Source organism: Astyanax mexicanus, chromosome 10 (genome assembly GCF_023375975.1).
Source record: "Astyanax mexicanus isolate ESR-SI-001 chromosome 10, AstMex3_surface, whole genome shotgun sequence".
In the NCBI taxonomy this organism is placed as follows: domain Eukaryota; kingdom Metazoa; phylum Chordata; class Actinopteri; order Characiformes; family Acestrorhamphidae; genus Astyanax; species Astyanax mexicanus.
This window is the reverse complement of record NC_064417.1, coordinates 41,128,165-41,272,343: the sequence shown is the minus strand read 5'-3', so window position 1 is coordinate 41,272,343 and position 144,179 is coordinate 41,128,165. Positions and strand designations below refer to the sequence as shown.

Here is a 144,179-nt window from a genome sequence, read left to right as displayed (position 1 = left end):
CAGCTCATTCTGAGTGCAGACGTGCAGAAGCTCTGTTTAAACTTTAGGTCATGTCAGTTTTCAACACAATCCCTCTCCATCTCCCTCTGCGCTTCCCCTTGATGAGATATTTCAGTGTGCTCGCTGGGGATCGCTTCAAAACATGGAGAACATCTATATTTTTCTGCTTTTTTCAGTAAGAACATACGCACTCGCTGAATTTTCTTTCCCCTTTGAAGTATGATGTCTTTGGTTAGCTTTTAGCCTTGCCCTCACTCACTTTTGTAGGTTTTGCTTCCTTAAGTCCTAGTGGTAAAAATATATATATACAATAATTCAGTACTTCTTTCTGATGTGTTTATCTCAAGTTTAGCTGAAGTAGTCTAGTTTCGAAGAGTAGAGATAAGAGATGGTAAATGTTAGCATTAGCATTTAGCCTAGCATGGTTCCTCGCTTGTTCTCAGGGCTTTTGATACGTAGGATGCTATATTTAAACCAGTTATAACCATAACTAGTAGGCTGGTGGTGATGTGCTGCTTTCCAGTATCAACAACACCATTTTCTCTAAAAATCATCATCAGAAACTACGGTTTTACCAGCTTGGAATAAGTACATTTTGGGGACTGTGATCTAAACCCAACTGAGATGGTGATTTAAGATGAGCTGGAGCTTCACAGCGTGAAGGAAAAGCAGCAACTATTGTTCAGCACCTCCAGAAACTCCTTCAAACTGTTCCAAGTAACTCTACCTAATGAAGACAGTAAGCAGATATGTCCTTAAAGATAAATAAATGTTCTACAAAGTCTGGCATTCTACTGTCCCAAAAAAGAAAAAAAGTTGCAAATAATATGGAAATAATAAAGAAGTGGAGATCCTGTTTCTATCTCTGCTCATTTCATATATACTGCTTAGGATGGATGTTCATTAACAAATGAAATTAAGTTGACTAAAACAAATAAATAATAATACATAATAAATAACAATATGAACATTTTTTCTAGCATTTATTATACTGTCCCAGATTGTTGGGATTTGAATATTCCTTTAAACTCTGTTTGTAATATTTAATGATTTATCTTATTTTAACTCATTAGCCTATTTAGCAACCAGAAGTAGGTTGAGCAGCCCAAAACCCCATACTCTGGAGTATTTTTACTTTTGCTAAAGAATAGCTGGATCTAAAAATAAAACTACAGCTTGAGTTGAAGTACAACAGTTGCAGCTTAAATAAACTATTAAGTGAATACCTCAGCCAGCATTTGCCTGTTTTAAGAGGACAGTATTGTAATGATGGGTCTATACTGGTGAACAACAGCCAAAGGAAAAAAAAGTATATATACCAATCATGGTAAACAGTTCAGAGGTCACACACGAGGAGGCAACAAATGAGATCAGGCAAAGATCAGAACAAGGTCATACCATGCAGGCTAACACAGACAATATAATAATGCTTTTTAGATATGCGAACCTTCAATACTTCGTAGGTGTGTGTGAAGTGAGGATATATATATATATATATATATATATATATATATATATATATATATATATGGTATAGTGCAGTGAACAGGTGAATTTAATACTCAGGTGATTGACTTAGGTAACGCTAGGTGTGGGAAAGACAGGAGCGATTTTGGTGTCAGGCATGACAGGTTCACATTTATTGAATTCTTCTTTTGTCTTTAGAAGAAAAAAAAAAAAAAATATATATATATATATATTTTTTTTGTATGTATCTTCCCTCCTAACAAACTATCTATTCTAACCTCATTTCCTTCCTCTTATCTTCCTTCTTTCCTTTCTTCTGCCATCCCTGGCTTCTTTCAGATCCTGCTATTTTTTATGTCCTCGCTTATGTACCTCATTATTTTATAATTGGATAAAAAGCATCTGGATAAAAAAGCACCTTGGATAAAAGCATCTGTTAAATATAAATGTAAATATAATGTACTTTAGACTACTACAGAAAATACAATATTGGAAAATGTAATGCAGGCATGAATCTTATGCATTTTTGCTGCGTTTTTAGAAGTGTTAACACATTACTATTCATAAGAGTAACCTAACCACAGTGTGAAAGACAGCCCTGAATTTTCCTGCTGATCTCGATGTTAGAGCAGAATATTTTGTGTCATTCTCACTGGGTCAGCACTCTCCAGAGCCACCCTGCACACTGTGTGTGGTGCCAATCATGCTGTCGGGCTGCTGAAAGCGTCTGTGATTAAACCTCCATGAGGACACTTCAAACGTGGTCACCTCCGCAGCTCTGCCTGCAGTCAGTAAAGCACATTAACATGCTTGTTACAGGGCTTTTTGACTGGACTGGAAATGCTTAATTTCTGGAGTGAACCAGTTAACCAGTGCATGATGCAATGGATGGCTTCCACTAAATGTAATGGCCGGCGCAGTGTTTTCTTTTCTTTTTTTTTCTCGTTTTTTTAGTCTCCATGGTGCTTCAGACCCTCACAAGGGAAGAAGCTTAGTCACTAAAAGCAAACAAAGCATTACTTGGCTGTCCACAGGGAAATGACCCTAAACCAGCAGGCAGAAATGGAGCATGAAGAGCTTAGCGTGGTGCCTATGGACGTTAAATAAACCATTGTGCATTATGCAATGATTTATGTTATGCTCAGTGTGGGTCTATAGCTCGGCAGGAGCTTCACAAGGACAAAATGACTGTAATAAAGTCTCTGGAGGTGGGTGTTTATAAAGCATAGCACTTTATATTTCCTACTGTTTCCGTTAAAGAGGCTATATCCTACATTTTCCTTGTACTTCATTTTTTATTTTTTATCCCTGTGGTCCACTTATGATGTTTGGGCATGTTTATCTACAAAAAAAAAAAAAAAAAAACGCCAGCCAAAATTAATGCGACAGTCTGTTACTGTTCCTTTAAGACTGGTATACTTAAATGACCTCTCTTCTACTTGCCTGTACTGTACCTTACTAAAAAAAAACCCATAAATTTCTACTTCAAAAATTCATCATAAATGGGCAGATTAAGGTGAATAAGTGGATGCTCTTTTATTTATTTATCTATTTTTAATTTTTCTAATTTCTCCCAATTTAGTGAGGCCAATTGTGCCACCCATTCAGCTGCTAGTCAGCTGTACATCCCATCCATTGCAACACAATAAGGATGAAGACTTGCTCATGCTGACACATGTGAAGTCAGCCACTGCCTCTTTTCAGACATTTACGAGTATCCAGCTCGTTTGGAGGAAAGTGCAGTGACTCAGTTCCACTCACAGACACCTTGTGTTGACTGACCTCACCCTTTTGGATTGATGAGGGGAAAGAGCACCATCTACCCACCCAGAGAGAGAGAGACCTATTGTGCTCACTCAGGGCCCCGGCATCCGATGGCAAGCTGCATGAGCGGGATTCGAAGCAGCAATCTGCCTGATCATAGCCCAATAGGTGGATTTTTAATATGTACAGTGGCATACCAAAGTATAGGCACCCCTGGTCAAAATTTATTTTATTGTGAATAGTTCAGTAAGGAAAAAGATTAACTGATTTTTGGTACATTGCCTTGAAAAATAACTTTATTAGCACAAAGAAATCTAGGTGCTGCAGCATGTTAATAGGTGCACTCTGCTACTGGCTGTTTAGCAACCCGATGATCTAAGGAAAGAAGCTGTCACAGAACTCATTAGCATCTGTAGCTCCTTCAGCTTTGTAGCTGTGAGAACAGACAGTGGTTTGGGTAGTTTGAGTCCTTTATAATCATTTTGGACCTCTTGAATCCTCTCTAATGCTCCAGTCACTCTGGGATAGATTTTATAATTTCCTTTTGGATGCATATGGATTGCGTATGTTTAATTACTCATTACATTACATTACATTACATTTGGCAGGCGCTTTTGTCCAAAGCGACTTACAATATTGAAGTGCAAATAATAGAAGAGGTTAAGTACAAAAATAATAGAAGTTAAAAATAAAGCATCTATAGATAGGGCCTTAAGGAGGTCAGAGGGAAATAATGGGATAGAGGAGTAGAGAAGAGGAAGAAGGAAATGAGGTTAGAAGTAGTTAGTGTGTTAGAGGTGTAAGGAGAGTAAGTGCTCTTTGAAGAGCTCTGTCTTCAGGAGTTTATTAAAGATAGTGAGAGATTCTCCTGATCTGGTAGTGGAAGGTAGTTAGTTAGAGGTGTTAGGAGAGTAAGTGCTCTTTGAAGAGCTCTGTCTTCAGGAGTTTAATAAAGATAGTGAGAGATTCTCCTGATCTGGTAGTGGAAGGTAGTTTGTTCCACCATTGGGGAACTCTGTATGAGAACAAGTGTAAAAAAAATTTTTTACTCCCAGTGTAAAATACCTACTTTGAGATTGATGAACCTACTAACAGCTGTTTTTTTTACTTCATCATTGTGATGCCTGCAATTCTGCTTAATTTATTTGCTTTTCTTTTCTAACATTTTAGACAAGATGGATAAATCACATCAGCATTGTACAATTTGAGAGTGAACAAGGCAAAGAAGCACAACTGGGACTCTTTGAAATCTGAGCTCTCAGACAACTTTTATCAAAGTCTCAGTCCTTAATTAGCTTATTAGTGTGATGGTTTGTTCTCGTTCTTCATTAGGAAGGCCAGGTGATCCAAATGTCAAAGCGTTATAAATATTCTAGCTCTAATTCCTCAAACCTTATCCAACAAATCAGTAGCATTCGGAGAATGCAAGAATTGTTTCAGAAGTATTACTCATAGTATTGCTTGCATGCCCAGTCAACCTAATGTTTGACTGCAAAAGACCTTCAGGAAGCTTTAGCAGACTCTGTGGTGGTGCACTGTTCAACTGCACAAATGCAACCTTCATGGAAGAATCTTCAAGGGAAAACATTGAAGACCTAAACCTTGACCTAATCCCAAAATTCAGCTTTAGACGTTTTCAAAGGAACATCAAAACTGGGCTCATGCATTTTGTAAACAGTTCTGGACAGGAATGAACTGAGGAAGGTTTTTATCTGCTACACAAAAGTGCTTCCAAGCTGTTATTTTTGCCAAAGGGAGTGTTAATACTGTGTATGGTGCCCAAATCTCTTTGGCCTGGTCTTTTTTGATATATTGGAGTCATAAAAGAGGAAAACAAAAAGTAATGCTGCTTAAAATATTAAATAAATAAGTCACCTTTATGCCTTATGAAAATGTACTGAAACATACTACTCTAAATATTCAGAAATAGCAAAAGGCATGATGTTTTCCATATCTTATGAAAGCTAAAGAAGGCTAGATCTCCCTGTGATAGGAGTGAGAGATAAATCAGAGTTAAAGGGAGGTAACGGGTTAGTATTGTGTTACAAAACTTATGAATGTCATGTTATGAATGAATGGACAAGATGCATGGAATTTACACTGACATGCCAAAAATTATGCAAGTATTATTGTGTCCATGACATTCGACATCTTCCCCCGAAAGGTAATGAACACTGCACTGACCTGTGGGAAATGTACAGTTGCACGAAAAAGTATGTGAACCCTTTGGGATTCCTTGGATTTCTGCATAAATTGGTCATTAAATGTGTAAAATAAAATCTGATCTTTATCTAGGTCACAACAATAGACAAACACAGTCTGCTTAAACTAATACCACACAAAAAAGTATATGTTTGCATGGTTTTATTGAACACAGCATGTTAACATTCACAGTGCAAGGTGGAAAAAGTATGTGAATCTTTGGATTTAATAACTGGTTGACCCTTCTTTGGCAGCAATAACCTCAACTAAACATTTCCTGTAGTTGCAGATCAGACCTGCACAACAGTCAGGAGGAATTTGGGATCATTCCTCTTCACAAAACTGTTTCAGTTCAGCAATATTCTTGGGATATCTGGTTTGAATGGCTCTCTTGAGGTCATGATGCCACAGCATCTCAATTGGGTTGAGGTCAGAACTTTGACCTCTGGAAAACTCCAGAAGGGGTAGTTTGTATTTTCTTCAGTTGAAGCCATTTGATTGTTGATTTCTTCTATGTTTTGGGTCGTTGTCCTGTTGCATCATTCATTCTCAGCTGAGCTTCAGTTGGGGGGGCTCCTACTTTGAATAAAAGTTGCTTGTTTGTTTAAATGGATGCTATGAGTCACAATACTTTTTTGTGTCATCTTACTACAAACACAGTGGTCAGTGTTCTGCCTCACTCACATGATAACACCTCACAACTTATTTGTTTGTGTATTTTGGTGATTTCACTGATTGAGTATTATTCCCCTACTTGGTGTTGGTATAGAGGGTGAATAAGGGTCTCTGTTCTGTTTAAAGTTCTTAAAGAACTAGTGCTCATTTATTGGTGGACTTTCCTCTATCCTGTTCTAAATACAGTAGATTTTGCTAAATGGAACTGTGACCTTACCTTGTTACTTTACTCCTCATGACAATATAATGCTGTCAGAGGTGTAATACGACCCTTTATCAATCAGGAGGGACCTTGCTGAAGAACTGGAGGTGGTTGAGTCGAGTATTGACCCTAGGTAATAACAGTATTTTCAATTCCATATGAAAAAATAAGTGAAAAGAAGTAAATGCAGTATTCCCTTATACTGGTGCTTTAAAATAAACTGGTAAAAACTGTGTTTTTGATCATGCCCTCCAGCAACTTTTGACAGGCCCACAATATGTGACACTAATGCAACCACAACCGCTAAATATATATCATTTCTACTCCACACCCACAGTTCTCTTTACAATCAATCAGCGTTCTGTCACAGAGGCTTTCAGAATGATGGATGCCTCTGCTTACAACACAGTCAAACCTTCACTTTCCCCTCTGTTCTTTCAACAAGACGCTCAGTAAATAAACAGTCTGAGGGTATTGGGTATTGTCTTAGACTGCTATTAATAGCAAGCTAAGCTCTTAAAAGGCAAATGGACAATCAATTGCATTGGCTGTGAGAATAATAGCAGAAGGATTGTCTTAAACCGCTGGGATATCTCAGGACTCTTCCAATAAAGGAAGCAGATCAGGCACTTTTCGTTGCCTACTGAGAGGAAGCTACAGCAGGAAAAAGAGAATAAAAAGAGGGCTACATCTTCCTCCCCTTCCTCCCCTCCAAAACTCTCCTAAGGCTCTTTCTATATTTATTATTCCCCAGCAAAGGAAGTAGAATAGCAGTGCAAAGCTTGGGTGATATTCTCTTTTATATCAAGCTGAAAAGAAAATGATGTGGCTCATTCCCAGTTAAAACAACTTTTGTACTCTACAGTAAAACAGAAAAACTCAATGACAAAAGTTTTCATGGCAAAAGCATCAGGAGGCTTCATAGAATAATTACAGTATGTTTTGCACTGACTTTTAAAAGAGATTTTAGAATAATGGACAGTAACAGGTTGGACAATGCAAGCCTATAATTTGGAGAAAATGAAGAAAAATGCAGGTCACAACAGTATGAGTGAGATTTAGAGCTGAATGAGGTGAAATTACGCAGAATAGGACAAAGCTGGGAATCGGCGCTCCTCACTGGGTTGTTATTTGGAGCATGACCATTTGACATTGTCTGGCTGTCTGACGAATAACTGCACTATAATTACTAAAGTGTAGACTGAAGAGTTTATAGCTTGGCTTGTAAGGAACTTAACAATAACATGATCTTTTAATGACTTCTCTGGATCACGTTGGACTTGAAATTGAAAAACCACTAGTGTAAACATTGGTAAAGTTAGACTTTGTGAGAAAAAGTAGAGACTTAAGCTTCACCCTCAGTCAGTAACACACTTCTAGAATGGAGATTGCAATAATGGAGTCAGCATTAATAAGAGAAGCAATAAGAGACTCTTATCCATCTTTCACCCAAAACTAAGGAGGTCCTCAGACCCAAATAAAAGGTTAGTTTTTGTAAATAAAATTCAAGCATTCAAAGAGATTTTATTGTCATGCGCATCACATGTGGTACATGAGGTGGAACGAAATTGTGATCTCACGATCCAGTTTACACCCAAGAGCTGTTGTTAAAATAGACATATAGATAAAATAGATAACAAAATAAAAGAATACAATAAAAATAGAATATAACAAAATAGATTAGGATAAATACACAAAAAAAAATAGTAGGCAGAGTAGACAGGTAGCAGCAACATGGAGTCCAGAGTGCAAGTTTTGCTATAGCAGCATGATATGGAATTAAGAGCAGTAGAAGATAAAGTGTCTCAGTGCGGTTTAAAGTGACGGTGTTCGTAAACAGTAATTTGTCCTTGTGTGTCAGTGCACTGTGTTGTTAGGTGGAGTTTAAGAGTCTTACAGCTTCTGGAATGAAGCTGTTTCTCAGTCTGGTTGTTTTGCCCTTGATGCTCCGCAGCCTCCAGCCTGAGGGGAGCGGGACAAAAAGTGCGTGTGCTGGGTGGGTGGGATCCTTCCTGATGCAGGTGGCCCTTTTCCTGCATCTGGAAAATTCAATTTCTTAACAAATGCAGTTGCAAAAGGTGGGTATTTTTTTGGTCTGGATATGTCACCATAAATCTTTGTTCCACTGTTTCATATGTATGACTAATAAAGCACTAAGAAGAAGAACTTACAGTATGTCTTAACTGAACCAGCTATCAGCCTTAACATTCAACAGGCAAGCAAGTTAACAGTCAGTTATTGAAATTGGTGCGTTGGAAGAAAAGAAATGGTCAAGTGTTAGAATCACTAGGACTTTAAAAAGAGTCAAGCTATGATGGTTAGACAATTACTGGGTCAGAACATCTTTAAAACATCAGACAGGGCTTGTAGGATGTTCCTAGTATGCACTGGTACCTACCAGTACCAAGTGGTCCAAGGAACAGCAGCAAACTCATAAGCACCCATGGTCCATTGATTCACAAGGTTCATTTCCTGCCACCCCTCCTTTCCTTCTCTATCCCACTATTCCCTTGTTTTGACCTGAAATTCTATGTCCTCTATTATTAAATGTACATCATTATTTTTAAGTCGCTTTGGATAAAAGTGTCCGCTAAATGCTATGTAATGTAATGTAATGTAATTCTACTGATAGTGGCCTGGTTACAGGAAATGATGAAGTCTTCTTTATGATGGCACATGTATGAACATGAGGCAGGTGAGTTACTGTTATTGGCTGATTAGTCTGTTATGTGCTGGAAATAAATACAAAAAATGACAAGTGCACTGAAGTACTGATAAATATTAATGTTTCATTCCAGAGTAGAAGAACAAAATGAGCAAAATGTGTCATCAACATGACAAACCACGCATATAGATAGTCTGACTCTAGCAAACCCATTAAGGCTAATCAATGTTTCATTGATTCTCGAACAATTTAGCAAAGAAAGCTCTTACTCTCTCTCTCTCTTTCTCAGAAACTGTACATACCCATTTCAAAAAGTGTCGGCAGGGAGTGTACTCTATGATACAAAGGTCTTCAAACAGTAATCACTCTGGCAAACTGTAGCCTGGAGCACTTACTCAATGGGACTTTCCTAGTTTCCTTACGAAACCAGTTTCTGCCTAGATCCACTTTGCATGGACCAACAATAGGCTTAGCATAATGTTGCAGTCCACGCCAAAAAAGCATTCATCAATTATGGTATCAGGATACTTTGAATTGGTCTCTTCAGCTTCGTCGTTTGCTGTTGCATTAGACACAGTTTCTCTTTTACGAATCCTGTGAGAGAATACCCAACGACAGTGCCAAAGACAGAGCTGTGCCCAATGCTCTCGAAATACAGCACAATGTGAAGAATGCTAAGCATATTTCCTGTGACGAAACACACACAAACTGCTCCCAGAGCCCGGGAACAGATGGAAGAGATGCCTAGAAAAATGGCCTTCTCAAAATGCAGCCCGGCCTGGATGATCCCGCGTTCCGCCATCCAGCACTGTCATCAGTGTAATAAACTCCATTCAGATGGGCTCAGTCTTCCGCTGCTTGATTAATGTTAGCTGGATAAATAATGAAGCCCGCAGGGATTTTTTTTTTCTTCTTCCTCGGGCTGAATAAAAGACACGAGGCGCATGCTTCAAAGTGTTTCAGCTACCAAAAGAATTCTCTATTACCTTCCCAGGAGCACTTTATAAAGGCAAAAGAAAGTATGAAACTGAAAAAAAAAGAAAAAAAAAAAAACATTGGCACTGTGGGATTCCAGCTAAGGATGGAATAAAAAAAAAAAAAAAAAAAAAAAAAAAAAAAAAAAATATATATATATATATATATATATATATATATATATATATATATATATATATCGTTAAGATAATATGATGTTGTTTACTGAATGAGAGAACCTACTGACCTCCTTCTTAGGTGTCTCCATGGCAGTTATTTTTTTATTCCTTAAGATCAAGCCTTCAAAATAATGCAATTTCTCTAATAAAAAGTGCTTCATGTGCTTTCACAGTACATCATACACATAACCTGCTACAGGTTCAACAAACATCTACGCAAACTTACCACCACTTGAAAAGTTGGATAACTTATTCAAAGGGAAAATCCTGTCACAGCAAAAAAAAAAAAAAAAAAAAAAAAAAAAGGGACTTGAGACTTTTTCTCTGTTTCTCTGTTCCCTTCCCAGAAACACTTTATAATAATATCTAAAATGCTGGCACTGTGGGATTCCAACAAAGGACTGAATTGGAAAGAATTTAATGTTAAGAACTCGTTTCCTAAATCAGAGAATCTACTGACCTCCTCCTTTCGTGATGTCTTTAGAGTAGTTGTTCCTGGTCCTTAAGTTTAAGCCTTGGTATGGCAATTCTTTAAAAATCTGTGCTTTATGTAAAACAGTACATCATCTACTGTAAGTATCAATCTACAAGTTCTCCAAATGTCTTTGAACCTATCTGTCAAAAAATTATGCCTTGGTACGTTTAATGGTACCACTTTAAAATAAGACTACCTTTATAAAGGGTTTATAAATGGTTTACAAATAGTTTATTAATGGTTACTATTTAGGTTGTAAATGCCTTAAAAAACATTAATAATCAGTTATAACACATATGTATATGTATATGTATAGCCACTATATATATATATATATATATATATATATTTAGCTGATATATATGATATATTTATCAACACAACATATCATTTAAAGCATAGCTTAAAAATACATTTTATGGAAATACAGAGAAAGTATATTTTTAAAGTGTGTATTTTCATTAAACAAGTATATTAAATTGAAAATGCACTTTTACTATTCTTTGCCTAATTTGAATATACTTTTAAGGCTTTCACAGGGGCACTTATTCAGGACAAGTGTGAAAATGCCCTTACATGACTTATTTCATAAAAAAATAAATTATGTGACAGCTAAAAAATACGACGTGAGACTTTTCTCAAAACCCTCTTCTGCCACAAAGACGAGTCGAGGTTTGTTGTTGGCGAAGTCGTGATCCTTTGAGGCTGTTCCGCTTGACAACTACATGTTGGCTGTGCTCTAGATTTAGAGCTGTCGCGAGGCATCACGAACACATCTCCCAGAACCTGCCCGAGTGGCCTGGCTAAATTAAACCACCCTGGGCTTCCGAGCTCGGCTCCGGTTTGATAGAATCTCGAATGTGACATCAACTCTGACATCTGAGTCAAGTGTTGCTGCTATGAGAGCTTCACAGCTCCTTGGCTTTGGGATGACATTGCCGGTCCCCCTCATGGATTTGCTCAGACTGAGCTAAAATCAGTCATCCTTATTAGCTCTGGAGACCAGTCTTCAAAGCTCGGGCTTCAGGTGCTGGGCAAAGGCAGATGAGGTCCAGTTCTCTGGACTCAAAGCAGCGGACGGCATCAATAAGCTTCGGGGTGAGTTTCAGAAACATGCAGCCTCCCTCTCTCAAGCCTGAATCTTGGACCACATGGGGGGAGAGCTGTGCTCAAGGTCTTTTTCTTCTCAGGCTGGAGTGAACAATGCTCTCTCTCTCTCTGCTTGCCTAACTCATCGATTTTACCTCCTCTAAAATCCACTGCAGTGCTGGAAGTTAGTTTAAAGAGAGGCAACGAATTAATTACTCTGCAAATTAGCATCCTCTTGCCACAAGCTTTGCTGCAGTGTGATTGAAGCTGTTTATTGTCAGAACGTTTTATGATAAGAGAGGCTGTGTTGAGTCAAGCCAAATTAAACTGCTTAGGTCCTTTAATTTGAGTTGAGTGAAAAGTGGCTGTATGAACAGACAAACATTTTTGGAGTAAATATTTCCTTAAAAAATGAGGATTTTAAAAACGGTATGGGTTTTTTTTTATTAGACCAGAAGAACCTTTATATCTCTCAGATCTTTCCTTTAGATTTTTAGATTTAATGAAGAGATACAGTGTGAGACATTAAGAAACATTTGCTATGCCCTATAATCAGTGCTATAAAGTTGACATTGCACTGTATACTGACATGTTTTCAGACAGCCCTCCTAACATGAAAATTCAATTACAAGGTTATGGGTTCTATACCAAGATTCTATACCTATACCAAGCTACCATTGTTGAGCCTTCTTTGATCCAGGGATGTCAAGAGATAAAGCATGGCTGATCCTCTGTGTTGATGCTGTCTCTCTCAGATTGGATACGTTAGATCAGGTGGGGCAGTGTTGGCCCAGCATTTAGAACACTGGATTATTGATAACAGAGCTATGGGTTTAATACCCAGGATGGGCATTTTAATATTTTAGAACTCTGTACCACATGCTATAACATACACAGTTCAGTGTTAAAGTGTTTTTTGATGCTGCATATCTAAGACTAAACTAATATATACTGAGATTAGCTAGGACAAGTTAAACTACGTTACGTTTGGCTAACCAAACTAAAATACGCTAAATTAAAATAAGCTACGGCAAGGTTCAGTAAGCTATATTAAATGTTGGTAAGATAAATTAACTTAGGTTAATCTAAGTCAAGCTAAACTGAACTGGAGTGGCTGGAGTGACTGCAAGTAAATAAAGGTACAAATAGTCTTTTACTTAATGTAAGAAACCAACCAGGAGTTTGGATGCAAATGCAGACAGGTTTATTAATCCAAATCAGAAGGCAAAAATCGTAGTCAAAACAGGCAAAGTTCAAAAAGACCAGAAAAGACACGCTAGGCTAAAATCGTAGTCAAGGGAAAGCGGTAGATCAAAAAACCAGGAAAACAGTAACATTAATAACGCTCGATAAGACACAATGTGGCAATATCTCGCAACTAGGCAGTGCATGAGTCCAGTTTATATAGTCCTGTAGATGAGTGATCTCCCACAGGTGTGTGGGAGAGGAGGAGTCAGCCTCAATACTCAGGAGAGGTGGATCTTAAAGGTGTAGTGCGAGCAGGTGTGACACTTAAGTAAAACTTAGTGTCCTGCATGTCTTAATAAATGATAAATGACTGTGTAGAAATGATGCAAACTCGTGTGTGCTGAAAAAAAAAAGTTTAATGTCTGATCAAGACAAAAATGGTTTGGAGAGACATGTCATCTGCTGGTGTTGATCCACTGTGTTATACTGTATCAAGTCCGGAGTCAGTGCAGTTTTGTTTTCCCAGAAAATCTTACAGCACTTTATGCTTGTTTTTGCTGATAACTTTTATGTAGATGTGGATTTCATTTTCCAACAGGACTTGGCACACTGCCCACACTGCCAAAAGTACCAATGGGTTTTATATAATTTTCAAATTTTTTGAGACACTGATTTTTAGGTTTTCATTGGCTGTTAGCCATAATCATCAATGATAAATGAAATAAATGAGTAAAATATATATCTATATATTTTATATATATATATTATATATTATATATATATATCTATATAATATATGAGTTTCACAATTTGAACTGAATTACTGAAGTAATGTTTCAATGATTACATATTGTTTTAGACAGTCCAGGTTCACACTGGCCCAGGCAGATATTAGTCAAATTAAATGCATGTTTTTTTTAAGTGAAAGTTAATCTAACTAAATAACTAACTAACTGACTGACTGACTAAATAAATAAATAAAGATTTTTTTTTTACTTTTTTAAACACATGAACTGAACATGGTGTAGCACAATTTTTACAATTCATGCTGTTCTTACCAACAAATGACTGCCTAGATAAAATGATCCGATAAAACACCTTGATATTACATGGATTTTAAACTGCATTTCTGCTGCAGTATTTAGAAATTGTATAGATTATACTCTGACCATCATGAGAAAGCATCATCTGGAAGCCATTTAGGAAAAATAAAACAAAGAGTAGTCAGTGGGTTTCTGAAGTTGTTTGAGTCAAGAATCATCTTGCGTCAGCTGTACAGCACATGCATCTGACAGTTCCTGAAAAGGCTGCTGTACTGAGCCTGGTTTATAGGGAGATAGTGACCTCTGCTGTTTTATGACCAGCAGTCACAGTCAGAACTGCTGGGGAAGAGTATTTTTTATATTTGTGTGTCAGATCAGCACAGTCTGCTTCTCTGAAATGAAATGATAGTGTGCTATTACTTTAAGTGGAAGGAAATATTAAAGTTAATGGGCACAGCTCATCCTCTGGGCTTTCTGACCTACTAAAACCTGCAATGTGTAAAAAGTGGTGCTGAAAATAAAGTAGAAGCAATCAAGACGAACCCTAATGAGTCTTTTATTCACGCCGTTATTTCTCTGGCTGTGTAGGTGGGAGGGAGCACGGAGGGTTTAAAAGAGCTGTGAGGCACACACAGATGAAAAACAGAATTTGATTGATTGCATCGTAACTCAGACTGGCCTAAACAGGGAGCCGCAGCTTTTTTTCTCTGAATCTTAATGTCATCTAATCTCGGCCCAGGATCTCGCAGAACAACCAGATAAGAGCAGATGAGATCAGCGAGGTCTGGTTCTGTGTCTGAGTGAGAACACTGAAGCCATCCATCACTCTCTGGACCCTCGCCCAGGACCTGTTAGCCCAGCTGATTGCTCAGTGTTAAGAATAAACAGAATACGTACGAATTTTATTTTCATTTTATTCTACAGCATGTTTCTTTAAGATGGTTTTCTTTTATTTTTTTACTTTTGGATTCACCACCGTTGCCACCACAACCTTTTGCACTGTTGGAATGACTGTGGTGGTTGCTCATACGAGGCTTGGACCCAATTCTGTGTAAAGCATTTGTTGCAAAAAGCGCTATATAAATAAAATCAGGGTTCAAAATGTTGCAGATCTTTTGTTTTTTTGTCTCCGCTCATCACTTCTGATAAATCCAGCTGGTTGTCCAGAGAAAACATACCTTATACTGGTGAAGAGCTAAGTAACAAACTAATCAACCACCATATGTTTTTTTTTTTTTTTTTCTGGTCGGATATCACCTCGTCATCACCTCAACAAGATTAGATCTCCAGCCCAAATCCAATTTTGTCATATTATCAAAATACTTTGCTCTTTGGCCCTCAAAAAAAAAAAAAAAAAAAAAAAAAAAGAATAATTCCATTTTTTATAGACATATTTTGTTTAAATTTTATGAAGATTTTGAGACAACAGTTTAATTATTATTGCTTTCACTTGCATGCATTTGGACAGTGACAGGGTGGACAATTTTAGCAAAAAATAGCATTTAATGAAAATGTTGTTGACCTAGAGTTTTAAACTTGTTGAATTATTCATGGTGACCTTTTTCTATTTTAAATAAACATTTGATTTTCTATTTACCCACAACAGAGCGGACAGCTACAGCTTTACCACACTTAGGTATGATGACAATATGAGGAATTTTAGATTAAGATAAGTTAATTCATTAACTGTTAAACATCCAGCATATGTTCAGACTGATCAGACTGCCAGGCCAAATCAGAGTCAGATTTTCGGCTTGTCTATATTGCATCCAAATTGATTTTTTTAACGGTATGGACAGCCAGAATCCTCATCTATATCAGATTTTTAGAAGTGGTTTTGCAATTGCAAAGCAATTACAATCAGATATATACAGATCAATCTCACTCTGGACACTTTTGATCAAAGAAGAGCGCCAAACATTAAAGATTAAAGATGAACAACAGTAACCTGTCTGGACATGCAAATCTGAATTGTCTGCAGTCTGAACAAATCCATAGCGACAATTTCACTGGCTATTCTGACTATATGTTCAGATAAATGTGATTCCAATCTGATTTGTACAGCTGCGTCTCAGTCTGGAAGCTCTGGACACTCAAACTGAATTTTATTTCTTTTGCTCACTCATCACTCATAACACAACAAATAACAATCTCATCAAATCCAGAATGAAAGAAGTGTGGGGCTCCAAGAAGAATGCCACAGGTTAGTTACTGATGCTGACCTCATTACCACATCAACCCCTGCAGATAGGTTTGTGATGTCCAGACATGCAAATCCAATCAGATCACTAACAAACAACAGTACAGACAGTCTGAATGTGATTACAAGACATTTTAATTTCATGGGCCCTAAATCAGTGTTTTTTTTTAACTCCAGTCCAGGAGACCCATCCCTGCCATGCAAAGTTTCATTGGCTGTTTCTTTACCCTTTCAGACCCTGTGTCCATTACAATGGACATGATGTATTTTCTAATTTTTACAAATGTTTTGCTGCCCATAACACTAATTGAGACGTGTTGTTAATCAGAATAGACTATTGAACAAGTTTATAAGTCAATGAAACAGTAACTTAGCCCCGCCCACTGCACTAGAAAAGCCAAAGAGGCAAATTAAAAGAGCAAATTTTTTGCTAATTGTATCAATTTTTAGTCACACTGTTTTTTAGCATGTTTATTTAAGTGTTTAGGGATGGTTTCTGAACAAAACAGGTCAATATCAAATATAAAATATAAAAGTTAAGAAAAGGCTTCCGATCCAATACATTGTGTGTCCGATTGTGTGCATTACAGACAGAAAAGAGCGTTATTATTATTTATATTTTTCCATCACTGGCACATAATTCAGGTCTGAAAGGGTTGATATATGTTCTTGTGTATTTTTGCATTCTTGTGTTTTTTCATGATGTCATTTACAGTTTTCAAGAACTATTTTATCAAGAAGAGTTAAAGTGTGTGACTTGCAGATAAAAACGAATGAATACACCCTGCAGTCTGTGTGAATTCACTGGAAAAACAATGGAAAAAGAGTGGTTCAGATGCACAATTAGAAGATTCAAAGCTTCTGTATTTTAAATAAATGGTGTTCTCTATTCTGTTCTTGAAAAATGAAGAACATGAAGGTGAAAAAAGTACAGAAAAATTGTAATTAAGTAAAAATGACCTTTACTTTGCTAAAATTCTACTCAAATAAAAGTAAAAGTACTCGTCTAAAAATCTACTCGAGTAAAAGTAAAAAAGTACTCAATTTAAAATGTACTTTGAGTAAAAGTTACATAGTTACTTTTTATTATTTGATGTAAAAAAGTAAAAACAAATCATATATTAAATCATTTTTCATGAACTATTATTCCACATAATAATTTGGATCTTTCAGGCAGTATTTGTTCAGACCACCCCATAAAACATTTTCAAGAACAAGTGTTTCTATGATCCATTTTTTTTCTTTACTGTTAAAAGGTTATGGTCATATATGTGATTATAAACTGTATTTTTACAGTTTTACAGTTCATTGTTATATTTTAACTTGCAATTGCTATGCTTCAACTGCTATTTACAGGCTTTTTTAACATTTAAGCATATTGTTTTATGATAAAAATACTCACCACCACATGCCTTCACAGGTTTGATGTGGTTTAAAGTGATGAAATCTGACAGCTCTGTCCAGCGGGGCACATTTTGTATTGCATGAGGACGTTATTGCCTCGTTATTCCACGCGTGAGCATCCGTGCGCCGGCGCATCCGTGCCATTTTGTTTCGTTTTTTAATTCAGACAATTGTTTTTTTTTCCAGCATTTTATTTTTTACTCAGTAATTGGGAGTTTTCCATTGTAGCAAAGTAAATTACTTGTGTCAAAATGTACTTGAGTAAAAGTAAAATTATTATAAAATTACTATTTTAAAAACTACTTTAAAAATGACAAATTACTCATAAAATCTACTCAATTACAGTGGCTTGAGTAAATGTAATTAATTACTTTCCACCTCTGCATGAAACCTATACCCAGATAGAGATGTGAACCTAAGACCCAGAGTGCAGTGAACTGAACATGCTAACAACCAATCCACATTGCCATTCTTTTTTTTTGTCTTTCTATTGAGAAACACCTACATATTCCATGCCCAACACATCTGATCTAAATCACTATGTATTGATCCAGCCTCTCATAACCTGTATCAAGTGTGTTAAGTGTGTCTCTGAATACCTGAAAAGCTGCAGGGCTGTAGGTTCCCAGGCCACTGTCTCGAATGTTGGAACAATCTGTTTCTTTCTCATCCAGATAAAACTTTCATCTGTTTCTACTCTCCTTCTCTTTCTTGCTGTCTTGACCTTCATCAATTTTTCTTTAAGCTTTTGAAAGATGCTGGAGCTGAAACCAGACAAGAATCTGATTTTTCACAACTTGGAAGGTGAGTCAAGTCTTTTTAAACCAACACTGATCATCTTTTCATGAGGCTTGAAGTTACCTTTTTATTTATGGCAAGACTTAAAGCATTTCCATTTAAAACCAGTTAAAGTATTTTTTTCAGAAGCAGTCAGACAGCTAATCAGATGCTAAGGCAATCTCATTTCTGCCTCTTCTGAATTAATTTAGTCTGTGAAAACAAAAGTAAGGTTATTTGACCATTTAAAATATTGAACCCTACACTGTAAAAAAAAACATGTAAAATTTACGGTAAAATACTGGCAGCTGTGGTTGCCAGAATTTCACCGTAAAAAAAACGGTTACCAAGAATTATACTGTAATATCTTATACATTGCAACCGTTTATTTTACGGTAAAATTCTGGCAACCACAGCTGCCAGTATTTCACCGTAAAATAAACGGTTTCACATGTATAAGTTATTACGGTATAATTCTTGTCAACCGTAAATTTCATATTCACACACCGTTTTGTTTACAATATATTGTTGTGAAAAAAAATATATTACACTGTAAAAAGCCTATAGTATTTACAGTAAAATAAACGGTTGCAATGTATAAGATATTACAGTATAATTCTTGGCAACCGTTTTTTTTACGGTGAAATTCTGGCAACCACAGCTGCCAGTATTTCACCGTAAAATAAACGGTTGCACATGTATAAGTTATTACGGTATAATTCTTGGCAACCGTAAATTTCACATTCATGAACTATTTTGTTTACAATATATTTTTGTGAATAAAAGTATATTACACTGTAAAAAGCCTATAGTATTTACAGTAAAATAAATGTGATTGTCAGAAATAACCGTAAAAAAATACATTACAATATGCCCTAACGTTGCAGTAAAAAGATAAATGTACTGTTGATTTCAAGTTAGAATTTAAATCCATATTTTACTTTATATATACACAATTTGTGCCATATAAAGAAACTGTTTGCCATATAATCCATATAAATTACACTTCTTTTTCTTTTTTTATGAATTCAGTCTGTAATATAACAACTGATTTATTCCATATACATTTCGTTAAGGTTTGGCCATGAAGTATGAGGGTTTTATCATGAAATGAACATACTAATGTAACTATTTCACATCTAACATATATTCAAGAAGATTTGTTTATTAAAGTGTGCCGCTGTTAAATAAGTTTTGTAATCAAGTTAGTCTAATCTACAGACAGTTTAAATACAACAAATACTGTCAGATTAATATTTATTTTGTTAAATCCACAATGAATCTGCATTATGTAACACCATCTTGCATAAAATCAAATAATTACATCAAGGTCAAAGTTGTATTAAACATTTTATTGATCAATAAATTATTGATCCCGTAAACAAAATTCTGCTCTTTATTAAATGATTACAAAATAACAACAATAACAATTGTTTTGAAACTGCTCAGTATAACAGTAATGAAAATGTGCATCTTGCATAGACTCAAAACAATAACCTCAGTGACTCTAATCACTTGTTTTCGATTCCTGAAATTACTATAAAATTGCCATAAAATCACCTGGTTTGCTAAACAAAACCACTGACCTCACTGACCTCATAAAACAGTGTAATATAAAACTTGTATCTATATAAACTATAGCAGCCATTTTCCAAGTAAAAGTACACTTACAGTGATTCTCAGAACTTCCAGTACTTTTTTGGTACAATTTTAACAACAATTTTAAGTCACTGTCCACAAAAAAACATATAGCTTCTTTTTTTGTTGATTTTTACATGCTGTGAAAAATGTCGGAACAATATGTTCCAAAATCACCTGGGGGGTAAAAAATCTTTACATTAACCTACACTGGAATTAAGGCACATTTTTAGCCTCTCCTGTAAATCTACTCTTTTGGACATACTTATTTTTCTTTGGACAGTGACAACATGGAACATACATTGTACCTTAACATATTGTCCATAAGGAATGTCTAGGTCCACTCATGGTCTGCAAGGTCAGCAATAAGAGTGAGGACTCTGGGATTGACAGGAAGTGCTTTCTTGTTTTTCTTCCACTGGACTTTGGTGCCTCTTTCGGGATTTATCGAGAAGAAACACCTTGATAAAAGTAAATAAATACATTAATTACCAAACAACAACAAAAAAAGACTGTGTTGATTGAAAGTTTCTCAACCCTTATTAATTAATATTATACAATTAAATATGAGCTTAAACCCAACGTTTCCTTAATATCTGATGATATATGCTGATCATAAGTTTTTGCACAAACTACAATCCTGTAGCCATTTCACACACTCTCTCTAATTTCTTACTGATTTTTTGTTAACTTTAATTTATAAATTAGGTTATTTTTACTTGTTTAATATATAAACAGAAACTGAACAGTCATAAAACAGGTGCCCAAATGTTTTAGAACAAAGAAATTATACCTTTGAAGGAACTCAAGTGTTGACCGTAGTTCCACTGGGTAGTGTATGTTGAAACAGTAGTAACTGCCAAACAGCAGACAGAAGGCAGGTACGAAAGAAGTGATGTGGTCGTTGACAACCTCTTGGTCGATGCTCAACATGAACATCCCAGCAGTAAAGCAGGATGACCCTAAAAAGATTAACAAGGCCAACAATAAAACAAATAAATAAACCTCAATAAAAAGGGATTAAATTAGAGTGAGTGTGTGAAATGGCTACAAATTTACATTTTGTGTAATAACTTGTATCTTATGAACAGCCAATCACTGAGCTTCATTAAGATTCCTTGAGTTCCTTTATAATGTGCAAACAGTAAAAACACTGCAAACTTATACATGACTTGTCTTTGCTTGCCAATGTGAGCTTTGCATCTGTTGAATGGTGAGCGGGGCAGAGAACTCTCTACAGTGTTTTGAAGTTGGACTGCTGTAGCCATTTCACACATTCCTCACTTTATACTAATACAATTGTACTTGCTAAATTGGACATAACAAATGCCATTTCTACACTGAATTTAGCCATTGGTTGAGCTTGGTACCAGGCAAATTAATGGTCAGTATCCATAAACTGTACAACATTACCTGTAACAATGTAAGCCAATAGTAGAATAGGCTGTCAATACACCAGCAGATTTAGAGAGTTTGGTTACACTTTTTGGGCTTTACTTACCACACACAATAATGCAGGGTGTTGCTGGCAGCTTCTCCATCTGAACCTCTCTGGCTAGGCATGTCTTATCGACATAATGAAACAGGTTATCCTCTTTTTCACCAAAATGAGCCAGTAAAAGAAGTACCATCTCGATGACATCTCCTGGACAACCATCCAATTGGCCTCTCTCAGTCTGAAACTTGATAAAAACATCCAGAACCTGTTTGTGTTTTGGTGCATCAACAGTTTTAAAGAAACTTAAGAGGCGTCGACACTTCTTGTCCACGTTGGCATGGAAGCACTCCATTAGACTGACACCAGTAAGTTCTTGGAAGTGTACTACCATTCCAGATTCCTTGAACAAAAAGGGCCACTCTTGGGTTAGTTGCCTTATGCTGGTCCCCTTGTTGATGTCTTTACGCTGTGTGTAAAAGGTGCATTGTACCAATTCTTTCACGTCGTCTGTACTGTAATTCATCTCTTCAAACATAGTCTTCATCTTTTCTTTTTTTTCTTGCTGACTATCCTCAGTCTCAGAGAGTGGCAAATATTTCAGCTCCCACTTTACACAGCCATATGTGTCTTGAACACTTGCTTTGTGCTCAGCTGGAATTTCCTCTGTGTCAGATCCATCTGAAACTGCCTTACGTTTTTTTATCTTTGATGTGTTGGGTCGTTTGACATTCTCAACTCGTGCCTGAAGTTGCTTGACCAGTGAATGATATCCAGATCCAACTACATCACCCTCAATTACATCTTGTAGCGATTTAGGATACTTGGCCACCATTCTTTTGCCTATCTCTGTAGTGTTGTGTTTGGTCGGGTTATTACACACCTTCATAATTTCAGAAACCACAATTCTAATCATCTCTCGTCGTAGCCGTGGACTAGGTCTTTTCTGTCTTTCCAGACTTTGCAGTAACTCTTCAGGGAGCTTTTGCCATGGTATTTGAAAACTGTCTGCCCAGCCTGGCTGAAAAGATGAACTGCCTCTTGGGGATGATGAGGTAGATGTGGTTGACAATGTTGAGGGAGAGGCAGAACGTGGAGTGGAGCATGCAGAAACTGGAGAGGGACATACCGAGGTTGGAGTTGGAGTGGCGGAATCTGTAACAGACATTTAAGCATTGAATAAGGTAATTTGCTGTTAAATTACTAACGTCTATGTCCTGGAGTGATCACAGTTTTTCACTGTTACACATTAACAGACTTACTGTTCTGCGCCCAGGAAACAACAAGTCTTCTGGCTTGTATTGGCTTCAGTGCTGGCAGCAAGTCTCCTTCTGTAATGTACTTCAGATCATCTGTGGTCTCTGCACCAAGTGCCTTCAATGTGTCTATAACTGAATTCAGAACTGCTTCAGGAAGATCAGGAAACACTGCAGTAATGGCACTGCTTATCTTCTGTATTTCTGATTCTGCCATATCTGTCAGATACACAAACACAAAAACACCTTTGTCCAACTGACATCTAAGTATCTACTGACAACACATTGTGCTTCAATGGGACTATCTGATATCCATTCTTCATGTAAGATGACAATGGCCACATGTCAATCAGGTCATTAATGTGTACACAATGCAATCTTCCACTTTCATTTTTCACAGAGTACATATGGTAGTGTGGAAGAAATTCCACTGAATATACTCTCATCAGAAAATGAAGTGCTGAACAATCTTTCACTACAATGAGAATGATTTCACCAAATTCTACTGAGTCGTCATTCCTAATGACAAAAAACTGTCCCTTCTTGTATGTTAATCCATTATACTGCACATCTCCAGAAATCTTTGCATTTATTTCAGTGAAGCCAAAGTGGCAGACTGCATCTTTAACTTGTTGACTGTAAAGCTCAGAGTAAAACGGTGAGCTGTTTTTTATTTGTAAGGATGGAGGACTCACTGAACCAGATGAAAGATAGGCTTGAAGCATCTGATGTCTTTCTGAAAGACTGAGACACAGATTTTTAAAGTTCTTCAAATGCCTTGCACATCTTTTAAAGTAACTATGTTTGCTCTCAAAGCGCATAGTCCATAATCGGATCAGTGGGCCAAATTTTAGAATCAATCCTGGATAGTGCCGTAAATAATGATGCTTTGGTCTCAAGTTGTTTTCTGGAAACAGTGACGTCCTTGAATCTAAATATTCTTGAATGAGGGCATCCAAGTAAGCAACTTGAGGCCTTGAAATTTTCTGAGCACAAACCAAATCAACAATGTCTTTCAGTTGTAGAGTTAACTGCCACACCTCATCTTGTGGATCCTGCACTCTGTCTCCAATTATTAGAGGCAACAGCCTTAGAAAATTCCAATTCTGTATAGCATGACCAGAAAGCCTAAGTGTTTTAGGACTGACCTCACATGGCTTGGAGGAAGCATCTGTGGATGAATATTTGAACTGTTTAATAGACCTGTTCAAAATGGAGTATGTGAACCATTTCTTTTTCTTCACAAAATACCTCAGGTAAAGTGCAACATCATAAGAGAGGACACCTTCAAAGAGGTCATGGCCAAGACAAGGGGGCAAACCAGGCAGACATACATCATAATGTTCCAAAGAATTAAAGACTGACCTGAACTTTATTCCTTGAACATCTGGCACATTTTCATCCTCTAACTGATCAACTGCAGACTTGTAACTTTCAGTGGTGCGCTCTGGTCCACATGAAGTTGGGTTACCTTGAAATTCAGTTCGAGAAATTAGACAGTATCTGCAGAAATATTCTGAGGAACTGAAATTTTCTGTAAATCCACCAACACAATGAGAGCCCAAGTTGTCTCCAGCAATGCAGTAAAGAGTTCCCTTAACAACGGTTTCATCTGCCATTGTTATCCCTGTCTCCTCCAGGACTTTCAAATCAGACACCAACTTGGAAAAAACGTTGGCATGGCCAAATTCTTTAAAGTCCTTCTCTCTACACAGCAAAACCAGCTGCATGTGATCAACATTTGATCGAACATGGGGGGCAAATTTAGTAGTGAGAAGTACACACCCAATATTTTGTGCTTCTTTTTTGCAGAACCCAAAGGGTTCACCACCTCAAATGCATCCTGGTATAAGACCAGTTTAAGACAAGTTGGATTTTCCTGAAAAAAGGTGTTGGATTTAAACACTTTACCATCTTGGCTGTCACAGAGAACATCTGGCACGGAAACATCATTACAATCTACTGACATGAGCACCTGCCAAAAATTGGATTCTAGCATACTCTTCAAAGTGTTTAACACAGGAACATAATATGCAAATCTTTCTGTTCTGTTCTCATCTCTGCCTAAAAACATGCGCTTAGGTTCCACGTAATTAAACATTTTTTTAAAGCTCTGGGCTCTAGAGTATGCTGTTCTCATAGGTCCTGTGTGGCAAGCTGAGAACAAGTCAGATTCTTTCACTGTATCACAGATTTTTTCAATATCTTCATCTGATACTGACAAATCTTTCAGTAGCAAGTGTAATCTATTCAAAGTATAGGCCTGTCCCAATTCATGTATATTCTGAATCTCTTCAACAATGTTCTGAATAGTAGACGCTGGAATAAGATGCTGCCCCTGTAATTTTATGTAAAACATACACACATTTCTAAGAAACAAGTCACTGAAATTAGGCGCGTCCCCAAATGCTTCTTCTGCATGTGAAACACTGGCAGTTTCTTCTGCATGTGAAACACTGGCAGTTTCTTCTGCATGTGAAACACTGGCAGTTTCTTGGTGGGTAGCAACATTATGCTCACTTGTAGAAGGACATTCAATATTTGTATTTGTGAATGATTCACAAATCATATTTACAGAACAGTGTCTGTGTTTTCTAGACATGTGGGAAGTAAATGAAGATTTTACAGTGAACACAGTTTTGCAGCCTCTTACTGGGCAGCTCACAGCACGTCCCTCGACTAAGTGCTGCTTTAAGTGAGCAACCAATTCTTTGACTCAATCACACTGACGTTCACAAAGTGAAACTGTGCATTTAAGTGATGCTAAAGCAATACCCTGGGCAACGGAGGACGTAGCATTATGTTGGCGATAGAAGTGAGATTTTAATGCTCCATATCCAGAAAACACCTGCTTACAACCACTTTCAACACACTTGAAAATGCACCGTGGTTCATTGCGATGGAGCTTGCAATGTAGAACATACGCTTTTAGAGACTGAAACGATGCTCCACAGATGCAACACGAATACATGTTCAAACAGGCATGTATCTAACACAAAACGAACGCATTATCATTGCAATGTGGACTGAAATATGCTGAAGCATGCTTGGAAACGGGAACTGCTCATTGTAAGCACCACTAAGCCGAGACAATTCACACTAGCTTCTGTAGCTACCTTATTTAGCTTGATAGTTCACTTTAGTTTGCTAGCTAGCTAACATGGTATATGCTCTGGAGATGTTAACACAGCTGGGACACAAACACCTGAACAGTATCGTTTATATCACACAGAAATGTTTACCTCGTTAAAACAGACTTGACATGAACTGCAGAGCTCCATCAAGCACACACAGACCAGCCACTGACTGCAGCGTGAAGGAGAGTTGTCGTAACGCTGATCCTCCCGCCTTCCAACAAAAAGAGCCAATCAGCTTGTTGCTTTTGCAGAGATCGGAGGAACCCCACCCCCCCTCCCCCCGGCTGTAAATATTTGCGCAGGCGCAGTAGCCATAACAAGCCGAAAAAATCTAGTTTTTTGTGCTTTTTTTAAGACAAACGCTACAAACTGTTCATAAGGATTTTAACAGATTTTACTAGTGATGTAAAATATGTTGTTCAAATGATAATTACACCTTCAGACTAGAGTATATTGGTCTCTCCTCATTCAAACAGATAGGAGGCTGGTCTTGTATGAGTAGAAAAAACACAGCAAAAGTGACCGCCGAAACCGAAAGCGCTTATTGGACGGCGCCCACATGAGGCGACTGTTAGTATTCAAAATCAGGCGCGCTTTCTCTCCACAGCCTGTATTACAATTTGAAATGCATGTTGATACATTTCCTTACAATTCACTTAATTTCAGCTTGGAAACTAAAACAAAATGCATTTAAAACATTTATTTTTTAAAAAGTGATGTTTCAAAAAACCAAACAGTGTGAAACCAGTCCCTATTGCTGCCCACAATCTATTTACATATGAAAGTGATCTCAGATCAGCAGGAATAGTCCATTCAACAAATTTGATTTGATGTTGACCAAAGTACAATGAAAGAAATTTAAAAATGTAATACTTGCTTCTTCAAGATGCCATGAAACAGACAAAACATTCTATGGAAAACTTAAAAAAAGTTCATAAATTATTTTAATTATTTTAACATTGTACATTTTCCCACTGTGCGACTAATTAAAGGATTAACTTGTCTGTCTTATCTTAGCCCTTTCATGCATAGTGGTCACAGTATACCCATATTTGTTGTTTTGTGTCTAAGCTCATTTCTCTATGGGAAAAATGAACATTCTGTGGTAAAAAAAAAAAAAAAAAAAGTGTTCAGAACCCTAAACGTTTTATTCTGTGTGCATTTTTCTCCAGAACACCACCGTATTCACTCAATTATAAGATCGTTTTAAGAGTCGTAATGAGATTTTTGCTTACTCTATGCTAAATGCTAGTGCGCACTGAAGCTAAGTTAGCAGGTTATTAAAACGGCTACAATCTGCTCGTATCACGTTTTGGATAATTATTCTTCTTCAAAGATGATCAATAAAGTATTGAAGTATTACTAGTAAAAGTATTATAAGAGGTAAAACTATATATTTGCAGTGCAGACTCTGTTAGAGCTTCTAAAATGCAGATAATAAGAGAAAGCGAGCAGCTAGCTCAGTGATTCTCAGTCAGAACCAAAGATCTATCTAGCTAGATGAAAATAAGGGTCTAAAAACTTAACATGTTTTTTTTTTTTCAATTTAAACCTATTATGAGGAAAAAGCTTAATGTGGCTTAATGTACTAAAACACCAAGTGTCTTTTTTCTTTTATTAAGGATCTTCTGCAGTGTAAATGACATTACGTCCCCGCTTGAGAATCCAGATAAACACTAGCTTCTGCTGATAACTGCTTTTATGGTCCATGATAGTCAGAGAGGCTGAGAAGCTGCACATTCAGGAGGAAACATAATGCTACCCTGGTAAACAGGCTGGGTTGAGTAGCTTAGCCCTTGACCAGCAAAGCATATGACCAAATTTGAGTTTAATGGTTTAGATGGTCTGTTAGTATGACCCTGGTTGACCAGTTTGATTAGTGCTCATAACCATCTGATTCTCTAATTAAGCATGCTAATAGCACTGGGCTACACTGGTGAAGCAGGATACAGCACTTAAAGCTTGGTTCTGGAGTACCACTGTGCTGCTTGTGTCAGTGTTTCCTGCTGTAACACCCCTAGCAAGGGATTATTAATTGGATCAGATGTGCTGTAATTAAACAATAAACCTGTGGGCAGCATTGCTCCAGTACCAAGTTTGAGAACCACTGAGCTAGTCCATATGCACAACGGTCCAGAGTGGAGCTGGGCATAATCCACTGAACAAATGTCTGTTTGGGCGATGATTTAAACTCACATACACATTCATTCTGGCACTGGACCGTTGTGCCTTTGGCCAGATCCATTTATCTGATTTGGTGTTCTGGTTCAGATTTACTCACTGCTCACTTTCTGTTTAGTACATTAAACCGCATTAAGCCTTTTCCTTATAAAAGATTTAATGGGAAGAAAAGACTCTTCATCTTCATCTAGCTAGATAGAACCACTGAGCTAGCATCTTGCTTTCTCTTATCTGCTTTTTTGAAGCTCTAACAGAGTCTACACTGCATATTGATCATCTATGAAGAAGGATAATAATCCAAAACATGATACGATCACAGTACAGCACAGCTGTACATTTAATAGTGCGCTATAGCTAAGCTCCAGTTCTGTGACATCAGTTCAGTGCGCGCTAGCATTTAGCTTAGCGTTAGCAAAATTCACATTATAACTATGAAACTATCTAATAATTCAACAGATCCAGTGATATTTGGGAGAAAAATGTACACCGAGTAAAACGTATAAGGTTCTGAGCACATTTATTTACCACAAAATTTTATAGAGACAAGTTTTTGAAAGCCCCATTAATTTTGCCCATAGAGAATTCAGCTTTGACACAGAACTCCAAATATGGGAATGCGAGGACTACAGAATGGCAATGACTTCAGTGGTCTATGGCTGAAAGAAGTTCAAAAGACCTCCAGGGATTTCTGTAAAATTCTTTTATAAAAAAACACCTCAGGTAATAATTATTCAACAGCCTTTAATTTTCCATTTTCCAAGTTTCCAAGTTTCGGTTTCCAGTCATTAGGTTGTTAAAGCAGTACTTGTGAACTGTCAAATAAATGCTGTGTACTGAATAAACACATGAATAGCTCTTAAATGATTACTTACAAAAATCTTATGAGACAGAAAACCATGTTGTCATAAATCAATAATTCAACGGTTAAAACATATTTTATTGATTTGCAATTGTTCTACGCATAATGGTTTCTGTATTGAACTGTGAAAAAAGCCTTGTAAAATATATATTACTTATTTTGTAAAAAGGGCAAAAAATCACAATGTTGACTGTTTTTTGTGACCTGCATATTAATGGTGAAAAGAATATTATTCATGACAAATAAATGTAGAAATTACAGTTTTAGCCGTTATCCAAATAATATGGAAATTTATTAATGGCTTGTATATTTAACAGTAAAAAAAAATATTATTCACAAAAAATGAATGAAGAAATTACGGTTTTGCCTGTTGAGTAAAAATACGGAAATGTAATAATGGCTTGTATATTTTACAGTAAAAACATGTATCATTCACAAAAAAAGAATGTAGAAATTACGGTTTTGCCTGTTGAGTAAAAATACGGAAATGTAATAATGGCTTGTATATTTTACAGTAAAAACATGTATCATTCACAAAAAAAGAATGTAGAAATTACGGTTTTGCCTGTTGAGTAAAAATACGGAAATGTAATAATGGCTTGTATATTTTACAGTAAAAACATGTTTCATTCACAAAAAAAGAATGTAGAAATTACGGTTTTGCCTGTTGAGTAAAAATACGGAAATGTAATAATGGCTTGTATATTTTACAGTAAAAACATGTATCATTCACAAAAAAAGAATGTAGAAATTACGGTTTTGGCTGTTATCTAAATAATACGGAAATGTAATAATGGCTTGTATATTTAACAAAGAAAAAATTTATTATTCACAAAAAAATAATGTAGAAATTACGGTTTTACCATTTATCCAAAAAATACGGAATATTTCTGTTATAAACACAGTGCAAGAGAATTTTACGTTGAAATAATGTATTTTTTCCAGAGAAAATGTGTAAAAATTAGTGTATTGGATGATATATGAATTTACGGTATTTTGTTGTTACCGAAACAGTATTTAGCCTTTTTAGCGTTTACAGTCTTTTACTGTCATGGTTTGACAGTTTTTCACCGTAAATTCTACTGACATTTTTTACAGTGTAGAAGGAGACTACAACTATAAGAAGAAAACTATATAAGATAATTTAACCAATTGTGTATGCTTACTTTGTTCAAAAGTTTGTGTGCACTCTGACCAGTGCTTTTTTTATTCTTTTTTTAACAGTCAGTTGAATAGTATTTAATAGAAATTGTATAAATAACTGAAGTGCACCTCAATAATGTTTTACTAGCTCACAAAAATGTCATACATACACATATTCTGATTTACTGAAAGCTCTCATCCACTGGTTGCACACCTGGCCTGCCATGTACTCAAACTACTGAAACAGTACTGCCATTACATTACATTACATTACATTACATTTGGCAGAAGCTTTTGTCCAAAGCGACTACTGCTGGCAGGCTGATTTCACAGTTACAGAGCCTTTATAAAAGAAAAGGAACTCAAGAAAAGTGAGGGTTAGGTTAAGTATAGGTATATGATGAGGTTTAGGTTCCAGTAATAAAATTACACTGGTTGGTTTGTAACATAATTGTATTTTATTTTGTGTTGGGCGTATTAGTAATTTGTGCATATACACACATTATGTATAGAAATTCAGTAGTAAAGACATTTGTTAGAGGTAAAAAATACAGGAAAGGGTATTTTTATGTAGAACACTGCTATGCAAAATTAACATTTAATTTGTGTAAACTTGACAGATTATTATTGTAATTTAGCAGTGATTTCAATCACTGTAAATTAATTTACATTTTTTTTTCAGTAGAGTTATTTACTTATCGTCTGTAATTTTAACAGGAAAACTCTGGTAACCACAGCTGCCATTGTTTTCCTGTAAAAACTACAGTTTTTTTTTACAGTGTAGAGTTCAGAGAACAGGCTGTAACTTACTTAAGTAAGGTAGAAACAATCACTACAAACATTTTAGGTGCTTTATATATCTAAAAACAGAAATCTGGTGTGAAATGCAATTGGGGTGTAGTGAAACAAGATAATAATTACAAACCTTTCATCAAATAGCCCAATAAATAGCCCACCTTGGGATTGGAAAACATTGCAAAATGAATTCTGTGGAAAAGTATAAATTTCAGCAGTTTCTGAAAATTGAAAAACGCGCTGCAAATAGAAAAACGCGCTGCAAATACAACCACAACACAACGGAAGTGAGTCACAACACAACAGAATTTTCCCGGGGGACCTTAAAAGATGCTGTACCAGCTAAGCTGCGTCTTCAGTAACGTCTCGGACTTCACTATGTGTACAAAGGACAATAAGTGGCAAACAAGGCGTTTTGTGAAGCAGAACTTTTAATAATATGCACACAACCGTGGTAATCACAGGTATTAAACATAACTTACTTTTCAGAAGCTTGTTTGCCACTTATTGTCCTTTGTACACAGCTGGTACAGCATCTTTTAAGGTCCCCCGGGAAAATTCCGTTGTGTTGTGACTCACTTCCGTTGTGTTGTGGTTGTATTTGCAGCGCGTTTTTCTATTTGCTGCGCCTGTGTTGTAATTTTGATGGATGTGTTTTGTGCTTTTGCAGCGCTTTTCAATTTGCACTGCGTTGGGCTTTCTCGGCCACCGTACATTTCCACAGAATTCATTTTGCATTAATTTATGCTCATCAGTAGACTTATTGTGACTTATTTTCAAGAGTGTGTGTATAAACAGTGTTTTTCAAGTAGACTACCTGTGCAATTTCAACATTTTCAGGAATTCCACTTGGAATTCTACCAAAAATAGCTATTTTTTCCATGGGCAATGCTATGCCTCTATTGGTAGCATTGTAAGCCTGTTGGAAGCATTGACAAACTGTGCAGTACTGGAGATGAATGGTGGCTGTCTATTTGACAAAAGTTTACTTTTATAACTGTTATCAGAGTTTGTATAATCCCCCCTCCACCAAGTGGAAGGCTCAGCCCCATCTATTCATTTTAGCTTCCATCCCTGATACCCCAATAGTAAGTGTTAATGTGCTGCTAAAACAACCCAGATTGTTGCCTCGGTGTATATAGATGTGTCATTTATTCTAGACAAGTCAGGTGTAAACAATCAGTAACTGGGGGAGCGGGAAGTCTGTTGTGAGTTCATGCTGGGATTTGGAGTCTTTGTGTAGCAGGCAGACTGACAGCTCAGGACTGACAAGTTGTTATTCTAAAGCTTTTTGTTTTTTGAGAAATCTTGATAAAAATAGGATTTTCTTATGCAAAATATTCATTTATAAAGAAGACCATGAAAAGTAGATGATGGACTTTCATTACTCTTACAGAAAATCTTTGCACCTGGCTTGCAGAATTGTTCTGCTCCTAAAGAGGGCAGCAGTGCTGTATTTTTTATTTTATTTTCCCCCTTTCCTCTTGGAATAAACACATTCAGTTCTTTAAAGTTCTATTTGCAGATTATTATGTTTATTATGACTTACTTGCAGATAAAATGACTTCAAATGAAATCTATAATTCGGGCAAGGCTGGGATAATTGTAGCGTAATTAAAAAAGCGTTTCATATTCGAGGAGATGTGTCTTACTCAAAGCGAGATCTTTTCATATCTAAACTATACTAAAACCATTAAAATTACACTCAAATATTTCATTAATGCTTTCTGCCTCGTTTTACCCTTTAGACAAAAATCCAGAATTTCTGGATCAAACCAATCAGTCCAACAACTGAGCAGAACAAAATGTCTGCAGGCGGATTTCTGACCTGACGTGACACTCGCTGTGTGCTGGAGAAGCAGAGAAAACACTCATTATGTAAACTTTTCTCAACCATCTTCACTTGAAGTGAGAGTTTTCCCTCAGGCCAGATGCTCGGTTTAGGCACATAAATCTTTAGTGATGGGGGTGGAACATTTGTCTTATGTAAAATCTGATAAAGCTGCAGTGTATGCAGGCTGTTGAGATCCAGGCCGATAGTCTCTAAACTGTCGAGATAAACAGTGTAAAACTGCACATACTGTAAAAACAGGCTTTATTATGAAATGCTTCATCATCATTAGAGCAAAACACTCTTTACAATAAAGTAGCTACAAAGGGTTAATTGATTCCATTGAAGTATTTCACTAAATATTTATTTTCAAGAAATAAACCGTTCATAATTGAGATATTTGGTAAAGGTTTAAAGAGCCTCTATTTGATGGAAAGGTTCTTAAAGAGTTTTAAGTTCAAGTTTAAATACACAGCTATAGAACAGAAATGGTTAATTTATGGATCAGAAAAAGTTTTTTGTTCCTTAGCACCACTATAACATCACAAATAACCCTGTGTTCATTTATTTATGAGTGAATAAAAACATCCATTATAACTGTACAATTATTGCTATGCGTCTATCAATTATGTTCCTTCAAAACTGCTGTTTTATCTACATTGCAAAATATATTATTTAAAAAAAAGGGCCAGGAAGAAAAGGATACATTGAATTAGCTAGATTATGGTCTACACAAGTGGTCTATAATGTTAGTTCTCAAAAATAAATAGCTGTTTTCATCATATTATTATTTTATATTAAATATTATGACTAGATTGAGTCTGAATTGTGCGGCACAGTGGCTTAGTGGTTAGCACGTTCGCCTCCCAGCACTGGGGTCTTGGGTTCAAGTCCCTATCTGGGTGGAGTTTCCATGTTCTCCCCCTGTCTGCGTGGGTTTCCTCCGGGGACTCCAGTTTCCACCCACAGTCCAAAAACATGGAGATCAGGTAAAATTGGATACTCTAAAATTGCCCAGAAAAATTAAATACTCTAAATTGATCTGGTAAATTGAATACTCTAAATTGATCTAGTGTGTATGTGTAAGGTGTGTGTTATGTATGTAAGCTTGTAAGTGTGTAAGTGTGTGTGTAAATGTGTGTATGACTGTGCCCAGATATGGATTGTCTCTCTGTCCAGGGTAAATGCTGTAGTGCTCAAGTGCTCAGTCCTCCAGCTGGACGGTCGTTTCTGGTTGAGAGTACGCTGTGCGCTATTGGCTGGTGTGTGGATGAGTGTTGATGTGTAATGCGCTTGTGTGTAAAAAACATGGAAATTGTAAAGCGTCCTTGGGTTTCTAGAAAGGCGCTATATAAGTTGAACTTCATTCATTCATTCATTCATTCAATTGGAATTCAGAATATTGGAAACATATGTCTATCATATGCCATAAACCATATGTCTGTCTTTGTTGCAGAACATAATATAAAGTATGTCAGCATGAAAGGGCATATTTTTAATGTGTGACAGCATCCTTGATCATTATTAACTCTGCTGTTTGTAACAAACCAAATCGTGTGAAAATCGGGTATAAATTGGTTGAGTTGTGATTATAATAGGTGTATTAAACACCTTCTTCAGTGTAAATAAGTGCACTGGGTGCCGGCTGCTATGCCAGGAGGCAGGCTATGTGGAGTCTATGTATATATATGTATGTCTATGCTCATGAACATGAACATGATGGCTTCTTGTGCACTTTTAAGGTCATTAATGCCTTGTTTTAAATGCCAGGGCTCTCCGGATTCTACCAAGGAGGTGTGGAGCTACTTTGAGCTGGATAATGGTATAAAAAGCAATTTATTGGGGCAAAATATGCCCCGATACGGCCGTTATAGAGAGTGCTGGGCAAAAAGCATAAAAATTACTGTATCTCAGAAAGCTGTAGGAGAGCGGAGGTGTGCTATTTAACAAAGTTAAGTACTTTTTACCATGTTTTACTACATCAAAAGTCCATTTTACACCAGAGTTCTCCTTTAAAATAATGTACTCATCTGAACCATGCAAACTAAAAACCTGAAATCATTTGATTGCATTGATGTTGACTCACACAGGGTTCACAGGAGGAGCTTTAAAAACTGCTTTGGTCCAGATTGCACTGAACTGATTAACTGATTGGTAAAGGAGAGCAATATCAACACAGAACTCACAGTTTTCCTGAGTGACCTGAATGGACATAGGCCAAGGAACAGAGAGCAAGATAGAGCACGAGTGAGAGAGAGAGAGAGAGAGATAGAGTGAAGGACAAAGCTGTGTCTGTGTGCAGGATCTGACCTGCCATGGTTTTCTCAGAACGTCTCTATCTGTCTTGGTCAGCTGACCCCATAGGTTAATTTCTCAATAGATAGACATGAGACAACACTGCGTCCAGTCCAGCTGACCTAGTTTTGCCTTCTCACACTCATACAAAGATGCCCAAGAAGTTTACACCACTATTAAAGTGTTTATATCAATGTATAGTGGTGTCCAATAGTCTGAGAACACTAGTGAAAATCAGTGCAAACAGTGGCTTGCAAAAGTATTCATATCCCTTGATCAAAAAGTTCAACTTTGGTCTCATCTGACCACAGCATCTTCTTTCACAGGTTTACTGTGTCCCTTACATAGTTTGTGGCAAACTGCAAACGACATTTCCTATGTTTTCCTTTAAGCAATGGTTTTGTTCTTGTCACTCTTCCATAAGGGCAAGATTTGTGATGATACAGCTCTGAAAAAATAAGAGACCACTTCAGTTTCTGAATCAGTTTATCTGATTTTGCTATGATTTTGAATATGTTTGAGTATGTTTCTCCCAAATTCCAAATAAAATTTTTCTCATTAAGAGCATTTACAGAAAATGAGAAATGGCTGAAATGACAAAGAAGATGCAGAGCTTTCAGATCTCAAATAATGCAAAACAACAGAAAACAAGTTCATAATCATAAGGTTTAAGAGTTCAGAAATCTATATTTGGTGGAATAACCCTGTTTTTTAATCACAGTTTTCATGCATCTTGGCATGTTCTCCTCCACCAGTCTTACACACTTCTTTTGGATAACTTTATGCCACTTGTGGTTCAAAATTTCAAGTAGTTCATCTTGATTTGATGGCTTGTGATTATCCATCTTCCTCTTTATATATTTCAGAGGTTTTCAATTTGGTAAAATCAAAGAAACTCATCATTTTTAAGTGGTCTTATTTTTTTTTTTTCCAGAGCTGTAGTTGTCCTGTGGACAGATTCTCCTACCTGAGCTGTGGATTTCTGCAGCTCCTCCAGAGTGACCATGGGCCTCTTGTCTGCTTCTCTGATAAGTGCTTTTTTTGCTCGATCTGTCAATTTTGGTAGACGGCCATGCCTCAGTAGGTTTGCATTTGTAGAATACTTTTTCTATTTATGATTTATGAATGATAGCTTGAACAGGGCTTCTTTAAAGGCTCAAAACTTGGGATATGTTCTTATAACCCTGCTTTAAACTTCTACACAACTTTATCTCCTGTCTACTGAAATTTTTTTTATTTTTTTTAGTCTTCATGATGCTGTTTTTTTTTACCAGTAATGTTCTCAAGCAGGTCAAATCAGGAGTCAAGAGGCTTTTATTGTCATTCCATCTGAGTACAGGTATACAGTGCAATGAAATTACGATACAATAGACAGTATAACTACAATATATTGTCTATTATAATAGACAATACACTACAATAAATATAATAAATACAGCAGACATGAGACAGTTTAAGTACCAATATGGTACAAACGAAACAAGTGTGGTGAAGATAAGGTGTAGAGATATGTAACATACTGTAACATATAGGTCATACATGATCACGACAAGTACTGAAGTAGAATAAACATATATTAGAGTAATGTTCTAATCCTTATTATGGCAAGAACTACTCAACTACATAAAAAAATAAATTATGAATTCAAGAAATGGTCGGTCAGTAATATCGAAAAATTTCAAGAACTTTTAAAGCATCCTCAAGTGCAGTCACAAGGGCCATCAAAAATGCTGTGATGAAACTGGCCCTCATCAGGACCACCCCAGGATATGTTCATCAGAGTTACCAGCTTGGGAAAAATGAATCTGTCCAAGGAATTTAAAGTGTCCCCAAACATTTAATTTAATGTATATTTTACACAAAACATTACGTAACATGATTACAAAGTTTCAGAGTCTGTTATTTAGCTGTGTGATATCACAACTTCCACCTGAGGGAAAGACAGAGATAATGAGATAATGGGATAATGCTGACCTTGAATGGGATGAGTATGTTTTTAAGAATAGCCTGGTGCTTTGGGTGAGGGATGTCACGTAACACAACACCTTGTTCCCGTCTGCAAGGTTCTTGTTTAACAAACAGGCAGGTTGCTGTCAGGCTCTTAGATTTATGCCTTTTTAAGTGCTGTCTAAAGTGATGCAGTGTGAAGGGAGGTGGCTTTAATGGATAAATAACCTCAGGCCCTGGAGACTGGCAATTATGCACACAAACAGAGAGTACAGGAACATTCTTTGCATTGATTCAGGACGAGTATTTAATTTAAAATGCTTTTTAACAGTATAAGAAACTTTAGATAGATAAGAAGATAACACCTTCTGTGAATCATGTATGTGCATGCATTTACATTTATATTGCATTATATTGCAAACCTAATACCTTATAATGATTGTCAGAGGCTTCTATAATAAATGCTGTAAAACATGTTTTAAGAGCAACACATACAACACATATAAATGTTATCAAAAACAAATACTGTATGTAAGCTGAGTTTATAAAGAGAGGTGTAATAATGCCTCGTAATAAATGTTCATAAGAACATCATACATATTCATTTAAGGCAATTGAACCCTGCCTTTATGAAGAGACTTGTACTCTTACATACTTACAAATATTTACATACCTGCACTTATTAGTTATTACCAAAGCTTACGATGATCATTATAAGGTACTATGTATGCCATATGATGCATTATACATGCATCCTCTGTTGACTAAGTCTATTGTCTGTATGTTTATCCTATTTCTAGTATTGTTCTAGTTTAAAACAGTATGTTTGTTTGTTTTATAGTGCACTATATTCCTAATTATGTTCAACTCTTTTCATCACGACAGTTCCACAACTTCTCCAAAAAATATCTTAAATTATGTAAAGACGTATATTAATAATTAAGTTATACATGCTTTACAAACTATTTATAAGCAGCTGACAATGGAGATTTTCATTAGACAGCGACAATATACAGTTAATCATTTAACTACTACACAAATTATTTAATCAGTAATGATAATTTGCTGTAGAATCACATAATTATTGACTCAGTTGATATTCTACTATTTGTCAAACAACATGTCACTATTGTCCTCTATTTTTACGAGTTTTAAGATCTTAAACACAGTTAAGAAATTGTTATAAACCCTTATTGATTATTGATTTATAATATATCATAATGTGTCTTTGTACAATCTAAGGAAAGGGACAGATGGCCATTATGACAATATGTTATTAATAGTAACAGAAACATGGTATTTTTATCTAGATGTGTAACCTAGATATACTATAAAGCTATAATGTGTTATATGTCATGTTTATAATGCTTTATGAATGCATTATAAAGTATTATGAGTATGTTTATAGAGTCTAATAGACATAACATTCATAGAAAGTGTAATAAACTTATAACACTATAAACTTATAACATGTATCTATCACTCTAGTAAAATCACAGTATCTATATTTTCCTTTAAGTAGAGTTTATTTCTGCTTTTTCCACCGGTGTTCAGGTTACAGGTGATATGATGAAACTCGCCTCTCTATTGCAACATGCTGTGCATTGTTTTTCTTGTTCACAGGAACTCCCTGCAATTTCAGCTGAACACCAACAGGGGGCAGTGTTCATTTAACAGCCTTTCAACCTTAGAGGTCAGTGTTACAGTGTTTGCACTATTTATGTTTACAATTACAGACTTTTACAGACTTCCCTAATTATATATATATATATATATATATATATATATATATATATATATATATATATATATATATATATATATATATATATATAGAACAAATAAAAAACATAAATGCTGTTGTTGGCATTACATAAAAATGCATCTTTAATATTTCAACTTTACAGGAATGTGAAATATTCTACTACAAGTCATTTAAAGGGGACATATTGTACAAAACTCAAAACTTTTTGCATGCTTTTGTTGTATTTCTACTTGGGTCTTGACTGCTACTATAAATATTTGAAACACAAGAAAAAAATCCACCCATACATTTTCTGTGAATCCACTGAACAAGCTTGGTTTCAGGAATCATATGCTCCCTTATTGTGACATCACAATAAACGGAAACATATATAGAACCAACCACCATGGCACTATTACTTACCCATCAACCCTCACAAGAGCCCCACTCAGTAGATCAGTTGAAGATCTGCAATTTCATTCTGCTGGTTTAAGAGGACCGGAGGGATCTGTACCTTCTGTCCATGGCAATCAGTTAGTAGATAAGGGAGATGCAAGTACCTTCAAATAATGAGTTTTGTACTTCTATAGCAGTTAAACATGAACTAGCTTTTTCTGTATTTTGTCCTTTTGCACAAGCTAACATTAACATGTGACAAATGCTTAGCGTATACATGGTGTGGCCAGCAACAGCTTATTTGCATAAAAAAAGTGACAGAGCCCTAAAACGGCTCATTCTTAAAGAGACTGAAACTGGCAAGAAAAGATCTGGTGAGATCTCTTTATGTGAGAGTGACTTTTCTGCAAAGAACTTAATGATCATGTTTAGCCCAAATATCTATTCTTGTAACTTGTGTAAAAAGAGGTACAGAATAATATGTTCTCCTTAAAAAGAGCATTTCTATTGGTCCAAATATTTAAACAGTATAAAGAAAAATTCCCAAATATAAAGGATTTGGTTGGTAATGAATAATGTCTGCAGAATATTATAAATAAATAAATAAATAAATAAAAATATGAGTACAAATATTGTTTTGCTTAACTACACTAAGCCTTTATTACAAACTGACCATTTTAATTTTTATTCAGAAAAATCTTAGTGTTCCCATTGTTTGACCTTCTTTTTATGTAACAGATACATTGATTTTAAATGCAAATATGTTTCAACTAAAAACAATATAAAAAATATCTTATATAACATGCTTTTCAAAACACTATGTGCAAATTCTGTCTGGCCAAAGAGTGACATAGAACTGATATGGTAAGTGTCATGTGTCGCAACAGCTTTGGAGAGATACTGATACTGACTCAGCTCGGTGGTGAGTGTCACAACAGAGCAGATTAGCATTAGCCTGTCTGATCCACAACAGTCCAGTCAACAGTATACAGCTTTATCTGAGGGGTCAAATGTTTATCTCTGCTTTGAGTGACCTGCTTTCAGGACCTTTTTATTGTAACATTGGGCTTTGTTTAAGTGTTGAAGAATTTAAAATGTGCAACTCATATATTATATAGATGTATTACACACAGAGTGATCTATTTTAAGCCTTTATTTATTTTATTGTTGATTATTATGGCTTACAGCCAATGAAAACCCAAACATTAGTGTCTCAGAAAATTAGAAAATGTATAAGATCAATTGGTACCTTTGGCAGTGTGAGCAGTGTAATTCAAGTCCTGCTGGAAAATGAAATCCGCATCTCCAAAAAAAGCATGAAGCATGAAGTGCAGTAAGATTTTCTGGGAAAACAAAACTGCACTGACTTTAGACTTGATAAAACACAGTGGATCAACACCAGCAGATGACTCTCCAAACCATCACTGATCATCAGTAAATTTTACATTTTTTTACATACGTTTTTACATTTCAAGTTTCCACAATCAGTGATGGTTTGGAAAGACATGTCATCTGTGGGTGTTGGTCATGTGTTACTGTGTTATATCAAGTCTAAAGTCAGTGCAGTGTTTTCCCGGAAAATTGTCTTACAGCACTTCATGCTTCCCTCTGCTGACAACTTTTTTTTGGAGATGCAGATTTCATTTTCCAGCAGGACTTGGCACACTGCCCACACTGCCAAAAGCACCAATTGAACAGTCTTATATAATACTAAAATTTTCTGAGACACTGATTTTTGGGTTTTCATTGGCTGTAAGCCATAATCATCAACAATAAAAGAAAAATAAACGCTTAAAATAGATCACTCCATGTGTAATACATCTATATAATAAATATATGAATTTCACATTTTGAACTGAATTACTGAAATCAACTGAAAGCAACTTCAATAATATTACATTTTTTTTAGATGCACTAGTATATGGTACAGGTGGATCAGCCACAGCAGTGCTGCTGGAGTTCTTAAACACTGTGCCCACTCACTGTTGTTACTAGACTATTCTCAGACACTGAGTTGTTTAAAAACTCCAGCAGCCATGTTTGCACACTGTAAACCCTAACATTGTATGTATTTAAAATTTTAAGCTGAAATTACTTAATTTCTTACATTTAGTTGACATCACTTAATCTTAATAAGTATCTTGTACTATGTCTTTAAATGAGTATGTGTACTTAATGTTTTTAGTGACAATAACTTAAAAGTCCAAGTATTCAACATCCTGTGTCACGTGGACACAGGTCTAGAACATTTCCAAATTGCGGGACTGTTTCCTGCAAACCGCTTCTGTTGGAGCTGTGAAGACATGTCGGCTGATGGAGATGTGAATTTCCCCCACTCCCTTTCATATTCTCAGTAAGTATTCCCATTTACAGTTGTATTTCAGTTCATTTTCTGATATTATATTTAAAAACGGACCAGTTAAATGTTAACATACAGTTTAAACAGTTAGCTCGCTAGTTTGCGCTAGCCAGTTGGAGCTCGGAACATTAACCCTAGCTTTAGGAGCTGAATTACAGTATTAACATACAATTTAAACAGATAGCTAGCTAGCGCTAGCGGACCAGAGCTCGGCACGTTAGATGTGGGAGCTGAATTAAGTTAGCATTAGCATACAGTTTAAAAAGCTAGCGCTAGCCAACCGGAGCTCAAAACGTTAGCTGTGGGGCTGAATTACAACATTAACATACAGTTTAAACAGATAGCTAGCGCTAGCGAACCGGAGCTCGGAAAGTTAACCATATGAGCTGAATTATAGTGTTAACATAACCTAGGTTGCAGCTTAAACAGATAGCTAGTTAGCTAGCTAGTTAGCTAGCTAGTTAGCGCTAGCTAGCGCTAGCTAGCCGGAGCTCGGGATGTTAGATGTAAGAGCTGAATTACAGTATTAACATACAGTTTAAACAGATGGCTAGCTAGCTAGTTAGCATTTGCTAGCGCTAGCTAGCCGGAGCTCGGGATGTTAGCTGTAAGAGCTGAATTACAGTATTAACATACAGTTTAAATAGATGGCTAGCTAGCTAGTTAGCGCTAGCTAGCTGGAGCTGGGAATGTTAGCTGTAGGAGCAAAATTAACTAACTAGAGTACAAAAATATTTTCTGTCTTGTTCTGAGGTTTAACTGAAACAGTTACGGTTTCTTAACCAGATATCTTTTATTTCTGTTAAATGTATAGTTTGTTTAGCTTTTAATTGTTTTGACCTGCTGATATTTTTCTGGTTATAATATGGAATAGCAAAAAAATGTGAGATAAACTTTCTGCTGACTTTTCATTTCGGTTGAAGAATTGCAGAAAAAAACTCCAAGTGTGATGACTGTAAAGCAACCATGGATCACCCTTCGACGAAAAGAAGTGGTGGAGGAAAAACCTGCTATTTGCCAACTAGTGGAACGATGGCCTGCTCTTTTCCTAGAAAATCAGGTATGCTTTTATGTGTTATCTGAAGAAGAATAATGTTTTTGCACACATTTCTTATTTAGTTTTTCTTTTCTCTTAAATGTTTACATGGAATTCACTAGAATTGTTGGGATTGATTTGCAGCAGTGCTTTTATGGAGGCCTTGATCAACACAACTCGCGACTCATTGAAGTTTTCAGAATCAAGAGGGGACTTACTGGACAAATTTTGTCAAGATGTTTACAGCAAGCCAAGGTTTGTGTATATTTTTTGCCCTTAGATCATTTTTCCCTGTTCTATAGTTTTTATGTACATTTCATCTGAGCACATAGCTTACAGTTACTGTACCGTTATTAGGTTTTCTCAGTACATAAGAAATGCATTTAATAAGTGTATAATTAAAGACTAATCAATTGGCTGCCATGTACAATTTGTCAACCATCATTCTCACTGTTGACCTGTGGTGAAGTCTTTTACCACACCATGGATAACACTGATGTCCAGAAAAACATCCACAGAAGAAAGCAAAATTAATTAAAGTAAATTTTAATGAAAACTAATGGGGGAAAAAATCAATCCAGTTACTTTTGGAGCATTTCTACTAGTTAATTTATTTTAAACTATTTAAACAGTGAAATTACCATGTGCTTTGGAGTAAAAAAACAGTAAGTGAAGAGACATGATTTTCTTTCGTGGATATGCTCTGTTCAAAAATAGCAAACCAATAATAGTCCTGCAGTCAGAAACTGATCATTGATGAGCTGCAGTATGTGTACCAAAACTAATTCCATTGTTTATTTTTCCTCAAGACCTCAGAGCCAACTGTCCAATGAACCCTAGCATTAAGAGGACAGAAGATTTCTTCAAGACATGCATTGTAAGTTAAGCTTTATATATATTTTGTCACTGAAAAAATAATCTGTGAATGTTCAAGCAATAATGAATGAAATGAAGTGCTACAAGGTTGTTTGTTAATATATAAAATATATCTAGCCCATTATATCAGGCATCCTGCTTCTAATCTGCATTAAATAATATTCCTATGCTAATAACAATCAAAGGTTCATGTGTAATTTCACAGTTAATAGAGTTTTGAGCAAAGGGCAGAACATTTGTGTATGCATCTGTCCTGTGGATAAGTGTTTCCCTAGAGATGCAGATTAAGCTTCATATCAGCTTCATAACTTTTGTGCAGGTGTGTATAGTTTTGGCTTTCATGTGTCATTGTGATTTGACGGCTTTTTTTTTGTAAAATTATTTAAACTTAAATAGATAGTCAAGCTCAACTTTTTCACATAATTGATGCTATTTTTTATCATTTTAATTGCAGATTGTATGAGATGAATAACATTGTAAAATAACCACAAATCTAAAAAAAAATTTTTTTATTTCAAATCACCTCACTATTACATTTTTTACTTCTTATTAGCCCTAAATTGTCCTGTGTCAACAGTTTTTTTGGAATATGCTGCAAGCATTTGCTGCATGGAATGTACTTCATGAATTAAATAATGTTGGACTGAGAAAACATAAAATTAAATTATGTTTAAATAATAGATGTCAATATTATATAATAAATATTAGGATTTCTTAATTTCCCTTTTTAGGTAATGTCGCAGCCTTTTCAGATTTGTTGGAACTGTGAGGATTGTAACTTAAAGCACTGTGTAAAATTTTTAGGATGCGAATGAAGAGGAGACGATTGCTACTGGGATCCTCATTGTGGAGCGTGATGAAGGAGGACACAATCCCAACTCCCTTTGCTTGAATCCATTGTCAGTGGGGATCATTCTTGTTTTCTTTCATTTACATTCTTAAATGTAAGATCTTGAGTACAGGTAGGAATAAATGTGGCTCTGTATCAACACTTTTTTTTTCTTATTGTATGCACAGTTGCTGTGATGTTTAATGGCTCAGTGTATGTGTCTGTACCAAGTACACAGCACTACTTATCCTGTGGGTTTGCAACATAATTTATTAGTTTTTATGTTTCTTGCTTAGACGTTTGAATTAAAGTGAAGTGTGCAATCAACCAAATGTTTAAGGTTAATTTGCACAACCTTGACCTTGGAAATTGATATTTGTTGTCTTGTTTTCTCCCAGTTGTGTGAAACTGCTGCTTTTTTCCAATAAATATTTGATAGATTGAATTTGTTGTCATTGTTTATTTAGATTTTTTGAGTGGTGCCCCTTTTAATTTGGATGTTTTGTCTATAAAACAACTACAATAAGCATATGTTGAGTAAAAACAACTCTAGGTAATCATTGCAATAAACTTAAACAAATAAGTGTGCAAAAGTTACATTAACTTACAATGTTAAGTTTCAGCTACACCACATTTTGAGTGTCAAGTACTTTTGGTTTGTCTGTTGAACTTAAAAATTAAAGTTTGTTTAACTCCATACAGTAATTACAAATTACTAAAAAAAATGAGTTTTCAAAACTTAATTCATTTGAGGCAACGAATTACCTCAAATGATTTGAGTAGACTTAACTTATTAGGGTTTACAGTGCATAATCAATGTGCTGGTCTGATCTGCAGGATGCCCTACATGCATGCCCTCTTCACAATATTGACTATGCAATGGACTTTCTACTCAGAAATCCACACAGCGTGGACTGGTTTAGTGCAGAACAGGGCAGGGCTGTACAGGTGTTCCCTGTGCAGGTGTTCTTCATGCATTCTTTCCATAGTCGTTTCATTGCTGTCTGTCTGGCGAGTGGGTGTGCACATGCATGCACACAAACACACACACACACACACACACACACACTCACTCACACACACATACACACACATGCACAAAGAGACAAAACGCTAGGTCTGTAATTACACAGTGGCTGTAGATGTTGGGCTGAATCGGTGGTCATGGAACATTGCGTACAACTTGCTGTACAAGTCAACAATCGGGGCGGGATGGAGAGACATCGCCGAGAGGATTTCATGAGCGGCTTGTAAACAAACCAGAGAGAGAGAGAAAGAGAGACAGACAGACAGAAAGAGAGCGAGAGACAGAGAGAGAGAGAGAGAGAGAGAGAGAGAGAGACAAATACATGCATTCATGTTTAATGGAGTGCAATAGACAGAAAGGAAGTAGCATCCTCGCCTGTCTGAGTAAATGCATGCATGTGCGTGCCTGTGTTTATGTCTGTGTGTGTGTGGGCAGATTTGTTCTTTCTCTCTCTGTCTGTCTGCTTGTTTAACTGTCTATCTGTCTATCTATCTTTCTCTTTTTATCTCTCACTTTCTAATACTTTATATACTTTTATCTCAAATAATTGAACAGCTTTCTTTTTCTTTTTTACTATTAATTGCATTACTTTGACTTATATTGAATTGCAGACAGAATGCACCCCCAAAAAAGTTTTCTATGGTCAACAACTCTTATTTGTTAACATACATCCATTCCTGCATTTGAGGTCTGCAACAAATTATAACGCAGTTGGTATTGGGCAATTTAGGTGAGTAATGAGGTAAAAACAAATTTTACAATGATGCATGCCAACATGGTGACAGGTGACTGTGATCATAATTTGGTGCAAACAAAAGCAGTCACCATGATGTGTCTTAGAATTTTAGGTGCTAAAATGGGTCCAAAATATCCAGTTTGTCAACAAATGCACGAAAAATGATACAATGTACAGTTTAAAAACAAAGTTCCTCAAAGAGTAATTGAAAGTGATTTGCCTATTTCTCCCTCTGCAGTGCATAATATATATATATATATATATATATATATATATATATATATATATATATATATATATATATATATATATAAACATTCCAGGATTTAGAAATTTTAGTGAATAAAGGGCAAAGGCACACCATTTAAACACCACAATTTAAAAATGCCACTTAAAACTATATTGTGCTAAATAGAAGCACAGAAACATTGTGTTAATCATGTCCAGAACTGGCACCCACTTGCCTGGGCTTGGAGGCATCTGGTATGGACAATCAGTGGACAATCACATGTAGTGTGCTCAGGTGAATCCGTGTTCCAGATCATTTTTGCTGTCTTCAAGCAAAATACAGGGCCATCTCAAAAAATTTGAATATTTGAAAAGTTATTTTATTTTAGTAATACAGTTAAAAATGTGAAACTATTGATTTATTGAAATTATTGATGATTATGGCTTACAGCTAATGAAACCCAAAAATCACTGTATCAGAAAATAAGAATATTAAATAAGACAAATTGGTACTTTCTGCATGTAGACAGTGTGCCAAGTCCTGCTGGAAAATGAAATCTGCATCATCATAAAAGTTGTCAGCAGAGGGAAGCATGAAGTGCTGTAAGATTTTGTGAAAAAACACGGCACTGACTTTGGACTTGATAATAAAACACAGTGGATCAACACCAGCAGATGACATGTCTCTCCAAACCATCACTGATCATCAGTAAATTTTACATTTCATTTGTAAATCAAGGGAGCAGAGTCTGGAGGAAGAGTGGAGAGACACACAGTTCAAGCTGCTTGAGGTCTAGTGTGAAGTTTCTACAATCAGTGATGGTTTGGAGAAACATGTCATCTGCTGGTGTTGATCCACTGTGTTTTATCACTGTGTTTTAAGTCCAAGGTCAGTGGTGCAGTGTTTTCCCAGAAAATCTTACAGCACTTCATGCTTCCCTCTGCTAACAGCTTTCATGGAGATGCGGATTTCATTTTCCAGCAGGACTGCCAAAAGTACCAATTGATCTTATATAATATTCAAATTTTCTGAGACGCTGATTTTTTGGGTTTTTATTGGCTGTAAGCCATAACAATCAACAATAAAATAATGCAGAAAAGTGCATTGATTGTGATCTTAGAGCAACACTGACCACCAATGCTCTGTTCAATAAACTGTTTCCAGGGCAGTTTATCAAGAAGACAAAGCAAAAGCACATGCTGCACACATTACAAAAACATGAATACTGTGTACTGCTGCACATCTTAGGAAGAGTTTGCCAGGGTTGTCAGTGCAAATCTGTGATGGCAGCATTAAAAGAATTGATTGAGACCTATGACCAATACTGACCAACAATACTTTCTTCAAAAATACAAGAGAGTTCATATTGTCTTCATTTGCATTTTCAGAATCAGAATCATTTATTTCGCCAAGTATGTTACACATGCAAGGAATTTGGCTTGGTGAAAGCAACACATGTATGACATGCAACAGGTACACAGACTATTGGCAAACATTACACTATGAAAAAGGTACAATAAACAATAAATAGAATATGAATATAGTTAAAAGTACTAAATAAATAAGAGATAAATGAAATGAGAATTAATAAAATAAAAATCTGGACTGGACAAATATGAATATTATTGTATCCAAAAATTCTTGAGGAAGGTTTACGTTAAATATCGTTTAAACAAAGTAGCAGACGATGTTTACATTACAGAAGAACCTCTGTACAGCTGTGCAAATAAGCAAAGTGCAAGTGAGCGAATTGTGAATCCAGTCAGTACAGTTGAGTGAGTGAGGTTGAGGTCGGAGACTCAGAGCTGTCTACTGTGGTTAAGGAGAGCTACAGCTCTGGGAAAGAAGCTGTTAGCGTGTCATGTTGTGCTGCTATTGATGGCCAAAGCCTTCTAACAAAGGGAAAAGTCTGGAAGGGGTGATGTCCAGAATGTGGCAGGTTTTCCATACTGTACCATCTTTCTGTGACTTGGACATGGTTGGACTGTTACTAGTATATCATCGACTTATAAAAAAAGGAAACAGTCAAATAATATTTGACATTTATATATTTATTATACTGCATATACTCAAACGTAACACTTCTCTCAATCTCACTCTTTCTCTGTTTTTGTCTCTCACTCTTTCTCCCTCTCTCTTTCTCTCAGGCACATGTACACAAGCATGCTTTTCCCCTCTGTCTGACTGGGTTCCTTCTCCAGTTGTGATGTGAAGCTCGGAGTTGGAGTGTGTGAGTGAAGAGGGGAGGGGCCGAGTGTGTGCTGAGCGAAATATCTTACCAATCACAGGGGTTTCCCCACCCTCCCTCACTCTCTCTCTCTCTCTCTCTCTCTCTCTCTCTCTCTTTCTCTCTCTCCTCTCTCTCCCTCTCTTTCTCCCACTGCTGTACTCACGCACAGGGGCAGGGAAAAGTGCATGGTGAGGAGGGGCGAAGGAGGAGGAGGAGGAGGAGAAAAAAAAAAAAAAGCTAAGCAGCTTCTGGTTTTGCTTTCAAGCGCGTTCCTGCTGAATCGCCTGCCCCCCTGCACACAAAAGCAGCGTGGCTCACACACACTCGAGCACTCTTACTTACTCGCGCACACACACACACACAAACCCGGCCGTGCTGGATCACACGTATACACGTGCACTTGCACACAGCTTTCGCTTCAACACCTGGGAGCCTCAACAACGAGAACACCTGCGAGGTGGCCGTTTGAGGAGGTCTCGGCTGTGAAAGCTTACTGGGGAATCTCAACTGTAGGGAAGGGTATAGGGAACAGCCAGCACAGCCTGCTTGGAGGTGGTGGGAAAAGGTGGTGTGAGGTGGTGGTGTGGTGTATCCATCTGAGATTATACCTGCCCGGGTCATCCCGTCCCATCCCGTCCCAATGTCTGACGAGGAGTGCCGCTCGCCCATCGGCCTCGACTGCTGCAGCTGCTGCCTGGACCTGGCCAATGGCTGCGAACCCGAACCGGGACGTCCCGGCCTTCCCAGCCTGGGCAGCCCCACCTCCGTCAACCACTTCAGGCAGCTCCGGGACCAACTGCTCTTCCACAACCTCAACACTGACAAGCTCAACACAATCATGAGGCAGGACTCGCTGGAGTCGGTGGTCCGCGACCCCTGCTTCCTGCTCAACGAGGGCATCTGCAACAGCAACATTGACCAGACCATGCTGTCCATCCTTCTGTTTTTCCACAGGTACGCAACTCTTGAGCTCTTTGTAAAAGCCATTGCTCTTAGAACTGAGTATGACTAAGTTAAACATGTTGATAAGCTAGTTATTACTATCTGTGTATATATTTTGAGCAGCTTTTAGAAATTAGGTAATGTCAGTTAGATTACTTAGATTAGTTAGATTCTAATGCAACACAACTTTCACTAAAGCCTATCTATAAACTACAATGTCATATCAAAAGAGAGTCATAAGTACAGAGGTTTTCTGTAATTCTGGTATTACCTTGTAATTACTATGTATGATTTTGAGTAGCTTTTTACAAATTAGGTAATGCCAGTTATATTAATTAGGTTCTAATGCAAGGCAACTTTCATTAAAGCCTATCTATAATCTATAATGTCATATCAGAGACATTATAGAGTTTTAAGTACAAGTGTTTGCTGTAATTCTGTTATTACCTAGTAATTACTATGTATGATGAAGTACTCTATAGAAATTGTGGTCGAAATGTATTTAGAGATCATAATGTTTCTATTGTAACACAGCTTTTCTTTAAAGTCAATCCAAAACCATAAGCACAAGCTTATTCAAGCTTAATTCAGTGATTAGGCCTCTTAATGAACTCAAAGCACAGTTTTCTCAATCCGTGACTGGAACACCTCCAATGCTTTGCTTTTCTGCTGGTTTAAAAGTGTAAAACATTAAATAAATGGGGGTAAAGGTTACATAACACTTAAAGTGATGTGTTAAAGTGATGGTAAACTTGATACGTATTATATAAATGTCAGCACAGAGTAGCAGGCAGCTAGCAGTTTGCATTCTCTGTCTGGATTTTATTGGGAGCGACACGCCCCCACCCCAAATATTGCTCAAATACTTATGCTCAAAATGCCCCACCCCCATATGGTTATGAAATAAAGCAAAATAAATGGACAGACAAAAAATATTTATTTTTTTGTTTTATTCATTCACTTATTAATTTAACATTAATCCACTATACCAGCACTTGACTTCTCAAGTCTTCATAGCGAGCAAAAAAGTGTATTTTCAACTTTTACAGCTTCCAGTTTAATACATAACTTTGATATATAAATAAATCAGATCGTTTTTAATATCATAAATAAATGAGACTATTAATATTTGCCAGTTTAATCTTCTAATCTTCTTAAACTACACTAAATTCATTTTTTGTGGCGCAACAACATGTAAGAAGCTGCTTACAAGTTTAGATTAGATTTCTGATTTCCATGAAAAGTTAATGTTATTGTCAATACATCTGTAATCATTTTTACTGGAGGAAAAATTATTATAGTGGACATGTTTTAACCAGTTAAACATCACCGTTAAAGTTTCAATTTGCCTGTAAAGTTAACTTGCCACACATTGACAGCATCCAACAATGGTCACAGTGTCTTTATATTTCATTATATTTGTAAGACGTCTAAATAAAGTAGCAATAGTTGTAGTGATGCATTTATATGTATGTAGAAAATAAGGCTTTTATTTATTAAGCCCAACACATACCCAACACATACCCAACAAACACACACACACACACGCCAAAACAGACACACCCCACCCACAGGTAGATTTGGTCCTCCCAATATTCAGTTGTTCTGTTGATGGCTATGGTCTTGCTTTCATGTGCTGGGAATTTGTAAGGTGGTCTTCTACATCAAACTGAATTTATGCAGATTAGTTGCGTGAAAGTGTTGTGCATACTTGAATATCTGTTCAAGCAACTCCGCACGCTAATCGCACACACACTCCCACACACACCTTACTTGAGAATCTCAACACCTTACTGGAAAATCTCCACACCTCACTGGAGAATCTCAGCTGAAGGGTAGACACTCTTGATAAGTGTGAGCACTGATTGATAAGTGTGTGTGTGTCTGTCTGTGTGTGTGTACTGTGTACTCTTTGTATCAAGTAAACTCAGTTCATTCTCTCTTTTTTAGTGCTGCAAACTGAAAGGCCTCACTGTGTAGATTGAGAAATCAATGAAAGAGTGTTTTTTCAGTGAACACAGATTCACACTCTTGTACTTTGGTCATGTGTATTGAGCCCACTCTGTATTTACTTTATTATTCAAGTGCATTTCCGAATTCTACAGTTTCCAGATTAATACATTGCATTTATACATAAAGAAATCATATATTTATACCTTTTTTAATATCATAAATAAATTAGATTACTAATAATTGCCAGTTTAATCTTCTAATCTTCTTAAACTACACCAAATTCACTTTTTGTTGCATAACAACATGTAAGAAGCTGCTCACAAGTTTAGATTAGCTTAGAAATAGGGCATCCAAAACATCTATGAACCCACCAACAAGAATGCAGAATAAAAAAATGGCCTTGTTGATGCTCAACTGACATTCAACTAACACTGAATTGAATGTCCATTAAATTTAACTTAACCCTATGTTGAATGTAAATGATTCAAAATAGAACCTAACTGTACACCCAACCCTAACCTTAACCCTTAATCAACCATAAAATCTAACCCTACACCTAACCCTAACCTTAACCCTTAATCAACCATAAAATCTAACCCTACACCTAACCCTAAACTTAACCCTTAATCAACCATAAAATCTAACCCTACACCTAACCCTAAACTTAACCCTTAATCAACCCTAAAATCTAACCCTACACCTAACCCTAACCTTAACCCTTAATCAACCATAAAATCTAACCCTACACCTAACCCTAAACTTAACCCTTAATCAACCCTAAAATCTAACCCTACACCTAACCCTAACCTTAATCATTAATCAACCCTAAAATCTAACCCTACACCTAACCCCAACCTTAACCATTAATCAACCCTAAAATCTAACCCTACACCTAACCCTAACCTTAACCCTTAATCAACCAGAAAATCGAACCCTACACCTAACCCTAACCTTAACCCTAACCTTAACCCTTAATCAACCAGAAAATCGAACCCTACACCTAACCCTAACCTTAACCTTAACCTAAGCTTAAAATCTAACCCTAAACCCAATCCTAAAATATTAAGATAAGCGTTTGGGTTAGAGTTGAATGTAGGGTTATATTTAATAGAGAATCATTTACTTTCACCTTTTAGTTCATTTGCATTTAATAGACATGTAGTTGAATGTTAGTTAAATGCCAGTTGAGCATCAAAGAGGCCATCAAATGGACCATCCAAGTAAAGTGTTACCAAAAAAATATTAAAAATGCTATCTTATTAATAATAGCTAATAATTAACACACTAATCTTTTAATTAGGTTTAAGATATGATACTGAAAGTACTGTTAATACTAATAGCTGTTCAGATATCCAGAAACAATATATCAACATTTACATTTTACAACAGTAATCCCAAAACCTTTTTTATAACATTTTATATGGGTGTGTTGTTAGTCAGCCCTTAGGGCAGCGTTCCTTTGGGGTAAGTTTAATTACTTCTCATCTGCAGAGAGCACGTGTTCTTCAGAGCTAACACTAAACAAACAGAGCAGATTAAAGCTCTGAAAGCAAGGCCATGCTCTGAAGGCATGCTTTTCTCCTAACTCAGTGTGAAATACTGAAAAGGAAAGGAGAGAAAAAGCAAAATATGCTTCACTAATAAACAATATTTAAAGTATTATTTATAAAAAATATAATAAAATGTGGTTAATGATCCTGTTTCCAAAATGTTCTAATAATCTAACAAAAACTGACAGCCTGTTTACAGTATCTAACATTCGACTGGCAGACGAGAGCATGCTGGCGTGTTGTTACACATTATATTGTTAACAACAGATTACACACAGTCGCCCGCAAGCTTTTGGCACCTGTGTTCAATTCAGGATCAAACATTGGATGCATTATTTTTTTTTTTACATGAAAAAAACCATCCATGCTCTCAACAGCAGAAACCCAAGTCCTGTTTGTCTTGCAGACAGGCTTGTTAAATCTGATACGGTCTGACATGTTTAGTCTGAAAGGGTGGTGTAGAAACTACAGTAAGCCGGATGAAGCCGGGTAAAGAGTACACGCCTAAAGATTAAGGTGCTAGTAGACGCCTTTGGAACACTGCATCTCTGAACCATGATTTTCTACATACAATACACTTTAATACACTATAATACTACACTATACTATATATAGCTCTGGGGGAAAAAACATAAGAGATCACTTTAAAAGTATGAGCTTCTTTGATGATTTTACCAAATTGAATACCTCTAGAATATAATCAAGAGGAAGATGGATGATCACAAGCCAACAAATCAAGCTAAACTGCTTGAAACTTTGCACCAGGAGTTCAGGCATAAAGTTATCCAAAAGCAGTGTGTAAGACTGGTGGAGGAGAACATGATGCCAAGATGCAGAAGGCACATTGCTTTCCGATTTTTAACTCAACAATAAACAGAATAAAGAATAACATAACATTGCTGTTCCCTTAAATGAGCTACTCTCCTGAGATGCATGAAGTGCCACGCTGTTAAGATATGGACGCGCCAAAGTCAGAGCACACCTGGCTCTTAAAGGAAATGAAAAGTGACACACTTACCATTGGTTTATTTCACATTACAGCCAAAACACTCCCATTGATAAATTAGGAGAATTAGAGAATGAATGTCTTTTGCATGTTTTGAGCCACGCAAGGTGCATTTTTTGTGACCTCATGATACCAAAGACACACTGACAACGCCCTAAATCAATAGCTAGCTGCAAGATCTGCAACTGGTGCGCTATAGATCGCTAAAATAATAGGGACCCCAGTGTCTAATCAGACCACACCTGTATTTACACATCATTTACTTATCAGCTGGAGACATGACCACACGCCAAATTTTGCAATTTTGCAATTTTTATTTTCTACATACTATGTATTCAGGCCAAAACTACTGAAAACTCAAGCAGGATGACCATGAAAATAATTGTGCCCCATAACACAGTCTCCCAAAGTTCCCTGTGTCTGCCAATTTGTGCTTTTATGTCAGTCTAGCACAGACATAAGCGAAATATTTGGGCCATATACTGTCTTATCATAGCTGGCATATGACGGACCATAAACCCATAAAAAGCACATTTGTTCTGAGACTCTCTGCTGACTCTGACTGAGCAGACGTCACAGAACACCTTTGTTCGTCAGTCTCAAGCTGTGCCCAAATCAGGACAACTGATAACTAGCCTGGCGTCAGCACTGAAGCTCCAAAGTTAGACTTGTCAAACATTTCGATTAGCTGATTGTGAATGTTATGAAAACACAGAGACGGATTAAAGAGTGAACAGTTCAGTGAACTGTTGCGAAACACTTGATTAAACACATGAATAATCATAGTTATCCTATCATTTTGATCTTTAGTTGATTAATCTCTTTTCTTGGCCAAGATATTTCAGACCAAAGCAAGCCCAGATTTGTAGATAGTTGAGTAATTTGTCTGAGTTATCTCAGTTATGTCTTGTTCTGTGCTACTTCACTAGGATAGCAGGACAGGTAACAATGATAGTGATCTATCCCATCCATTTCTTTCTCTAGTAGGGCCCTATAATTTCCAGAATACAGAATGTTCTAAATCAAGGACAGATTTTAGATATAAAACAGAAATACAAAAAATGAGACTAAAAAGCTTTGGATTTTATCCAGAAACTGAACTGACCTTTTAGTGCTTACTATACATGCTGACATGCTTTTGACTTTGTGTACTTCACAGTTAGTGAAGTTCAGATTGCCTCCTACAGTCCGGAATGCTCGGGAACCACAGATTAATCACTGCAGTTTAACCATAACAGTGTGGAATACAGTTTAACTGCTGCTGCTGCTACTTTTATATTAATGATTACCTCAGTCTAGACACAGAACTGCAGTGAGAACAGTCAGACCATATCAAAATAAAAGTCAACAATACAAATCAAAAAATAAATCATGAAAAAACAAAAGCCAGTAATACTAACAAAACAGTAGCAAAAAATACTTTAAAGCTAAGCCTAAACCATTTTCTATCTTTTTTATCGCTTTTTTTGATCAAAAAATGATCTAAACCTGACTTAAAATCAAATCCAAAAAATTATAACACAGTTCTACAGTCATGTAAACACATTTTATACGTTTTAGTAATCAAAATGTAAAAGCCATATTTTGCTATGTATTGTCTTTGTAACTGTAGTTGAAAAAGTTTATGCGAAAAAAAACAAACAAAACAAAAGAAAACCAAAAGAAATCCCACAAAGAAATTTGAATTGCGTAAAAAAAATGAGAAACAATTTGTGGAAAAGAATTTGCAAAAAAAAAAAAAAAAAAGATTTAGAAACCGATTTCCTAGGATCCTACTTTAGCCTAGTGGTATAAATAGGCAATTACATGTAAAATAAACACCTGCTGCAATAAACCACTTTTCAGCATGCACAATCAGTGTTATCAACACATCATTAATACCTCCTGCTCAAACTTCACTGGAACATTTTTTAGGGCTGGTATTTTTATAGCTGTAAGTAGATCAGTAATAAAAAAGGTTTTGAGTCCGTTGTCTGTTTCAGAGTCTCTTATCGCTTTATGACATTAAAAAAAAATCACTTTCCTTTACAAAAAAATGTATTAGTTTCTGGTACAGTTAATCTTTAATCCATCTTATCTCAGCACCCTGCCTTTTTTTTCGACGTGGCACTGAAAGGTCAGAGTCAGATTAAGTTATCGATTTATGAGCCAAATATTGTTGAATGAATATTTTGAAGTTCAGTTGCACTGTAGCAGCAGCAGCTGCAGCAGCAGGAAGGTCTAAAACCTCTGCAAAACAATGGTGCTTAGATCACGAACACATTTCACAGTCTCACTTTCTTCTCAGGCTTCTTAGTATTGGAGTGTTTCTATCGTGAGCGCTCAGGAGTACAGACGTACACTCCTCATGCCTCAGTAGTCTTTCCTAGAACAACTATCAGTCACTGTTAATAAATACCCCGGCCCTTTTCAGCCCCTCTATGAACGGAAAGACAATTGTGCTCCAACTGCAGCGCATTTCAAACACGGCTATTCTTCGCACTCTGCGCACTTTAAGAATGAAGAATGATATGTTTTTTCCTCTTCAGCCTCCTTACATAATATTTCATCTTTTTTTTCATCTTTTTTTTTTTTTTTTGTTCTGCGTCATTCACTCCAGAACAGAAACGTCTACTCCCAGAAGTCCTAATAGGTCCCATGTATTTTTCCAGGAGAGAAGCCCTTGATATTTTTGTGAAAGGGCCACGTTGTTGTTGATATGACAGAGATAAAAGGGGTGTGTCTTTAACAGGGTTTAGGGCCGGGAGTAGAGCTGGGTCTTTGGCAGGAGCACCTCCTTTCTGCTACGTGGTGAAGAACGGAAGAACTCGGTGACCTTTTCTTCTCGAAAACAAGAAACCCTCATGAGTTTATTTAATGTGATGAAACGCACTCCCGGTGTTTCAGCTCAGTGGAGGGTTTTGACTGGCCGTGCACACCGCTGCTATTGCGCTTTCAGCACTTGCTGCTTGGAGAGATGCAGATTTTGTGCTGCCTCTATGATATTCTAAACTCTCTGAGGATTAGGTCTAGATGGACTAATTTTTTGAAGGAAACCATTGCTGTGTGTGGGCAAGCATTATCCTGTAGAACAAATGCCCTGCACAAATGCCCTGCACATATTGTTGAGCTGATAAAGTCCCTTGTATCTCTACGTGGGGTGACTGACTGTTGCATGCATTGGCTCCTAAGATCCTCACACTAACAAATGGGCTCCACAGCAAAAGCTGACTTGAAACTACAACGTCTCCATACTCTAAAATGTTTGTTGTCAGATTCCAAACTTTGGACGATGCAATTCCAATCTGTAGGAATCCAAGTTCCTGACGTGACTAGCTGATAAATGCCATCCATTTTTTTTTAGTTTAGTTTAGTTTATTTCGGTTCATCAAGTTAAACGCTTTTATACAGAGTGACACCAAAAACAGTATTGAGAAATATTAAGTGCACACATACTTTTACACACACACAAAAAAAGAAAAGAAACAAGAAAAAATTTAAAAAATTAAATCATAATATTAATAACGATAATAATAATAAAGAGGATCAGTAATCAAAAATTCTCAGTTTCAAAAGGTGTAGTCTGAAGCTAATGCTCATTTTGACTTCCCTTTTTAAATCTTATATAGCCATCTTATATAGTCAAATCATACACCTAAATGATACAGAAGTATGTTAATCCACACATCACAGCCTCCCATCATTAATAGAAGTTCATATTTATCATTTATCATATATAACATTATGGACAATCAGTTGACTTTCGCTTCTCTCTGGCCAATAATGTCCCCAATTTCAAAATCTGTATATTGGGCAAAATTAAAGTAAATTGAGGCCCAACCTCTCACCAAGAGGTACACTACCCAAAAGGAAAAGCCTCTGAGAGCCATTATATAGGGCAGTGAGGGGAAGCACATTTACTGCATGTCCTTATGTTGCAAGACTCATTGTCTAATCAGACCACACCTGTAATCATTTGTTATCATATCTGCATATCTAAGACATAATTGCATACAGAGTTTTGCAGAAATACTGGGTGCTTATTTTATTTATTTATTTATTTATTCATTTAATTTTTTGTCACTGAGAGTAAATGATGGGAAAACAATGCAGTTGCAGATTGGTCACATAGATATTTCATTCAGAGGGTTGATTTGCACTAAATTTGAACCGTTATCACTATGGTGTGTGTAATCTTTGTGCTGATATAGAGCATTAACCAGCACATTCTCCAGCCTAATACACTCTATTTGCCATGTCTATCACATGACAAGCCGATAGCATTCTGCAGATAGCAAAGCCTGCCACCTTTGTAAACTGAGGTCAGCTGGAGAGATAAAACCGTGTGGCACTGAACTGTTGAAAACGCTGCCCTTCAGCCTCCCTGGCACTCTCTCTATACTGACCAAGCTACAGTGTTTGCCTGGTAAACAAAGGCCAGGCCCAAGCACCTGGGCAGAACATTCAGTTCTCCGGCCTTCGCCTCAAGTGCGAAGCTCTCTTGGCTGTTATTCTCACAGTTTTCACAGAGTCACTCTTGCTCGGAATATCGAAGGCTTATTGCAGCAGTTTTAGCGAGGCAACAGCAAACGTTAAGCAGAGGCGGCAGCTGTGAAAAGAAACACGCGGCCACTGGCATGCGAAGATAAACGGCTTTGACGGTGTCGTGTCTACGACGGCGAGTGAACAAAAACAACACGCGCTCCGTCGTGTCTGCAACACAAAAACAACAGCGGCATGGTGGCACACTCGGGGACGTAGACTTTGTCTCCAGTGTGTGAGAGAGGGAGGGAGGGAGTGGTCTGTGGTAATAAAAGACATCCCAGACATCACATGTAAAAAAAAAAAAAAAAAAAAACAGAGGAGGTGGCGGGAACACTGTTGTGGATGAGGGTGTAATAGGCTAATGTCTGCCACATGAGACACATGCTCCCAGTTCTGCTCCCTGTTTTCTTCGTCTGGCTTTTAGAACTAAGGGCTAGGGCAATGAAGGGGTTGTGCAACAATTTGCATTCAATCAGTGCCCTCGTTTTTGGCTTAGTTTTACATCCAAAATTCTTCTCTTCTCGTTTATGAATAGTTTGTCCAATTCCTCATCTAAAAGAACAGAAATTACAGAAGAATGAGACACATTTTCACGGATTCCTTTCAAATCAGCAGGGTACTTCTTGAACGGAACACTGGGCCAGACTGGTTACGTAAATGCTTCTGGGGTCATGGAAGGCCGTTGAGGTTTTGGCCGAGGAACTTCCCTTTGAAAGTTGTTTTGAGAAAGCCAGCCTGATTCTGCAGGATAGGGTGGAGGAAGTCTGGGGCTTTGAGGATCCCATGCCTGGATCCTTTCAGTATAAATTTCCTCCTACCTCAGACTCTCCATGGGTTCTTTGGCCTATTTTTATGACACGGACACTTCTTGGAAGAAGATCAGCTGAATGCTGAATAGAACTGCATTTCACAAGTCAGAGAGGCTGCTCCCATCTGTGTCAATAGAAACAAGAAGGACTAAACTAGGTGGGTCAGAGGCACTGAAGGAACAGAAGTGCTTACTCAGGGTGACTTAGCCACTGAGCCATTTGACTGTCTGAGACAAGTCCTTGTCTGAGACGGCCTGAGGATATCTAGTGTGATCTTGTCAAGAATGTCACAGGAATCCCACAGTGTAAAACCTGATGGGTTAACTGAACTTAAATGGTTTGAGGAAATGTCTTACATAGTTACATAGTTACATAATTGAATGGTTTCTAAATATGGACCTTGAATCTTGAATTCAGTCCTGGACTTTCTTGGTAATTCTTGGTAAGTGTGATGCTTAGTGGTCAATCAATTGCATTCAACGTTTTGGTAACTTCAAACCAGAATAAAATATAGGACTGTAAACTGTCATTTTAAGTTTAGTGATATGAGACTTAAATCAATCAAGAAACAGGTATTAATGATATAATTTGGCATTAGTTGCTAAGTGTCCTCTCTAAAATTCAGCCAATGTGAATTCACTATCAGCAGCAATGAAAAGGCTAGCTTGCTCTTACAGCCAACAACATTGAGGTCAAGAAGCTGTATCACATTCTATGTTACACATGCACAAATAGGGGAATGACTTCACATTGAGGGTGAGTAAATGGGGGGAGATAAGACACACCCAGAATGCATATAGATGCCCTTTAGGAGCCAATGAAAAAGTGTTTAACTCAGATCAATGAAGTTTTTAAAGTGAACCCAAATTTTTGTAGTATTTTTTTTAGGTCAACTAATTCAATAAGAGTCAGTTTGATTTTACAGTACATAACCTGACCAATAATCACTAATCGAGCATCACAAATACAGGCATTTGTACTTGATGGATTTAATTTGCTGCAGTTTACCTTCATACTATCAATTCTGATACAACTCAGCAGGCAAACAGCGCCATGATCATAGTGGGCTAAGAGGTCAGTGGGTTCGGATGTGAACTAGCTTCAGTCTAGCTGTCACAATCAGAAGATCAGGAACAGAGGTGTATGATATCGTTTTAATTGAGCAGATGAATGGCCGCATTGTTATGACTGGGTCAGTAGAGGGCTGACTGGGAGCCAGGGGCAAGGGGCCAGCCAAGGCTTTTGTCGACTGTTATAAGGTACTCCTGTTCACAGAGGCTGGGCTCCAAGCACTGAAGGCCACTGTCTGCAGGGCACACCCAGCCCTGGTATTCATAGAAACACCCATCCAGAACACCTGACTGAGTATACAGTCAAGCCTTACCTGGTTTGGTGGATTCGGTGAACCCATCCTTTAAAGGTAAAGTTTAAAAGCCAATGAGTAATAGCAGCCTTAATAACAGCCTAATTCATCCTAATCCATTGAGAAGCACAAGGTTATGAAACCTGTCATGCCAGACATCTAAAAGATGTTGCTTCAGGGCTTGCATGAAGAGAAATGACTAAAAGGACAAGAAAGCTATTTTCCCCCCTGATAGTACAGAATGATGTTTCGGGGCAAAACAGAAGGAAAAAAAAAGAAAAGAAAAAAGAACCGTGAAGCTCTTCTAAAGCTACAAGATTAGTGTGGAGGCCTGAGCAATTCTGTGCAGTGTAAATAGCACAAGTAGCTTGTGAAACACAGCAGGGTCATGGCTTTCTGGATAGATTAAACAGATATTCTCTCTTGGGAGGCTTCATTGATGTTTATCACAAGGACAGTGGAAGCCAGATCATGCTCAAGCGATTGCCGAGCCAGACAAGGCAGCATCTGAACCAGAGCGTGTAAGATATATCCTGAACATAACCAAGATTGTAAAAATTACTCTGGCCATTTCCAAGCTAAATGACACAGTTGCATCAGCCTGACTCAAGTCTGAATGTAGACTTGAATCTGTTTACATTTGAGCCAAGCACTACAACACCTTGGTTGCGGAGTATAATATGCAATTGACCCCAAATTGCATGTGACAACACTCAGGTTGCTAAGCATAACATGCGAATCGGCACGTTCCGTGGTTGCAAATTCTCAGTTTGCAGAGTATGAGCCTCATTCACCACATTAACCACACTGCTGCCTCTGTGTTTACTCAAAAGAGACTTGAACATGGATTTTTCTAAAGCTGCTTTGGGACACCAGTCATTGTAAAAAGCACCACATAAATAAATTTGAACTTAAACTAATTGAATTGAATTAGGTCCAATTCCACACTGAGTTCAGGCAGATTCTTAATGCTATCTGGGAATTGTATTGCACAGCTGGCATATTTTGTGCAATTGATGTAAGTCTTCTTCTACTTTTTTTTCTTCTTCTTCTTCTTCTTCTTCTTCTTCTTATTTTTCATGTCTTTTTTGTCCAGTTAAATCAGGCCAAACTTTTTTTAAGATTTTTGACTGTAGCAAGTCCATCCTGACTGGGAGTAGTGTGTTTGTTTACAGCTTTTGGAAAACACTAACATGACCAAAACTCATAGAAAAAGTATTGAAAAGAAACTTGAAACTTGCCCATTTACTCTAATCAAACTTTCATGCAGATCATCAGTGTTCAAGCTACAAGCACCACATTTGGCAAAATTGGAGAACCACATGCATATTTTTAGATTTTACGCTTTATGAACCCATTGAATCAACATTTTTTGTAAAATCATTGCACATTTTTCCCTATAGGAATGAATGGCAGAATGTTCACGCCTATCAGAACAAAAAGTGCATAATATTTGTGGACACAGATTCATTAGCCAAATATATTTTCATTCTACCATCTATAATCTTAGAATCTTGGCAACCAGGTGGTATATAACAGGTCAGCACTTTTAGTTTCTGTAGGAACTGCACTCTCTAGTTTGTTAAGATTGTTTGATAAGATTCAGAACTGTTTGATTTCATGTAATCTTCAACTTTACTGCAACTGCTGTGCTAATCATAACCCTGCAAAGCCAGAAAGTTGAAATGTTGAAGAAGTCAAAGGGTTTTGCTCAAACCTAACTCAGAAGATTCATGGGCTAGTGAGTGGGAGTTCGGCTTTGTCCAAGACATTCCTCACCATGACCTCAAAGACCCCTGACTGAGCATCAGCCATGGCCTGAAATAGCTTACCTATGTTTTCAGACCTTGCGACCTTGTGCAGTCATAATAGGAACAAAACCCTGCCGTTCCTAACCACCAGGAAGGAAGGAAAAAACAAAAAGGTGTTTGGCAAACAATTTCAGCTCTCACTTTTAATATAAATCACTACTGCGTACAAAACCTCTGACAGAATCAGATCAAACGGCCAGACAAATGGGATTTAAATGAAGTTCGCACACACCCCTCTTTACATAATGCCACCCATTCATTACCACTTTTTCCTCTGATGTTTGCCCACATTTTTTATAGCCGCCACAGCATTTGGAGGTTTGGAGTGGTTGGCGACCGAGTGGGTTGCGTAAGAAGTGGCAGAGTGCTGAGCTGTGGTGAGGAGCTGGCCCACATTAGTCTTATCTGCTCACACTCAAGCAATGGCATCAATTAAGATAATGTGAGGGCCTGTCAGGAGCAGTTATTCTCCATCAGCGCCATATCGCACTTTTGCAGACTGCGAGCCCAGGCTGACAAATGCAATCAGGGACTGTTCAGCATGACCCAGACACTGGCACTGATGAAGCTTTGCAGAAACTGTGTAAACAAGGCTAATGCACCACGGAACTGTCTGTTGTGTAAATAGAACATGAACAAGAGCAATGTACTTATAAGACGTACATTAAGAAAGCTTGTTCCAAACTGAAGATCCATTGGTTTACAGTTGGGAAACATTTGTTGTAGTTACTGAACTGATCATTACCAATGCCGTACTGGTTGAGTTTATACAGCACTGGAAAAAAAAATAAGAGACTACTTCAGTTTCTGTATCAGTTTCTCTGATTTTGCTTGATATTGAGTTGTTACTGCTACTGTAGTATTACAGCAGGTTAGATACTGTATTTTGATATCTGAAAATATTAGAAAAAATGCAGGATATCTCATGTCACAGCCTCTAGTGTACTCCAGAATCCCTTCTACAGACATTCTAAAGCAAACAGTCCAAGAAAAGTCCGGTTAGTAACCCATCCCAATGGTTTATGTACACATGAATCATGATGCATCACCAGTTGACGCTTGCAGTACCATTCCAAGGCTCCCAGGCTATATAGTCTACCTGCAGCCAAAGGATTATTAGTGCCATGTTTTTTTTACAGCGCTACATAAGATTAACCCCGACAAGTCCTGGCTGCTGACGGGCTTGGCCTGAATGGCGCAGTACATCGCGTCCTGCCTGTGTCCTATCCCACGGGAAAAAGTGAATCACCCGGCCATCACAGCTCATCCTTTGTTGTGCTGGAGAGCTCCAAATAATGCTTCTCCACAGGCTGGTCCTTTGGCAGCTGAAGAACCGTAGCCCTACACACGCACTTGCCCGACACTTTGTATTCCCACTGCATACCATTGAAACAGTAGGCTCCTACTGGGTTACGTTACCTTACGCGGCTGCAGCGCAGGTCATTGTGCGTGAAGCAGCTGCTGTAAACTGAGAATGCCTTGTAAGTATGCAGTGGATTTTCTTTTTTTTTCTGTCTTTCTCTCTCTGCAAAACAACCCCTTCTCTTGGTAAACAACTCCAAACTCTCTGTTTGGGTTTCTCTGCCTCAGTTGGTTAATTACAGGAGAGCCTTAAAACGCTACTCTCACGAATTAACGTATGACCGTTCGCTATGGAGCCATAAACAGCCTGTGATTTTCCAAGGTGTATAGTTTAGTCCTGCTCCTCTATCAGTGATCATTTGTCTGCAGACTGCTGTTCCAGACTGCTGTTTATCTTGTGCCTCGTCTAATAAAAGTACCCCGGTTTGTTTTAATGCGCCAAGGTTGAACCAGCCAGTGAACTTTATCCACCTTTTGTATGTGTACAAACAGAACATGAGGCAATAAGCCTGGCACGCTCTCCTTAACTTCATGTTCTGATTTTAATCATCCAAGTTGAGAAACGACACATGCACCACCCTCCTCGTCTCCTCTTACACAACGACTCGATTTCCATAGCAGAAATCGACCCTGTTGCAGTGAAACACCTTTACCATGGGGGCAAAACAAGTGGAGAAGATTTCTCAAGGTGTCACATGATGAGCAGAAGAGAGAAAGTCTATGTCTTCATCTTAGATTGGAGGACATACAAGTGTGGTTGAGCAACTATTGAGTTGAGTAGTGAACTGCGACACAGGTCTTACTTAAGACTTAAGAAGATCTGGATTGATGTTGCCACCTTTCAGAACACACAGAACAACTAATGGAAGAGACCAATGTTTCTCAAACTGTGGTACATGTACCACTGGTGGTACGCCTCCAAATAAAGGTTTTAATGTATCAAAAACCAAAAGATTGGACAAGCCAATGCATGTGGGTACCAGGCGATGTCCAAATCCCTGGATCTTTAGAATTTACCTGGTTTTACTGGAGACAATGACATATTGTCACTGTCAGATAAAAATATAACATATAACATAATTTTCTCCAAATGTCACAAACTTGAATTGGAAAGTCATTTTGCAGCATTGCATATATTAGAATTTGAAGTTTAGCTACATGTCAATAGCAATAATTTATTGATGCGTTATTACACATTGCCTTTTTTGTCCATATTGTTTACTCCTAATATGCTTCCATAGTCTATATATTTCTGTGGATGACTTTTAGGTGGTACTTTGTCTTTTTAGTTTGACTGTGGGTGGTACATGGTCTAAAATATTAAAGAACCACTGGAATAGACTAATGGTATGAACTAAATCTCATGAAGCCACATATTTCCATTGTCTGTGCCTTACCACAAAGGATATACAGTAAACATTGTAACATTATACAGAAAAATAGATGTACAGTGCATATATATTAAACGTATATATATAAAAGCTAGAGAATATAAAAGTATTGAAAGGCCTGCTCATTCAATTAAAAGGTATTAAAAAATAGTTTACCTCTCTACTGTCCATAACAGGATTTATTACCCTCTAGGCCATGCCTGGCATTAGGCATGGTGCCAATAGGCTCGTTTTTTTTATCTACTCCAGACAGTCCTATTTCATTGGCAGTATTTTTCTACAGGGACTAGATACGTTGTTTATATACATCTGTGTGCAAGGGGTAGTTCACAAACATTTGAGCATATAGTGTATATGTGAAGTGTGTAGTAAAAAAAATATGATTAAATGTTAATGGGTGATTGACATCTTTATATTGTGTCTAAATTTAATCAATAATGGACCAACAGAAATGTTCTAAAATGACAAAATTGACTTCTGTAGATTTTTTTTTCCTTCTTTTGTAAAAATTCAATTTTTGCTCGACAATTTTCATCAATCATATATTGGCCATAAAATGCATTACAACTATACAGTATATTGTGTCAACTTGCTAAACTCCCTGAAATTGGGCAATAGATGGATTATGCTCTACTCGATACCTCTAACGTGTCATCTGAGACCCAGAACTAATCATCCCAAATCAGCACCTGGCCTCACTAATACTTTTTGTATTAGTTTTGTGGTTTTGGTGGTATGCAATCAAATCCTCAGAGCAATGTTCCACGCCAGTGTTTAAAGCCTTCCCAGAAGAGGAGAGGCAGTCACTCTGTTACTCTGCTTAATCCCAACCACAATCCCTGTGATTAAGAATGGCTTTCTTTAGTTACTTTGCCCTTTTCAATCCTTTTCAATAATGCGTTTTTCTTTTTTTTCACTCTTTTTTTCTATTTGTTAAACAGTTTGTCCTTCCCTTCACAGTCTGTTCTGGTGTGGTGTTTACTGCAGCTGTGGGAGAACGCGTGTAAGGGCAGTGAGAAAGTGAAGGCAACACTTAGGCAACTTTCCTATGGCTTTACAGGAAACTATCAGCCTGTCCTGGAAACACCCTGTTTCATGTCGGGGCCAACTGCCGTCTCTGCTTTCACCTATTATAATACATTGATTTATTATTATTATTTACATCTCATTTTCACAGCCTTTCCGTGTTAGTTTACCACTTGACATTCATCCTCTTGAAGAAAAAAAAAACAGAAAAGAAAGAAACAATCTTCAGGGTTATTTGTTCAAACGAAAGAACTGGTACACGTTCAGGCTCCTCGCTTGGGGTCGTTTCGGGTGCAGGCGGCTGCAGAAAAAGAGCGCCCTCCGCCAAGTTCCAGGATGCCGTGATTGTCTTTGGCGCTGGACCAAGTGAAAAGTGGACCAACTGTGCCAAATAAAAAAATAATAAAAACGCAAGCTGTATCCTGTATAGCCTGTAAAGCTTAAGCATCTGCTTTTACACAGTGCAATGCAGCTCGAGGTGCTGTATGGATGTAGCTGTATGCTGGCTAACATATGTGAATGCTTATTAAAAGAGAAGCTAAATCTGGTATTTAAAAAAAAAAAAAAACTTTGCTTAAAAGTTCAACTAAAGCTCTGCCAAGAAACCCCAAAAAAAGACTTGTGATTGGAATGTGAAATATGCTGCTGTTTTTTTTTTTTTTTTTTGAATAAGTGAACAAAAGCTTTGCCCAAAAATGGCATTTTGATCTGAATCATTTTGGAACTTTTATATTGGTACATTAATGATAAAATTTAGATGCAAATGTAAAGAAAAACTCCCATGTTTAGATTATGTCGAAAAGTGAAAACTAAACAAAAATACTATGGATCAGAAAGAGCATCCTCTGACACATTCTTGGCCCAAATAAAAAGCAGACTGACTGTGCAGAAAAATAAAAAGTGCCTCTACTTCTATGCAGTATAAAGATGTATGGCTACATGGATTTACTATGTTTGCTAACACTGCAAAATAATCTTAATGTTCGGGTAAATGAGTCAACAGAACATCTAAATTTGGTGCAGCTAAAGTTCTGTCAATAAATTCAAAGGAATTGGGAAAGTATATGTGAAATATGGTGTTTTTTAATATGTAAAATAAAATTTTCACCCAAAAATAGTAACTTTACAGAAGAAGGAAAAGGCATTCTTAACTTCCAATAGAAGTTAATGTCATATACTTTTATTCCTGGTCATTTTTATAGGTCCATTCATCACGAAATTTGGACACCATGTAAAAAACAGCTGACAGATTGAAAATATGTCAATACAGCTTAGTCTAAGTAAAAATAAGACTAACTGTGCCAAAAAAGCACAATCTGTATCCTGAATAACCGAAGCTTAAGCCTCTGTTTCAATGCAAAGCAATGCATTCAGAGGCTATTTGCTACACACACACACACACACACACACACACACACACCTACAAAATACATAACAAAGCAACACTTGGAATTATTTTGGAGATTATTTTTTTCCCCATCAATATTTATTTTTGATGGTCCCATTAATTACTAAATCACTCTCTACCGACATTTAAGCTTATTTTCTATTTCCACCCATTTCGTTTTTTTTTTTTGTATTATTATTATTTTTTTCTCTTTTTCCCCATTCCCATTACCATCCTCTTTTTTCCCCACTTCTTTTTTTTTCTTCCTTATCATTTGTGAATCTCATGTTTACTTATCTCCCTGTCCTTCCTCAACCAAGAAGGGGGGTGGTGGCAGGCAAAAAAAAAAGGGCTATTTGCTACTTTGCTACTTGTTGGATAACAGGGCAAACTACAAATACTAATGGCTATATTTCCATGCATTTCTATTGGTTATTTTATCATGAAATTTGGACACCATATGAAGAACACCACATCAACATTATCACTCCCTGCCCAGTTTCAAAATTATGTGATTTTCTAGTCATTGTTCCAAGAGAAAAGGAAGACTGCAAGCTATAACCTGTACAGTCAATGCCTAAGCCACTGCTTCTCCGTAAGGTACTTGTAACACCACTTCACACACTTCCACTAGCACCTTAGCTAAACTACACAGACACTAATTGCCAATGCCATTTAATCAGTGTGTGGAAACATTCCTTCCATTAAGTTGTCACACAGCAAAGCATCAATGCATCAGTGAGGGACAGTCTGACAGCTAACACGACAAACAAATGCTAATGGTTAGGCGAATGACTCAACAGAGCGGCTAAATCTGCTCCTCAAGAACTCAGAACTGCTTAAAAGTCTAGCTAAAGCTCTGCCAAGAGACCCAAAAGACTTTGGACTGGAATGTAAAATATTCTGCTTTTTTTTTCTGCTGTGTCCAGAGGACTGGGTTCTAGTCAGGCTTGTACTTCTAAGCTGTGTCCTATTTTTGGAATCTTTTGGGACCTAATACACATAGCAAAAAGCCTCATTTGTTAGATTATATATATATATATATATATATATATATATATATATATATATATATATATATATATATATATATATATATATATACATGTATACAACAATTTATTAAATTCAGTCTAATAATATTTAATTATTCTTCCAATAATCATGGGACAAGATCTGGTATGGAAGCTAAAAACAAGTGCAGTAAAGAGTTGCTTTTCTTTTCTCATGGATATTTCTAGCCAGATGCCCCTGGTCACGACCATTATCACTTACTGTGCAGTCTACTATGGGTGGTATTACCTTTTATGAGGTATACCTGTTACACAAGCGACACTGTAATTTCTAAAAAAAAAAAAAGAAAAAAAAAAACATATAAGTGCTATGATTAAAACATGCATTTATCTATGTTTTGCAACTTAGCTGTTCATTTGTAGACAATATTTGTAGTTGATAACAAAAAAGAAATTGATTACAAGTGTATATCGGAACTGCTATGAAAGTACAAAGTTGGGTAGCCATGAGAATGAAGAATTGAAGAATTCAAGCCCTTGATATTTAGTGGCAAATTGCAGATCTAAGACAGTGTGACCTAAAATCAAGAGCAAAAAAAAAAAAAAAAACAAACAAACAAAAAAACAACCCAGACAGTGGAAACTAGCTGCCCACTCTTCTGGGTAAAGAGTTTAAGTCAAATAAGGTCATGAAAATATCAAATAGAGGAAGTCTGTGTTCCCGTACATAACGTATGGGTTCATACATAGTATGGTTTGAGATGTTCCTCTTTTACCACTCCAGGAATACGGGGCTTTTTGTAATGTCACACTGTCTGCATCCCAAAAAAAGAAAAAGAAAAAATCATTCTGGGAAAAAAAAACACTTGTTTTCAGAATTACCTTCAGGCAGCCACAGCAAAACCAAAACCAGTGGTTTTCACTTTCAGATTACGATCGCTGAGGTGAACACTGTGACCTCAGACTCAAGTTCACGATCGTGTTTAAACTTGTGTGATGCTCGGATATGGATGAGAACATTTCATTAAACACTAACATTTATTTTAAACTGTCGCTGGGCCAATTTTCACACAATGCACTGCAGCACAAACGCTGCACAAAAGTGGTGCTGCAATGATGTATTCTCTATTTTGAGGCCAAATACTTTAGCCTCCAGATTTTGCCAGAAGCTTGAGAAGCCAAGACAAGCTGCAGAACAAAAGGGACTGATATGTATGATATTTAAACTGTTTTTTTATGTACTATGAATGAGTTATGTCTAGTCTTATTATGTTATAATGTTGTAACTGACTGAAGGCAGTTAGTTCTCTTGTGCGAGTTGTGAATAATATCATCTTACTTGTGCTTTGTTCCCTTATTCAATACCCTAATCACACCTGAAATAAAAAAAAGAAAGGGCACATATAATGGAAATGTCTCAATAGGGACAATAAGTGGAATCTAATGTAACACAAAGGAAGTGTGGGATTTTTTCTTCCATGTGGCATTGATTCGAATAGTGGCCCAGGTTTGAGTGTTACATAATAAACAGGTGATTGTGATAAGAGCCATTGTGAAAGGAGTACTGTGAGATTTTTGGAATTAGATGTCAGACTAAAGCACAAGCATTTCAGATCAACACAGATGTTTCCCTCATCTCACGTGTAATTTCCACGGCTAACCTGTCTCTGTTAGCACTGTAGTTCCAAGCTGGCTGAGCCTGGCTGCTAGCATCACAAGAAATTAGCTACCAGTTTCAGTCCTGCTGAGCCTGGCTGCTAGCATCTCACCTAACCTTCTCCAACCCTGCTGAGGCTGTCTGCTCTGTCTGTTGGCATTGTGGCTAACCCACTCCAACCCTGCTGACACCAGCTTTTGTATCTGTTGGCATTGTGGCTCAAATCTTGCTTAGCCAGGCTGTTAGCATCACAGCATATTGGCTTTAACAGTACCGGTGGTGTCTGTTAGCATTAAATCTCCAATCTAGCTCCAACTCTGCCGAGCCCAGCTGTTAGCATCATGCAAAATCTTGCAAAGCCCGGCTGCTCAGTCTGTTCGTATTGTGACACCAAGCTAAATTAGCATAGCTGTTAGCATTGCAGCAGCTACAAATTCTGAACTAAATAACACTGTGTTGAATAAACATATTAATACATATGAATTAGAATAATTCACTTCTTTTTCATAAAAAAACACATTTAAACTTTTTTTACATGTTATTTATTACTTTTAAAAGACCAACATATAAAACAATAGTTTTACATAACATTAAAACATAACATTGCAATTTTGTTAGTTGTTGTTCTTGCAGGGGGTGATTGCAAATATGTGAGATGAACCGTTTTCATTTATATGTTGATTAAGCTAATTAAGGCAAGCAGAAGACGTTTCATACGGAAAAAAAATAATTTTATCAATTTTTCCTAGATTTTTAATCTTTAAAACAGGTCAAATTGACTCTGAACATAAAAGGGAAGTTTTGTTAATGTTTAAAATGTCAGATTTAGCACCTTTAGCAACATTATAGCAGTAACAATCAGTCATGTAATTAGACAATGCTTGACACTGAATAAGATGGGTTTCACACTTTGTTAAAAAATGGCTTCTAAAGCTTAGAAAAACACTGTTTGCCTCAACAGATGCCTTATTCTTTGTTTACAAAAGCACTGTGTGGGTTTGTTAAAGGCCTTTAAGCTCATGTTTACTGGCCTGCTCTCCGGAGACCTTTTCCAATCTCTGGCTTTCATCTCAGTCGAGCCTTCAAGTGGCGCATCGTTTTCAACATTCAACATGGTGCTTGTGTTAAGTGTTTTGCATGCAGGCAGCTGATCACAGTCTCGCAATGCTGCACATCATTAAATCGGGCCATTAAATATCTGGGACCGGGCTTATTAGCTCCTCAGGAGTCCCAGCAAACATCTTGAGAGGTGTCGCTGGAAGTGCACTGAAACTCAAGAAGTTCTCTTGAATGGCTGTTGCCATGGCTATGGGGCGAGCCACGGGCGTTGGGTTCCTCTAGCCTTCCTCTGTCTTCCTGAATAAAGATCTTCTATTGGTCGTCCAGTGTGAGTGTGAATCTAGCGAAGGGTAATGTGTGTGTGAGAAGAACAGATTAAAGAATTAAAGTCTGCTCCATAAGCTGATCTAGTGATAAGAGGCTAATGATTTCCCATATGTCAGCATGTCCACTCGTGTGATTGGTGGCAGCTTTAACAGGGGATTAACACGGGCCTAATGTGTACGTGTGAAAAAAAAAAATAAAAAGAAGCAATGCTTGTGCATATACTATAGTGTAAAATGATCAATAATCAATCATAATCAATCATAACAATTCCCAGTCATTTTTCAGCTTCACTTTGTGCCATAATTGACTTAATTTATATGGCCTTATAATTTATTTTCAGAAAATACAATCTTATCAAAATTAATTAATAGAAAACCTCAACTGGAAAACCCAATTAAAAACTGAGAAGAAATACAGAAGTGGGTAGCACTTCCTATGAATGTGTTTTTTTTATAATGCATTATAAATAGAAAGTCTTTATAATGCATTATATGACATACATAATATAATGTACGTAAATTATAATGATAACCATCATAAGTCTGTAATGTGTACATAACACATAACAGTACAACAGTGCATAAAGTATGTATCTTTATAATGCCTTCATAATATGTATATGTACAATGTTTATAATGTTTTTATAAACATATTAGCGCTATAAAAAAAAACAAAAAACAAAAACAAAAACAAAAAATATATATATATCCAGATATATATGTCCAGATCTACAAAACACCAACTTTACAAGAGGTAGATACAACCATCTTAACTTTGAATGGAAGTCAATGTAAAAAGAGTTTATTTAAGGTAATTTTTGGAGAATTTCTATTGGTCCATTCACTAAGACATTTTGGCATAGTGTAAAGGACAATCTGTATGTTCAAATCATGTAGTAACCTAAAAATGGAAATACTTGTTATAAGGCATTGAAGGCAGTGACGATATGTTATAAGGCATTATGAATCCTCATCCTCATCCATATAAAGTCAATATTATTGTGTTTTATGTTTAGTACAGTATGCCAATGCTATTGAATGCAGTATGAGGTATTGTACTATAGAGCTATGACAATCATTGGACATTTTCAAAGTATTATTACCAAACATTATGTATGCCATATGATGCATTCCATTTATAGTGCAAAAATAATAAATACAGTTAAAGTGTTCTTAGCGCCTTCATAAAAATGCTTCCAAGGTGATTGTGTTTTCTACAGTTTACCTAAAGAACTGGGAGTACAGCCAAGTCCACTATCAGAGGAAGCACAGCAGAACAACAGCTGTGAGAGGCCTGGCTCCCGCCTCTTTCTCTTCCTCATTTTTTTAATTTCCCTCTTTTTGTGTTCTCTCGCTCGCTTACACACACACACACACACACACACACACACAAACAACCTCCCTCCCCCACCACCACACGTACCCGTCACCCATTTCAGACAGTGACACTAGACACCCTTCACACGAACGATAGTCAGGGTCACATCACGCGAGCGTCTGGACGGCCTGACGGATGTGTTTTAATGGCACTATTAAAACACTGTGACTCACTCAGCCACTTCCAGAGAAAATCAGAAAAAGTAATAAAACTGAAAATACACTGCCTTCAGGACCATCTTACTGTTATTAAAGAAAAGTTACAAGAACTCATGCCTACATGCTGCTAAATAAGCAACCTGTGATTGATGGCATTAAGGCATTGTAGCAATGCAGAGCTTTCAGACCTCAAATAATGCAAAGAAAACAAGTTCATATTCATAAAATTTTAAGAGTTTAGAAAAATAAAGAGCTGGTGTATTAACCCTGTTTTTTAATCACAGTTTTCATGCCTCTTGGCATGTTCTCCTCCACCAGTCTTACACACTGCTTTTGGATGACTTTATGCCACTCCTGGTTCAAAAATTCAAGCAGTTCTGCTTGGTTTGATGGCTTGTGATCATCCATCTCCCTCTTGATCATATTTCAGAGGTTTTAAATTAGGTAAAATCAAAGAAACTCATATTTTTTTTCCAAGTATATACCGCACATTACAACAACTAGAAGCAATTTTACACAGGCAATCTCAGTTGAAAAAAAGAGATAAAAAAGATTGCAACATATTAGACCACCTATGTTGCAGCAGGGCCTGTACTGTATATCTATACTCTTGTACACTTGTAGGTTACCAAAGCTGGCCTTCCTGATTATCCCATAAATGCTCGATTCGTGATGAATTTGGGGACTGGGCTGCAAAGTACTGCAATTTGATGGAAGCATTACTGGTAAAACCTTGCTGTGTATGTGGGTGAGCATTATCCTGCTTAAACCAGTTCTGGGTCATATTAGGACCTCCTGGATGAGTTGTCCATGCCCTTTTGGATTCATTTCTGTTGGCCGGCCACTCCTGGGAAAGTTCACCAATGTTCAAATGTTAAATAATAGCTGTCACTGTGGTCTACTGGAGTTCCAAAGGTTTAGAAATTATTTTGCAACGTTTTCCAGACTGATGTTGGACTTTGTTGGACTTTCTTGGAAGCCCTGCTATGAATAAGAGATACCACATGAAGCCGGCTGATGGATGGACTTTGATGGGCATTCTAACCCATCTTGCTTCTCTTAAGCCAATGATGCGTCCTCTTTTAAAATCGGTCAGCTTGGCAAAATGTCTTTAAATGTGTTATAGATCTTTTTATCTGGGAGTATGGGAAGCTCTTTTCTCCTACACTTGAATTCATTTACATGTTGGCTAATGGAAACATAACTTCATGCCAAGTTTTGCAGCAATCAGTGGCTTGCATTTTTTTCCCATTTATAACTCTATATGGACATTCTTAAAGATGATCTATTAGTAACCAGATCCAACAGTTTAAGTGGTGAACTTTGCTGAACTTTCCAACAGCTCAAACAAGCTATCAATACTTCTTCACGTCTCCATAGCCCATAGTATTGTTCTGAGATGAATCCATATACAGTATACTGTGTGTTTTGGATACAGTTCACTCGTCATTGTTCTTCCTCAGGAAATGCATCAGCAGAGAACGCTCAGCAGCGTCTTGAAAGCACAAGGGCCTTAACCACCACTTCCATGCTCATGCCACTGGGGAGCTGTCTAATAATAGGGCTTTCTGTGGCCGATCTCCTCACTGTCCTCATGTGAGGGTCATGCAGAGTCTCGTACTGCTGGTCTGTTTACACACCGCGTTGCCAGGAAACTCATGGTTACCAAGACTGTATACATTACAGTTCGAACAGCATCAGTCAAGAAGACTGAGCGCTGTGTACGTAGACTTACTGTAGGCTGGGGCTTGGTCAGTAAATCAGTAGAAGACAAAGCCACTCTTGTATTGGTAATTATAATTGCAATAGGGAATAAACATTGAAAAACCAGATAAAATAGTTTTTCCAGCAAACAGAGAACATTGTAAGAATGTTTAGCAACATTTAAAAAATGTTCAAGGAAGGTTCCTTTACTGTTACAGAAATAGTGTTTCAGGAACCTTTTAAAAACATGTGACATAATAATGGTTTTCAGAAAATTTCTCACATAACATTTCTTGATAGATGAATACAAACAGTTAAAAAGTGTTAAAAAGTAACATCCCAAAACAAAAAATGTAAGCATTTGTACATATGTGATGTTGCAGTGACATCCCCAGAGCGTTTAAAAACATTAAATAAAACCACTATGAGAAAATCTAGAAAAAAGATGTAAGAACGTTGGTCTTACTTTCTTGGGGTGGTCCTGATGAGAGCCAGTTCCATCATAACATTTGATGGTCTTTGCAACCACACTTGAGGATACTTTCTTGAAGTTCTTGAATCTTTCAGATAGACTGACCTTCATATCTTAATGTTTTTTTTCTTTACTTAGTTCTTGACATTTTATTTACTTAGTTCTTGCTTTACTTAGTAGTTCTTGCCATAATATGAATTAGATCATTACTCAAATAGGGCTATTCACTGTATACCAACTCTACCTCTTCACAACTTTACAACTGATGCTCTCAAACACATTAAGAGACAAGAAAATCAAGTAATTAACTTGTGACAAGTTCAGCACAGCTGTTAACTGAAAGCCATTCCAGGTGACTCTACCTCATAATACTGACTGAGAAAATCCAGCCAGGACCTTCAAAGCTGCCATCTAAGCAAGAGATGCCTGCTTTAAAGAATCGTAAATATGAAACATTCATATTCACATTACTGTACATTTTTCATAGTCCTGGACATTAATCTCCAATGCTGGTACTGTAAGCCCATGATAAAAACAAACAAAACAAGAATCCATGCAATGCCATTCAAACATTACAGACTAGATACAGATTGGAATGGAATATGAAATAATATGACAGACAATATGATACAACAACATACACTTAAAGTTCAATGTAGAACATGGAACATCAAACAAAGCAAAACAAAGAACAAAGGCAACAACAGAGTGATATCTATAACCTGAACAAGAACAAGAAACACCTGAGGCTAAAGGCGAGGGCGGGGCTAGTAGGAAACTACAAGGAGGTATGCTAATGACTGGGCGGGGCAAGGGCAGAGAAAACAACCACAACAAACATACAAAGAGCACACAGAAAGCACATGGCAAAAGTAAACAAAATATACCAACAAAAAAAATACAGAAACAAATACTGCTGAGTCAAGGCTGAGCTAGGTGTTACACCTGTCAGTTCATCTCACCATCAGCAGTGTACTATGTATACACTATGTATACACTATAGATCTTCTTAGGTCTTAAGGCTTGTATACAGCTTTTGAATAAGTGCAGAAGAATTGAAACAGTAAGCGTCCGAACAATTACTAATCTGGCCAAAACTCTCCATTAAAAACCATTGAACACTGTAAACTTCTAACCAACAATTCTTCGGTGTATATACCGTATTTTTCGGACTATAAGGCGCACCGTATTATAAGACGCACTATCAAAGAACACCTATTTTCTGCTATTTTTCCATACATAGGGCGCATCGCATTATAAGGCGCGTTAAGTGACACTAGAAAGGGTGCCTATATCAAAGTGAACAGGGGTGGCGCCATGTTTCCCTTCCCCCACCGGGGGTGGTCGCTTGCCGGTGGAGCGTCTCAGTATATATAAATCTAGCTCTTTCAAAGTCAAACGAGTGCTGGATATTAATCTACACAGATTCCTCTCCTGAAAACTGTTTATTTGGGTGAGTAACGTGCTTCAGTTTATTTACAGTAAGCTTAGATTTCCAGATGTCCACTAAGGCTTGCTGCACCAGCGTTAGCATAGCTATCCGCTAGCACGCTAGCTAGTCACCTAAACTAGTAAAGTTAACCCAAACTTAAACGACAGCGTTACACTGAGTAATCCTGCGTGTTCTGGTAAGACAGTGAGATATTAGCTAGCGATTCGTCCCCCGTAGCTTGTTTTAACACGGTAAACAAGCAGATTACAGGCTGATAAAACTCACCTCTGAGAGAGTTAGCGCTTAGCATCTAGCTAATGCTAGCCAGGCAAAGCAGCACAGACTTACAGGCCGATAACTCACCTCTGAACGGTGAACGCTTAGCGATTAGCATCTAACTCTAATAATACTGCTCCAGCAGTATTAAAAGTGCTAAATTTAGAAAATACTGATCTCTGAACAGTGAAAAAGCTAGCTAGCTAAGCGGTTAGCATCTAGCTATTGCTGCTCCAGCCTCGGAGCGGCACGGCTCTGCACGGAGTGTGTGTTTACTGCTCCTTACACCTGACGGGTAAAATTTAGATAATACTGATCTCTGAACAGTGAATAAGCTAGCTAATGCTATTTGCTGCTCCAGCCTCGGAGCTGCACGGCTCTGGACTCTGTATAGCACTGAAACTCTGTATAACGCTGCACGGAGTGTGTGTTTACTGCTCCTTACAACCTGACGAGTAAAATTTAGATAATACTGATCTCAGTGAATAAGCTAGCTAGCTTAGCGGTTAGCATCTAGCTAATGCTATTGCTGCTCAGCCTCGGAGCTGCACGGCTCTGGACTCTGTATAGCACTGAAACTCTCTATAACGCTGCACGGAGTGTGTGTTTACTGCTCCTTACAACCTGACGAGTAAAATCCATACAAAAGGCGCACCGTATTATAAGACGCACTGTCAATTTTTGTGAAAATTAAAAGTTTTTAAGTGCGCCTTATAGTCCGAAAAATACGGTAGGTCACATTTTTAAGCTCCAAACACCAAAGGTGTAGATCTATCTTTTGCACTTTATTACTATCCTATTAATATTAATCTATTAATCTATTAATATTAATTAATAAAATTAATAAAAATCAACATACATTTTCACTATAGGACTGAATGAATGGATGTTAAGTTCTCCCATGCATCAACTTTCAAACAGTACTGTCTATGCTTTTGAACCAAACATCTATTGGGTATCAATAGTTTTATGATGCACATATTTATCTTGGCAAAATACATTTGAATTCCATTCCAAATGTTTTTTGACTCCATTATATAGCCTAAGTTTCTCAACACAGCTTTATTTATCAAACCCATTTGTATGCCAACATTTAGCCAACTGTGTTTGGACTACAACACTTAGTTGACAAAAATATGTTAACACTAAATGTCTATTAAATGCAACTTAACCCTATGTTCAATGGAAATTATTCAAAATTTAACCTAACCCAACCCTAACCTTGATGTAAACTTTAAATCTAACCCTAAACCCAATCCTAAAATTAAGATTAGAGTTTGGGCTAGAGTTGGATGTAGTGTTACATTTAGTCGTCTGTTGAGCCTCAATGAGGCCATAAAATGGACCAACCAAGTAAAGTGTCAATAAATATATTAAATATATAAAAAATATATTAGCATAAAACATGGCAACACCTTGGAAACCACCATAACAAAAACCTAGCATCACCTGCACAACCTCAAAACTACACCTAGCAACATCTTAGCTATCAAGACCTGCACAAGACTGTTAGCAACAATGTTGCAGTTTTAGGTTCATTTTTCAGCCCATAACTGATAATGATTGAGGACTGTTACTTTAAAGCCTACTGTATCCTTGTGAATGAAAGCAAAATAATGCTGTTGTTACTCATGCCCGGTCCTATTTTGACATGAACATGACAAATCCCCTATTAGGGATTTTAAAAAGCCGGTTACATAATAAATATTAAACACAACAGTATTGATAAGCACCGAAAAGAGTTTCAATTAGATTCTCTGCAGTATCGATGTTCTGAGCACACACGCTCTTTATGTACAGTACAGTGCCACGCGGGTTGACATATGTACTCAGCGGGGTTGAGGACAGTCAACAGTGTGTATCAGCGGAGCTCGCAGGAGCACAATGGGTAAGGGCAGATGCCTGCGAGAGACAGTGCAAACAGGGCTTTAGTGCCGAGCAAACAGGCAGATCACGGCAAGTTCTGCAGAAGGCCTCACCTTGCTGCAGCCTGAGGGCATTCCTGATGTCAGCGCGCAAAGCCTGACACCTTCAGCCACGCCAGAAATAACTGTGAGCCAGACAGCAGCCAAGCCAGTCGCAGACATGTCAGAGACGCGCTAATTACTGGGGCAGGCCAGCCGACGGCACGTTCGCACGCTTCAGGCTGCAGGAGCTTAGCATGTTGACACAGTATGAAGATCATGACAAATAGAGCAGGCGGTGGGGCGACTGGTAGCCTGGCAGTTACATAACGTTACTGATAGGGTGGCATCGCTAGGTGGGTCTGAAGAGTCTCAGTGCCTGTCAAAAGCTTTCCAAAGCTTTTAATAGCATTTTCAATAAAAACAGGCATAACCTACCATAGCACAGATACTGTAAATATAGTATCTGTGGGGCGGTAACTTTATCACAGACTGAAACAACATTTGCAACTTTAATAAGATTAATGAAACAATATTTTGTCCCTTTAATTCCAATAATTATTGAATAAATGTGTAAGGTAACCATTTATTGCATGGTCCATCATATAAATCTCATATATATGCTCAACAAACATTCAATAAGCATTCAACAGAATGTATATTAAATGCAACGTAACCATAAGTTGAATGTAAATGATGCTGTATAAAACCTAACCCAACACCTAAACCCAACCCTAAGCCTAAACTCAGCTGTGAATAAACCCTAAAACTTAACCCTATCCCGAACCAAAGCTTTAAATCTAACCCTAAACCTAAACCTAGTCATGAATGAACCCTAAAACTTAACCCTAACCCTTAACCAAAGCTTTCAATCTAACTCTAAACCTAACCCAACACCTAAACCCAACCCTAAGCCTAAACTTAGCCATGAATCAACCATAAAACTTAACTCTAACCTGAACCAAAGCTTTAAGTCTAACCCCTTAACCTAACTGAACACCTAAACCCAACCCCAAACCTAAACGCAGCCATGAATCAACCATAAAACTTAACTCCAACCTGAACCAAAGCTTTAAGTCTAACCCCTTAACCTAACCAAACACCTAAACTCAACCCCAAACCTAAACTCAGCCATGAATCAACCATAAAACTTAATCTTAACCCTAACCAAAGCTTTCAATCTAACCCTAAACCTAACTCAACACCTAAACTCAATCCTAAACCTAAACCCAGCCATGTGTTAACCCTAAAACTTAACTCTAACCTGAACCAAAGCTTTAAGTCTAACCCCTTAACCTAACCAAACACCTAAACCCAACCCCAAACCTAAATGCAGCCATGAATCAACCCTAAAACTTAACCCTAACCCTAACCAAAGCTTTAAATCTAACCCTAAATCTAACCCAACACCTAAACCCAACCCTAAACCTAAACTCAGCCATGAATCAACCCTAAAACTTAACCCTAACCCGATCCAAATATTTAAATCTAACCCTAAACCTAACTCAACATCTAAACTTAACCCTAAACCTAAACTCAGCCATGAATCAACCCTAAAACTTAACCCTAACCCGATCCAAATATTTAAATCTAACCCTAAACCTAACTCAACATCTAAACTTAACCCTAGACCTAAACTCAGCCATGAATCAACTCTAAAACTTAACCCTAACCCGATCCAAATATTTAAATCTAACCCTAAACCTAACTCAACACCTAAACCCAACCCTAAGCCTAAACTCAGCCTAAACTCAGCCAAACTTAACCCTAACCCGATCCAAATATTTAAATCTAACCCTAAACCTAACTCAACATCTAAACTTAACCCTAGACCTAAACTCAGCCATGAATCAACTCTAAAACTTAACCCTAACCCGATCCAAATATTTAAATCTAACCCTAAACCTAACTCAACATCTAAACTTAACCCTAAGCCTAAACTCAGCCATGAATCAACTCTAAAACTTAACCCTAACCCGATCCAAATATTTAAATCTAACCCTAAACCTAACTCAACATCTAAACTTAACCCTAGACCTAAACTCAGCCATGAATTAACTCTAAAACTTAACCCTAACCCGATCCAAATATTTAAATCTAACCCTAAACCTAACTCAACACCTAAACCCAACCCCAAACCTAAACTCAGCCATGAATCAACCATAAAACTTAATCTTAACCCTAACCAAAGCTTTAAATCTATCCCTAAACCTAACTCAACATCCAAAATTCAGCCCTTAACCTAAATGCAGCCATGAATCAACCCTAAAACTTAGCCCTAACCAAAGCTTTAAATCTAACCCTAAACCTAAACTCAGCCATTAATCAACCATAAAACTTAACCTTAACCCAAACCAAAGTTTTAAATCTAACCCTAAACCTAACTCAACACCTAAATTCAGCCCTAATCCTAAACAAAGCCATTAATCAACCATAAAACTTAAACTTAACCCTAACCAAAGCTTTAAATCTAACCCTAAACCTAACCTAACACCTAAACCCAACCCCAAACCTAAACTCAGCCATGAATCAATCCAAAAACTTAACCCTAAACTGATCTAAAGCTTTAATAACAGCTTACAAATACACAGGCTATACAGTGCTTTACAGTGTCTTGATGGACCCAGCAATCTGCAGTGTTCTGTATGTTGAGTAATGATGACTTTGCACATTGATGGAAAATCTTGTGTCTCTGTTGTGTATTACTGTGTTTCTTATTTAATTAATCTTCATTTACAAACTATATTTATTATGAAACAGGATTGAAACATCTGCATGAATGGTTTTAAGACAGATCAAAGACGTATTGTGGTGTAACTGACCTTGTTACATTGTTTTCACTTATGTAACAAAGCTTTTGGGCGTGGCCCTGCCTTTTTACCTCGTTTTCACTTATGTAAATGTCCTCCTCACTGAGCTTCAATGAGCTTCAAACTCACAAACACACCAGATAATGAGCTCCTACAATAGTCACTTCTCCTTATAAAAGAACTGGATGTGTTTTTCTCCTCTGTGGTCAGGGCCCGGTTAGAGGACATACTGTTCTATACTGAGTGACACAAACTGCCAGTTTTTCTTCCCTCAGAGCTGGTCAACTTTTTCCATTTCACCATATAATGGATCGGACCACTTCTGCTCTAAACTGCTTTAAACTGGGATCAGGCTTTCCATATGGGCTGAAAAAAGCTAAAAGTGACTCAGAGTTTATTATGTAAGAGTGACTGGTGAAGAGTGTGAAGGGGCAAAGAATGTAAGGGTGTGTAAATCCAGCAGACAGGCTCGTGTCTGTCACAGCTTGCAGTCTGTTGCATAAACTTTAACATTTTTTGTCATATTATGGAGCCATAAATTATTTCAGTAACTTGAAAAGTAACTTCATTTCTTTATGTTGTTTATATTGAAAGATACAGAATAAAAACATGATTTTTGATTTTTTTATTTTGTTAAAAATTATTTTGTATTTTTTTATTTTGACCTCCCTGCACTGAAGTTATAAGGAGTGTTACAGCAAAAAACAACTACAAAAATATCAGTAAACCAATGTAACAACTAACCAACCAACCCAACAAATAAAAACAAATATATATATATATATATACTGTATAAATGGCATGAAAGAGATTCTTCTTTACCTAGAGACACTTATTTATTTTCATATAGTATTCTTTATTTAATGATATTTTTTGAAAAAAAAAAAAACATTCTTTTCCATTTGTGTTGCATTTATTAAATTAATACAAGCCTGTGTACCTTTGCTTTTACCGTAAACAAAAACAAAAAAAAAAATGTTAAAAACATCCACTAACCCCCTAATTTAAGATAGATGACAATTACACATCTCCACTAATGTATGGCTCAGTGTTTTGTTAACAATATTTTGAAATAATTACATCTTTCTGGTTCTTTTATCAAAGACATGAATTGTAGTTTATGCATTAATGAGAAAGGGAGAATTTTTATGAAAAAAAAAAAAGATTAGTAAGAGCAATAGCCTATATAGTTGCATGGGATAAAGAAAGGAAAGAAAATAATCCTGCAAAAATGAATTATGCATATTATTCATTAAGCGATTCTCAACTGGTTGGTCGGGACCCAAAAAGTGGGTCATGGATACTTTCTGGGCGGCTGGTAAAATATACTTACATTAAAAAAAATAAAATAATTAAATCTCATCTGATTTAGTTGTATTTAGTTGTATTTTTTAGATTGGGGAAAGAGAGTCAGAGAGAGAGAGAGAGTTTTGTACTAATGTACTCTGAATGCAAAGATCTGCAGAGAAGTGAATTATATCATTTTGTGGCCTTGTGGACTATTTTATTGTAGTAACTTTAACTCATGTAGTTGTCAAAAATATTGCTCTTAAATTTCCTTTTATGCATATGTATGTTTAAATTGTTTTTTTTTATGGCCCCATTTTTTTTGTTTGGTTTGTATTCAATAAAAGTGTGGGTCTTGGACTAAGACCAGTTGAGAACCCCCTGTATTATGCTGTATTAACATTTTTTAAACTATATTTTTCTATATCTATACATATAGATTTCTTGCTGCAGCTCAATGGCAATAGCATTAAGCTACAGTACACAGTGTATATACCCACCACAGTGAGAAGCCCAGCGATATATGTGGGCTAATGTATGGTCTTCACCTTCCCTGACCCTGCTGTATATAGCGTGTTTGTGGAGTGTTGGCACTGCGCCAGCATCTCTCTGCCTTTGTGGGAACCACCTCCAGTGTGTCTGCGCTGTGAGATTGTTCTGCAGATATCATGACAGCTCGCTGGCTCGGACCTCTGCCTACGTGTGCAAATCCTACACATCAGCTACCTCCATCTCTGCACTGTGCTTCTCACCTGCGTGACTTTCTCTGCCCGGTTAACTCTGATCACGGCTTTTACGTCACTGCCTCGGATACCTGGACGTGTACCAGTTCTTTCTGCTAACGCTTTTAAACGGTTAAATCCTGTTTTGCTTATTCTAAGAATGCATCTAAGAATGCATGCACTGCAGGAATGCAGCGATGCGTTTAAACGTATGTACATCATTTTATACTGTATAGTAGTTTAGTAAATTGAATGCATTACTCATTTTGCTGATTTTGCCATGCACATTGTTTAATCAGTGGTGGGGGAAATTATTAAAACAGTATTTTATCTGTGTATTTAAATAAGATTAAATCCAGTGGGATAAGTTTAAAACCCACTATGATCATTAGATCGCTGGTTCGAATCCCATTTATGCAGCTTGCCGTCAACTGCTTAAAGAGAGCCCTGAAAGAGCACAATGAGCCTTGCTCTCTCTGTAGGTGGGTTGGTGGTGCTCTTTCCCCTCATCACTCCAAAGGGTGATGTCGATCAGCACAAGGCGTCTGTTAGCTGATGTATTGGAATCGAGTCGCTGCACTTTTCTCCAAGTGTGCTGTGATGCTAATCAGCAATGCTACATCAGCAGCAGTTCGAAAAGAGGTGGTGGCTGACTTCACATGGTGTTGTGTTGACATCGATGACACAACAGCAATTTCCTATATTTGTATTTTGACAGTTTGTTCTAGCAAGCGTATCTGAACTAGTTATATGGAACATAAAACATTTAATTAAAGTGACTGAAAGGTTGGAACAGAGCTGTAAATGCAAAAAAACCTAGGACCTTTTAAAAGGTCCTATTTTTTTGTTTTATATCAAGGACTAACCCAGATCAGCTACATTTACACACAATGTGCTGCAGTAATGCTTTCAGGATGTTTAGTATATGTTACTTAGAGACTTCATGAGTTAAAGTAAAGGACGAAGTTCTATAAGACACTTTCCACCTCTTTTAAAGGGTCTTTGACACATACGTCTCCATGGGTCTTATTTGGGTTAATTGCACATTTTGGCACCCTGGGGGTCATTTTTTTCCCTCCAATGTGCAACAATTGGGCATTTTTTTGGCCCCCTGAGTCCACCACTGTATTCAATACAACCCAACACACCCATGCTAACCAAGCCCATGCAATCCAAACTATGTATGCATGCACAAAGCTCAAGCAAGCCTATAAAGCAGGCATGCATGCAGTAAAATGCCAGTTTTCGGTCTGGATCCCTGAGCTGCACAAAGTTGGCCGCATTCTCTGGAATTTCTCAGGAGCTAAGCTCCATTCATGGCCAGGAGCAGAGCCGGAATGCGTGTGCGGGGCAGCGGGGTGGAAAGTGAGAGGGAGGTAAGGGGAGGCAGCCTGGGCCAGGTGCACTCAATCTGCCCTGCCTGCAGCCTGACAGCAGCGCTGAGCCCGAGCGCGTGCCTCTGAAACGCTGCAGCTACAGCAGAACGAACAGATTACACAACGCTTACATGATATTTTGTGTGTGTGTGTGTGTGTGTTTGCATGTGCATGTGCTGTAGTCTCTGTGTACAATACACAGACCTTCTAAAACCCTTTCCTGCAACACTCAGATTCATGTTCAGCAGGGTGTCAGGAGCTCATTCCTCTTAAAGTTTAATGAAAAGGTAGGGCTGGGAAGTGATTAATTCATTAGTATTGCAATTCTTTAATCAGAATATTGTATGTCATAAGAAACGTGAATAATCCTATGATTTTGTGAAAGGAGTGCCTATAGAAAACCCAAAAAATGGGTAAAGTAAGTGTGTTTTGGCATTCAGCTATTTTAGCCTTCACCCATTGCCAATGGAATAGGAATCTGGAGCATCCTCACAGCAATGCTCCAAAATCTTGCAGAGAGCCTTCTCTAAGCAGTAGAGATGGCTAGATCCAGTACCCTACATTGATATCAAATAAATAACAAGCATTATCCCAGTTTAATACCAAAAAAAGATGAAAACACCTTCTCATTGGTATTTGTTCTTTATTTGTACTATTTACTACATTGTAGTTTAGGATGAGTTGAAGCTCAGGTTGAAGGAAACCAGTTAACCTCTAGAACATCTTGGAGAAGTTGGTGAACCATTCCAGGTTCTTCTTTATGTAGCTACTGAGAGAGTTATGCCAAGAGTTGGCAAAGGCCTACTTTGGCACCAAAGCAAAAGGTGCTACCTTAACACATCTAGAGTACAGAAGTTTTTGTTTATTTTATAATTGCATATGCATTCCTTCATAGTTATGAGGTTTTCAATATTAATCTACAATGTAGAAGACAATACTTATAGACCATATATATTTTTCCCAACCTTTTGGATCTGATTGCTGCATGCATGCCTGCTTGGTGGGCTTGCATGAGCTTTGTGCATGCCTAAGTTAGTTTGCATGTGCTTGGTTTGCATGGGTGTGCTTGTATTATATACACTGGTGGACTCAAGCAGCCACTAAAGTCTACACTAGAGGCAAAATACCCAATTGCTGCACATTGGAGGGACAAAATTAGCCCCAGGGAACTCAATTTTGCAATTAAACGAAAAGAACGGTGATGTATGTGACACAGATACTTTAAAAGATGTGGAAAGTTTCTTACAGAAACATTACAATAGTAATACAATAGTAAAGAAAATCACTGATTTATCTTGAAACATTAAAAAAGGAGAAATGGTTAACAACACATCTTGTTACTTCAGTTTGAATGGGTGCAGATAACCTGCTCTAGGGTAAATACATGAACAAATGCAAATGCAGTGGTTGTATGGCCTCATAATGAATTCAACAATGACCTCAATGACTGTTATTAGCTTAGCATACATATATGATCACATATGAGCCCTTTGGTAAACAAAAGAAAAAAGACTAAGCTAATAGTCACCAAATTTGTAAACTAAAAAAAAGTAAATGACACAAAAGACACTGACAAATGGAACAGAAGCCCAGCATGCTTTGTTCACTTCCGCCTCCTTCTGCATTATTCAGTTCTCTGTGTTTAGAGATAATAATGAAAGCTTTGATGTAACTAATTGGAGCGTGACTAAGCCATTTTCCCTCAACACAAAAAGTTTCCTCGCGGTGAACGAAGAAGCGCCTCAACCCAAGGAGCAATACATCAACGTCAGCTGCGGTCGCTCGTATTCCCAGAAAACACCTTGTAGTTCCGCGGCTTTCCTTTTTTCCCTGCCGTCCTCTCTGGTTATGCTAATTATGCTTTGTGCACATGAGGTAATGAACTCATTAAAATGTGGTTGTCAAGAGACACCGCGAAAGAGAAATATTGAATTTCAATACATTTGCATTCATTTTCAGGCCTCATTGCCTGCGGCGAACAAACACGTCCTCCGCCGGGCCAGAGACGCTGCACGGTACCTGAGGAGATAAATTACATGCGCCGCACGGAGCCAAATGAATATATGTTCTTCGCTCTATCTCTATCTAGAGGGGCGATGGGCTCTAATGAGTGAATCTGGGAACAGGTTCTGAGCCCCAGGAAGCCTCGCTCTGCCCTTCGTGCTGATGCCATCGAAACCGCGCCAACCCACCTTCCTCCTGGCACGTTTGCCCAACACTCAGGCCAAAAAACACAGCGGCCGAGCCCTCAGCACTGGCGCTTTGATGGCAGGAAAGGCAGGGGCTCCTTTACCACCCAAACAAAGTCCCTGTGGCGTGTTCCGCACCTCCTGTTCTCAATGACGTAACCCACTCCAGGGCGGTGAAGTAACGGAAAGCATGATGAAAACGTGTAGTTTCATTTCTAGAAAAAGGGAATGCTTTACAGTAGTTCAAACCATATTCTAACACACCTTATCTATTGAGTTAACCCTTAGACACTGCATTTAAGTCTATAATTGTACTACAATACTTTTTATTTTGTATCTAGATTAATGGCAATTAACATTAACATCAGTTAAATGGGCCCTAAAATAAAACCCTGTGGAGCTCCACAAGATGTGCCAAACCAAGAAAATGGTTATCAAATTAGTTACCACATTAGTTTCTGCATTAGGGTTTAGAATTAAAGGTATCACTTTACTTGGATGGTCCATTACAGATGCTTCATAGATGCTTGACTATAATGTCTCACTAACATTTAACTGAAACTAAATATCTATAAAATGTAACAGAACTCTCAGTTCAATGTAAATGATTCTAAATGCTTATGCTAACCTAACCCCTAACCATAAGATTAACCTAATATATATATCTGACCCTAAACCTAACCCTTAAAGTTAAGGTTATGATGTAGGTTTAGGGTTAGTTAAAGGGTTATATTCAATAGAGAATCATTTATTTTCATCTATGAGTTCAGTTGCATGTCATGAACATTTAGTTGAATTCTATGTGAACATCTACAAGGCATCTGTAAAATGTTATCAAATTTAATAATAAACCTAAAGTCTTCAATTTTAGTTAAGCAGGTATTCAGTTTAAGAATTTATTAGAAATTAGATCTCTAAGTATGTTTTCACACCTGCACTTTTAAGACTGTTTAAAACAAACCGGTTTGTTTTCACCCTTGGTGCATTTTGTTTAGGCAGGTGTGAATACAATAACTGCAACTAAACAAAGACCTTTGAAAAGAGGTGGTCTTGGTCCAGTCCATTCAAAATGCTGTGTAGCCCAAGAACAGGCTAAATCTCTGTGTGCAAAACTGCCCTAAACTGTGTAAAAGCACCCTAAGAATGACCAGACTTGGTGAAATTAAATGTAAACTTAAACAGTTCTCCCACATATGGATCCATCCAGAAGTTGAAAGACATAGATTAAGAATGGCAGTTGTTTTCTCTTATACAGTATATTCATATCCATCCATCTTTTCAGTAGGTAAACAATTGAATAAAAGCCAAGATCAGCACTGTGGCTTTCTCAAGCCAAGCCTCATGCAGATGGGGTCGGTTATATAAGGCTGTCGTGACAGCAGACCCACTTTCTTCAGAAACGGCTCGCCTGCCACAGCTGAGCCCATAGGAGAGCATTGTGTAACAAGCAGCATCGATTAGTGTGGCCCGTGAGCGCTCACGTGTGAGTAACCGGCTCCGATGTTTCTGGGCCTCCACAAAAAAAAAAAGCGATGCATTATTAATTGGCCCTATTTGCAGCAGCACAGATACTGCTGCATGGCAGCGATCACATCTGGAGCAATCCGTTTTCATGCCCGTGCAGAAGGGCTCAGTTTCAACATGGACCACATATACTGCCAAAATATAGATTAGTATCTTTCGAGATAAGCTAAACAGTGTGTCCCAAAAAATCCAATTTATTTATTTTTTATAAATTTATCCTTTTTTTTTCATATTTTCTCTCAATGTATTGTAGTTAGGTCAATTGCCCCACTCTTGCAGCTGCTAGTTAGCTGTATATCCCTCATCACTAGTAATGCCACAACTCAAGGAGGGTGAAGACTAGCACATGCCTCCTCTGACACATGTGAAGTCAGCCACCGTCTCTTTTCGAACTGCTGCTGATGCAGCATTTCACACTCGGAGGAAAGTGCAGCGACTCGGGTCCTATACATCAGCTCACAGATTCAGCCTTGTGCTGATCAACATCACCCTAGGAGTGATGAGAGGAAAAAGCGCCATCTACCCACCCAGAGAGAGCATGACTAAGTGTGCTCTCTCATGGCTCCGGCAGCTGATGGCAAGCTGCATGGCCGGGATTCGAACCAGCCATCTCACGATCATAGTGGCAGTGCTTTAGACTGCTGGACTATTCATGCCAGATGCCACCAGTCACGATCATTACCTCCCAATGCACTGTCCACTGTGGGTGGTAATGCCTTCTATGACATGTTCCCAGTACACACAAACACACACACACACATACACACACACACACACACACACACATGACACTGTGGACTGATGAATGGAAAATGGCCTCACAACTTCAGTAATGCAGTAAATGTCCAATCTATCTGGTCAATTAGGCCTCGTCCAACTCCGATAATTCATGTGACCTTGCCATGAGCATGATGGTGTTATAGTTTCCAACCCTACTCACAAGATAACACCTCAAATCTGCACATTTCTAATAAAGGCTATAATTCTATGTCTTTTGTCTATGACAACTTAGAGGATTTTTGTGTATGTAAAATGAGATTATGAATGTTTATACATCTGGCTATGAGTTGAATTTGGTGACAAAAAAAGAACAAATACAACAATACATTTAAAAGTAGTGCTCTTGATAGAAACTCAAGGGTACCTACACTTACGCATGCCAATTGAGCGAACTCAAGAAGGTCATTATAAGGCATTTACAGTCACTTTATAAAAGGAGTCTTTCAGCAGGGATGTTCCTTGTTTATCTGAGTACAATCAAGCTGGACAGTGAGACGTAATTCACTGTGGAACACTGGAGAGACTGTGATCAGACAGACAGAAGCTAATCTGATTGGAGAAGCTCCCTGCACTAATTTGTATAAGGACTACTGCATGTTGCTGGTCTTCAGTTGTACGGTGTACAACATTTACATGCACTTTTTCTGAAGTTCTGAAGTAGTGACGTATTCTAATGTAGCCCTAGAGCAGTTTACCTACTAATGCAGAAATACGGTAGCTGCAGTGTAAACAGAACCTGTGCTAACTTTACATCCTCAGAGTGTCAGTTTGTGTTGAAAGGCAACACTTACATAACCCATTTACTTTCTAATAAGTTTAAAAAAACATAAATATAAGGGGTGTCAGTCGATTCAAAAACAAAAAATAATCGGATTAATCGCAATAATGTTCTATGAATAATCATGATTCATTGTGCTGTATGTGTCCTTCTCAGGATTAAACGTTTAATAGTGGACGTTTAAAAGTAAATAAAAGAAGGAATATAAGGAATACTGGTCAATTTCTTAACATTTTAGAATCATATTCAGTGATAATTAATTATGATTACAATTATGGTTTAAGTAATTTAATGCTATTTCTTCCTTGTATGACAGTTTTTTTTGGGTTACTTTATTACTTTATATCTTACGTTAGTATAAGATGCTATGTGAAAGCTTTGAGAGAGCATCACCAACTCTGTGTGTGTGTGTGTGTGTGTGTGTCTGTGATAAATAAAAAAATTATCTAGCTTCTTTCTAACCTCGACAGTAGTGATGCTGTTGTGCATCTATTCCTAAAATACACTTATGCGTCACCATGCTTTGTAAATGAAATGTAGTCATGTGATTAAGTTGCATTTAAAAAATGACCTTTTATTATATATATGTTTACTACTACTATTCAACAATTTTGAATCATTGTTTTTTTTATCAAATATATTCATTTATCCATTCATACCCATTTGATTGCTGATTTTGTGATGTTTCCTGATATTATGAAGCAGCTGCTTAATGTCAAATAGAAAATAACAACTAGAAATCCAAACCCCTGAACAGCAGAGCAGATACATTCAGCTCTCAGCACATTATTGTTGATTACTTTGGGCAAAATAGCAGGCAAATCCCTGGGTGATTTGTGTGATTGTGATTCAGCAAAGCCTGATAGGCTGCTCAGCATTTCTGTGCTGAAAACACTCAATCAGAGCCTGCCGAGAGGAGCTGAGCTCGACGGAGCGCTACTGAGCTTACACAACATGCAAATCTATGACTTTGACTTCTCTGACCTTTTGTTCTGATGCGAAACATTAACTAAGACACGCTTTCAAAACCTCACCAAGACGTTTCCTTAAGGGAACAGGCAGAGAGCGGCAGCTCGTGTTATAATACATGCTACTAAAAGACTTTTAATAGACTTTGCAAGCTGCAGACAGACTTCACTGCAAGGTAAACAGGATAATGGAGATGTTCTCACCAAGTAAATTGCTGCTGTCGACTGAGTATGCAAAGTATTTAAGCCATTTTACAAAGCGACACACTTAAATACGTTGACCACAGCTGACTGCCTTTCATTAGACATAGTAACGCCCAATCCCATTTCTAATTAGTGTCTTTTAACACTTGTTTCCGACCTGCACTCTTCTTAGTTTCAGGGGTAGGTGATTAAAAAGAACTGTTCTGTACTGTTTTATTAGCATTTATGAGCTGTGCTCTTTAGGCACCATGCCAAATCTGTTGTGATAGAAGTGAGTGGTTAAAAAAACCTCTTTTCATCTTAGCTTCATATCATATCATCCCTAAATCCTTGGTGAAAAGGAACTAGGAGAAAGTTAGCTGTTTGCTAGGTTCTTGTTCAATTTTCCCGATTTCATAGTCCTAGGTTTTTTTTTTTCTGGTTGGTGTGGTGCAGTGGATAACACCACTGCCTGCCAGTGAGGTACCATGTGGGAGACTGGGGTTCAATTCCAGGTCCTTGGGCAAGACTCCTAACACTACATTGGTCCACCTCTGTAATAGGAATAACCTTGTACGTTGCTCTGAATTAAAACATCAGCTAAATGCTGTACAAAATGCTGTTTCCTAGGGTCTTGTTCAAATTTACCAATTCCACCTTAAATCTTGCCACAGCCACAGGTGACAGAATGCAGCTGATGCATCATTTAAGGTGGAACAGGAAACTTAAGCTGCTGAGATCTACTACTAGAGTACTAGTAGAGTTGTTTATGCTTGTTATAAAGAAATAATACATAATACATTAAAACCACTGCACATTAAACTAAGATAATGCAATTATTATCATGATTTGCAACAAAGAAAATAATTCTACATATGTGGATTTCTTTAGGTTCCTACAATGGGAGATTTTCTCCATCTTGATTATCAGACCAAATACAGCCTTAACACTTTACCCTACCCCTCAACCTCAACCAAAATTGGGACACCCAACAGTTAAGTGTCAAAATTGGAAATCGCTAAACTGAGTTTTAGGGCTAAGAGGTAGGGGTAAGGGGTGGAATTGGTTCAGGCCAAAGACTCGTCTAGGAGCTTGTTTCCTTCTCCAATAAAAATGTCTAGCCCTCCTGTAGAAGTGTGAGATCAGATATCAGCTGTAAATTGAATTTCCCAGTCGCCCAACCCCGGAGGTTTGCAGTCCATTGTTCAGACCTTCACTGATCCAAGACAAATCCCCAGCTGGGTCCCACTTACACACCATTCAAACCCCAACCCTCAGCACTACGTCAACCGGCGCTAAGAGCCAAGGAGCCGCCGCACAGCCGAGTGTGTATCCTGGAACGCTGCTTAGCTCGGGATAAGGTGTGAAAATCCAGTGGCCCCTCGGCCTCGGAATGACCCAAACTCTCCCCCCTGGCAGTGAGTGGCTACAGTGAGCTTCTCTCTCTCACAATCAGTGTGCGTGCGAGCGTAGTGCGCCGTCACATCCTGATCCCATTCAGTTTGTACTGAGTGTGAGGAACATCGTGTGAGACTCGTGAGCGTAAAATCACATTTACACTACTTTCCTTTTAACCCAAAGGTAATCGATTGGCCATGACATTTTGACTGCAACACGGATAAATTGTAACACTTAACCCAAATTGTGTCCAGTTAATAAGTCAGACTTCACCAGTAGAGTTCACCACACTACACTAAATTACTGCTAACCTATCAAGTGAAAATTTGTAATTTAACCCCTTGACACTATACAACTTCTGAATCAGTTTCTCTGATTTTGCTATTTATAGGTAGATGTTTGAGTAAAATGAACATTGTGGTTTTATTCTATAAACTACAGACAACACTTCTCCCGAATTCCAAATGAAAAAAAAAAATATTGTCATTTAGAGCATTTAGTTGCAGAAAATGAGAAATGGATGAAATGACAAAAAAGATGCAGAGCTTTCAGACCTCAAATAATGCAAAGAAAACAAGTTCATATTCATAAAGTTTTAAGAGTTCAGAAATCAATATTTGGTGGAATAACTCTGGTTTTTAATCACAGCTTTCGTGCATCTTGGCCTTTTCTCCTCCGCCAGTCTTACACACTGCTTTTGGATAACTTTATGCCTTTACTCCTGGTGCGAAAATTCGAGCAGTTCAGCTTGGTTTGATGGCTTGTAATCATCCATCTTTTTCTATATTTTGGTAAAATCAAAGAAATTCATAATTTTTAATTGGTCTCTTACTTTTATCCAGAGCTGTTATGTGTTCATATATTAAAACTCCTTTCATTGGGATCAAGTTTGATCATTTACCTTCAATACCAGTCTATAATGATTCTTGGCTTGATTCTAGGAGAACATGATACAATTCAAGGCTACACAATTTAAGTTCACAGCTCTGTGAGCTTCAGTGCCACATTTGAGGATAGGCTGCAGCTGAGTGCTAATCGATAAGAGAGATACAGTATTAACAGATGTCAGAGCATTAGGATCAGCAGCAGCAGACTCACATAAAGCCATATAAACCTGCTTAAACATATACTCACCAGCTGCTCGCTAACTATGCAAATAAAGTCTTACATAAGTGTCCCCCGTGTCATCAGATAACACCACCGCACTCGGCCTTACCTATTATATTAGCTCAGAACATCACCTGACTGCCTCACAGAATCGCTTGTGTGGGCGTGAAAGTGAAATTACGGCTGGAGTAACATCCCATCCGTGCAAGTCTGTGTGCTGATGGAAGCAGAGACAGGAGAGATGCGTATGTGGCGTACGTGCCGAATCCGACTGTATACATGAAGATATTCTCAGAACAATGCCAAGCCTGTTTATAATGCAAACATAAACAGAGCAGGACAGGGACAGTTTGTGTGTTTCTATTTGTGTTCCTTCCTATAATGCTGTAACAGTGGTACGCTTCAGTAAAAATGCAGGCCTCTGAAACTGATACGGATCTGATGGTGTCCAACTTGTTTTTGGACAACCAGTTAAAAGATGGAAAATGGCTAAAATAACAAAAAAAGATGCAGAGCTTTTAGACCTCAAACAATGCAAAGAAAACAAGTTCATATTCATAAAGTTTTAAGAGTTCAGAAATCAACGTTTGGTGGAATAACCCTGTTTTTTAATCTCAGTTTTCATTCATCTTGGCATGTTCTCCTCCACCAGTCTTACACACTGCTTTTGGATAACTTTATGCCTTTACTCCTGGTGCAAAAATTCAAGCAGTTCAGCTTGGTTTGATGGCTTGTGATCATCCATCTTCCTCTTGATTATATTCCAGAGGTTTTCAATTAGGTAAAATCAAAGAAACGAATTATTTTTAAGTGTTCTCTTATTTTTTCCAAAATTGAATTATGAATAATAATATGCAAACTTTGTTACCCTTTTTTAAATCCACATTTTTATTCTTATGTTAAAACCATACCCCAAATATAACATTGAATTAACATTGCAAAAACGTTTACATATATCCATATATCCATCATTTTGGCCTATAAGGTGTTAGCCCCACCCATTCACTCTGAAGTTACAAGGAGTTATACGTTACACAACTTCTTTCTAAGGGCACAACACACTGCAGTCAATCAGAAAAAAGCTCTGCTTGAGAACATTCATGTAGAAACTCTTTATGTACTTAAAGCCATGCAAATGTTGCGGAGCAATTAACCACAAGTAAAAACGTAGGAATTTTTAATTTCATATTTCTGGGAAACCCTAGCAAAGCCAATTAAATCCTTAACCTAAATAAATATATATTTTTTGGGCTGAACCAGTTTCTTAATCATACTGTATCTGAGTAAAGCCTAGCTTTCTTGACCCAACCCAATCAGACAATTAAACAAATTCAATAGATTAAAAGATAAAGCTGTTTAATCTCCCCGGTTTGAATAGGCAACTCCTGCTAAGACATGTTTCTATATTTCACCCTGCAGAAATGCCGCTCATATAGAATAATCCTGGAATACGTAATTGTCTTCTGTGGAATACGATGGAGTTGAACAGTTGAAACACGCCGTCCGGAGCCTTTGAACAAAAGCGCAATTATCTGACGCAAAAGAATAAACACAGTTGATTTATGAAATCTGAAAGATAGGTATGATGATAGCTTCTTTCAGCTGAAGATCAAGGCAAAGAAAACAAGACAAAGGATTTAATCAGAGCGGTTTAGTGTTATTAGTAAGGGGATATTGAGGCAGGCGAACACAAGACGCACACACAACACACACACACACACACACACACATGAACCTTGTGACCTTCCGTGTTGTGTTAGTGTCAGTCACAGTGTGTATGGCAAATGTTCGTTAACAACTGTTTGGTTTGTATTAAAGGAGTAATTACTTCAATACAGTTTTGAGAAAAGAAAAACTAAATCATAGGTTTCTCTGCTTTGGCCCTCAGCGTGTTTTACTGGCTTTTTATGACACTTGTGAAAAACACGAAACATGATTCTATATGATGTAGATCAGATGTACTCACAAGTTTTCACAATCTGGCCTGGACAACTGAACTAGTCTAGTGTAATGTTGTGTTTGAGGGGTGTTGAAAACTGGAAAATACTGTTTGTACCACAATTTGTAGCAATATTTCCAGGTAGAAAAATGTGGGAAAAGGGTGGGAAAAGGAGACTGAAGAGCTGTTTGAATTTGTTTTATGTTCTTATTTTTATTCAATAACATACAGATTAAGGGTCACAAACAATCTAACTTACAGCAGTAATAAACATCATGTATTGTCTCAAATAATAATTAATTGAGACATTAGTTTAAAAATTTTGAAATTATTAATGATGTCTTAACTAGTGTCAATTAATGAGTAGTTGAGACATTCTGTTGTACAGTAAGTACTGTTACTTATTAATTAACTATTAACTATTAATTTACCCTTATTGTAAGGTGTTACAGATGTTTTTAAAATTCCTAAAACAAAAATGTATCTGCTTTACACAGTACAGTACAACCTTCTGATGTGCACCTAAATGCAGCATTAGATTCCCAAGACATATTCCGAATACAACTTCACTTTGTGTAGTAATTGAATAATATACTGTAGGAGAGTGTTGAGGAAATAAAACACCAAAAAATAATCACACTCAAAATCTTGACCTCAGCACCGTAAATCTAATAAAACCTAAACATATACAGTATGTTTCATTATGCATCGTCTCCATGTAGATATCATTTTTAGTTCAATGTATTACTATATTAGAGTCGCCGCCATGCAGTCATGACCAAAGGCCTTCTGGGTAGCCAATCTGTCTCATTGTACTGAGAGGGCTGAGGCGAAAAAAAGAAAAAAAAGCTTCCGAGCAGAAAAAAGCGTCCCTGTCTGTCCACTCTCCTCCCATTCAGCTAAGAGAATGGGACACTTTCACCCACGTCCTGACCACTCCAAACAGCCTGCACAATACCCAGCTCCTGCCAGCGCCTGGCACCCAGATAACCCGTCCGCCACCTCCCGCTATCCGCACTCGGCTCCGGCCATGAGCTACCAGCCCCCCTACTCACCTAGCCTATTCAAGAGGAGAGACAGCCGGCGGTAAGTGCTGCACAGGCCAGGTTGTGTAAGTATCATTAGTGCTGACAGCTGATGGATTAGTTGCGTGGGTGTGCGGTGAGAGTGGAAAAAAAAGAGAGAGAGAAAAAAAGGAGAAACCGGAGCGCTCGTCTAAGCGCTGCACAGTCCCAAGGTTAGGCTCGCAGGTCTTGTTCTACAAGGTGTGAAAATTGTTAAGGTTCAAGTATGACTGTCACGAACAGGCTCATTACCTGTCTAACCTCATTACTGTAATCAGTGACGGATGGACTGGTCGCATGTTCTTCTGCAACGTTCTTCTGAACTGCGCGGTTACAGTCGTTTTGCACTTGTTAATGCAAAAAAAAAAAAAGTACTGTATAAGTATATGGTGGAGAATGTAGAAAAGTGTTCAGCATACTTTAAAGGATAGTTTTGCAGCAAGAACAGCAATGCAGCAATCAAGAAGAGGAGTGAAAACATAGGTCAGATATACAGCATAGGTGAGGTGAATTCCAATCTTATATACAAACTTACAAACAATCCAAATTCCCAGGTAAAACCCAGTGCAGCTTTTTTTCAGCATTGTGCTTTTCTCATTAACACTGTATCCGTGTTTGATACAGCTCTAAAAGCTCTTTAAAAGCATATCAGTCTGAGAGTGCAGCAGCAGCAGCAGCAGTGCAGAGCAGTTGTTTATCAGTGGGAGTTGGAGACATCTCCATTCTCTCATGGTGACAGGGGGCACAGTACAATGCCCCACTTCCGCTAAAGTACCATGATGTGCAGGGCTTTGTTAGAGCTGCCAGCTACTCTCTCCTCTTAATATACAGTCAGGTCTTTGAGTTTTTGTGGGTTAACATTGAGGTTCTTATTTCTGTATTTATTTGTAATATAGCAACAAAAATGCATTTCAAATAATATTATATCATATATAGACCACTTCTATTCTGTTGGCTTTTGGCACAATCTATCTGATCCGGTATAATGCTGCTTTAGTTACAGAAACATTATAACTGTCTTTACAATGACATATGTTACTTTATAACATAATGTGTAATGCCCTGCTAATTGCAGTTCAGCCACTGACTTAGTCTTAGAGTATCTAGAAAACGCCAAATCCACTGGAGATCCTATATAAACCTATAGTTACTTACACAGAGGTGGGTAGTCCAGGTCCAGAGAGTAAAAATCCACCCCTGGTGTTTTGTTGGCTGAGCTGCAGCAGAGCCACCCAGTCAGTTGGAACAAAACTGCTGGGTGGACTTTTACTTTCTGGATCTGGACTACCTTTGCTTACACAAGATAGCTAGCTAGCTATCTAAGTAACTAGTGTAAACAGAACTGTACTTCGCTGGTGGTGTTCCATAGACAAATTCTAAGCATTTGTTCCTTTGCTCTGAATTACTGGGCAAAGCATATAACACTAATATAATAATTTTGTTGTGTTATTTATTACAGTATTTTTGGAATGTTCAGTAGTGTGTCTTTGCACAGAATGTAAACTCCTATGCACACAGAAGCTTTTGCAATGGGCAGTATAAGTTAACTCCCATTACATACTTATGTTACTTATACTGTTGTTCCTGAATACAATCAAATCAACACAGCAATGCTTCAAATCCTAGTAGAAATCCATTCCTAGACAGTAGAGGCAGATACGCCAGTAAACACAGCGTGTCTCAATACTTTCTCAATACTCAGTGCTTTTGTCCCATCAGCTGTGTTGTAAACATCTGCTTACTGTATATATTATCACATGAGTGTGGCCCTTTAACTTTCACTTGAGTCACTTTCCATTAACGAATGAGCATCACACAGTCTCTCAGCAGCACTGAGCGAGTGTGGCAGGAACCCGGCTGTCATCATATGTGTAATCAGAGTCAGTCAGGCTGCTGCTTCAGCACACGACTGCAGCGGAGGGAGTCCTGTAATTATGGAATAACATTATGCTGTCACATTGGTGCGCTCTGCTTTTCCACGTTCGCAGCAAGCCCGGTCTAAAAAGAACACCATTCCCTTGATGATGGTTACATAACCGTCAGCTACGCTGCTCGCTGTACCTCGCCACCTGCGGGGATCTCACCATGATGCTCGGCCCTGCAGATTAAGCGGGATTGCTCTGCCTCGGAGCCGCCATGATTATTTTATACAGTGCTCAGTGATCAGCCCTCGCCAATTAGCCTGACCGCAGCGCGGCAGGAGGCCCGTGCTCCAGTAGAGAACATGTAAAGACTTACCTCTCGGTGCAGGCACTATGAAATCCAACCTGGCAGCTTCACACAGCCTGCATGAAACAACACATGACAGCGAATATTGACACTAATATGTGCTCACGTTTGTTGAGCACTCTTTAACAGTAAATGTTCTTCGATGGTTCTTGAGTTGAATGAAACCATTAGAACCTACACATTATGTACAGATTGTTTAAACTTACTCCTATCCTTCCAACCTTCCACGTAAAGGCCATTTATCATCCTTGGTTCATACGGTATCAACTATTAAAAAAAAAAAAAAAAATCACCCTAACTTTGAAAACTGTCGTATTCCATTTTATTGTAATACAATACTAGTGTATACATTATTATAGAAAGTAATTTGACAGTAGAGGGTAGTATAGAGGGTTTAAACTAGAGTAGGGGGTATAGGGTAGTATTTAAACCAGTATAGGGGGTATAGAGTAGTACAGGGACATATAGGGTAGTATAGGAGAATATGGCCAATATACAGTATTTTAGCGTAGTATAGGGTAGTATAGATTAGATTAAGGAGTATATGGCAGTGCAGGGTAGTACAGAGAGTATAGAGTAGTAAGGGCAGTATAGGCTAGTATAGGTAGTATTGGGTAGTATAGTGCATTATAGCGCGTTATAGGGTAGCATTAAAGCATTAAGGAAAGTATAGGGTAGTATAGTGTATTATACAGTATTATAGGGTAGTAAAGGGATTACAGGGCATTATAAGGTAGTATAGTGTAATACAGTGTATTATACAGTATTAAAGGGTAGTATAAAGTAGTATAGGGTTTTATGAGGTACTATAGGGCATTGTATGAAAGTATAGTGTATTATACAAAATTATAATACACACAGTCATATAGGGTATTATTTGATATTATAGAGTGTTATAGGGCATACAGTATTATAGGGTAGTATGGAGTAGTATAGCGTATTATAGGGTAGTATATGATATTACAGCATAATATATGGTATTATAGGGTAGTATAGTGTATTATACAGTATTATATAATAGTATGGAGAAGTATAGGGTATTATATGATATTGTAGCATAGTATAGGGTAGTATAGTGTGTTATAGAGTTTCTTATGATAGTATAGAGTAGTATAGGGTATTATAGGGTAGTATAGTATATTATAGAGTATTATAGGGTAGTATAGAGTAGTGTTGGGTATTATATGGTAGTATAGTGTATTATAGAGTATTATAGGGTAGTAAAAAGTAGTATAGGGTATTATAAGGTATTATAGGGTTTTATATGGCAGTATAGTGTATCATAGAGTATTATAGGGTAGTACAGAGTAATACAGGGTATTATCATTGTATGTCAAGCCATAAGAATTTTACTGGACACTGCAAAAAAAAAAAAAAAAAAAAAAAAAAAAACCTCTTTTTGGGGTTCTTATTTTTGGCACTGAGTAATTCTATAGGGATTTGGGTCATTAGGTCTTTGTCCCTAGAGTAAGATGCTGATCATACCTCTACAAATGAATCTGCAGAAAGTTCTGGAGTTCCTTCACTTAAATATGTTCATATGGAGGGATATTGATTTTCCCTAATAGAGTCTGGAGAAGTCAGCCAAAGAAAAAGTGTCTCTTGGGCCATATAGAGGTTTGAATTACTGACAAAGTGATTACTATTGCACACAAAAACTGTCCCACCCAACCTGATTAACCCACAGGGACTGTTCTGTTGTCAATTCATCTTCAAACCTAATCAGCCAAATTCACTAAGGCTACAGCTGACAGATGGAATGCAGGCCTATTCATTTTCAAAGCACCCAAGATTTCACTAATAGAAAGCTATTGATTAAAGGAGGTACTCTTTCACAGGCAAGGGGTCGCATGTTAATCAAGGGCACTGTTTCTCAGGGGAAATTCTCTAACACCTTCACGGAAAGCTAACTTACCAGTAGTGAAAGTAGTGAAAGCTCCTGATTGGTGTTGTATGAAACTCTGCATTCCAGGTTTATATATTTATTTTATATGTAAATGAGGTTACTTTATGCATTTAAAGTATGCACTGCAGATATATTGACAGGATTAATCAATACACAGCTCCTGCTTCTCTGCATGTGTGTGAAAGTGCTGCACATTCACAGTCAGTACTGTACTTGAATGAGTGGAGCCCCCTTTAGGCATCCAGCTACAGTGTAATAGGCCTCATTCACCAGCATCTTTCTAAGAATATTTATAAGAAAATATTTATTGAGAAAAGTCAGTACAAAAAGTCTTGGTGTGTATTTTTTTTTTTTAAACCACATAATTGTTTACAGCTATGTTCTTATACTGATGGAACCCGCTGTCCTTGTTGGAACAAATAGAACAAATTCCAAATGGTGAAGGTCAGGATTGCTGTGAAAATGGAGTAGGTGGGTCTTAAGAAGACATTTTGGAAGCACTTTCCATGAATATGATGATTCTATGACCATACATGAGGAATTACAAACATTAATTTATTACAATCTCAAATCATAATGCATAAAAAACAAGGCATTTGCATAAATAGTTATGTTTATAATGCCTCATGTTTATAATTTCCTGTGTTATGAATGTATTCATAAAGTCTATATATATAGAGAGATATTCATAGATATTGTGAGCCAAACTTGGTAACACTTTCTGTGAATCCTATATTCATAATGCTTTATAAGGCATGCAAAATAGCACATTGTGAGTGTCCTAAGCTTCTATACAAAGTATGCAAGTATAAGTACTTACAGTCACATACATAGAAAATTATAAAAAAAAATGATAAGAGAAAAGTACAAATATAAGTGATTATGCAAAGATAGGTTTCATAGTACCATATAATACGGGTTCATAAATTGTAAATTACACAGTCATTAATGAACCTCTCTTTGTACTTATATTTCATACAATGCATTATAAAGCTCTAGAGAAAAATAAGAAACCACTTAAAAATTATCTTTACCAAATTGAAAACCTCTGAAACACAATCAAGGGGAAGATGGATGATCACAAGTCATCAAACCAAGCTAAACTGCTTGAATTTTTGCACCAGGAGTAAAGGCATAAAGTTATCCAAAAGCAGTGTGTAAGACTGGTGGAGGAGAAAATGCCAAATGCATGAAAATGTCATTAAAATCCAGGTTTATTCCACTAAATAAAGATTTCTGAACTTTTAAAACTTTATGAATATGAACTTGCTTTTTTTTGCATTATTTAAGGTCTGAAAGCTCTACATCTTTTTTTTTCGTCATTTCAGATTTCTCATTTTCTGCAAATAAATGCTCTAAATGACAATATTTTTATTTGGAATTTGAGAGACATGTTGTCTGTAGTTTATAGAATAAAACAACATTGTTCATTTTACTCGAACATATACCTATAAATAGCAAAATCTAAGAAACTGATTCAGAAATTTTAAGAGAGCTGTATATGCATTATCAATACATTTGGGAATATTATAGGAATTGTTACACAAAGTTGTATCTTAAAAACAGTTGATTATTGAGGCTTTAATAATATCTAAAGTGTCTGTGTAGCCTATCAAGCTTTACTTTTTTTTTTAGGATGTAATCATTTCATCTTTAAAATATGTTAAATAGGCAGTTAAATGAGCCTTACCTTGTTTGAAACATCTTATGAAGGAATTTCCTTTACCTTAATCCTTTAAAGCTAACTTCCTCAACAGGCCAGGTAATGAATAACCACCTCAGGCCTGCGTTGATTTCTTTGTGGTTGATTTTGGTCACACAAGATGGACAGTTTCAGTCCATTTCCCAGCCTGTTGTTGGGAAAATCCTCTGTTTATAGACACTGTGTAGTGATATTCTCAGCACGCTGCACCACATATCACATATAGTAAAAATCTAATAAATTCCTGCATTTTAGAGTTTTCAGATCCTAGCTCATGGTATATGTCCTGACATGCTTATTCTACTATACTACTTGTGGGTGAAATGCTGGTCTGTGTAAAATCTAATGTGGGATCTAATGTCTGGACATGCCCTCCCATTCACACCCATTTCCCCCCAAATGTGTGAAGACCATAGGGTTCGTTCTTGACAAGGCCTGACTTGACCTGATTTACTCTATTCTGAAGTAACGAAGTTAACCATAGGCTATTAGCTACAATTGCTGTTAAAAAGTAAGACTCAGCCAATTCCCACAGCAAAGAACTAAACCAGTGTTTGTGACTCCTGTTCTAAATATAGTTTAGGTTCAGAGATAATGAGGCACAGTTTTAGCGCAGTAATATGACCTTTATTTGGCTGCGTTAGTTGCACGAAGAGGTTAGCAACAGATGCAGAGTAAGCAGATCCTGAAGTGTGGGCTAATGCTGTGGTAACATTGTGTTTCTCTGAGCTTACTGGACTGTTGTTTTGACTACTCCCTCCCCATTCCTGACTGCTGCCATGATTGAAGCTGAGTGTAATACACAGTGCAGCCACTAGAGGCCGTGCGTAAGCTGATAGAGATTAGTTAGGAAAATTAAAAGTCTACAACAACTAGAAAAGACTAGAAAGCTTTAAGAGGATTAACAGATCACAGTAAATATTAACACAAAATATTCCATTCCAACACTTCCATTATATATATAAAAAAAAAAAAAACAACTGCCAACTTTACTGAAAAAAAAAAAACAAGCTAGAAATGATTTAATGCATTAAGAAACCTGGACTATAGAACTGTAATATGCATACACATTATGAAAATAGTTGATCTAAAGTGTTCTTACAGGTAAAAACGTACTTTGAGTTAAAACATGTATTTGAATTGAATAAAAATAGGTAAAAAAATAATACACATTTTTTTTACATTTTTTAATCCTGTTCTGTAGGACTTTTATTTTTAGAGTTTTTAGTTTTTAGATAATTAAGAGATTTTAGACTATAATGTGTTGCATTCCTTATTTTTATGCATATTTCATTGTTGCATTATTGTGTTGTTCTTTTTTTATGTTAATGTTTCATTTTGGGCTGCAGGACTTTTATTTTATTTTTATTTATTTTTTTGTTGCTGCTTATTTATATGAATGTAGTTTTGTTGTAGTTTCATATTAAATTGGCATTTATATTTGTGGATATAACAGTTTAAAATGTTTTAATTCAGAGCTGTGGGACTTTTATGTTCGCTAATTTTAGTTTTTATCTATTTTAGACTATAGTTTGCTCTGCTGCCTATTTATGTGCAAGTTGTTTTGCGTTAAGGGTCACGTTTGTAGATTTAATGCAGCTTAAACTGGTTTAATTTAGAGCTATGGGACTTTTATTTTCGCTGGTTTTCGTTTTTTTGTATATATTTTAGGCAATTGTTTGCACTTCTGCTTATATTTGTGCATGTAGTTTAATTGTTGTTTCATATTAAATTGGAATATACATTTATATTTGTGGAAATAACTAAGTTTAAAGTGCTTTAATTGAGAGTTGTAGGACTTTTATGTTCGCCAGTTATATTATTTTTTAATATATATGTATATTAGACGTTGGGTGTTGTGCATGTTTTTTTTTTTTTTGCGTTGAGGGTCACGCTGCTTGAACTGGTATTATTTAGAGCTGTAGGACTTTTATGTTGGCCAGTTTTATTTTTTTTTATATTTTAGACTATTTTTAGCTCTGCAGCTTATTTCTGTGCATGCTGTACAGCAGCTGTTTCACAGGGAGAGTCACATTTGCAGATTTAATGCAGTTTAAATAGTTTTAGTTAGATAATTCAGGTCTGCAGGACCTTTATGTGTTAATTCCTGTAGTCTCTGAGCTAAGGTGTTTTTTAGTGCACTTGTTCAGGGCTGTGTTCTCCTCGCAGTGTCTCAGTGTTGCTGTTTTCATGTTCTGGCTGCTGACCTGCGGGTCACTCGCTGCTCTGCGGTGTTCCTTCAGCGGGTTCAGGGAGGGGTCAGCGCTGCCGGGCTCATTTGCATAATTTATTCCTCGCGTCACGTGGCGTCACCGCGCGGCCCATATTTAAGCGGCGCTGCGGCAGAAATAGTATCAGTCTCCGACAGAGTTTCAGAGAAACCACACAGTATAGCAGTAGAGCAGTAGAGCAGTAGGAGCTAGGTGTGCAACAAGCACTGCAACAAAGCAAAGCAACGCAGCGGGCAAGCGTCGACTCGTGTACCTGCTCGGTAGTGTGCTGACTAGCTAGTCTTTGTTTTTTTTTAGTGAACAAGTCGCAAACGTGGCGAGAAACATTATCCAGACGGCTTTAGTCCTCAATATGAACACGGAGATGTTCAAAACACCAATGGAGCTCGCCGTTTATCAGTTGCACAACTTCTCCATCTCCTTCTTCTCCTCTTTCCTGGGGGGAGATGTTGTGTCGGTGAAACTTGACAACAGGTAAAGAGCTGAACGGATATTTGGACGCGTTTTTGCTTCTGTTTTGTAACTTGTTTTAAGGTGGATTAACTGTTGGCTTAATAAGTAAATAAGTAAATGCATTTGTTTATGGATTTTAACATTGGAGAACAGCAGTAACCCTAACTAGTTAAAGTAGTTGGATAGATTTTGTGGACTTTTTGCTGGAGAAAAGCTTTTGTGTTGTGTTTTGAAGCTAAATCTCAAACAAAGACTCCCAATGAGTGTAGAGTGGTAGTGAGAGTTGTGGCTCCTCAGGCTCTAGCTGTGTTGGTGAGCAGTGGGTTGTTTTTGTACTTTTTGTCTTGTAGGAAGAGCAATACAGACCATAATAGTTTGTTGTGACACTGTGTATATATATATATATATACTGTTTTCATTAATATTAACCCTACACTGTTTAGTTTCCTTTAAACCTGCTGAGGACTCTTCTATGTATACTGAACCTAGCTGGGTTGTTTTGTTACAAGGCAAAGAGAGCTGGTTATTTTCAGTCTTTTGTATTTAACCTAGGTTAGCTAACCTAGTTTTCTTCTGTTTGTGTAGTTTTTAGATTGTGGTCTGCCCCTGGTTTTGGTCTGGATATGCACTTTACCCTCTGTTCATGTAGACTTTTTTTTTCCTCTGTAAGCTGTGTGATTTTTATTGCTTCTGAGAACTTAACCTTTTTCTTTTTCTGTTTACAGTGCCTCTGGTGCAAGCGTTGTGGCCATTGACAACAAGATCGAACAAGCAATGGTAAGAACACATTATAACATTATAATCTACACACTAAAGAAAACTCAATTTTTAAGTGTCTTACTTACTTTTTATTAGCTTGTTTGGGTATCTACCACACTGTAGATATACTATGTCCATAGCTTGCTTGTGAAAAGTATCTGAAACCTAGTGTATATAGAGAAAAACTAATCCTAAAGTGACTTAAATGAAGTATTCATATCTAATCACACTTTTTTTTAATGACCATAGCTAGTTTAAAGAGCATTTGCAATCTTATATCTATGTAAAGAAACCTCTGTTTAGAAATGGCTTGAGTGGTTTGTTTGTGTGCAATTATTTTTCACAAGCATAATTGTATGCCTACATATAACCATAGCAGTGCCTGCACCGTTACTGTACTTCACTTTATGCAAATAATACAGTATCTTTACATGTTAACTTCTGCTTATATGTGAGCTGTTTTTATTGTCTTTACCTGTGTATAAATAGTGGTGATACGATTATACTAGGCCTATATTTAACTGTATCACTTATAACCATAGCTAGCTTATAAAACTGTAAAATCTAATTTAATAAAGAAACTTGATAAGTTTCCAAAAACTTTTACATCTGCACTTATGCTTATATATAAAAACTACAAACTATAGTGGTTCCTGTATTTTTACTGTTCTACTCTTAATGCAAAAAAAAAAGACAAATGTTAAAAAAAAAAAAAAAAACTTTGGTTTAATAGTTCTCATCGCACTGTATCTAAACCTAGTTTGTGATATGTTTTGGGGTAGCATGTTTTGAGCAACGAAAGTTGTGGTTCACTGTCCTACTCATACTGTAGCAGACCATTCATTGCACATGTCAGTTCGCGTGCAAGCAGCGAGTGAACTGCCTCTGTGGTAGTCTTACCGAAAGTGGAACTTGTGATCATGGTGCTGTCCTCGTGAGAAGAAGCGTGCATTCAATTTGCGCTCTTCATTAAGACATTTGGCACAAAATTAAACTTTTTGTTTAATTTTATTGTTGGAACCTTGGCTTAAGATTGGCTGACTGACTAAGCTTCTAGTTGTAGATTATTAAGCTGATGGGACACTTGAATCTAAGTCTTTATCTCCTTGTTCTTCAACAGGATCTTGTAAAGAACCACCTGATGTACGCTGTCAGGGAGGAAGTGGAGATCCTGAAAGAGCAGATTAAGGAGCTGGCAGAGAAGAACAACCAGCTGGAGCGTGAGAACAGCCTGCTGAAGAACCTCGCCAGCCCTGAGCAGCTGGAGAAGTTCCAGTCGCGCATTCCCTCGGAGGCCCTGACGCCCATGGAGGCCCAGGAGCTGGAGTCTTCCCAGCAAGGCGGCCGCTACAGCACAGTGGGTTCCGCTGTGTAAGTGGCTCTGCCATGGGGCGGGCAGAGCCACAGCTCTCACCTGAAATGGACCTCCTGAGTCGTCGCTGTCGTTGTTGATTGCGCAACTTCCACCAGGCTTCCGAAGCTGGCTGTACAGACGAAAATGAACTTGACCTACCAAAAAAAACGAAAGATTCTGATGTTCCAGTGGCCTTGTCTGTTCTGTGATATCTGACAATCTCTTCGGACTTGTGTGTAAAAGAGAGAGCCGTAGACGTCCGTACGACGGGACCACCAGCCATGCCGTAGGGGGCCCGGTCTAGCCTTTCTCTCGTTCCCTCTATACATGGAGGAGGAGAAGATGGCATTCGTGTGACGGTGCTGTCCAAGCAGCCGAAAGCCGTGAAGCGCCACGGCCCTCGCGCCCTTGGCTCGTCCATGCCAAGGACCTGTTCCCTAAGAGACTCCCTTCCAGTCTCACTGGAAGAGCCCCACGTGGAGTTCTCACTGCTGCAAGCTACCTGGGTCTCACAAGGCTCCGTCCTTGGCTGCCTGTACCTAGTTTATAGTCCTACGTTAGTGGTCCCTCATATACAAGACCACTAAAAGCTCAAAAAGCTTTAAGACTGATGAACTGGACTGAATTTCTTCTTCTTTGCAAGATACTGGTCCTCAGTGGTGATTTTTAACCATATGATTCATAACAGTTGCTTGTATTCTCTACAGTTGGGGCTTGCTGCTTAAGGGGAAAATATTTTTTTTTTGTTTTGTAACTGAACAAAAATCAACTTGTTTATATGAGCTATGTATAAACTGATTGTTTCGATGGAGTAGACATATGTATACATTTGGCTTAATTCTGTAAATTAGTTGGACGATGTAAAGTGAAATGCTTCAGAATGATGGAGAAGGAGACTTTGCTCTCGCTGCACATGCACTCCTGATAGACCTAATGTTCGTTTGTGTTTTTTGATGCCACATGCCAACTGACCCGCTGGCAGGACTTGTGTGTATGCGTGTTGGTTGTCTGTCTGAGGAGGAGGAGGAGGACCATGTGCTCCTTGAATTAACGTTGTTTTCTAACTACTACCAAAGACTTGCCTCATACTCACAAGCCAACTAGGACCATGTGTTTGTACACAGGGCAAAGGTTTCTTTTTTTTTTTTTTTTTTTTTTTTGGTCCACAGACTTTAAAACATAGGTTTTGTTGCTTCACTGTGTCCATGGAAAAATGTTTTTCAATAATGTATGGATACAAATGCACACTGCAATAAACCTCATGTTTACACTAAATCCTTCTTGCCTTCAGTCCACTTACTTACTTTCTTAAATCTTGCATTCTTATTGCAGAAGGTACTTACCACTAGAAGTGCTAGTAGTGATGGCTGGCTGCTTGAAATGCATTTAACTAATCAAAAACAACTTCAACATGGCCTTGATATTGGTAAATGCACAGCTTCAGAAGTAATTTGTGAAAGATTTAAGACCATAATGGAGCTTCAGTTCTCATGAGGAATAAGTCTTAAGTCCTTATTTCATAAGCATACTTTCCCGATTTGTCCTCCACCCTTCAGTTATATAACTTTAACCAGAGATCTGGCAGGGGCACCATGGCCTTTTTTTAGTTTTTAGATGACACATGGTATGTGCAATTTATTTGGTCTGCTTTGGTAACATGGGTGGAGGAAAAACACTGGTTCGAATGGTCCACTTCAACACACCCTGCTCAAACAGGAGGATACATGTAGCCTTGATCCATTCCATTAATGTGCTCAAAACTTATACAGGGTAGCTAGGTTGACTTTGTGTATATGGGATGTTTTAAAGAATATAAAACCTTAAACTAGCAGCTTGTGTCTTGAAAGGGTTTATTCCTAAAGTAGCTAAACCCATTTGGGTTTAATTTTTTTTTCAAATAAGCTTTTACTTAAATTTTGCTGTGCTTCAGGTTTGGTTAGTAGTGTAGTGGGTAACATCACTGCCTTCCATATGGCCTACTGGAGTTGATGCATCAGTCTATGCCAATATAGACCTGTAACATAAATAAAATGATAATGTATTTGTCTTTTAACACAGAGTTTAATAGCATTCACATTATGTTCATGCTTAGATCACTTGGCACAAAAACTAAGCTTAGCTATATAATTATGTAGTCTTCAAAGGTTCTTGATCGGCTAAATGAGGTGTATCTTTGGGTTAAAGGGGAAACTTCAAGAAGGTAGAGCTCCAGATATCTAGGAAAAGAGTTGATGAACACTAATGGGTCACATAAATTATTAGTCTGATTATTTGATTAGGAGTCTTTGGTTCTGTTTCTGGAGGTCTGAATGCTGAAGTTTGGTGATTTTCCCTGTGTGAACTCACCTGACCTCGACTTTGGGCGCGTTTGACGAGGGAAAACACCAAAATGTGAGTTGCTTTCAATATCACAAGAGCCTCACTTGGAATTATCACTGTTGCAATCTTCCTGGGTCTCACAAGGCTCTGCATTGGATGTCTGTAGAAGCTACAGCTGATAATCTCATGATTGTGGTCTCTCACACACAAGGTCACTAAAAGCTCCATTACTTTAGACTGTTAAACTGGACTGAACTTTTTTGCAAGACACTGGTCGTCAGTGGTGATTTCTAACCATATTTGTTTAGTGATACTAATTATTCTGTTCTGGAGTCCTGAAGTTTGATGAGTCTCCTCTTGAACACACCTGATTTAACTCATCACATCTCACAGATGTGTGTGAAAAGGGAATTCACCAAAATGGGCTGGATGTTGGCCCTCCAGTACTTTCACTGAATGAGTGCTTCTGTAGAGAGACATTTTTGGATATAAAATGCGTAAATCTGAAGAACCTTATACAGAACATTTACAGCAGGTCAATTTTATTCACATTCAATTCAAAATGCACAGTATCTTAGAAGCGAAGATTGTGTAAAACAGTGGAAAAATAGGACTTGTTTATATAATAGTTCTACTTATCATTTAGCATCGTCATCACAATGTGGGAATGCGCACTAGTCACGATAGTTTCGTGTTACACCTTTTTTTTCTTCTTGATACAAATGGAAACTATGCATTGTTATAATTTTCCATTACAGATCTATGTATCTGCCAAATATATAGCAAATTATATGTAGGAAGATATGATTTATTTAACTCCAAAAGTATTTTTTTTTAACAACACAAAATACAATAATGTGCAAACAAACATTTTTGGCATTTAACCCTACTGTTTTATCCAAAAGATGTCTGAGTCTAAATATTTCACTATTAACTCTAAACAATATTTAGTGCAATGGTGTTCCTTATCTGTAACAGGTGATGCTTCAATTAGTATAATACAAAAAATATACATGCTCAAACTTTTTTTAATGTTTCACTACTTTATTACTTTGGAAAGACCAACATATAAAACATCGGAGTTTTACAATACATTACATCTTTTTTAGTTTATGTTTTTTAGGGGATGGTTGCAAATATGTGATGAACCATATGTTGATTAAAGCAAGCAGTAGAAGTTTTATAGTGAAAAAAATATTTTAATTATTTTTTCTAGATCTTCAAACTTTAAAATGGGTCAAAATCATTTTTTCTGTTTAACCAGTTACAAAGTCACATATTATTTGAACACATTTGGCAAGAGAAAGCCAGTGTTTAAATGTGTTTAATTCCAGCAGCTCACCTGAAATACCATCATTATGAAATTATGAGAAAACTATAAATAATACTATAATAAGACTCCCACGAGAGAAGTAGTGATGAACTTAATATGTTTAGTGCATTTGTTTTATTTTTTGTATTTATTCTAATATTAATGTTTTACTGAGCTAATCAACACTTTCTGCCCAAATAGCTAGAACAGTTTTTGTATTATACCTGCTGCATACACTTAAACAGTATTATATATCATAGGATAAAATCTTTAACAATGTCAATTTCTTTTTTCAATATCGTGCAACCCTACACTTAATCACTTCTTCGACCACCAACTTCAACTGACCCTCTATGGCTCCCTTTAATGTAGTGTTATTTTGGTACCGAGCTGTAATTGTGGTATTAAGCTTGGTATATCAGTACTGCAGTCAGAATGCTGGCATCGTGACAACCCCCTAGTGAGGGAGTGAGACCCATTGCGTGTGAGTCTCTCTATGTTCACGGCGGAGGAGATCTCCATGTGCTGGCTCGCTGGATGAAACCAGAGCTGTCTAGGGATCCCTGGTGGCAGCTTTCCACGTAAGAACAAGAGCACCCCTTTTCAACAGCTCTCCTTATAGGGTCCACCATCCAGAGTATTTTCCAAAGGTTAGGGTGTTCAGCTATAGCTCTAGGAATGGCCATTAGCTCATGTTTCACATGGATTCAGACTTCAAAGCTTCTGGGTACAGTCTACCCAGAGATACAATGAGCTCTATTGACTGCTTGCGTTGGTGGGGTGGTGATGAGTGTTGTTGTAAAACTGGCAAATGTGCTGCTGAACATTGTTTAGCAGTGAGAGAGTGTGTACAAAACAATGGAAAAAAATAGGCCTCGGTTTCCTGTTGTGCTCAAATCCCAGGCTCTTCCATAAATGTCTCTGTTAGCATCTTGTTGCTTGACAAATGGAGGTGAAATGTAATGAAATTCTGTAGTTTAAAGACTAAAATGTCCAAAACTGCCGAAGTTCTCCAGACTTTTTGTCTTTTTCTACCATTTTATGAACCTTTCTCACAATATCAGACAACAATAGTCCAGTGGCGTGACTTATATTACAGTGAAAATAGCAATTTGCTTAAAATTTACTTTACATTTAATTAATTGTGTCCATTTTTAAAGCTTTTTAAAACCGTACTATAATATACTAAAGCATCTCAAAAAAATGTTCAAAAACATTTGAATATTATTAAAGCATGTTTATTTTTTTCACTAATTCACTTCAAAATGTGAAACTCATATATGATACAGATGTATTACACAATTAGTGATCTATTTTAACTGTTTATTTCTTTTATTGTCATATTATTATGGCTCACAGCCAATGAAAACTCAAAAATCATTGTCTCAGAACATTTTAGCAAGTGGGTAGTGTGCCAAGTCCTGCTGGAAAATGAAATCCGCATCTCCATAAAAGTTGTCAGCAGAGAGAAGCATAAAGTGTTGTAAGATTTTCTAGAACAATACACTGACTGGACTTGATAAAACACAGTGGATCAACAACAGCAGATGACATGTTTCTACAAACCATCACTGATCATCAGTACATTTTACATTTCATTTGGAAATCAAGGAACCAGAGTCTGGAGGAAGAGTGGAGAGACACACAGCCCAAGCTGCTTGAGGTCTAGTGTGAAGTTTCCACCAATCAGTGATGGTTTAGAGAGACATGTCATCTGCTGGTGTATTTCTAGTTCTTGCTTAACAAAATAACCCTTACGTTTCTATTGCATAGTTGACCATCAAACCTCCTGTTTAAAACCTGATCATCCCTCGTGTCACACTACAGGACAGCATTTTCATTATAAAACCTTTTTTTTGTGGTTGTTATTGTCATGATTGTAGGGTGATGATGATGATGATGATGATGAGGATGATTGTTTGGTGTCCCAGCCAGATCTCCCTTAAGACTTAAGACTCTGGTTAAGTTATATAACTGAAGGGTGGAGGACAGCTATGAAAAGTATTCTTATGAAATAAAGACTTAAGATTTGTTACTCATGAGAACTGAAGCTCCATTATGGTCTTAAATCCTTCACAAATTACTTCTGAAGCTGTGTGTTAATCAAATTCAGGGCCTTCAAATTGTTTTTGATTTATTTTGTAAATGGTTGTATTTCATACTTGATTCATATTACATCATACCACAGGACATTTAGCATTTTTGTCTTACAATAAAAAAAAAGAAAAAAAAAGCACATCTATCTAAATGGGAGCACTTCTAAAATACATTTTAATAAATATTTTGGAAACACCTTACATAGAGCATACAAATAATTGTACTTATGACAATTATAAACACTGTTAAATGGTTATGAAATGATTCCACTAATTACAGTATATACATTACCAGGGCTCTCAAGTTTTGAAATTTGGTGGGCGTGAGATTGGAGGGAGGGTTGGGGGTGCGCACAGTTCTTCTTCAGTTGTTCACCAAAATTCCACCCTCTTACTAGGTCTGCCTAACAACAGAGCGATCTATATTCTGATTGGCTCAACGAGAGCACATTATAATATGCAGCCGATGGATTGGCAAGCGTGAGAAATACCTTGTGTGGCGTGTGAGGTTCGTGTGTCACACGCTCAAAGCGTGAGACTTGAGAAAACTGTACATTACATAATAATAAGTTAGGCATTCTCCATTCTAGTTAAGTACTGTTAATTAATTTGTTCACTCATATGTACATTATGTTACCAAATGTTTGTAAGCATCATGTCACCCACCCACCTATCATCTACAGCTATGAAGAAAAGGACATTTAGTTCTGGCACTTCTGGCGTAAAAATGAAAGTAAATGGTGCAAATCCTCGATTACGATGTTAAAAAAAAGAGAAAAGAACATGAAATAAATAGTTTCGTTCCTCTCGCCACATAAAGTTTGGACGAGCGGAAATGGCTTTGATTGTTCTGGCTGGAATGCATGTTCTGATTGGGATGTCTGATGGTTTTCTGGCTTGGCCCTGTAGCTCAATCTTAGCCGGCCAGAAAGAGAAAGAAAGAAAGAAAGAGAGAGAGAGAGAGAGAGAGAGAGAGAGAGAAAAAGAGCAGCAAAGGCAAGAGCAACAGCTGGGAGATCTACACTGTTATGCAACTCTCCAACATCTGGTTTTAGTGTGGTGTGGTGGGCGGCTGTGGATATCGGAGCCCTGAATGAATGTGGTCAGGCTTGCATGCAACTGGATAGTTACGTACATTGCGCTGGGCCTTCTGCGTACCCGTAGACCCTGTTTGTCCCTTTGTGTAAATATAGCTTCATAGACGGCTGTTTGTGCGGGGAGCCGTGCTCGGCTGCATACGGCTGACATAATTTCCTAAACCTCCTCGTCTAAAGCGCTGTGGAAAAATCACGAGTGTTATATGATGTTTGCTCTGTGTTGGATGGTTAGATGGTTAAATGGTTCGTGCTTGGCTCTTGGCACAAACAGCCTTTCTCTGCCTCCCAGGTGCTTCCTGTGGTGGCAACATGAAATGGGAAAGGTGTTTACACCAGGGTCTAAAGTCATAGATGCACAAACATAAGTGCATAAACAGGCGCAGATTTTTTGGCTCGAGTCTGGGTGTTTATGAAAGGTTTCTAGAGGTGTTAAAGGGTCTCAAACGAGCAGCAAATGGTTCTACACACTCTAAAACAAAAAGGAGCCTATAGGTAAAATTATATATAGCTTCAATGCTTGGTAAAATACAGCTAAATGCAAACAAATAAAAAAAATAAAAATAAAAAAATTTCTTGCAAAGCTCAAATACTGATATTCTATTCACAATAGAATAAAGAGGTTTGGAAAAAAAAAATAAGACACCACTTCATTTTCTGAATCAGTTTCTCTGATTTTGCTATTTTATAGGCATATGTTTGAGTAAAATGAACATTGTTGTTTTATTCTATAAACTACAGACAACATTTATTTGCAGAAAATAAAAAATGGCTGAAATAACAAAAAAGATGCAGAAATCAATATTTGGTGGAAAACTGTTTTTTAATCACAGTTTTCATGCATCTTGGCATGTTCTCCTCCACCAGTCTTACACACTGCTTTTGGATAACCTTATGCCACTCCTGGTGCAACAATTTAGGCAGTTCAGCTTGGTTTGATGGCTTGTGATCATCCATCTTCCTCTTGATTATATTCCAGAGGTTTTCAATTTGGTAAAAATAAAGGGAAAAATCTGTAGGGAAGGGGGAAGGGAAGAGCTTTATATAGCAGAATCTATCAGAAGCTGAAAGTTAGATATTTTACCTTTTTAACAAACAATAATATAATAGTACATAATATCACCAAATGAAATCTGTGGAGTGTAAGGGACGAGGCCAGTTCTCTGTGAACACAGTTAATGGTGCATTTCACAAAAAAAGCTATACAGTATGTCAACACAATCCAGTAACTGTGCCATCTTCTCTGAGCCAGAGCTTATTTAAATGGACTGAGACTAAATGGAAAACTGTTCTGTGGTCAGATTATTCAAATGTTGACATTTTAAATGAGCTTTTGCTTATTTGTTGTGACTATGAGTTTCTTAGAGTTGGAAATCATTGCATTCTGTTTTTTTTTTTTTTTTTGTATTTACAACACATTTGGATTTGGGGTTATATTTCTCTATCTAACAAAACATTCTCTTTATTTCACTTTAATCGGCTTGAAGCATCCATTATGGGTTGATGGTTGATTGGTAGAGATGTATTTAAAGAATTCTAGAACTGTACCAAGTAAAATTTTCCTCCCAGCACGCTTAAAGGCAGGCGGACGTGCAAGGTTGCAAGTGCTCTTCTGGGCCAACCCGCAGTAAGTAGTTCTATACTGAGCAGTCAACACAGCCCAGCCCGTTCATTCTTAGGTGGCACGAAAGTCATAACTACAAACATATGGCCCGTATTAACTAAAGCCAAGAGCCCTCATTTCTCCTTTCACATGACTCCCATACACCTTCATACAGACGCTCACCCTTCACGTGACTGCTGTCATTACTGTGACTGATGTACATTAGCAGTCAGACAGTCTGGTTAAATTAAGGGCATCCCTGCTATTTAGCTTTAAGCTACGCTCTTGTATCCTCATTCGTAAGACATTACTTTCCTAAATCCATTACAGTCTAATTCTTTGATTTGATTTTGCAGGTTACTGCTGCAGTTCTTGCTACAGTAGGTTGTTTTGTTAAGGCCGAGTTTTGTTAAGAATTTCTTTAAGAGAATACAAGAACAAGAAAGGTTTTGTGCTCTAAAGATCCCTGTAAATTCATTTTCTGCAGTGCATTGGCAAAACAGTAAATCACGAGAGAGCATCTGTACAGGGATATTTTACAGTGATTAAAATCATTAATGGGTGATATTAGGCATGATCCAAGCCCCAAAGACAAAATATAGAAAATGCATGTTAAAATACACAGATGAATAATAAATAAAAGACTGATCATTAGGAGTCCTCCATTCCCTTATTTTCTCACAATTTCTGTATACAGTAATTCATTTACTGAGATGTTATAAAAGTCATTTAGGATGCTCTGGTGTGAAATGGTTAATTGCATGGTTCTGTTTGTTTGTTTGTTTGTTTTTACAGGGGTGGTGATAGAAACCAGTTTCCATTCAAATATTGCACAATAATTGTGCAAAATTACAATGTTTCAGTTATGTAATGTAATATTTGTTTCTGAATATTCCACTAGAATGTTTGTCAAAAACACTTTACATGCCTTTAGATGTCTACTGTTAATGGAGAGATATAACTCGGTTTGCAGTATTGTGGTATAGGTATAATAAATAGTATAGGGTAGTACAGGATGTACTAGATAGTGTAAATAATATAGGAAGTATAAGGTAGTGTAGAGTATAGAGTAAAGTGTTTATGGGTTAGTGTAGGTAGCATATGTATGATAGGGTAGTAAAGGCAGTATAGGGTAATACGGTATATGGTCATTTAGAAAAGTGTAAAGGGCAGCACATGTAACATAGGGTATTGGAGCATGTATAGGACGTATTGAGTAGTATAGGATTGATTAGATCAGCCATGGTGGTATATGTTGTTTATGGTAGTATTGGGTAGTAATATGTGGTTTATGGAGTATAGGGTAGAATGGGCAGTATAGGCTACATAGGTAGTATAGTGTAGTATAGGGAGTATAGGAAAGTATATGTAGTGTATGGTAGTATTGTGTAGTAATATATGGTATATGGAGTATAGGGCAGTATAGGGTAGTATATGCTACATAGGGAGTATGGTGTAGTGTAGTTATGTTAGTAGTAGTAGTTTATGGTAGTGTTGGGTAGTAATATGTGGTATTTGAAGAATATGACAGTATAGGTAGTATTGTGTGCATAGGGCAGTATAGGGTTGTAGTGGGCAGTATAGTGTAGCATAAGGGATAGAGAGTAATATAGGGTCATTTAGATATTTTAGGGTAGAATAGGTTAGTATTGGATAGTATAGTGTAGTATATGGGAATAAGGGTACATAGGGAGTCTATGATGGTTTACGGTAGTATATGGTAGTATAAGTAATATACTACATACTACAGATTCTGTTCACATTACTCACATTTATAAATGTGAACTCTCAAAGAAGCCAATTTGGATCTGAGCAAAATCTAAAAATCTAAATAGTTTTTTGAGGCTTTAATGTGAACACAGGCTTATAAAATCCCCCTTTAATAGTAGACTGTAGTTTCTAGGCAACTTAACATAACTGTTTTATCTGTCATATACTGAGCTCTAAGAAGACCTATGAACTGGAGTGAACGGTGTATATCTGTGAGCGATGGGAGTAAGATCATTATCTCCCTGTTTATCTCATAAGTAGTATTGTCTGGAACTATAAAGCCTTTTTCATTTTCCCAAAACATCCACTACTGTCTCCAGACTGAAGCCTGAGACTTCACACAGTCTGCTCCTCAGGTCAGTCAGTCCATCTCACTGAGATTCTCACACTCTTCTGGTTCTCACCACTGCCTGGCATGGGTGTGGAAGTGTGTTTGTAGCTTATTGCATTATATCTATGGGGAAAGGTTTTGAAAGTGACATTAGTTAAGTTACACCGCCCTGGAGAAGTTGCCACACTTGTATATTTAAAGTGTCAAACAGTGTACCAATCTCACAGTTTCATAAGCTTTACAGCACTGTTGGCAAAACTAAATGTGTGTGAATTAATGGGGGTCAAGTAGAGGTACATAATCATTTAATAAATAACATTTGATTAAGTTGTTAATGTTTTTAATTAAATATTTAAGAGTTGGATTGCTATTTGCTAGAAATGATTAGATTAGGGCATCTGTAGTCACCAAGTTTGCTTAATTAGCCAAAAAGTCTGCTAGATAACTCTGGTGATTAGTTTAAACATTTATTTCAAAGCAAAAGTTAGTTTATAGTTAAAAAGTTGTCGAACATTCAGCTCAACATTTCAGAAAAATGGTCTTATGATAATAATATGTTGTACACATTAAAAAAAACAGCTAACATTAGCATGCTAAAGCTAAAGACTTATAGGACAGATTTTAAATGAAATGTTCTGATGTTTGGAACATCTGGAATTTTGTTGCGAAATACTCTAATAAAATTAGCCAAAAATGTTTTTTTACGGGGTTAAAAACAGGTTTCTTTCATAACATTATCCTAAACAACACAGGTCACTTTTGGCTTTCTTTTTTTTTTCTGGGGCGGCCCTGATGAGTGCCAGTTCCATCTTAACATTTTTGATGGACACTGTTAAAGTTCTTAAAATGTTTCGGATTGACCGAAAACCGGAAATTCAACTAACTAACTAACTAACTAACTAACTAACTAACTAACTGAAAGCCTGAATTAAAGATGACTCTATCTATCTATCTATCTATCTATCTATCTATCTATCTATCTATCTATCTATCTATCTATCTATCTATCTATCTATCTATCTATCTATCTATCTATCTATCTACAGCCTACAGTAAATGTGCAAAGCTGTTATCTAAGCAAGCAGTGCTACTTTGAACAGTATAAAATATAAAACACAATTTGGCTTGTTTAACACTTTTTTTTTTGTTTATTACACAATTCCATATTTATTTCTTTATAGATTTGATGACTTCAGTATTAATCTAGAGTGCAGAAGATCACTGACTTTGAGGTGTATCCAAATTTTGACTGGTACTGTAGATATGAGGAGGGTTAATCTAATGAGAGTTAATAAAAAATAAATAAATTGCTCTGTGTTATTGAATGCTTCACAGGCTTCACAGTGTGGGATGTGGATCTCCATGAACTTCAGGAGCCTCCAGTTCAGTCTGTTCTACAAGTTTGACTGGATGTAGTGGCATGGAAAAGATCACAGCCTTTAACATTCACTGAGTGTTCCACGCACTCTGCTGAGCGGTTTGTTCTCAGTTTTGCTTCTTTGAAAAGTGCAGGACGTTGCACAAATCATTGCTTGGGAATGTGGTGGACTGCACAGTCTGTGACAGTCTGGAGTGCCTAGGGGAGCCCTTGTTTTGGTGCTGGCTCTTCTTTTCTCATTCTTTCTCGTTCTCCTCTGTACCAGCCATGTCAAGAATGCGGTCTGCCCGGAACATCGTCTTCTTAACAAGTGGGTCAGAACAAAGGGCAGCAGCTTGAGGACCAGGGATTTAAAGTAAAGCCACGGGGATCACGCTTCCTCCATGAGATTTCAGCCACCTAGGACTTCAGGCATGCAGGGGGACATGTGTGTGTGTGTCAGGGAGGTCAAAGGGGGGAGGAGGAGGTCCCATTACATAACACACTACATGCTGAGATAAACCTGTGGGCTGTCTGCTGAATGAGGCATAGATTATGTGTCTTCCTGAGACTGCTAAGACTGCTCTGCATGTGTAATAGGAGCCCATAGCAACATATAGATAGACTCGCTATGTAATGTATATAGCATACAAATATGACAACATATAAGTGTCACTGCAGTGGTATTATGAGCGGTGCATTCTCATGCCTGACATTAGCTTATGTAAGTCTGCAAAAAAAAAAAAAAGCTGTAAACCTTTAAATAAGCCATAATAAAAATATTAGAAATTATTCAAATTATTACAATATTAGAATATTAAAAATATAGCACGCGGTTTTGACCAAAGGAGGATGGGCACCCCCCTTTGTGAGCTTTGGATCCTTTCAATCCTTTTTTCTTCTTCTTATGCTGCTTTGCAACACCAACATCAGTTGCAAAAATTACTTATTCTGATGGTTCTCTATACAATAGATAATCTGTAGATCATCACATTATTAAGAAGCTACCTGTGATTTCAAACAGGGTAAATGTCAGGAAAACCCAGGCAGGGAGACGAGGAGGCGGACACAAGTGCAGGTAGGGACGAAACGAATAATTTAATAAATATATATATATATATATAAATAACAAAGATAAACAAGTAACAAAGAACACGTAATAATAAAGTAAACCAAAACAACCGAGAGGAACTAGTGAACATAAACTAAACAAACAAGAAGTACTAAATATATATATATATACAAACAGGGAGTAAATAAACAAAGAAACAAACAAAGCTAAGAACATAAACAAGGAATAAACAAGAAACTAGAAAATAAAAATAACCAAGAAATAACCAAAACTAAACAGGGCAGGGATATATATACAAGGGAAACAACAAGAAGCAAAACACTAAGAAATAAACAAGGAAATAGACTATATATACAGTGCCCTCCATAATTATTGGCACCCCTGGTTAAGATGTGTTCTTTAGCTTCTCATAAATTGAGTTTTGTTCAAAATAATATAGGACCACGATGGAAAAAATGGTAATGATGCGACCAAAAGTGATTCTTTTATTGCAACTCTCAAGGAATACTTTATAGCACTTTATATACTCCTTAGAGCTGGGTGATCTTTAAAGTATAGCAGTTACACAAACACCTGCTCTTCATCTTGAAGGCCTTGAACTCCTCCCTCAGGGAATAGTACAAATTAAAATTACACAAAGGTCAAACAAGTCAAGTGGGCATGGAGGTCAGAGTGTGTGTCATGTGAACCTAAGCAAAACAGCCGTAATTAGCCATCAGCAAAATTAGCAACAAACAACTATATATACAGTTATAAATAAGGTCCCTTATCTTTGGCCTACATCAGCAGAATGGTGGCTTTATGCAGAATTATAAATGGATAATAATGAAAAAGGATATAACATTAGATTGGTTTAAGGCAGTGGATAACACCACTACCTGCAAATAAGCTACCATATCAATGTGGGAGACAAGGGTTCAATTCCTGGTCTGAGTGATTATGCTGCGCTACACCAATAAGAGTCCTTGGGCAAGACTCCTAACACTACTTTGGTCCATTTATCTGATACACTGAGATTCATTCATAGATTTGCTGTTATAAGGAAGCTTTAAATCTCAGAAATAAGAACTTTAAACTATACCTGTTGTTGACATATTTGTGTCAAACACAAGGCCAAAAATCTAGCCAGTCTAGCCTTCAAAATAATTTTTACAATTTTGTTAATATTTGCACTAACCCCCACTATCCCCAGCATGCACTGCATCTTAATGTGCTCTCTGACCCCCCTCGACCCCAATGACGGTCTAAAAGAGAGTGGCTACACTAAGTTTTGCCAGTAAATCTAGTGATTTTTTCACTAGATTTACTTTTTGGCTTAGATTGACTTTTTTTCAGGCTCCTCTAGAGAGTTGTTTCCGTAAAAGCAAGCAGCAACAAATTGTGCAAGTTTTTTTTATAAACCTACAGCTCCTTCCCACAGGGGAAAAAACTCTTCCCTCAGGCAACAGGGCACATTCAAATTACACAAAGGTCAAGGTGGGCAGGGAGGTCAGAGTATGTGTCACGAGAAGCTGAGCAAAACAGCCAGAATTAGCCATCAGCAAAATTAGCCAACAAACAACTAAACAGTATATATAACATAGGCTCTTATCTTTGGCCTACATCAGCAGAATGGTGGTTTTATGCTGAATTATAAATGAAAGAATATACAGAAAGGGAAATAGAAAAGATCATATTATCGGATACACTGCAATTAATTTATATATTTTCTATTATAAGGAAGCATTTTATCTTAGAAACAGAAACATTATACTGTACATGTTATCGGCATTTCTGTGTCAAACACAAGGCCAAAAATCCTGTCTACTCTTCAAAATTATTTTAGTATTTTATTAATTTGAGTTTCTTTGCAATCTGCTTCACTACAATCCCCAGCATGCAGTGTATTGTAATCTGTAATGTTTGACTGGTTTTGATTTTACCAAATTGAAAATCTCTGGAATATAATCAAGAGGAAGATGGATGATCACAAGCCATCAAACCTAGCTGAACTGCTTGAATTTTTGCACCAGGAGTGGCATAAAGATTTCCAAAAGCAGTGTGTAGGACTGGTGGAGAAGAACATGATGCCAAGATGCATGAAAACTCTGATTAAAAAACAGGGTTATTCCACCAAATATTGATTTCTGAACTCTTAAAACTTTATGAATATGCAAATAAATGCCCTAATTGACAATATTTTTATTTGGAATTTGGGAGAAATGTTGTTCGTAGTTCATAGAATAAAACAACAATGTTCATTTTACTCAAATATATACCTATAAATAGCAAAATCAGAGAAACTGATTCAGAAACTGAAGTGGTCTCTATTTTTTTATTTACATATATTTATATATTTAAATTATTAATATATTTTGCAGTTGCAGGATACAAAGTTCAGTTTGTATAGCAAAATTATAATTTAAAGTGAAATAAAAACACATGTTCTCTGAATTTGTCTTTATGTGGTTAAGTCTGATACCCCTGATTTAACATCAACACAATAATATGATTCAAACATTCTGTTGGCTCTGTCGTGACATTAATCATATGTTTTTAAATTACTTAGTTACGTTTTTTCATTTTTTTTTTATTTCAGTGATACTCTCTTATAGTATAGTAACCACTGGGTATCTCCAACCTTAACCTCAGTTCAGGATCACATGACATGTTCTGCTAATGGGCTGTAGCACTTTACAGTATCTCAGCAATCAGCGGAAAAAACAAAAGCCCTGCCAGCACAACACAAAGGAGTACCTGACAGTATTTGTTCCCTGCTGTTGGTCAGTATTTTGAAAGCAGAGAGCTCGGAAATGAGGGCATCATGGTGACAGCTTATCCTTGTGTCTGAAAATAGATGCTGCTTTATAGACCTGGTAGAATATCACCTGGAAGAAAAAGGTACAAAATATGGCCTTTTGATTTAAGAACCGGTTAATTTGTCCAATAACGTTAAGTATTGTGAATTAAAAGAACAATGTTTCCTAGACATTTAACCCTAATTGACATGGTCTTGATTGTTCTCCACCAACATAAACTGTTTTATTATGTAAGAACAGTTAAAACTAACAAAAGAAATGAAGGTCAGTCAGTCCTTTGATAGTATCCTCAAGTGCAGTTGCAAAGACCATTAAACATTTTGATGAAACTGGCTCTCATTAGGACTCGCCCCAGGAAGGAAGACCAAGAGTTACCTCTGCTGCACAAGATAAGATCATCAGAGTTACTGGCCGCAGAATCTGTAAGTTGGTTTATTTGACACTTTTATGTTTACTATATGATTTTTGCATAATTTATATCCTATGTACAGCATTTAGCTGATGCTTTTATCCAGAGTGACTTACAAGATTACAATATTTCATTTACAGAGTTTGTACTTCATTGTAGTGTTAGGAGTCTTGCCCAAGGACTCTTATTGGTGTAGGACAGAATAGTCACCCAGACCTGGAATTGAACCCACATGAGTCTCCCACATGGTAGCTCACTGGCAGGTGGTGGTGTTATCCACTGCACCACACCAAATCAGTATTCATTTACAAATGTTAGAAACTTTTGCCTGATACTGTAGATACAGTACAGGCCAAAAGTTTGGACACACCTTCCCATTCAATGCGTTTTCTTTATTTTCATGACTATTTAAATTGTAGATTCTCACTGAAGGCATCAAAACTATGAATGAACACATGTGGAGTTTTATGTACTTGAAAAAAAAGACCTGGCCTCCACAGTCACCGGACCTGAACCCAATCCAGATGGTTTGGGGTGAACTGGAGCACAGAGTGAAGAAGGTAAAGTGGCAACAAGTGCTAATAAACACCTCTGGGAACTCCTTTCTTCAAGACTGTTGGAAAACCATTTCAGGTGACCACCTCTTGAAGCTCATTGAGAGAATGATGCCAAGAGTGTGCAAATTTTGAAGAAACTAGAATATATATATATATATATATATATATATATATATATATATATATATATATATATATATATATATATATTTTTTTTTTTTTTTTTAGAAAGTTATTTCACCTTTTGTTGTTAAGTACCTAACTCCACATGTGTTCATTCATAGTTTTGATGCCTTCAGTGAGAATCTACAATGTAAATAGTCATGAAAATGCATTGAAAAAGAGAATGTGTGTCAAAACTTTTGGTCTGTACTGTACTTTTTACACAGCCTGCCAACTCCCAACTTTTTTTTTCAGGATTTGTGGTTGTATTATACAACCATATTAATAAGTGTTGTATGATTGCTGTCTGTGTAACTGCTTTGATAAAAGGAAATGTTTTATGTGTTTCAGACAGACAATAGACACAATTCAGTCTCTAGTTTTTTTTCTTTTTTTTTTTTTTCACCGCCAGTGCCTGAGGGATCTCGACTGCTCTCGGAATGAATGAGGGCAATATGTCTCACCGTGAGTCTGAGGAGTCGACAGGTTTCATAACATTTCGTGATAATAGCAGCGTGGACTGCTTTCGCGGGAATCATCTGAAACCTATTTTTACAAGTCTCTGACGCCAGCGGAGATGATGATAGGAAATTTAATAACAACCCTAGGAGGCTCGGTTTGTCTTGGGTGGTGTGCCGGCTTAAAAGATCAGTTTGGAAAATCATCTCGGCTCCTCAATCACAACATTCACATGGCACAGGAACGGCACTGCTGCTGGGGTGTTTTGCTGTACAGGAGTCATTCTTATATTAAGACCACCCCATTCACCCCTGCAACGCCTGGGCCTCGATTTGAAGCTTGTTTGGAGCTCTGATCTGCATGATTATGTAATTGGTGTTTATTACTGTTTTTGTGCGTGCAGTGTTTGTGGTTCTTTTGACGTGCATAAACACTTCCCTCTAGGTTATCTAGGTCTGCCGTGGTTGTCACTTTCCCAGTGCTTCCAGTGCCCCTCAGGAAGCGTGTGGTCGTAAACAGACCAGGAAATGACCTCGAGGACAGGCACTGTTAATAGCAAATGTTTTCAAAACACCGGTCCGGATGCTTTCTTCGGCTGGACGTTGTTTGTGGTTTCACGTCGTCTACTATCGGGACCACAAGTACAAATTAATAAAGCACGATAGACAATACAAGAGATTAATCTCTCTAGAGTCAGTTTATATATATATAGTATATACAGTATGGTGTGTTAAAGGAATCACGGCACAAAGTAGTTAGGAGTTAACTGGGTCAATTCTTCTCTAAAGAAAGAAGCAGGTGACCTCGTCTGTCTCGTTTGTTGTCTAAAGTTGGATGTTGACATTAATCCCATAGCATAATCTCATTTGAGACAGGTACAACCCTTAAAGAAGCCACTACCTTCACCATTGTTCTATATACAAACTCAACAACTCAAATACTTGTGAAATCATCTGACTATGCGAATACTTTTTTAAAGCTATATTTTTGATATATCTACTGTAGTTCCCCAAAGAACTGAACAATTTAGTGTAAAATTCTCAAATTTGACATGAGATCTGAGGCTATTTATCCTTCTGAAACCATACACAAACCATGACTTTTGTTGGAGTTTTGAAGTTTAGTTGGAGCTACACTCTTCTCATGATTCTTTAAATAAAGCTAATACATTTGAACAGAAACCACAACACATTAAAAAATGTCTTTGAATGCTTAATGAAACCTTTTGTTCATGTAGTGCCTCCTGTATCTATAGTCACAATAACACTTTAAAGTCCTATTCAGTAATAAAACCTACATTTATTGCAAAAACTACAATGAATTATGCCATTTTATAAACAATAGTTTGTGGAGTCCCTCAGGGTTCTATTTTAAGGTGTATTATACTAATGTTAATAATTAGTAAATGAGTTCTAGCGGGAAACTCGAAAGCACGTCCACCTGTTTTTATAAGACCTTTCTCATACGTGTTCTCCACTGCTTACAGATTCTAACATACATTTTAGCCCTCCTTCCTCCCCACCACCTCCAGTTTGGTCCCGCCGGTTGCCCAGGGGATAGGCTCCACCCCCGCCATACCTATATGGCAGGAGATCTGCAATGATCAGATGCTACGGACTTGGGCTTATGACAGGGCTATCGACCAAGACTTTATATTCGCTAATACTAATTCTTACACGCTCTATTGAGATTAAAACGCTTCTTATTACACATCTGTCTCTAAGCTCTGAGAAGGTTATGCAGATATGAGGATGAATAACTTAAGTTTAGGCATACTGTATGTTTAGGTCCAGCCAATCAGCTCTGCCTCTAAACCCATACATCACCCAGTGCACCTTCCAAACTACCACTCCCACTTTTTAGCCTTTTACAAATTTGAGTCAGCAAAAGTCAGGGGGTTTAGTGCCCCTTTTAGTAAATTATACTCAAAATAAGCACACAAAGCCACCAGTCACGTTATTCTGATGCTTGTGTCCAAATTTAAGCCACAAAATGTGATTTTTACATCACTTATTTTGAGACCATTCCTTGTTTTGAGAAATTTTACAAATACAAATTTGCTTAATTTAAACACACCTCAAGCTTATAGATCACAATTATTATTTTTTTTTCTGATTTTTGCCAATGCACTTTTTGCAGTGTAAGCTTATTTACTGGTAGATAAGAGCAGTATTGCAGAATTATTTGCCTTGTGATAGTCTGTTACATTTTCTGATACAGTCTCTATGGGAACAGGATAACCTATTGCTATCTATTGTTCTAGCGTATTGTAGAACCCCCACCACCACTTCAAGTTCAAGACAGTTTCTATGAGGCCAATTGTTTACACTAAGGAAACTGGAACTGAAATGTACAACCTGTTGGTATACGTTTAAAGCTAAATCAGATTTTAGTGAGAAGTGTAAACAGGATCTGGTCAAAGTACTGTATATCTAGATTTGATCTGGGTACAAAACACATGTTATTGCCAGGTGTAAACAGAAGAAAATAATAGTTTCTCACTCCTTACAGGAGCCACATTTTTTTTTTTCTCAGCGCTAAGCAGACCCCTTTCCCCCTGGGGTGTGGTATGTATTGTTGAAGCCCAGCTGCTGGGCGGCGGTGACGTTTGAACACGGCAAAGCGTGGCTGTCTTAATCATCATTTTCCAGCCGCCTCTGGGAAGAACCTAACAGCTATAGACTTATTCCATGGCTATTTTTAATCAGCCAGACTACTGAGTTCCCCTTCCTGACAGGAACCTGCCTCTTGGCTGTCTGGCCCGAGACCATTTAAGGAAAATCTGTTCTGTTAACTTGGAAGGAGGGGAGGCTAAGACGCAACAGCAGCTTATGAATAATACAAAACGAAAAAAAAAAAAGAATCACATGACTGAGACTGGTTATCATGTTATCTCTTTTATCTACCTTCCAGATACATCTATTTTAAAAACAGGAAACCCGAAACAGGCTTTCTGACTTTTCCTTACCGATGGACGAAATACGCAGATAAGAATAACTGCAGTGGACACCACCTACTTTTTTGGACCCAGTGATTCACAGTGGGTCTCTGGTTCCCACGGATCAGCTGTGTTACAACAGATCCTGTTATGTACAATGGGTGGCTTTTGAAATTGGCTGAAATAGGCACAAGCAGTAACTGTGGTTGAGAAATCAAGGAGTGTTTCTCTCTAGAGATGAAAATATGAAGGATTTCCAATATTATTTCATAGATTGATTTTTTTGTAGACGTCAAAACTCCTTGGCTTTGTGCTGTTAATGTTAGCGGAGATGGGACATCTAATTAGCCTTAGGATCACACTTGCGTGGCATGCCAGAAATGTGGAGGAGACAGGCTCAACAAGACAACAAGGTGTGAACACATTTATTAAGAAATGATTAGCTCTGAGTCAGTTATGTAACACGTTGTTTGGTACACGGCTCTGCCAGTAATGCTGGCGTGTTCCTTACGATCAGGGCTTACCTTAAAAAAAGTGAGCTATGTGAATGCATCAGTTGCGGACTGGACCACACCTGGTGGTCAGAATGCCCTCATATTATAATGCATCACTGAGAATATGATGCAATGTGCTTACAAACAAGAAGACACTTAAGAGATACAGCATTGAATAGTAGAGTCCTCCTGTATAAACAGGTACTGTAAGTAATGGTGCTTCCCCTATAGTGAAAAAGATTAGATTAAAGACTTTAGAGAGATTAATCTCTTGTATTGTCTATCGTGCTTTATTAATTTGCACTTGTGGTCCCGATAGTAGACGACGTGAATCATTATTATGCTATAGTGCACTAAAGTGTACTTATAGCCACATAAATAATCATTATATTTAAAGAGTGCTAAAATGAAACAACTTTTTTGCACTTATTATACTATAATTGAATAAAAATAGTACAAAAGTCTTACTTAAATTGTACTAAGTGTACTTAATTGTATTAAAATGGAACTATTTTAAATATACTTAAGTAACATTTACTACTACGTCTTCATGTATGTATATTTTAAATATGCTTACAGTAAAATGATGACACATTTGATACGTATCACAACTGTATCACTATTATACAGCGAGTATATTAGAAACATACTAAGAATTCATAAATATATGTGATTATGTACACATATGTTTCTTGTAGGTAGCACACTTCTGTTATACATTGTTGGGTATAAAAATACATTTTAATATACTGTACTACAATTTTTTGCGTGTTACAAATTTACTTTACATTTTTTTAATTTGACATTTAAATGTGTTATGTAACACTGTATCCTATAATATGCTACTAATTTTACTTTCAAACATTTGATGAAAGCATAATATCTATGTACTTTTAATATATTTTAAGTAAATACACACATTTCTTAGTATGCTTACAGCATACTTAGACACTTCTCAATATGTTTTAAGTACAATTAAATATATATATATATATATATATATATATATATATATATATATATATATATATTTTTTTTTTTTTTTTTTTTTTTTTTCACCAGGGTCTATTAGTTCTTTGGATTTTGTATGATAATCAACCTAAAGTAATTGAATAGCAATACTGTATAAAAGTTGATCATTAAATGTTACATGATTAGAGACAGCTTGAGAACACACAGACCAGTCTAAGTTGTGAGGTGTTATCTTGTGAGTAAGGACACTGACAGGCCATCATGCTCATGGCAAAGCCACGCAAATTACTGATCATACCAGTTGAATGGGACGTTCCATTTCTAAAGTTGCGCAGGTTTCTAACATTCCTCATTCCACAGTGTCCAACACTTACCTCAGGGCAGGGCTTGGGAATAACTACATCTGTATAAGTTGTGAGGTGATATCTCGTGAGTGGGGCTGAACTTTGGCCAGCATGCTCATGGCAAAGCAACGGGAATTATCAAATGAAATCTGAGCTATTGTTCCACAGTGTCATGTGTAAACTGGATATATGTCATAGCAGGACATTACCACTCACAGTGGACAGTGCAGTAGGTTGTAATGATCGGGACTGGTTAGAATTGTCCAATTGTTCATTGAATTCACATTTAATGCAGGGGGGCATTATACACATGTCTTTCTGGTAAGCGTAGCATTCCTTAGATTTCCTGGGACAGGAAAAAAAAAGTCAAAGAACACAGTTGTACCCAGCTAACAATTTTTTAATGTTACAATTAATATTCCTAGACCATTCAATCTGTCATGTATTCTTGATGTTCTTAGAACATTATTAAACATTCTGTCAACGTTGCAACATCACGTGTGTTACTGATTAAATTTTTAGTTTTTTGGAGTGTTACCATAATGTTAAAATTCATCTAGCTGGGAATGTTATGTGAGAAACATTCTAATAACTTTGTGATGCAAACCATCCTAGTGTCACACATTTTCAAAACAATCCAAAACAATCCAGCTAACCTTCTCGGAACCTTTTTAATATGTTGCTAAATGGTCTCTTAGCATTTCCTGTGTGTTGGGCAGTGTCTGGAATGTCAACGGATCTCAAAAAGTGGTTCTTCCCAATGGTTTTGCTTCACATCTCAGGAACACGCTGTTCCACCTCACTTGGAAAAAGAACTGTGCTACTCAAAGCATTGGATGATGCATGGAATTCCCATGGATTTGGGAATTCCATTGCCTCGAGTTAAGCCCTTTCGGCAAACCAGTAATCTGGATGCAAATTCCACTGTGCTTGCTGCTGTTTACGTATGTGACATTGCTCCCTTATGGAAACTGGGCTACTCAGGTTCTCTGCTTATTAATGCCATGTTCAAAACATGCAAATAACAAAACATGATCCCTAGAGTAATACTAGAACAGCGCAGTGTTGTTGATAGTAAAGCGTGAGGCCCCGCCCCAAAATGTTCTCGCCTCAACTGCAGCCTGAGGTATGCTTTCAGAGGAATTACAGCCTGTCATTAAGGTCACATCAGACTGTAATCAGAAATGTTAAGAGGTTAATCCTGCGGTGCTAGGAGCACTGGGTAGTGTTATGGGAGTGGAGGCGAGGGCTGAGCAGGTATGACTACCTGTCTTTATCATCGCCTGTAGCATCATATAATTTAACACTATAATTATTACTTCCAGTCTAGAAGAGCAGCGCTCCTGAAACGTCTACGGCCGGGAGAACACGGCGTTCTTCACAGGTTTTACGGCTTTCCTGCGGTTTTGAGGTGGCTTCACGTTGCTCTACATAAAAGTCCTGCACATTATGAACCACACATGCATTAGATAATGCGCAGGCCTCGGCGAGAATCTGCCAGGGCAGGGCTTTGAGCACAAAATTGCATCCCACCTCTGTTTGTTTACGTGTTTTATGCAATACTTTGTGTAGAGGTCTTTGTTTATTGGCTGTAGATGGAGAGATGCTCTTGTTTACCAATGTACTAATGGTTACACACACACATATCGTTTCCTGTTTGCTGTATATTGTCACAATCATGCAAAAAAAAAAAAAAAAATACAAAAAAAAACAATGCAAAAAAATAAATAAATAAATAAAATTCCATTGGTCAATTCTTCATGAACTTTTTTCACATTATGGCAAAAGTAAAACAAAATAATGATACATGATACAATGTTTTTTTGCATGACAGCAGCTAGTTTGTATCATGTTATCATTTCAAGCTTCCCCTCTGTAACATCTCACTATATAGACTATCATATATTTCCCATAATCCACCACCATCTGTCATATAATCACCTTCCACCTGTCTGAGACAACTTCCATGTTCACTTGAAAGTTCCCTTATTTTTATTTATTTTTTTACCGGTTTCATCTCATTACTATACTTTGTATATAAATACAGTACATTTGTCAGTTTGTTCTGTCTATTTTGCGAAGTATTGCCAACTCTCACATATACAGTAATTCCACGCTGAGCTTTACGTACTGTATGTTGTGTGTTAGCTTTCCAGTGTACGATTCTTCTTAGTTTATGATTAGTGGTCTTGTCTTTGTCCCTCTCTGAATGTTACACTGGTTTTGTCCCACTGCTCATGTCCTACAGTTTTGCCTTTGTCATGCCCATGTCTGTTTTAATCGTTTACAGTTTCCTCGTTACAGTTTGTTACCTGGTTGTTATCTGTTAACTTTTACATTTTCTTTTAAATGTAGAATTAAGGTTTTCTTTCTTTTAAAAATTCTTTCTATCTTAAAAATATTTCTTTAAATGTTTAGTTTAAAGCTGATGTTGTCAGGATGCGGGTGCAGGGAGGACGAGGAGGCGGACGCAAATGCAAACATAAACGGGGATTTATTTAACGAAAACAGGATACACAATACACAGGGATTTAACTGCAAACAGGACTGGGGAAACTCGGGAAAACACGGAACACTGACAGACGATAAACGTACAAGGATCGACACCGGGGAAATGGAACACGGACCTTAAATAGAGGTGCACACACACAGGAAACATGAAACACCTGGGACGAAGGGGCGGAGTTACAAAAGAACACAGGTGAGTGGAAAAACACAGGCAGAACACAGGGGCACGGGTCACGTGGGACAACACAGGCACGAGGACAGACAGGAAACAGGGCCAGGACCTTACAGATGTCCGTAAGTTTTGGGATTTAGGGAATTGAGGGTCCTCTCTGGTGAGAATGGGTGATTGCACAGAGCATGCAGAAGAATTATTTTAAACCGGGCGGGTGTGGTCTTCTTTTAGAGTGGATGAATCCGATTCCAGGTTATGTTCAGTCAGAGAGAGAGAGAGAGAGAGACAGAGACAGAGACAGAGAGAGAGCGCTCAGTCAGAAACGTCACTTCTTTGTTTCTATGGTTTTACTATGAGTGAATGAGCTACTAAGGTCTGAGTTTCCCCTTCTGAAGTCTCCATTGCTCCACCAGCTGCTCGCGTTTAGTAAAACTGAGCCGGATCCTCTTCCAAACGGCTGTACTTGTGGCAGAAGAACTCCTGCGAAAAGCGACCCAACACCCCTTTTTTAAAAATAAATATATATTTTGTACAACTTAAAGTGTTTGAAATGTCCTTATCTTAATCATCTTATATTATATATATATATATATATATATATATATATATATATATATATATATATATATATATATATATATATATATATATATATTATAATATAATGTAATATATATATTATTAATGTTTTTAACTTGCTTTATATATTTTGTAAATGCTTGGCTACACTGAAAATAAGGGTCACCCTTATAGTTCTTTCAAATAAAATAAATTCGCTAGTTGATTGATTGATAAATGTAGCTCTGGCACAATTTGGTTTGCCAGTTCACAAATTGGTTTGCCAGTTTTTTATGTTCCAAAACACATCTTTCAAAAATGTCATATGGTGTGAACATTGCAGCACGCCACCGCACATGCCAACCTGACATGTGGTAAACAGCAGCCTCTTGAAGTTTGGAGAAGACAGAGTGTTCCAGATGTTTCAGGCTGTGCTCTATTTAAAGCTGTAATGGCTAAAGTAGTCGCAAAACATAAACAAACAAGTCTATGTGAATTACCTTAAAGTTCAGCTAACACCCCTGAAAGAACTGCCAGTGACTGCATGTCTAATTTACATCTTTCCTACTGCTTTCTGACAGTAAAAGAAAGTTCAAACATGTTAGTCACTCTTGCACTCGCTGGTGTACGGTCTGATTGATTGATTCAGTGCTTTAATTGCTGCAGCAGCATGCGGACTTTCGCAGAATTCAGGATGTTGCTGGCAGTACACCTGACCATGGCCAAACTACAGGAAAATTACACAAGAAAAAATAGACTCAACAGGAAAAATTCAAGCTGGGAAGTAAACTTTGGGAATTAGGAAAACGTCTGAACATTTTGTTTTTGTTTTTATATGCAGGGTTGGACAATTAAACTGAAACACCTGTCATTTTAGTGTGGGAGGTTTCATGGCTAAATTGGACCAGCCTGGTGGCCAATCTTCATTAACTGCACATTATTGCACCAGTAAGAGCAGAGTGTGAAGGTTATTATGGGTGACATACCAGAGTTCAAAAGAGGACAAATTGTTGGTGCACGTCTTGCTGGCACACCTGTGACCAAGACAGCAAGTCTTTGTGATGTATCAAGAACCACGGTATCCAGGGTAATGTCAGCAAACCACCAAGAAGGATGAACCACATCCAACAGGATTAACTGTGGACGCTGTAAGAGGAAGCTGTCTGAAAGGGATGTTCGGGTGCTAACCCGGATTGTATCCAACAAACATAAAACCACGGCTGAACAAATCACGGCAGAATTCAATGTGCACCTCAACTCTCCTGTTTCCACCAGAACTGTCCGTCACCACAATAAAAAATTATGGTTTAAAACTAGGTGTTTCAGATTCATTGTCCAACCCCTGTACATGTTATATTGAAAGATGTGTTCATAATACAGTAACATTTTATAATAAGGACACATCAATTAACAGTACTTACCACAGTAATGAACATTGTTAAATGGTTAAGTAATGTCTCAGCCAATTATAACTTACCACCAATTAAGACATTACATTGAACATTAAAAAATGCCAATGCTTATGAATTTTGTAAATACTACTAGTTAATAATCAGTTAAACATTTGTGTCCTGTTTTTTTATTGCATTATTCTCTAATAACTGTGTATTTACACATTAACAATCTAGATAATAACAATGTAACTACTGGTGAAGTACAGATGAATATATATTAATTACAGTTGTACTCAATTATAAGTTGTGTTGAACTAATTTCTAACTTATTTGTCCTTGTTATAAGTATTTTCATCTACTGAAAGTGGCTTATTTCATTGGCAGATTTTTTTTTCTCATTTTAAACATTATTTCTCGACAAAAACTAAACTTTCTCTTGTTTCCCGAATTAAGCAAAATGATGCCAATACAATCAGACACTTCTCAAAGATTAAACAATCTTAAACAAGAACAAAGCTGTGAAAACTGGACAACATATATGTAAACTGAGATATATATATTCTTATATTAATCAAAAAAATCTGCCTTTTGGCTTAAGTTGACATAATAATCAAAATAACTTGACTGGTGACTTTTTGTGCTTATTTTAAGAGTAAATTACCTAAAATAAGGTGGAAATTCTAAATAAAGTGCTATTAATACCAATAATTCATAAAACAATAATAAGATTTATTGGCTGAAATTAGATATATTCACTTGCTTACATTAAGTTTTTGCAGTGTATTTAGAAAATGTTTAAGAGTATATTTAAGATATATGTTTTTGTAGTGTACTGCACCATTGACATTGCCGTTACCAGTGCTATCGCACCATGATCATTGCTGCAATGCAATAAGCATTTCTGCTGTGCCATTAGCATCAATAGCACACTCATATATAAACTCTAAGACCACCAGCCTGTTTTACACATGTTACAGTAGAACTGAATTGTTTTTATTATCACTGTGGTGACTGACTGTGGCTGGGAGTCGTTCACGGTTGCGTGTTTGACACCAGCGCTTGAGGTTTTGGAGCTTCTATAAACTGTCAGATATGCAGTTTTAAGTTGATTAAGGCAGATACGTGCTTGAGAGCCTAACAAACAGCTACTCGTTAAATATCTATGCAATAATAAAACTCATGCTGGTGGTGGGGGAGGGGGGGAGGGGGGTGTGGTGGTGGTGTGTTAGAGAAGGGAGTGTAAAATTCGCAGCTGTTGTTAAGACCCAGGCTGACGGGTAAGCTGACACGTAAGACTTTACACAGGAACACTAAGACTCCCCGTGTACAGACAGAGAGACAGACAAACAATACACACAGTACTCCAGGGATGTTTTTATACATAGCTGAAATGTTGAGTCATATGTTTTAATTAAAGTATGTGCCAGTCCCTTTTTTTAAGTGCTGTTATATAGTGTGTGTGTGTATAAACTCCGCCTTCTTCACCAACAACAAAAACTGTCATATTTAAGAGATGACTCGTAGCTTTATAAATGCAAATAAATGCATTAGCAACTCATATGTAAAGCATCTTTTGCTCAAATGGAGAGAAAAAAACAGCTGGTCTGAAGTGCATGCTTGAAAAAAGACCAGGCTGCTTGCTTTTGCTGTTTTTGCAGCTATAGCTGCACAGCTGCACCAAGAAATAGAGTGTAGGTATGAGAGAGAAGCTCATAGCACTAATGCTAATGCTAATGCTAATGCTAATGCGTAAAAGCAAAAAGACCCATGAATTACGATTTGACCGTTCACATTCATGTCGCATGTCCATGGATCATGTCAGATTTGTACCCGATTTAGGACCACATATGAAAGTGACTTAAATCTGATTAGAAACAATCAGATTTGCTACGTTCACACAGCCATGAAAAAATCAGCTTCATGTGTCATAATGCAGAGTGCAATTTTGTACAAAGTCAGGTCACCTCAGGTCTTCATTACAGGTACTTTGACAGTCCAACGTTATGTTAATGAAGTCCTGCAATCTGTGGCCCCACCCTTTCTGAATGCAGACTCAAGTGCATTGCAGCCTAAAGGACAATGCTTGTCTTAGAAACAGATACCATGCCATGTCCAGCTACAATTGCAAGACCTTTTCTTCCATGAATGTGTTTGGGATACTATTGGACATGCTGTCAATGCTCCCAACCACCCCTACTGCAAAATCTGCATGAAAATATAAAAGATGCATGGGATAAATTATCGCAGGACACCATTAGGAACCTCTAAAACATGGCGTTGAGACATCTGGCATGTTGCTTTACACACTACTTCTCTAGACACTCAATAAATATATACAGCTCTGGAAAATAAATGAGAAAACACCTAAAAAGTATGAGTTTCTTTGATTTTACCAAATTGAAAAACTCTGGAATATAATCACGAGTCATCAAAGCAAACTGATCTGCTTGAATTTTTTGCACCAGGTGTTATCCAAAAGCAGTGTGTAAGACTGGTGGAGGGGAACATGCCAAGATGCATGAAAACTATGATTAAAAAGCAGGGTTATTCCACCAAATATTGATTTCTGAACTTCTAAAACTTTATGAATATGAACTTGTTTTTGAATTTTGCATTATTTGAGGTCTTCAAGCTCTACATCTTTTTTGGTATTTCAGCCATTTCTCATTTTCTACAAATAAATGATCTAAGTGACAATATTTTTATTTGGAATTTGGTAGAAACGTTGTCCGTAGTTTATCGAATATATAGAAAACAACAATGTTAATTTTACTCAAACATTAACCTATATATAGCAAAATCAGAGAAACTGATTCAGACACTGAAGTTATTTTTTTCAGAGCTATATATAAATTATGTTTTTTTTTTTATAATTTGTTGTTCCTGGTAACCTTTATCTTCTTTCTGAAGAACATTTAAGACACACACACAGACACACACACACACACACACACACACATGCACACATGCACAGACACATCCGAAGGTCTACATCGACTTGAAACAAAAACACAGAACCAGTGTTTAAACAAACACTGTGAAGTGGCGTGTTGACCCTGCATACAGTAGGTTCACGTTTCCTGCACCGTGTGCTCTGTTTGACTTGTCTGACTCCATCTCCACCACTCCACCACTGCAGCTAGCGCGGTGCCTAGCCTTCAGCAATGCTCTTTAGATTTTTACGATCACAGTTCATATCTGCGTGTCCTCTATAGCCGAGGCACGACACCCCGACAATGCTGAATCGTTCCGCGGGTCTATTTCTGATGTGACACTCCCATTACTCACTTTAACTGTGGCTAGAGGGGCTGCAGTGCTCACACACGCGAGATGCTGAACACTGTGTTCTAATTCGGTGGGGCACGTTGGTAAGGCCGGGGTAATGAGACTGATAAGATTAGCTCATATACTGTACATTTTTTTAAGTATAACTGAAATCAAGCTGAAAAAAAAAAATAAAATAAATAAAATAAAATAAAAAAGTGTGCTTAACTTTGGACATCATCATTTTGTGGTGCATTTTTCCTAAAATAAGCAAAATATTCTTGCACTTACAATACCAAAGAAAGTAAAAGATTTATTGAACTGAACTTAGATAATTTTACTTACTTAGATTTTGTTTTTTAAAAAGTGTTTTAAAAAAGAGTTGTAGAAGTTGCTAATGTTCTACACCATAAGGTTCCTGAAGATTTTGCAGTGGAGGCTGAGTGTTAATAGCATGTCTGATAGCATCCTACACATTTTCAATCATGGATAAGTGAGTTCTTGAGATGACATCAGCAGTACTACTGCATTAATATCCATTGTCAAAAACTAAACAAAATATGTGTAAATTTGCTTATTTTATATCGCTTTTTTGTGAGATTTCTTCAAAAAAGCAATTGCAAAAGACTTTAATCAAGTAAAAATCACAGATCTTTGCCTTAACTTTGGACACAAGAATCAGAATAAGTTGATTGCTAACTTTTTGTGCTTATTTTGAATTCAAATAATAATAATAATAATAATAATAATAATAATAATAATAATAATAATAATAATAATAATAATAATAATAATATTCTAAGTAAGACTGATTAAGATAATAATTATTCCTAAAATAAGCAAAATAATCTAACACTTACAATGCTAAGTAAGACAGTTTTATCAGAGAAGAAAATAATATTTATTGCTTTAAAAGGAGAAAATTTTACTTACTATGATTTTTTTTCTTTTTTGCAGTGTATGTGGTCAAGCATTGTCCTGTTGTAATCGCATTCTAAAGTTTGTGTTTAGAAAAGGTTATTGGTTGCAGGACCACATTAAAGTAACATTGGGCTGTAGTGAAGATAAAAGGTGCTAAATTATGCCAACAAAAGTACATGCAGTAAATACAGTTGATCTTGTGCTGAGAACAGTTTTTTCTCACATACATGTTTTAGTCATCTCCATCAAAACAAAAGCAGGATTAGTTATTGAAGATACTCTAAGTCACTCCATGACAGTTTGCCACAGCTACCCACCAAGTTTCATTACTTCATACATTACAATTACTTCTGTGTACAGCTATTTTTGTAATGTTACATTTGCAAATGGGAAATAATAAACTAGAAAATGTATAAATAAATGAATTGAAAATGAAGTGAAGTGAACTCTCTTACTTGCCTCTTTAATGTATGATTGATTTAGTGTTTTAATTGCTGAAGCAAGTCCAGTTTTGCAGAGTTAAGAAACTGACGGGACAGCTGGCTTTAGCAAAACTGGCTTTGAGCTGTACTGGGAACAACTTTAGCAAAACAGGAAACTGGGAAATAAATGTCAGTGTGTGAATGAATGAAGTGACTTTTGAAGAACTGGACAGTTTGTTGGAGCACTGGTGGAATTTGTTCAGATTTCCCAGCTAAATAATTTGGTTTGTACAATATTACATGAACATTCTGAACATTAGGATCTTGGCTCTCAGGAGGTTCAATCTGTCAAGTTTGAACCTTGAAGTCTGAAAGATCCTAGAGTGTTTTTAAGTCACTTTTTTATGTTTATTTGTTTTTTCTTACAGTTAAATTTGGGCTTTTTTAGGGTTTAAAAGACATATTTCAAATATATATTTGACATATTTGAAAATGAATACTGAATTCATTAATTTAGACTATGAAGGAACACATAAGCAATCATGTAGCAAACTTGACAAACAATAATAAAAATACTCAGTGGCTCTTTTTGGGGGTGAACTTGTGGGTTCTGAGAAACTATCCTGTGCAACAGAGGTAACTCTTCGTCTTCCTCTCTTGGGAAGATTCTGATGAGAGACAGTTATATCATAACATTTTTGATGGTTTGTGCAACTGCACTTGAATATACTTTTAAAGTTCTTGAAATTGTTTAGGCAATTTATGCAAAAATAATGTTATGGCATAGCAGTACATAAGTTAAAATGAGGTGTTACTTGAGGGGATGACATGAGAATGCCTGCAACTGTATGTGTTGTGAGGTGTTATCTTGTGGTGAGGTTGGAGAGGATGTAGAAAGGAATTTCTACAGATAGTGGACAAACTATGCAGTGGGTGGTAACGACTAGAATTGGCTAGAATGGCTCAAATTGTCTAGAATTACTAGAATTGGTTAAAGTGGGTAGAATTGGCTAAAATTGGCTAGTATGGCTAGAATTGGCTTGAATTGGCTAAAATTGGCTAGAATGGCTTGAATTAGCTAAAATTGGCTTGACTTGGCTACAATTGGCAAGAACGGCTTGAATTGGCTGAAATTGGCTAGTATGGCTAGAACTGGCTAGAATGGCCAGGATTGACTAAAATTGGCTAGAATGGCCAGAATTCACTAGAATTGGCTAAAATTGGCTAAACTTGGCTAGAATGGTTTGAATTGGCTAGAATTGACTAGAATTGTCAGAACTGGCTAGAATGGCTGGAATTGGCTAAAATTGTCTAGAATTGTCTAGAATTGACTAAAATGGCTATAATTGGCTAAAATTGAACAGACCTACAACCACATTCCTTTCTAGTTCCATGGCTTGTCTTATTTTTGGGAAATGTTTTATGGGTCAGTTATTGACAATTGTTCAGTGTGATATTTGTTTGATTATCTCTCAGTTTTGTCAATTGTCTTGTATTGTTTTGTACATTATTTATTGTATTAAACATGTTTCCAAAATGTTTCTCAAGTATTAGTTCTTTTCATTTTTAGGCTCAACTTTATGTAGCTTTAAGAAAACATTGCTGAACATTCCTATGATGTTCCCTGCCAGCTGGAATGACTGGTTAAAAGTAGGCATAAAGTCACACCTGCAAATGTAGAAACTTAAGCTTGTGAAATAATAATATCAGGTCCCATTAGTACACATAACTCTAAATTTGCAGTTTGTAATGTTAATGTTAGATTAGTTTTTACATCTAGTCAGCATTTTCTCATTCATTTTTCATTTAATTGTAAAGATCAAACCGAAAGGCCTGAACGCGCATCATTATTACACTCCCAACCCATTTAGCCTATTTTAAACTTAAAATAAATTGACTTTTATTGTCACCGTGGTCTCTAAAAGTGGCTGGGATTAATCCTGCAGCATGCTTCACACCAGTGCTTGAGGTTTCACTGCACATTTAAACGGTGCAGCATGCAGTTTTATTTGAGTAAGACATGTGTGCTCTGGAGAGCTCTGGTTGTAAATCAGCTACAGTACTGTAGTAATGCAGACTGATAAGATTAGCATTAAAACGTGGTGGAGGCTTATGGGAGCTACTTGGCCTTCTCTGGCAGAGCCGGTGTTACAATGCAGTTATTGTGAGTATCTGAGACAGGCAGGAGAGTCTGCAGCATGGCACTTTGAGGAACCTTATATAACCCAGTATAATCATAGCATAGTATCTGAGTGTGTGTGAGAGAGAGAGAGAGAGAGAGAGAGAGAGAGAGAGAGAGAGAGAGAGAGAGCATTCGACATGAGTGATCAACCAGAGAGGGGAAGATAGCATGGAGTTTAAAAGCCTGTAGTTACTGTAGATAAGGTGTGAGTAAGCTTGGTGAGCGAGTACTGTGTTAATTAGACTCAGTGGCTGATGGAGAAGATCTCTGAATAGTAATATAAACACTAATTTCATTTATAACATTTAGGGAGCATTCGAAACTACCAGATTTATTTATATTCTCAGAGAATGGACAATTCCCAGATATAGGCCAATTATTATTCATTACAAATAATCAGATTTGATAGATTTAACCCTATAAGGGTCTTAATTTTTTTTTTTGTTACACATAAGTTCTGCTGGGTCTGATGAACCCATTGCATTTTAGAGCTTTCAATTTGAAATATTATATACATATATTTTTGTTAAAATACTCAGCAGATGATTTCTTCATGCCCATTATAAGTAATAAAAACAAAACATGTTACATTTGTTCACTTAACTTTTGTTAAATCACATTTATGATTTAAAATGTCACTCGTTTTGTGTATTTTATTAACTAATCAACAAAAGTAAAAAATAAAGCAAGTTTTTCAAAATGTTTCATTATTTTTATGATTTTTATTATGTTAAAAATTGGAAATGGGTCTCACAAACTCTGAGACCTTATAAGGGTTAACCACTATGCACTAAAGTTACGTTAAGACTGCAGGTAAAATGTAAAGTCTGATTTAGGCTATTTCAATATTTGGTACATAAATCCGATATGTATCTTATAAATGGCAAAGTAACTTACTCAATATGAGCAGCCAATTTAGAATTCATGTGTCTTTTATGTCAAAGATAAGAAAATATGCAGAGAGTAGACCTAAAAACTGAATATAATAGCAACAAGAGTTTCATTAGTGGGATAATGAGATAACAGAGGAATTTGGAATAATGTTTCTGTTGCAATAATGCTGTATCAGAAGACTTGCGTCACAACTTCTTAGGGTTTCCTTCGAAATGGCCAAATGCAACCACAAGACACTAGCAACATGATGCCACAGCATATGAAGCCTAAAAATGAAACTAATAGAAAATGCTAACAGTCTGAGACTGAGCTTAAACTGAATTATATTTCCTGAGATTATGACAAGGATGAAACTGAAACTTAATGTAAAGCGATGCTGCTTTGCCCAACTTTACACAACTGTTCAGACAAATGCCAAATATAAGTCACATTAAAATGATTGTGCGAACAGCTTGAAATATGGTAACAAAGCCTAGGTGATGTTGACTTTACCACTTACATTTTTTTTTATTTAATAATGGTAGCAGGCTGCAAAGTTTTCATTCCATTCCATTCAGGCAGGTTTATATGCACATAAAATGTCCACTAGGATGCAGGTCATTAATAAGTGTTTGCATGGCCAGACCCAGTTTAGCAGAAAACGTTCAGAAAATGTTGAGAATTTTCTCAAAGTACAAAGTAAAAAACAAACAATAATAATATATATATTTTTTTTTACAGTGGCCACCCTGCCTATGGGGTTAACAGAAAGCATTAAGAAATGGCTTTGGGCTAAAGGGCGGAGGAGTAGAACATTCTATGCTTCAGAAAATGTAACAACATTGGAGTATTCTTGGAATGTTGCAAGGGCAACAGAAACAACACTTTCTTCAACCAAAAAAGCTCTTTATATAATTTGTAGCACCTTAGAAAAATAACAGCTTTTAAAACCTTTCTGAGAACATTAGTAACGAAGCTTGTTAGCTATGTAAAGGTTTTAACCTCATTCCCCCTTCCCCAAAATACAAATCGTAACATTTGCAAACACCTGAATAAATTCTTGATTTCATAAGGTTATATTTTATAAGGCACCTACATAAGTCTTTATTATTAGTGATATAAATAAACCTAGCTATATTTTTATAACGGCTTAGTCCAAGTGTTAGATACTGTCTATATAGGTGATTATTTATTGTAACTATATCAGTGAATACACTTCTGTAGGTTGATGTGGGCCTTATGATTGCTGTCTACTATTTTGAAAGAGTAGACACCACAAACCACAGTGAAAACCAATGGCTGACTAAATGATGTGGTCTTGATCTGGATCAATTAAATCATGATCTGGATTGTTTGCAGTGTGAAAGTACTTTTTAGGATGTGGATTTGGATTTTGGGATTGCCTGTCATCACCTGTTAAACAAAGAGTTAAATGAAAAGAACCAATGTTGTGCTGAAATCTGAGTTCAAAAGCTTTAACTTGTGTTTACCGTATCTACTGTAACTGTAACTTAACCCTAGAACTTTACAAACTTTGTAAACAATTGCAGGGATTTAGACTCTGGCTAAGAGTCAAAAGTTGGCACTACACCTGGAAATGTAACTTGCCATTCAAAAGGACATGACAACACATTGATGAATATCCAATGCATGCATACCTATCAACTACAAACCAATCATATTTTATGGATTTCTTAAGTATTTAGAGATGCATTTAACACATCAACACAGTTGAGTTGGGCCAATGTGATGCTAGGAGCCTTGCCCATGGAATCTTATTGGTGTATCACAGTATTGGTGTCACCACCCAGCTGGCATTTCAACGTTGAATCAACATTGAATCAATGTTGATCATTGTTGATGTTATGGTTGAATCAACATTGAATCAAGATTGATTTTGAAAAGTGAATCAACGTTGATATGGCAACGTTGTTTTAATGTCATATGTTTAACCTGTTATAAACCATAGCTCACTAAAATGAAAAAATCCTATGGTTAAAAGAGTGTTAAAAATAGTTTTAAATCACTGTAGTAAATCTGAGTGTAAAGAAAGTTACCCACCAATAACAACCTGATTCCACATCTGATCTCAAAAACACTAAAACAGAAAAACAAAGAGAACATGGACATGGTGTTATATTAAAAGCAGTTACTGCAAACAGAAGTAAAACACATTTTTATCCCTCCATCCAACCGTTTTTAGAAATTGTATGGTGATGAAATGTAAAATGCTGATTCAAAAGGCAGAAGGT

The 144,179-nt window shown here is 37.1% G+C and overlaps 2 protein-coding genes and 3 long non-coding RNA genes across 10 annotated transcripts; 2 read left to right on the top strand and 3 right to left on the bottom strand.

The window, feature by feature from the left end:
* Positions 1-19,636: 19,636 nt before the first annotated feature.
* LOC111190970 (uncharacterized) lies at positions 19,637-25,947 on the bottom strand. 2 transcript variants are annotated; one of them, XM_049484461.1, is made up of 6 exons: positions 25,877-25,947; positions 24,000-24,105; positions 22,641-22,853; positions 21,445-22,533; positions 20,737-20,905; positions 19,637-20,404 (listed from the first exon to the last, which is right to left on the bottom strand). In XM_049484461.1, exons 3-6 carry the CDS (start codon positions 22,849-22,851, stop codon positions 20,278-20,280), a joined length of 1,596 nt encoding a protein of 531 aa, XP_049340418.1. In that variant the 5' UTR covers positions 22,852-22,853; positions 24,000-24,105; positions 25,877-25,947; the 3' UTR covers positions 19,637-20,277. The 2 variants fall into 2 exon arrangements, with proteins under 2 accessions (XP_049340418.1, XP_022520525.2); XM_022664804.2 differs by lacking the exon at positions 24,000-24,105 and having other exon boundaries at positions 25,877-25,935.
* A 15,231-nt stretch (positions 25,948-41,178) lies between these two features.
* On the top strand, positions 41,179-44,507 carry LOC111193906 (uncharacterized). The gene is made up of 5 exons (XR_007441022.1): positions 41,179-41,315; positions 42,245-42,381; positions 42,502-42,612; positions 43,167-43,234; positions 44,038-44,507. It is a non-coding gene; the product is annotated as an uncharacterized LOC111193906 (long non-coding RNA).
* A 4,041-nt stretch (positions 44,508-48,548) lies between these two features.
* Positions 48,549-108,821, top strand: tsc22d3 (TSC22 domain family, member 3). 2 transcript variants are annotated; one of them, XM_007233530.4, is made up of 3 exons: positions 48,549-49,238; positions 106,159-106,210; positions 107,313-108,821. In XM_007233530.4, exons 1-3 carry the CDS (start codon positions 48,925-48,927, stop codon positions 107,565-107,567), a joined length of 621 nt encoding a protein of 206 aa, XP_007233592.2. In that variant the 5' UTR covers positions 48,549-48,924; the 3' UTR covers positions 107,568-108,821. The 2 variants fall into 2 exon arrangements, with proteins under 2 accessions (XP_007233592.2, XP_049340429.1); XM_049484472.1 differs by lacking the exon at positions 48,549-49,238 and adding an exon at positions 105,100-105,454.
* Positions 51,637-52,225, bottom strand: LOC125804837 (uncharacterized). Its single transcript, XR_007441029.1, has 4 exons — positions 52,191-52,225; positions 52,035-52,130; positions 51,832-51,986; positions 51,637-51,783 (listed from the first exon to the last, which is right to left on the bottom strand). It is a non-coding gene; the product is annotated as an uncharacterized LOC125804837 (long non-coding RNA).
* Positions 80,145-81,340, bottom strand: LOC125804836 (uncharacterized). Of its 4 annotated transcripts, none has more exons than XR_007441026.1 (4): positions 80,897-81,009; positions 80,591-80,692; positions 80,420-80,491; positions 80,145-80,215 (listed from the first exon to the last, which is right to left on the bottom strand). It is a non-coding gene; the product is annotated as an uncharacterized LOC125804836 (long non-coding RNA). The 4 variants fall into 4 exon arrangements; XR_007441028.1 differs by lacking the exon at positions 80,145-80,215 and adding an exon at positions 80,251-80,317; XR_007441027.1 differs by lacking the exons at positions 80,145-80,215; positions 80,897-81,009 and adding an exon at positions 81,270-81,340 and having other exon boundaries at positions 80,383-80,491.
* Positions 108,822-144,179: the final 35,358 nt, after the last annotated feature.

What these genes read in the sequence shown, in the direction of transcription:
- LOC111190970 (XM_049484461.1), bottom strand. Translation starts at nt 22,851, where the DNA reads ATGGCAGAATCAGAAATACAGAAGATAAGCAGTGCCATTACTGCAGTG. An exon ending in TGTTTCCTGGGCGCAGAACA is followed by an intron (nt 22,534 to 22,640) that starts GTAAGTCTGTTA and finishes TGTCTGTTACAG; the next exon opens with ATTCCGCCACTCCAACTCCA. An exon ending in ACACTTGAGTTCCTTCAAAG is followed by an intron (nt 20,405 to 20,736) that starts GTATAATTTCTT and finishes ACTTTTATCAAG; the next exon opens with GTGTTTCTTCTCGATAAATC.
- tsc22d3 (XM_007233530.4), top strand. Translation starts at nt 48,925, where the DNA reads ATGTCTGACGAGGAGTGCCGCTCGCCCATCGGCCTCGACTGCTGCAGC. An exon ending in ATCCTTCTGTTTTTCCACAG is followed by an intron (nt 49,239 to 106,158) that starts GTACGCAACTCT and finishes TTCTGTTTACAG; the next exon opens with TGCCTCTGGTGCAAGCGTTG. An exon ending in ACAAGATCGAACAAGCAATG is followed by an intron (nt 106,211 to 107,312) that starts GTAAGAACACAT and finishes GTTCTTCAACAG; the next exon opens with GATCTTGTAAAGAACCACCT.